The following is a 144,179-nucleotide window of genomic DNA, read 5'->3' as shown; positions in this document are numbered from 1 at the left end:
AAACTAAAAGAAATCCGTACAACTAAGGCAGCCTATCAAGTATCTGACACAGATGAATCTGGACCACTAGATCATCTAACACTTCTCTCAAGCGCTAACTTCGATCATAAAAATAGCTGCCTAAATATAGACAAGTCCCCACAATAAGTCTTCATTCTTGATAATAAACAAGCCCAAGTGCTCAAATTAAATTTTGGAATGACTAATTAACACATGTTCCTGAAAAGATCATCCGAATTATTACACAAGAAAAGGCCAAATTTACCCATTTGGTAGGTTATTCATTTTCGCTTTCACCCTACATGTATAAAGTATGGTAGGTTATGGTAGTTTTCAGTCATATATATGCTGTGACAACAGACATGGTAATTATGGTACGTCTATCCATACGCACAAAACATAGTTTATTGTGTGTATATATACATGGGGTAACAAATTGAGCACCGCTACTTCTTCCTCTATTAATACACCGATGTAGTTTTTTTTTTCCCGAAAGTGAAGGTTATATTAAAAGAAAGCTCTTGCTAAAACAAAGAGCGAGATACAGACACAAGACTGCACACAAAAAGACTGCAGACGAAAAGGAAAACTGACCAAGACTGCAAACTAAGAGATACACTGATGTAGTTGATGGAACATCGTCGTGAACTAAAAACTTAGCAGCAAATTGAGGTGCATTAGTATAACTGAAGAATTCAGCTTTGTTAACAGTGAGAGATGGCTAGCTAAGATGGTGGAGAAGACTAAATGACTATTTTGAAAATATTAGATGAGGGCCTTTTATTTACTTTTTCCCCCCAAAATGGCCAACAATCATCACCTAAGTTGGGTAATAAATTTGTTCTTTTGCATTAATAGTTAGTAGTTAATTGATGTAATGAAGTTGGAAAGCAATAATTAAGATAATTTAACGAGTAATGAAGAGGCGGTTACGCATTTACAAGCAGTTGCATCTAGAGGTGTAAAACGTGCAGGCCCAGCACAACCCATTCTACGAAGTCACGTGCTTAGCGTGTTGTGTGTCGGAGATTAAAACGTGTCGTGTTGTGTCGTGCTAGATAATGTGTTGTGTTGTGCTGTGTCGGAAAAATAAATGTGTTGTGACGTGCTGTGCTGGGTTGGATACATTTATTTTATGTTTTTCAAAGTAAATATTTTTCAAATATTTAGGTATTCTATGAGTTGTTATAAAAATAAGTAAATATAACGATGATCAAAATTCAAAAATTGACTAGAATAAACACTATCTTATGAAATATATACACAAAATATGATGTATTTTGTAGCATTTTATGCATATTATGACGTGCTTTCTTAACGTGTCGTACAGTGTTGTGCCACGTGCTTATTCGTGTTGGTTAAACTTCAACATAGAAGTCACTAACAAGCTGGTTATGACAAGATTAGGAAATTGATGTAATCCTAAGGGAATTAGAAGTCATCTAGTTCTAAGAAAAGGAAAGACATGTAATAAGGTAATAGGACTAGAAAAAGGAATTCATAGTTCTATATATATATATGATCACTAAAGTTGTGGTTGATCATATGAGCAAGATTAGAGCTTGTGTTTAGTTTTGAGTGATTTTCTAAACATCAATAAAGAGAGTTGTCTTTATATAAGCTAAGTTTCATCTTGCAGTTGCCATTAATTAGTATCAGAGCAGGTTTCTGAGCCATGGAAAACGAAACCACCATTGTGGGTGCAAAACAGTTCACGCCACCATCAATACAAGTTCCAATCCTCAACGCCACAAACTACACAGTATGGGCCATGAGAATGAAGGTACTGATGAAAATCTAAAAAGTTTGGGAAACAATTGATCCTGGTACATTGCACCCAGACAAAAACAATGTTGCCATTGGATTACTCTTTCAAGCGATACCAGAATGTCTTGTTCTACAAGTTGGTGAACAGGAAACTTCAAAGAAAATTTGGGATGCAATAAAGGCACGTAATCTCGGAGCTGATCGAGTTAAATAAGCCCGTCTGCAAACCTTAATGTCTGAATTTGAAAGAGTGAAGATGAAAGACACTGATACTATTGATAGCTTTGCAGGAAAGCTATCAGAGATAGCCTCAAAAGCTGCGTCACTTGGACAATCCATTGATGAAGATAAACTGGTAAAGAAGTTTCTCAATAGTTTACCAAGATCCAAGTATATTCATATCATAGCTTCTCTCGAACAAGTCTTAGATTTAAAGAAGACTAGCTATGAAGATATAATTGGAAGATTGAAAGCATATGAAGAGAGAATCCTTGATGAAGAAAACAATGGAGAAACTCAAGGAAAACTCTTGTACACAAACTCTTACCAACAAAACTCTGCGACAAGAGGAAGAGGTCGTGGAAGAGGTGGTAGAGGAAACAGAGGCCGAGGAAGGGGGGAAGGTTTAACTCACAAGATAGAACAACAAGTCAGAATGATCAAAACCAAGGGAAAGAAAAGAAGGATAGATCAAACATTATTTGTTACAGATGTGATAAACCAGGACACTTCTCCTCTGTATGCCCTGAAAGAATACAAAAGATGGAAGAAACAAACAAGAATGAAACAAGGGAAGCAGATACAACTCTTTTCATGCACGAAGTTGTATTCTTAAACGAAGGGAAACTAATACCAAAGAACTACGAATCAAAGGATGGAAGAAGGAATCTGGTATTTAGATAATGGAGCCAGCAATCACATGACTGGTAAGAGACACTACTTTTGAACTCAATGAGAAAATCAAAGGACAAGTGAAGTTTGGGGATGGATCTTCTGTAGAAATTGAAGGGAAAGGATCAATTCTATTTCAGAGCAAGACCGGAGAACAGAAGCTTGTCACAAACATCTACTTCATCCCAAACTTACAAAGCAACATTCTAAGTTTAGGACAAGCTACAGAAGTTGGATGTGATGTTAGAATGCGACAAGATTATCTAACAGTTCATGACCCAAGTGGAAGACTTTTAGTTAGAGTCTCACGCTCACAGAATAGACTCTACAAGATAAGTCTCATGATTGGAAGGCCATTGTGTCTGAATATGAGACTGGAAGATCAGACATGGAAGTGGCACGCAAGGTTAGGACACATAAGCTTTAGAACTTTAAAGGCAATGTCTCAGAAAAATATGGTTCGAGGAATACCACAGATAAATGATGAAGCAAAGATCTGTGAATCATGTTTAGTTGGGAAACAAACGCGTCAAGGTTTTCCAAAAGCAACAACATTCAGAGCCTCAATGCCATTAGAGCTTCTTCATGCTGATTTATGTGGTCCTATTACACCACAAACCCTTGCAAATAACAAATACATATTTGTTATTATAGATGACTTCTCAAGATATATGTGGTCTATTCTTATAAAAGAAAAGAGTGAAGCATTTGACAGATTCAAAGCTTTCAGAAATCTGATAGAAAAAGAGTTAAAAGAGGAGGTCAAAATGCTTAGAACTGATAAAGGAAGAGAGTTCACTTCCTTAGAGTTCAACAAGTTCTGTGAGTCAAATGGAATCAAAAGGAAACTCACAGCACCATATACACCACAACAAAATGGAGTGGTGGAGAGGAGAAACATGACTCTAATGGAGATGATAAGAAGTTCTTTAAAGGCTATGCAGGTACCTAATTATCTATCGGGAGAAGTTGTACGACACTCCACATACCTAATAAACAGGATACCTACGAAAGCTCTGAAAGACATGACTCCATATGAAAGTTTGCGAAATAGAAAACCAAACATAGATCATTTAAGAGTGTTTGGTTGCAAAGCATACACAAAATTTGATTCTGCAACTCTTAAGAAACTGGATGATCGATCTCAGACTCTTGTGAATCTAGGAATTGAGCATGGATCCAAAGCTTACAGATTATTCAATCCAACAACGAAAAGAGTGATAGTGAGTCGAGATGTGGTATTCGATGAAAAAGCAAACTTGGAACTGGAAAGAAACTAATGATGGACCAAGTAGGGATCCAGGAATGTTTCACATGAGATGGGGTCAAGTAATTGATGAAGGCGAAGGACCCATAATCATCAATACCAATGGAAACAATAATGTTAATCAAGAAGAAGAAGAGAATAATGAAAACACTGAGAATAAAGAAGAAGTAGAAGAAGAAGAAGAAGAGATCGATGAAATAACTCAACCCATTCCACTGCGAAAATCAACAAGACAGATACAAAAGCCACAGTATCTGGAGGATTATGTTCTTCAAGCTGCAGAAGAATGTGAGATAATGCTACTTTCTGTTAATGATGAACCAAGGAATTTTCAGGAAGCAAAGGTCTCGACTAAATGGACACAAACATGTAGAGAAGAAATTATTTCAATTAACAGAAACAAGACTTGGTTTCTAGTTGATAAGCCAGGTGGGGTAAAAGTGATTGGTCTTAAGTGGATCTTCAAAATAAAACGGAATGCTGATGGTACTGTCAACAAATATAAGGCAAGACTTGTAGCTAAGGGATACGTTCAAGAATCAGACATAGACTTTGATGAAGTTTTCGCACCAGTTGCTAGACTAGAGACAATTCGTCTCTTAATAGCATAAGAAGCATCAAACTCATGGGAAATTCACCACTTAGACGTTAAGACAACATTCTTACATGGTGAATTGCGAGAAAATGTGTATGTTTAACAACCAGAAGGTTTTGAAATAAAAGGACAAGAGCATAAGGTTTACAAGTTATCAAAAGCTCTATATGGTCTAAGGCAAGCTCTTCGAGGCTGGAATACAAAGTTAGATCAGATCTTAAGAGAAATCAGATTTGTTAAGTGCTCTAAAGAAACATCAGTATACAGAAGAGAAGAAAAGGGAACGCTTCTTGTGATTGCAGTCTATGTAAATGATCTATTTTTGACTGGAAACTCCCTTAAGGTGATCAATGAGTTCAAGAGAGAAATGTCATCAAAGTTTGAGATGTCAGACCTCGGAAAACTCACTTATTACCTTGGCATAGAAGTCCATCAAGGAGTAGATGGGATTCAGATTAAACAAGAAGCTTATGCAAGGAGAATTCTGAAAAGAAGCAGGACATGAAACTTGTAATCCAACTAAGATACCAATGGAGTTTGGACTTAAAGTTTCAAAGGAACAAGAAGAAGCTGAGATTGATCCAACGAGTTATAGAAGAAATGTTGGATGCCTTAGATACTTGTTACACACAAGACCAGACTTGGATTTCTCTGTGGGAGTAGCAAGCCGTTATATGCAGAGTCCACGCAAGTCTCATGGTGATGTAATAAAGCAGATATTGAGATATCTAAGAGGAACAATCAGCTGTGGATTGAAGTATGGTCGAGGAGGATCAAAAGGAATTGTTGGGTATAGTGACAGCAGTCATAATATTGACCAAGATGATGGAAAAGGTACAACTGGTCATATATTTTATCTAGGTTAAGCACCTATTACATGGTGTCACATAAGCAAGACATTGTAGCCCTCTCATCCTGTGAAGCTGAGTTCATGGCCGCAACAGAAGCAGCTAAACAATCAATATGGCTTCAAGAACTGTTGGGTGAAATCAAAGGAAGAGAACCTGAAAAATTTCTCATCAAGATTGATAATAAGTCTGCAATTGCACTCACTAAAAATCCAGTGTTTCATGGGAAGACGAAACACATTCACAAAAGGCATCATTTCATACGAGAATGCATCGAGAAGGAGGTCATTAACGTAGAACACATACCTGGAACTGAGCAGAAGGCAGATATATTGACAAAGGCATTAGCTCGGATCAAGTTTGAAGAAATGAGACAACTGGTTGGGGTACAAGATATGTCATGGGTAAGGTTGAAGCTTAACGGGGAGAATGTTGGTTAAACTTCAACATAGAAGTCACTAACAAGCTGGTTAGGACAAGATTAGGAAATTGATGTAATCCTAAGGGAATTAGAAGTCATCTAGTTCTAAGAAAAGGAAAGACATGTAATAAGGTAATAGGACTAGAAAAAGGAATTCATAGTTCTATATATATATGATCACCAAAGTTGTGGTTGATCATATGAGTAAGATTAGAGCTTGTGTTTAGTTTTGAGTGATTTTATAAACATCAACAAAGAGAGTTGTCTTTATATAAGCTAAGTTTCATCTTGCAGTTGCCATTAATTCGTGCCGCTTGTTTTGTTGTGCCACTGTGCCAATTAGCACAATCCACAAAATTAACGTATTGGGCCGAGTCACGTGTTGTGCTCAAATTTTAACGTGCTCGACTGGACTGTGCTCGTGCTAGCACAGCCCAATTTACACCTCTAGCTGCATCACAACAGTCTTTGCAATCAATTCTCATGAAGAGTTGCTTCCAGCTGGTTAATAAAACTTTGTATAATAGATCGTCAACAAAAATACCAAGTGGTTTAATTTCAAAAGCACTTGTTAACTCAAATCATCAAACAATTCGGATTGGCACGCGGTAGATAACACCATATCACGGAAAAAGTTTACACTACTGAGTGAGGTGTGCCCATAGTAAAACTTGAACTGGATAACTCAGAGTTTATCTTGGTCTTTGTAAAATTGTTGGAAACACTACCCAGTTTTTATGTAACCAACTTAACATATTTATACTTACCAAAAACAAAATAAGGGACTTGTCAAAAAAAAAGAAAAAAAGTAGTAACATGTTTGCGTTCATGAGAAAATTGGACACCGACCTGTTCGTGTGTTTGTATGTGGAAGAGTTGCTCTTATTAATGTGAATGAATTTTGCCTCCTTGAATCTCCAGTGGCGGACCTGAGGTCTCGCAGCAGGTGCGACCGCACATGGTCAAGCTCCACAGAGGGCCTTTTCAAGCCCATTGAAAATCATATTAGTACGAGTTGTTCTTTTATAATTTTCTTTAGGAAGAACTCCCATTTTGGGCATACCTAAATCTTTCTAGGCATACAATACAATAGTCCCATTTTGGGTGATTTATAAGTGGTACCCTATGGGTAGTTCAATTATCTACATACCCTTAATACAAAAATCTAAAATCAATTTTCTGAAAAATCAAAATCAGTTTCCCTTAACATCTCTTCTTCTTCCTCCTCCTCTAGCCGAACTCTTTCCCCTTCTGTGAAAAAAAAACTCATCATCGTGATTAATTGTCGATTCGTAAAAATTTGATCGTCGATTAAACTCAACCACATAATGACTCGTACAAAGAAAAGCAGGGACTAGGAAAATCAAATCGTCTTCTAATCCATCAATTGAAGAAGAAGAACCAATTGAATATGAAGGTGTAGAAACTGAAAATCAACCACCAATTGAACCAGAAATTGAACCAACTGCATCTCCAACTCCGGAAATGAGGATAAGAAAGTAAGTTTTACAAACCCAATCTCCTATTTGTTGTTTTTCATCGATTAAATGACGGTTACAGTGTTGGGTTCAGCTCAAAATTGAGTTGCGTTTTTAGCCGAACTGTTCTTCACAAAAGCTTCCTGTAAGTGTATATGAATAGTTCGGCTTGAAATTTCATGAGATGCATAGGGGTTCGTCATATTCGATAATCATAATATCTGTGAAACCTAGCACATTTACGAGGTTCGGCTATTACGATATTCTCAATATATGCCGAACCAATAACAATATTTTAACCCAAAAAATAACAAATTGATGTTCGGCTCATACGATTTTCGAAATATAAGCCGAACCAGTAATTATTTTTTTTCCGGGCTATTCAGGATGTTGTTCGGCTTACTATGAAACTTTCATATAAGCCGAACTAGTGTCTAACAAAAGGATTGGAATTGAAAATTATAGGTCCGGCTCATGCAGGAAACAGATTCAGTTAGCCGAACCGTTCATCAATTGGTAGATTCGGCTCATAGATGTGAGTCGAACCTCAACTTGTTTCGCCGAACCATGATCCAAAAAATCATCTAAACAACCTTTACAATTCTGAAAATTATCTTAATCACTAAACAAAATATTTAATCATTAATCAATATTACTAACACTAATACGCCAAGGGCAGATTTGCTATTAAAAAAAAATTGGATTAAGGGTAGTCTGATTTTGCTATTTCACAATCTTTTTTGTCTTTATGCAATATGCCTAGTAAGATTTCAGTATGGCCAAAATCAGGGATTCTTTACAAATCCATGCCAAGCCAAGCCCATAGAAATCTTATAAATAAAAATAAGATACATGGAATCCGAACACCTAACTTCATACAGCGCACTTAAGGCTTCATGTAGCTCTAGTTGCAACCAACTTAGGATGATTGTCTCTTGCTAGCTGGATATAACGGAAAAAATCGTACAAGCAACAAACTGCATGATATAGGTCGGTCATGTTATTTCAAAATCATATAAAATAATGCCCACTGTTAACGAGAATATGCATGACCTTGCTTGGCATGTAACTCTAATTCATTAACCTGATCATGTGTTTCGGGATTTGTATATAATAATGTGCGCCTAATATATAATTTTGGATTTGTATATAGTAATGTCCAGCTGGTATATAATTTTAAATTTTTTGTAGATGGAGAACATAGGAGATTCAAAACTTGCTTAAGATAAGATGAAACTGGTGAAATGTTGGGAGGAAACTGTACACGTATGGATATGATAAACATCAATATGTATTTAGTAGAGGTAGAGGTGAATGAAGCCGGATCCAAAAACAAAATGGTTATCATGATACACCCTTGGGTTGTGGCGGTTATACCAAAAAGTATCATTGTTATACCATGTATTAAAGGTAAATTAGTGACTAACAGTGACCCTTGACGGGTTGGTATACATAGTATTACACAAATACTAAAAATCAATATTTTGGTATATATAGTATTAGACAGATAATAAAAATCAATATTATTGTGCATGGTGTGCCCGTAGCAAAATCTTGTCAAAAATAAATTTTGTTTTGTAAAAAGAATTGCAGAAATTTAGCCTCACCCATTTTGCCAATATTCAACCGATTTTGGTTGAGTATCAGAAAAAAATTAGATGATGAATTTTCGGAGTTTTATGGTAAATTCATTGATGAATTTCTATTAAAAGGAACGGATTAAGGGATTTAACTCATTCACTTGAATTTTTTGTCGCCGAAAATATTGATTGAAAAACCACAAAAAAAAAAGTGGATTGTTGTTTTAGATTAGGTTTTAGTTTCTGATTTTGATTGAAATGGAAAAAAAAAAGATTTTATTAAAGTTTGTTAATAGAAATGATTAAGTTTTTTGTATTTCTTTTTAGATAATTAGAATTATTAAAGTTTGTGTGAAAGGTAATTTAGTATTTTAATACATTTTAAGCACCCTATGTCCCCTTCTCTAGATTGGTGTAAGAAAATTATACGCCTCAAACCAGGGAGGTCATTTGATATTGCTAACGAAGTGAAAATCTTTTTACTTTTAAGATATATGCTAGCTATGGAGAATCTTTATGGCATGCACAATGTTTTGACTAATTTACTAGTTTTACACCAAGATGGAAATCCAAAATTTCTGGTATGATTTTATTTCATTTTAGAGAATTTGGCTTGATTTAGGTTACGAGTATCATGGATCGGTTAACTCGCTAATTTAAAATCAAAAATAGAGATCCTCTCAAAAAGCTTCAGAGTGGTGAGTATTTTATAACATCATATGCATAATTGCATTTCACTCTTTTAATTTTAAAAAGTATTTGGACACTTATTAGTCATGTTGTAAGTATCCTCGTAGTCTTTTTTTTTTTGGGAAGCTAGCCACCAACTAGAAACTAAAACTTATAATTATAAACTTTTACTGTAGGAAGGAAAACTCTTTCTATCAAGTTTTCATGCAACAAAGAAACTAAAAAACTTGGTGGTATGTCAATCCAGACCTCTTTAAAACTTTATTTGCTGCAGCAATTGCAAGATGGTCAGCTGTAAAGTTTGCCTCTCTCTATACCGCTTTTTGTGATTGAAGGACTGATTTTTCTCATGAATTTCCTCAATCAGACTCTTTAGGTACCATATAGGCTTGACCTATCCGTTGCATAACTGGATTGCATAAGTCGGGTCGCTTTCAACCTCCAATAGAGATGCACAACTCAGTAGCCAGCTTAACCCCGTCACGAATTGTCCAAACTTCTTTCATGTTATTTCCATTCTTGAAGTTGCATAACTGGCGTAGTCAGGTTGTTTACATGCAACAAAAGCTTAGTTGAATGATAGTTATCATTGTATAATTATGTTTTTGAAACTTCTAAATTTTGTGAAGTGTATATATGAATATAAGATTAAGAAATAATACATTTAAATAAATATTTTTTTGTCTTCAAAATCACAGATCTTGAAGGTTGTTCTATAACTATAACTATGTACACATTCATGGTGGGAAAAAGAAATCCACAAAAAATTAGGATATTGGAGAAAACTAAAGAACTTTTCCATGGTAGTTGAGAAATGTTTATAGTTTAAAACTTTGGATGTTAGTTGCATTATTCTTATGAAAGGCGGTTTTTATATGGCTTCCTCTTAATGTAAGCTAATTTTTTATAGGATAATTATTTTTATTGGGTCCATGTGAGAATCTGGTTATATTTAGGATATTGCTAAATATCTAATCCATGTTTATATAAGGAGTTAACATCCTATTTATGCTCTGCCTTGATGGACGGTCGAGATCTAATGTCTAATACTAAAACCCTAAGAACTTGGTCCTCTCTTTACCTATGAAAGGGAAACAATAACCAATACTATTATATCTAAGGAATTACTCATTATGCTGAAAGGTCAAGAGAGAGAAACCATGACATCCACAAGGTATTACCGTTGTTCCATATTGATTAATCACAGACTAAGGATTGCGCTATAAGGTATTTCTCATATACTATTCTTGCATATTTATTGTGTGATTATCATGAAGTTCACGATCCTAATTAAGTATCTATAAAATTAAATCTTATAGTTGGCAACTAGAGCTTGTGTTTAGAACTCATGATCGTCCGCTATTGTATGCAATAATAATATCGACGAAAATAAAGTAAAATTTGGGTTTGATTGTTTATTTTATTTTTATGTGATCATAATCGTTCTTATGAAATTGCATTCCTTTTCGCATCTAACTATCATGACCCATATCATACTCACACTTCAACTTTTTTTGTGGTGATTTTCCATTACCTCATCAAAATCCTGTGTGATTTTTCATTATCTCATCAAAATCAAGTCAGTTGATAATTATGGTATACCATATAATTTAAGATCTTGTGGACATTATTACTTATGCTTTCTTATATATTTTATATTATCTCTCTCTTGTTTTTGGAAGAAAATATATTTCTACATTAATGACTTACTTAATTTTGGAGGTAAATATATTCTAATTTAATAATAATGTCCTATTATTTATTTCATGTAAATAAATTAACATTTTTTGCTTAATGAATTTATTTTTGGCCTGATGATTTTATTTTTGGCATGTAAATAATAAAAAAAAATTATTGTAAGAATATTATTTTTAAATAATGGTATATAATGAGCATATGAGGTAATAATGAACGTAATAATGATGATAAATGAAATGGAAGAATGTCGACATCATGTAGTCATAAACATGCATAATTGTTCCACTAAAGTCCATATATTCTATTTTTCTTGTATGTGAAACGGAGGTAAATTGGAGATATGATATAAATGAGAAAATATTTATTAGGCATTATATCTTTATGGCATGAATATAAACAGAATATTTTCATCACTTGAATGGTTATTAAGACATTAAAAATTGGAAACATTAATATTTTCTTGTGGGCATGTATACATGTTAGTTAATATTAAGATAATAAGACAGTATTAATTTTAAAACTAATGAAACCAATTTTTACTGTAAATTAATTTACGCTTCCGCTTTATCGAAACACTAAAACAATTTTTTATCGAGTTTCATTATAAATTTTATGATCAAAACACCATTTTTTGACACCATTAAATTTGTGTGTGCATTATGATATGGTTTGTGTGCTTGTGCGTTATGGTATAGTTTCTCTCACATTATTGTTTTTCTTTAAATATTATGGGATTATACTTAAAATTATTATTGGACTCTTTCGTTATCACCACAGTGATACTAGAGTGTTATATCTCCGTATAATCATAATGTTATTATAAGCATGAATTTGCAAACCGTAAAGTGTAGATTTTGCAGTTATCGACATCAAGTGATAATGACATTATTTTAGTTGATTGGCTATCACCACAGTGATGTCAAATCACTTTTGGTCATGATCACAATTTTGTCAAATGCTTGTAATCTTGTTTTTCTTACATATATCTGAACAAAAATTTACCCAAAGGAAATTGGAGTTCACATATTTAAGAAAATACTGACTGATATGATTGTTGATCATACATTATGGATATGAATTGATTTAAATCTTGAGGGTGTCTTGTGTCATCATGTTTCACTTTTCTGCCAATTTTGATGATAATTTCAAATGTACGTATAAAATTATTATGCTTAAGATTCTTAGGTCATAATTCTTTAGCTATCACCACAGTGATACTAAAGTGTTTTATATTAGCAATAATAATAGTTTTATTGTAAGCATGAATACGCTAAGCCGTAAAGGCAAGGTTTAGTAATTATTGCATTATTTTTGATTTGTTTGGCTATCACCACAGTGATATCAAATAATTTTTCCAGTCATAATCGTTATCATGTCAAGTGCTTATAATATTTTTTTTCTTAAATGTATTAGAACAATAATTACCCACAGGTAATTTGAGTTCACATGTTTAAGATAACATTGACATGTACAATATCTGATCATACATTATGGTAATTAAATAATCGGCACATGATTTTACGTTATTTCTTAAAAGTGCATAAAAGAAAATTTACATAAATTAACCCATTAATCGAGTTGTGTAACCTATTACGAATTTTTCTTATGTTGTCCAAAACTTATTGCATCCTCTATGAAATTTAGGCTTTATTTTTGATAAATTTCTCCATATTTCTGAAAATGATATTCGTTGATTATTTAACACCTTTCATATTAATTCATCATATATCCGTTATTTATCACGATCTTTAAGCTTGTATCATATTTAAATGAGCGATGCATCAAAGAATTTTTTCTTCAACGAAATTTCATTATTGAATTATATTTATATACTTGCTTCATGCTCGATTTTGGTTTAATAAAAACTTCATTATGTTTGGATATTTTTCGATTATAGGGTGTTGATATTTTTTTCATAATTTATGTATGGCATGCTTTTGAACAAATGCTCGTGATTGATGATTTAGGGTTACTCATTATTGTTTATAAGAGACTAAATTTATGATCATATCAAGTATGTCCATATCATTGAGTGGGACTGTGCAACATCACAAGAAAAGTTAGTGTGATATTTGCAATTGTACATGTTTGCTGGGTAGTTTAGTTATCACCACAGTGATGATATGCTCTTATCTCGTAAGTGTTGTATATTTTGAGTCCTCTTAGTTTGATTTAACGGTTAGAACAATGCTGCTCACTAGTAGTTTTTCTTCACACGTTAAACAAGCATTAAGGTTATCTAAATGTTTCATATACATGTGAAATAATAGCCACCCACAGGTGACTACAATTCATATTATATTAGGTTGAACATTAGAATTATTTGAGTTTGTTAATACATGATAGGACGAGATTCTCCCACAGGTGATTTTAATTGTGGTATTAAACAAACATAATGTTGTGTGTATGAGAAGGTAAAATATGTACTGATGTTTTTCATGTCTCACATTGTTCCTTGATAAGGTTTTACCCATAGGAGAATCTTATTGAAGGTATGAAACTATTGTAAGCTTAATTGTCATTTATCTCTATTATAAATTTCAGCTTTTGTTCTTATTAATTGTTGATTATGATTATTTTGTAGACCTTTAATGGTCCATTTTTCGAAAGATAAAATTGTTTATCACCTGATGATTTTTCACGTTACTGTGTACATCTATCAATTGCATTATGAATCTCAACCTATGGATGTTTTCTCGAACATTCATTATCGAAATTGAGAGGCAATTATAGAGAAAGTGAAAATCATAAATTATGATAAAGGTGGTGAAAATTGTAAAAGGTATTACAAAACAGGATAATATCCTATATCTTTTACGTAGTATCTCCAAAAGTTTGGATTTGTTGCTCAATACACAAGGCCAACTATCCTTGCCATAATGGTGTATAACAAAAGGCAAAATCATACTTTTATGAAAATGGTTAGAAGCATGATGAGTTATGCATAATGACCACATATCAGTGAATTATGTTCTTTCAACAACTGTGTAATTTAAATAGATTTCCGAGTAGAGCAGTTTCAAAGACACACTTTGGACTAGAATGGCTGGAAACGTAGTTTAAATCACCTTTAAGTTATGGTTGTTCAGTTGGAGGTGAGGTATTACATTCCAAAGAATGAAAATTGGATTTGGAAACTATTATTGGTTCATTGGTTTTCGTAAATAATCCAAATGGTATTCTTTAATGTTCTAACTGTAGTATGAGACTTATTGAAACCGAAAATATAAATTCGTTAATGATGGCATAATAAGTAGGAGTCGTGGATATATATGTTCAATAAATCATGATAATGATCCCTTTATTTAAGATTTCTACAGATATTGTGAATCTTCTCATTATCAGAATGTTAGATAATGAAAGACCACAAATTACTGATCCAATACTCCATAATATAACTACTGCCAATAAAGAAATTTTTTGATAACAACATGAACCAGCATTAAGAAGGTCTCAACATAAATTGAAAGAAAGTTATTCATGTTGTTTCAGTGATTTTCTTACAAGAATTTATTACATTATGATATGGAATGGAAAAGACTCGGTTTTCGGTTCACAAATATTATGTGCAATAATTTTGATTAATGGATTGATTCTATGTGAGCAAGAATCATTGTTTGAAAGTCAAGTCTCGGATATTGTTTAATTGCTCGAAAGACACAAATCCGTTGTATGAAAGTGGGTCTTTATGACCTAATACGACTGTAATAGCAATTTTAAACGGTATAAAGCCAGACTTATTGCCAAAGATTTTACTCTGAAACGATGCATTGATTATAAATAAGTTTTTCTCTCATGTCAAAGAAGAATTATTCAGAATTATCATAGTATTATTAGTAGCTCAGTATGACCTAAGAGTTGCATTAATTAAATATGAAAATAGCCTTTATTAATGATAAATTTTAGTCTACAAATTTTAGAAATCAAAGTATGAAATTTAAGCATCCTCCCATAATGGTATATGAAAGTCAACAAAACTATAAATGTTTCAAGTTTTTGATGAAATTATTACAGATTTATGCATATACCTCAAGATCAGTGGGAAAAATTCATACTCTTGGCCTTGTATGTTAAGATATACTACCTACGAGTAGTGATCTTGACTTTATGCATATTTCTATATTTTTTGGAATAAAGGATATCAATGAAGCTTACCATGTGATAGTAATATCATATGGATTACTAAAGCTCTCATATAAGGCATATATCGAATATTCAAGGAATTTTGAGATAATAACATATTTAACATATTTTATTTCATGTTGGATAGAAGATATAAATTTAATCTTCATTACGTCAAATTCTAATATGAAACTTATAACAAGTTGTAGATATGTTAACTAAATGCCTAAAGAATCGAAGAACAAGTTACAGGAAAGCTATCAATAATCTTGAGATACTATCTTAACTTATGTCTTATAATTAGTTAGCAAACCCAACAAGAGTTGATTGGGTTTTCAGACTTCAACTTTTGTGGATCTATGGATTCTATAAAGGAAGAATCCATTAATACTAGTCGCAAAATTGAGTTTGAATATTTATGACTGCAATACTTAGAGACTTAAGATTTGTCTCTACATTGCTGAAATTTATCATCTTAGCTTCGCAGCATTAAAGCACGATATATATACGAAGGGAACAAAACACATGAACCTTGAGTATATATGCGTGAATTAGGAAATTCAGAAATAATAGTTGTTCATTTATCGCTTAAGCACATTTGCATTCGGAGCTGCACTTAATGAATAATTACCTTTAAGACCTCTGAAGAAAAGATTAAAATCTCAGGTCCGTGGAAGTAATTGATTATTGAACTCAGTTAATTTATGTGCTTACTTTTGGACACTTATTGAGCTCTTATTAATGTTATTCTGAATTATTTATGTATCCATGTTTAGTATACATGTATGTGATTGGATGAATGTTAACAGAAAACGTTTTTCTCAAAGACATCACTGGACCATTATGATACTCCTAATTAAGGCCTAGTTGAGCAAGGTACTCATGTTGTGGTACATAGAAGGGAACATGTTGATAACAAGACAATGTTCAACCGCTATGACTCGCATGAATAGCTTATTTGATCAAGGTATTACGTTAACCACTAAAGTGATCATTTAGAAATTACGGGCGCCTTATGTTTCCTGCAATTAACCATTTATAGATTATCACATGGACCAGTGGAGAATGTAAGATAATTTTTAATAGGATAATTATCTTTATTCGGCCCATGTGAGAATCTGGTTATATTTAGAATATTGCTAAATATCTAATCCATGGTTTATATAAGGAGTTAGTATTCTATTTATGCTCTTCCTTGATGGACGGTCGAGATCTAATGTCTAATACTAAAACCCTAGGAACTTGGTCCTCTCTTTACCTATGAAATGGAAACAATAACCATTATTATTGTATCTAAGGAATTACTCATTATGCTGAAAGGTCAAGAGAGAAAAACCATGACATCCACAAGGTATTACCGCTATTCCAGATTGATTAATCACAGACTAAGGATTGCGCTATAAGGTATTTCTCATATACTATTCTTGCATATTTATTGTGTGATTATCATGAAGTTCACGATCCTAATTAAGTATCTATAAAATTAAATCTTATACTTAATTCAAATTGAGGAGAAATAATATCAACAAAATGGTAATGTCGTGAATATATAAACTATAATTAATATTTTTATACACCACTTGTAATTGCCTTCTGTTATAATAACAACAAATACTTCTTCACAAGTTTTTTAAGATTATTGTTTTAGTAAGGTAGCATTGAAGTAGTTATGAACAAACATGTACGAGCTTTTGAATCTCTCATTATTTAGTATTAATGTGGGTAGCCTGGTAAAGTTTTCTTTTGCAGATCAATAAAAATCATCGGACGTAGCTTGATAAGTAATACAGATTAACATGTCAATAAATTCAGTCGTCGGATTGGTTTGGGGACCAAGTTAACTAGTCAAGAAAGGTCAAAGTTTCTACGCCAATCAAAGTTAAGTAACGTTTCCCAGAGCGTTGGGATTGATGTGGCAACAGGGTCAATGTTGCCACGCCACATGTGGGTCCAACACCACGGCGCCAAAACTTAGCATTATCCATGCCGCCAAACCCTAGCCTTGGCCATCCCGCCAAGCCCTAACCTTCTCCACGACGCCAAACCTAGCTTTGGCCATGCCTCCAAGCCCTAACTTTGGCCACAAAGCCAAACTTTGAGCTTTAGCCATGCTACAACGCCACAGGCGTGGCCATGCCACAATGCCACTGACATTCCGCTATGCCACGGCTACGCCACTAGCATGCCGCTATGTCATGGCTACGCCACTGGCATGCCGCTATGTCATGGCTCCACCAGGCGCCACTTTTCCAATGGCGCCACTTCGGTATACAACAAGATGCGGCCATAATTCCTCATGAGATTAAATCTCAGCCACCCAAGTTCGCCACCAAAATGACATACTTGTGACGAGTTTCAAGAGACCAGCTGCCTAAATCTAGTGGCCATGGCTACGACAGGCGCCACTTGCACCAACGTGCCACTGGCATGCACGAGCCATGCCAGCCATGCCACATTGCCATTAGTGTATACCAAAACGCCACTGCGTCATTATCAGGCGCCAACACAAGGTATCCATAATCAACGGCTACTCTCCTTCATGAGAGGCGATATCAGCCATCGAAGTTCGCCACCGAACTGACAAACCTGTGGCAAGTTTTAGGCAACCAGCCAAAACGAGCCTAATAGAATTACATGCTATTTTCCTACGGTAAGTCCATTGACTTTGACTTTCCACACGTAGCGAAGTGCTACATGTTTTCCACGAAAACACTCGAGACATCAAACATGTCACAAACTTGGGGATGCTCATCAGGGTATTGGTCAGGCGGTTTACAGCGTGCGGCGTGCAATGCGCCCGTTACAAGAAAGTTTCATGAAGCGGGACAATTAGTGGCGGTGAAAAGTAACGGTATAAACGAATTCATTTCCTTCATCATGGAAGCATAATGTCTAATGGTTACACGAATTCACTTCCTTCATCATGGAAGCATAACGTCTGACGGATACACGTTACTCTTTTTTTCCACCACTCAATCATTTCCACTTCCTACGAGACCAGGATATGTTTCAATATGACTTGTATAAATAGGCTTCACCTATTTTCACCAAACAACAGGTTTTGGTCGGCGACAATGCAGTATCTAGAAATCACCTGGTAGCTTTCTATTCTGCTATCCAGTTCTACCTTCAGATACAAGTCATAAACAACCACACCTTCAGAATCAACGATTCTGGTCTCAACACTCTCTTCGCATCCCTCCCTAAGACCAACCCTTCTCCTTCACTTTGTGACCGAAGCAAGACTAGAACGGCCATTTCTTGGTTTGGGCCGGGATTGTACAGATTGATCTCTCGAATCAAAAGTAGTCCCGTGCAGTGCATTGTTTAGGATCTAGACTTGTTCTCTTCCACACAAGCGAATTTACCAAAATTAGCAGAAACGGTTTTCACCCACAAACAATTGGCGACCACAATGGGAGGTTAATCTCTCGGTTGCAAATTCGACTATCAATTTCATGATCCTACCAGTGAATGCAATGCTTTGAAGCGCATCGTCCAAGGAAAGAAAGATTCAGGAGAATTACGTATGGAGACTAGAGATTCTCCGCCTTATCGCGGATCGACATAAAGACGTTCCACGGACAATAAAGAATGACTAGGGACTTCTCCTGAAAACGAGGGCATCACATAAAGACTCAGATTTACTCCCTGAAGATTCAGTTTTGGTGAAAGACCCTAAAGCGAGTAAGTTTTGTCAGACCATGTTTACATGATCTATTATTTGGGTTTTCACATTTACAATGGAAGATGATAACCCAATCACCTCAAGATTTCATATCATCCCATATTTTTCCCTTTCTCATGTAACATTCGTGGTTTCACAATTTTCCCGAATGATTTTGGTACTTACATTCTCAATTCAGATTTTGACATATCAATGGATCAAAGGGCCATTATTTCAAAATAATCCAAAACTCTTATAAGAAACAATCATCTATCAATCCAAAAACCAGAAAATCAAATCATAAACTAGGCGTTTCTTTTGACTTTCAAAAAAAAAAAAAAACTTAAGAAAAAGAAGTTCAGAAGACAGAAGATATTCAAGGGAAATCATCCTACAACGGTTCGTTCATCTTGGAGAAAGCATCTTTCGCGCTTTGAAGAGCCGCCTGTTTCAGCTTCAACTCCTGAGACAACCTTTCGACTTCTGCTTCCTGTTGGTTGATCACATCTGCAGAGGGACCTTCGATCGCTTCATCCTGCATCTTTTGGATCTCGGAAAAACCTTCACATAACCAAGATACGTTGAACTCAAAGTCTACACATACATCCCAATGAAACTTCCAGCTCGAAATTACATCTCCCGAAATAGTGTGGCTGGTCACGTTGCACACATCATGAATTGAGGATAAGGCTTCTTCTACACGCTTAACCAATGCAAAACGGCTGGTGATCTTTTTAGTTGTTGCAATATGTCCATACCTTTTCCATATATTGGTATACAACGCCTCATACTTAGCTGGTACACTAAAGACTCTGATCATCACATGGTCTTCATAAGGAGTCAAAAATGGAGGGTCGAAAGTGGCGTCTGCAACTGATTCTGCGACCAGCAAGGGTTCCTTGGCAACAATCGCACTCGCAGTCGCGGCGGCGTTTTCCATCATCTGAAGTGTGGCAGCATCTTCACGACGATCAATCTCCATCTCAAGACCGCTAGCAGGAACGGCTTTTATGGTTGGAGACAATACCACATCTTCTTCGCGACGAATCTCCATCTCAGGGTTATCTTCGATGGCTTCTTCCTGTGACAACATCGATTGAGTATTTATTCCAAATAAATAAATAGCCTAAAAAAAAAGGGTGTGGCAAACTCGCCGACTCATTTGTTGGCCCACTGGAAGAAGACTCGCTATTGTATTCATAAGTGCTCGTCTCACCACCGGATCTCGAACTTTCTTCCTCCTCGGATTCTTCTTCAAGAGATTCAGTTTTGTCCCCTCCTTTCTCAAGAGGCGCCGTCCTTTGGCCGTAGGCAAGTATAGCAAAGATATCCGATTTTTCAAGACCCCGAGTCAAAAAAAAGAAAAAAAAAAGGAGGAGTCAATGACGAAATGGAAAATTTGTGTAATTCAGCCAATTCAGTGAGGGAATCATACACACATGCGTGTTGAAAGAACTGGAAGTCACAAGAGTTGTCGAAACTGATTGGAATCCACCTGCATGACTTTTTGACCTTCGCTCCTTTCCCTGGGGACTGTCTGCATCCGAGCTAGAGGATTTTCACTTGCCCGAAGGAAGCTGTTTCAACAATTTATGCTTGGTTAGAACCGTAGAGGGAGGTTTTTCACGTGGTTTCGTCACAACATCCTTCACGAACTAATGAATGGCGAGAAACTCATCTTTCCAGAATATATTATATTTGGGAATCATCACAGGTTTTCGTTCTAGGAGCAAGAAGGGAAGGCTTTTATCCGGTGCAAAGACACTGTAATCAAGAACGGCGGGTAGCAATTCATCTGGAGCTTTCGATGGGCAACGGAATGGGGCTCCTTGATCAAAGACCATATGTCGAGCAGCCCTATCAATGTTGTAAGGGACTACTCCACAAGACCCTCTTAAAAGAGATGGTACATACCCGGGTATGAAGCTTCACAAGAACACAGTTTCTCAAATACTCATATTCTCGCCAGCAGAATGCAATATCACGTTCGGTGCGGAAGCAAAAGTGTATGGTTCAACTATGGAGGCGTGTGTCGGAGCCCAAGGACGAAAGTTAACTGCATGCGAGTTGTCGAGAAAATCAATGAGATTTATGCCAGGTCTTGGACGCCTCTCCAACCAACGGAGTATCCTAGAGCCGTCATATATATGTATCGGGGAATAAGGTCCTCGGGTTAGGAGCGTAATTTTTAAAACCCTCCCACAACCATGCCTGGAGAAAGACGACATGGATGTACGAGTCTACTTTCATGTACCCATTAGAGACGTACATGTCCGCTACTAAGTGATCCAGATGGGTGTATAAAGAACCAAGAAACAGACTGCCGATAGGAAGAGCAACGTCTTTCGCTAGTTTGATAGCAAATTTGATGAGATTCTGCCTTATATGCTTGTTACCAGAGCCATCATCAAAAATGTCTCTGGATAGCCATAGAACTAAAAATGCAGCAACATGGAGTGTATCTTCCAGCACTAGATCCGATTCCGGCTCACCAGGGAACCACTCAGACACCCACCAGTTATAGAAACACTTTTCCTCATGATTCTTTCGAACATATCCTGCTGCTTTCGTGACCAAAGTGGCGTGTATTTATTCTTCCTCCTTAGACAAGATAACATCAAGTTTCCCAACTATTGGAAGACTCAACAGAACAGCTATGCTTTCCAAAGAAATAGTCATCTCACCCCATCTACATATGGCCGTGTGAGTTTCCGGACACCATCTGGAGATGAAAGCGATCAAGCCTGCAACGTCTTTTCTGATTTGAAGTGTTGCAAAATCCATGACCGCATTCACAATTTGCGCTCCAGTCAGATTAACTCTTACATGGTCTCGGCTCATCATGAACTTCATCATTTTGTCATAAGAGCGCAATGGACTATGACAGATTTTGAAGTCTATGGGAGAAGCTAGATTTTCTTTTTTCTGAAGGCAAAACCTCATATACACCATGGACAGACTGATTGGACTTCTCCACCATTTTCCGAATCAGTCAGAAGAGTTGGCACGAATTTGGTATGGGTCCTTGTAATCGTAGCAGACTTCGTAAAAAACTCATCATTTGTGTTCGGCTTGGAGTTGTTGTCACTTCTCGACGCGGCGGCGGAACTGCTTTCAGGTGACATCTTAACAAAATTCCTTATACTTTTGAGGTAATTACAATGAAGCAAAACAGAAAAGTTACTACTTTGGAGAAAAAACTGTGCATAAAGGTTTTGTCAGAATCAAGTACGATGATAAAAATCCACGGCAAGTGTTCTATGGGGAACTTTGTTTGTCTGCAAGTCATAAGCATGCATATACAAAAAGGAGCACGCATAGCCAAAAGAGTGGGGACTGATACTCGCTTCAACAAGCCATGTTTTGCCGCGGGAAACGTTCTCCTAGCCAAAACCGTGTCTCGCAGCAGGAAGTATGCTCTCGACCAAAGGGAGAGTGTGTCCCACCATGGAAATTGTGCACACGGCCACAAAAGGAAAAGGAAACCCTAAATCTAGGTTTTCATGGGAGAAGAACTAATGGAGGCCACCCATTCGTGCACGCCTACTTTGCATAATAATTGGCTTCCTTACTATCAATGTGACGGCTAATATTACTACAATACTTCTAGCAGAGAAGAATCATTCATACAAAAGTATTTCTACGGGTTTATGGAGGATATGACTATGGCTAGGGTTGACACAAACAACAACAAAAAAAAAGGGGAAGAAACGTTAGAACACATACCTGGAGTGCGCTCGCCTACTCCTCTGCTTTTCTTCTAATGCGGAGATGTGGAAACAAAGCCAATATTACAAAAATAAAAGATGAGCGATACCTTTTATATACATATTACTTTAGGAGTTTGAGTAGAAAAAATTTTCCTTTTATAAGCACAGCACTTTTGGAACTCGACTTGAGGAAGTTTTCTTGTTTGAGTTATGCACGGAAAAAGGCAATCGGGCCCGCGGAGACAACGCTCCATGGCGCCAACAGTCCGCATACAAGCACCCATCTCAACTGCTCCACGCTAGTGCCAACAGTCCGCGTTCAGGCCTCGTGCCAAAGGTTCGCGTCCAAGCCAGCAGTTATCTCGGTCATTCCGCATCCAAGCCAGCGGCACCATCTCCGTACGGCCAAGCTAGACGCACTACTCCACAGACATCCCAAACAAGTCGCGCCATCCACCATTCCAAGGTAGCCGCACCATCTACCTTTCCTAGCCAACCAGCGCCGGTTCCGTGGGCCAAGTCGTAATGTCATCTCTGCCAATCAGTAGCCAAAGTTTCAGCGCTGACGCCAACACCCTATGGCCAAGTCAGAATTACGCAAAGCCGCCAACACAGGGATCACGGAATCCTCATGCCTTCCGCTAAAGGTTAGTTGAATTTCCTCGGAAATCTCTTCACGTATTGCCCTTTCGATTTTACTCTTGTCTGTCACCATCTCATGCTTACCCCGCAACAATGCCACTGTTACGTGCTAAGCAGGTGACTTAATGTTGATGGTGGTTTTTAGCCTAGGGTTAAAATCATAAAACCTTGCATCTGATGTGACGTCACTCTGTAAGGAAACAAAGTCGTGAGTGCTAACCTCTCCGCTGGCATATCTATTGAGCCGTCAATATATCTACATGAAATTTATCGAGACTGGCAGATGTAACAACCATCTGAGATGTTCTATAAATTTCAGCACCTTGCCTATATTCACTTAATATAAGTTCCTTTGAATGCCTTATATGCTATGTTCCCCGGATGAACCCTTAATGTTGATATGGCATGACGATTTGTGCTCGCTCGCAGCAGAGTAGCACGAATTTCCAAATATCAAGGATAAGGTCTTTGCATAAGGTATTCAATCAGAAAAGCATGCTTCTCTCTGGCAATAAACTTAAAAGAACTCTGTATCAACACATAGAATTCAATCAATTTCCCTGACTAACTTGCAAAAGTTAGGGTTTCGCGCCTCGCGCAGTATACCAGACCTTGCTTGACGAAAGTAATCCTAGGAAAACTACGAAATTAATCCTTCGTGGATTGGTAGGTGCAAAACCCTACCCATAATCAGAAAAACAGGGAGCCTCAGCAGCAAAGGGAGGCGTGGCCATGCCTTAGGCCAGCTGGCGCCACTTTCCATTGTCCATGCCCCATCCTAAGCCGGTCCTATTTCCCTCGACCAATCAGGTCGATTTAAACTCGCCGCACGCACATAAGTTGTGGCTGGGACCATACTTGCCGGCCCCACTTCCCATCGACCAATCAGGTCGCTTTAAATCCGCCACACTCTCGCCAGAAGTGTATCCATGCCCATGCTTGTCCAGCCCTCTTTTAATAGACCAATCAGGTCGCTCTAAAGTCGCCACACTCTCACCAGAAGTATAGTCGGGCCTTATGTTTGGCCGGCCCCTTTTCTTGGCCAATCAAGACGCTCTAAACTTGCCACCATACATTAAAGGCTAAACGCACCCTGCCGCGCCACCATACTAACTGGCAAGCCAAATGCGCCCTTCCACAACAACATATTGATCGACATGCCAACATGCCACTCTGTCGTGATAGCATGCCAACACGCCACTCTACCGCGGTAACATGCCAACAAGCCACTTCGTGGCAACATGTCATAAATAGCGCCCTATGTGCTAACCTACCTCTTGTTCGAGGCGAACGCCATGAAAAGCTTAAATTAGGGTTTTCTAGTCTGAAACACGACTCTGCATTAACCAAAACCCTAATTTCCAGTCGTGACACAAATTATGCCACTTCGGCCCTGCAACATGCCACGAGCCGTGTGGGACCCAGGAAGCCCTAGGGTTGGCTCCATATCATGGCCACCCACAACAATCCCTACTCATGTGGCCGTTTCTACACTATGGCCTTGCCATAACTCCTATTACATATCTATGGAGTCATTTGCACAAAAGTGTCTCCATGCCGCGACCGCATGCCACACGCAATAATTAGGGTTTCAACATGCCAAACCCTAATTTTGGAAAAGTTGTTACGCCAACCAAAGCCAAATAACCTTTCCCAGAGCGTTGGGATTGATGTGGAAACAGGGCCAATGTTGCCATGCCACATGTGGGTCCAACACCACGGCGCCAAACCCTAGCATTAGCCATGACGCCTTGGCCATGCCGCCAACCCTAGCCTTGGCCATGCCGCCAAGCCCTAACCTTGGCCACGACGCCAAACCCTAGCCTTGGCCATGCCTCCAAGCCCTAACTTTGGACACAGAGCAAAATTTTATCTTTGGCCATGCTACAACACCACAGGTGTGGCCATGCCACAATGCCACTGACATGATATTATGCCACGCTACGCCACTTGCATGCCCCTATGCCATAGATCCACCAGGCGCCACTTTTCCAATGGCGCGACTTCGCTATACAACAAGATGCGGCCATAATCAATGGCCATCCTTCCTCTTGAGATGCAATCTCATCCATCCAAGTTCGCCACAGAACTGACAGACTTGTGGTGAGTTTCATGCGACCAGCTGCCTAAATCTAGTGGCCATGGCTACGCAGGCGCTACTTGCATCATCGTGCCACTGGCATGCACGAGCCGTGCCAGCCACGCCACATTGCCATTGGCGTATACCAAAATGCCACCGTGCCATTATTAGGCGCCAACACAAGGTAGCCATAATCAACGGCTACCCTCCTTCATGAGATGCGATCTCAGCCATCGAAGTTCGCCGCCGAAATAAATAACCTGTGGGAAGTTTTAGACGACTAGCCAAAAAAATCCTAATAGCACATGCTATTTTCCTACGGTAAGTCCCTTGGCTTTGACCTGCCACACGTACAGAAGTGCTACATGTTTTCCACGTAAACATCCGAGACATCAAACATGTCACAAACTGGGGGATGCTCATCAGGATATTGGTCTGGCGGTTTACACCATGCAGCGTGCAATGCGCCCGTTACAAGAAAGTTTCATGAAGCGGTACAATTAGTAGGGGTGCAAAGTAATGGTGTAAACGAATTCATTTCCTTCATCATGGAAGCATAATCTCTGACGGTTACACGAATTCACTTCCTTCATCATGGAAGCATAACGTCTGACCGTTACACGTTACTCTTTTCTTCCACCACTCAATCGTTTCCACTTCCTACGAGACCAGAGTACGTTTCAATATGACTTGTATAAATAGGCTTCACAAATTTTCACCAAACAACAGGTTTTGGTCGGCAACAATACAGTATCTAGAAATCACCTAGTAGCTTTCCATTCTGCTATCCAGTTCTACCTTCAGATACAAATCATAAACAACCACACCTTCAGAATCAACGACTCTGGTCTCAACACTCTCTTCGCTTCCCTCCCTAAGACCAACCCTTCTACTTCACTTTATGACCGAAGCAAGCCTGGAATGGCCATTTCTTGGTTTAGGCCAGGATTGTACAGATTGATCTCTCGAATTAAAAGTACTCCTGTGCAGTGCATTGTTTAGGGTCTAAACTTGTTTCTCGTCCACACACACGAATTTACCAAAATCAGCAGAAACGGTTTTCACCCATAAACACATACAATCAATAAAATATCTCTCACTTCCTCCGTGGATGTGGGGATCACTCGTCAAACCACGTTAAATTCGTTCCTCTTTTTTTTTCAATTTGTTTTCTATTCCTATTTACATCATCATCATCAATAAATCTTGTTTAGTTCCTAAAAGTAATGTTGGGTACAAAGAGAGGGTATCTATTACCCAGAAACGATCTCCAACTTTAAATCATTTATCAAGATTTATTTTATGCCATAAAATCAAAGATGTTGCCACTTTCATCCCACTGTGGACTTAAGAAAACGAAAAAATGGTTAAGTAATAATAAGTCATGAAAGTGTACGTGTCTTATGTGTTTTTATTTCCTTGTTCTCAACCTGATTATGTATGAATATTGTATAGTGTTCTTCCTACAAATATATGGTGTGTTTTTTGTGTGTTGTTGAGTACGCTAATACTAGTGTTAAGTTAAGATTCCGGCATAAGGTTGGTTAGTATCATGTATAGGTTCAAGTGATGATCATTAAGGAGCTGAAATTCCAACAGATCCTTGTTATTCTACTAAAATGATTTAAATTCTCATCATACTGAGTATAATTAAACAGTTTGTCAGACCCTAGTTTATAAAATATTGTGTGTACATATCTCACCATCGAACACGTGTATATAGGAAGATACGTGGAAAGCATGCAAGCCAACACATCAAAACATGATGTACCGCGGAACACCAAATAACTCCCGAAGAGTTACTTTATCCCATCCCCAAAAGGAGCTAAGATCAACGGTGAAGAGAAAGTTAGCTGACACGGATGTGACAGGGGTAGAAGACACTTGTCTGACACGAGCAGGCACCTCAACTACCCGCATTAAACACTCTGAGCAGTATACGTGTCAATCAACCCGTGGAACGAACGAGGATGGTTCTGCGTGATCAAGTGATGAACGAAGACCTCCGCGGGACGGACACGAAACACAAGAAGATAAGGTTTCAACGATCCTCAGAGATGGGTCCCAGACTCAACCCTATAAATACCCCCTCTCCACCAAGAGTGAGGGGGATCGTAAAAATCAAGGAGAGAATGAGAGAGAATAAGAGTGAGTGTAATTCTTTCACAATAGATAGACATGTAAACTCCAAAGTCATTCGACTACCCTTGTAACTCTCAAATACATAGTGAAACAACAAACCCCGTGGATTTAGGCCTTTGTGCTGAACCACGTAAACCCCAGTCTCATTTACATTTCAGCATTTTACATTCGTCTAAAACCCGATGAATCTCTACTTCTATGTTTTGTCTTCTTTATTTTTACTCAGGTCCCGTGCTCAAACGCCTCACACGGTGTTATTAGATGAGGCTGTGATAAACCCGAGGGTTTTGAGCCAAGGAATCGGCACAAATGTTTCATCAGTATGAGTCTATGTCTAGAATACGAACTTTGGTTGTGAACACGTAGATGCCTTCGAGATTTAAGTGTTTACAATTTGGCGCTAGAAACAGGGACTTCGTCCCGGCAAAAGATTTATCTTATCCTGTGATTTCATAATTAAAATTAGCGTAAGATCGCTCGGCTTCGTTATCTCTGACAGTATTTATCTTTTGTTAACTTTACCATGTTCAAAAACGCACCCGTTATCTTCGGTAGTTCCGACAGTATCGTCGTTTACTGGATAAAAGATTTATTACTTAGATCCACGGATCTACATCTTTCCAGATCTCGTACAGACCTACCTTTCCGTTGGGTTTTCGTAAGTTTTCAAAGGATTTACGTGCAGTTTTAAAGGGGGAGTTTCTCGCGTTTCCTCGTACTTTCAATAAACCCGCACTTTTAATAAGAATTTAATCCATATACTTTAACTCATGTTTTAATCAAATGAGCTTCCCTAAGAGTTCTCTGTGGCCCTCGGGCAGTTTTTCCTTTCTTGGAATTAAGTGTTTTCGCAAACTAACCCGATCCACACGGACATTTCTGTTTCTTGCTGTTTGAAATTCCCTTGTGCAGAAAGATGCAAGAAGTAGGAAAATCCAGAGCCACGTCAAAGGAAGCACCGAGAACAACCCCGGTCATCACCCGGAGCAAGCAGAAAGGAGACAAATCCAAAATGACCAGTCAGAGACAGGACACTGCGGAAATCACTTCGCCTATGAATGCTAACTCCGTTGCAGCCGCGGCCCTCAGAGCAGCGGCAACAAAATATAATACGACGGCGGTGGTACCAAAGACTACGGAAGCCATGAAAACTCTTGCCACGAATCAAGTTCACCAACCAAAAGAAAGGGTGGATGAATCCAGAACGTATCAACGCGCGCACCCGCCAACCTTCGGAATGCCATCAACCAACGAGCAGAATCAAACTATGTCGGAGGCTCTAACACCGCAGATGGGCACTCCGCCCGATCTGGAAAGGCCAACAATCGAAGCCGAACCTCCCCCACCTTTATTGCAAACCATAGAAGAAGGAGGCACGATCGCCGTAATGGCAAGAGCTGGGACTCCCAATCAAGGGTCGAACCAATCAGACCGATTGATGGCCGAACTTGAAGAATTGAAGAAAATCCAGAAGGTTTACGCGGATGCTGTGGCTTTGTTGGCCAGAGAAAACCAGGATTTAAAAGACCGGATTGCCTTAAGCACAAAGACAAGCCAACAACTCGATGAAGCAAATTCAAAGGAACCAGAACCAAACCGAGACCGAAGAGTCATCGTAGCAGCTAATGGAAACGCGTCCAGGGGAAGTAGCGCATCCGACCCGGATTATAACGATGGAGAGTCAAGCTATCACGAGCAGAGGAACGTAGGGCACCACCGCGCGATGGAAGAGCTTCGTGATGAAATGATGGCAGAGATCAGGCAATTAAAAAGTAGACAAGGCGGGGGAAGGTTAGAAGAGGTCATGAGAGAGGCTAACTCCACGCCCTTAACTCATCGCCTGGCCAACACCCCTATTCCACTCAAATGCCCTGTCCCGACATTCGAATGCTATGACGGATCCAGCGATCCCGCTGCACACATTCGGTATTATAACTGTGTCCTGGCTAGATGGAGCCAAAACGACGCAGTACTCTGTAGATACTTCCCATCGAGTCTGAACGGATCGGCATTGTCTTGGTTTGATAATCTGCCGCCAGATTCCATCCACTCCTACGACCAACTCGCAGAAAAGTTCTTAAGAACTTACATGTACAACAAGGCTGTTAATACTGGAATGGATAAGCTCTTTTCACTGGCAATCGGCTATAAGGAAACCACGAGGGAATACACCAACAGATGGCACAAGGTCTGCCAAGCCATAGGAAGTGTGGATCCGGTGGTAAGTATCAACTGCTATAAATGGGGATTAGACCGAATGAGTCCACTCTTTGTTGAGATTCATGGAAGCGTGCCTAAGACAAAGGGGGATCTTCGAATAATTATTGAAAATCACGCCCGTCTTGAAGAAATCCAGCGTGAAAACCCGAGGGCGTACCCGCAGAGGTCTCACCGTACAAATTCCGCAGAACAAACCACTGGAGCCAAAAGGAATTTCTCAGTGGAACGACCTCACGAATATAGGAAAGAACGAAGGGATGAAAGGCGAAAAGACGATCGGAAGTTCGAAGATCAAGTTTACACAAAGCTCAATGCTAGCTATTCTCGGATCCTGCGAGAGATCAAAGGAAGGGAAAATCTGGAATGGCCGTGGTCTAAGGGGAAACAACCCTCAAGAACCGAGAAATCCAAAGATTACTGTGAATACCACTGTTTCAACGGACACCAGACCGAAAAATGTAAAAACCTCAAAATAATGATCCAGATATTGATTGATGCTGGCGAGCTCAAACATTACATACGAAAGGATATCGCAGAGGATAGATCTAAACGAACCAAGCCAGTCAAACTTCCAGAAGGGAACCGCACAATCAACACCATCTCGTGTTCTGAAACCGCAGGGCCCTCACTTACAGCACAGATATGAAAGAGGTTACGGAAGTAGTTCGAGGACCGATGCGAATCGTATAAGATCGATGGGATAGAGGTGGACGAACATGAAGAGTGGATGGACTCACCTATTATCTTCGATGCTGAAGATATCGAAGAAGATATGGAAGATCATAACGACCCCCTGGTCCTCACACTACCCGTGGCTGGATGTAACCTTAAAAAGATCCTCATAGACGGGGGAAACTCAGTGAACGTTCTATTCTACGATGCATTCAAACGAATGAAGCTCCATGAAGAACAGATAATGACCTCTTATTACACCATCTACGGATTTAATGGAGCACCCACGAAGCCATTGGGAGACATCGTGTTGCAGGTTGACGCCGGACCCATGAAAATAGAAACACGGTTCAGTATAGTGGACGCCCCGTCCCCCTACAACGCCATTATTGGACAAAAATGGTTACATAAACTCAAGGGAGTGGCGGCAACGTACTACCAATATCTCAGATTCCCTACACCTGAGGGAGTAATGGAAATCAAGGGAGATCGGGTCTCTGCAAGAGAGTGGCAAGCCACTCAGGATCGCATCAACAACGAACAAGAAAAGCAACACAAAACCCGAAAACTTAAGAATAAAGAAGCTGCGAAAGAGAAGGCCATAGACCAGTTCCTCAAGGAAACTACAGGAAGGGGTTTGACCAAAGATGATAATGTCCGGAACACCGAGACAAGTACTTCAGCAGCCAACGAGGAACATAAACATACCAAGTAGCAATTAAAGAACGTCCCAGTCCTCGGGGATCCGAAGCCGGTTTTCACGCCAGTAGAGCCCGTAAAAGAAATCAACATAGGAATGGAGGAAAACCCGAAGATGATCAAAGTAGGGACCATAATGGACGAAAAAAGAGAAGATTCTCTGACCAAGTTACTTAAAGGATACGCAGATGTATTCGCCTGGAAATTAGGAGATATGCCTGGGATTGACCCAAAAATAATCCAACACGAGTTGCGCATCAAACCAGGCACGCCACCCTTCAGACAGAAAATAAGAAAAGTTGCGCCGGAATATCATAAGGCAGTGGAAAAAGAACTTCGAAAACTACTAGACGCAGGGTTCATCAAGGAGGTCAAGTACCCTACGTGGATCTCCAATATGGTCGTCGTTCCTAAGAAAAATGGGGGGGGGTTAGGATATGCATCGATTTCACTAACCTCAACAAAGCATGTCCAAAGGATAGCTATCCATTGCCAAGCATAGATCATCTGGTAGAAGCAGTAGAAGGATATGAAGAACTGTCATTCATGGATGGACATTCTGGCTACAACCAAGTGGCCCTGGCAGAAGAGGATCAGCCACACACAGCGTTCTACACACCACATGGTCTTTATTGCTACACTAGAATACCTTTCGGACTTCGAAACGCAGGGGCAACATACCAAAGAATGGTCGATGCTATCTTCAGGCCATGGATCGGAAGTACCTTAGAAGTCTACATTGACAATATGCTCGTCAAAAGCAAGCTGCGCAAAGATCACCACAAGGATCTGAGAAACATCTTCGAAGCAATGAAGAAACACCGCATGAAAGTAAATCCAGAGAAATGTAATTTCGGTGTCACTTCGGGGAAATTCCTCGGGTATTTGGTAACAAAAAGGGGCATCGAGGTAGACCCAGTGAAGATTCAGGCCATAGTAGAAATGCCATCCCCAAAGAATTTAAAAGAAGTTCAGAAGCTCAATGGGTCCATAGCAGCCTTGGGAAGATTTATTGCCCGATCCTCGGACAAATGCAGACATTTTTTCAATATTCTCAAAAAAGGGAGCAAGTTTGAATGCACCGCAGAATGCGAAGAAGCCTTCCAAAAAATCAAAGAACACTTAGCTTCAATTCCGATCCTGCAGAAGCCGGACCCTGATGAGCTTTTGGCATTATACATAGCAGCAACCGAAGACGCAGTCAGCGCAGTGTTGGTCAAAACCAATACGAAGATAGAACAACCTATCTATTACGTCAGTAAGACCCTTAATTCCGCGGAAAGGAACTACACAAATATCGAACAGCTTATCCTAGCATTGGTATGGTCTACTCAAAAGATGAGAACCTACTTCCTAACTCACTTCGTCCGGGTCCCATGCAAAGCACCACTGGAAGCAGTCCTCAAAAGCGCGGGAAAAGTGGGCAGAATAGCCAAGTGGAACACCCACTTGGACCAATTCAACATCATTCATGAAATTCAACATTCTCGAAAATCCCAAGTTTTGGCGGATTTTTTAGCAGACCTCCCCCTGGACAACGACGTTGAGATTAAGGGAATACCAGAAGCCGAGGAAGAAAGCAAGGATCCAATGGATATCCTCGAACCCTCGAGCCAAAGACAATGGGAAGTCTTCGTCGACGGTTCCAAAATAAGGAAGGGGCAGGAATATGCATTGTCATCACCACCCCAAGTGGAGAAAGGATTGTACAGGCACTCAGGTTAGAATTTAAAGAACATACCAACAACATCGTTGAATACGAGGCAGTCGTACATGCCCTCCATATAATAATAGAGATGGGAGTAACCGACGTAAGACTAACAAGTGATTCAAAGCTTGTCATACGGCAAATAGGGCTCGAGTACAACGTGTACGATGACACCCTCTCAGCTTACATGGACTTGGTCCAAACATTGGCGTCACAAATTCCGAACATCAAGTTCCGGCACTTATGCAGAAGGGATCTCAGGCACGCATATGCCCTGGCATATATATCATCCATGCTGAAAGACGAAAGCATCGAAGCTATTAAAATAACAAGGGTATACGAGCCTTCGATTGCACCTCAATTCTCCTTCGCTACCAATCAAGATACAGTGGAAGAAAATACCGAAGACCAGGTAGGAGAGGACATCCATAACGATTTTGACGAAGAAGATATCCTGTCAAGAGCAAATCAAGACGAAGACTTCAGCAACGAAGATGATTGGAGAACGGTGATCCACGCGTTTCTCGAAAAGGGAAGTTTACCCGCGGACCATAAACAGGCTAGGAAAATACTCTCCAAAGCAGGAAGATATGATCTTCGGTATGGGGTCCTGTACAAGAAATCCTTCCTCGGACCGTTACTACGTTGCTTATCTCGGAAATAGGGGCACCGAATTGTAAATGACATTCATTATGGGGACGCAGGGAATCATAGCGGTATGAGATCACTAGCCGACAAAGCAAAAACGCAAGGATATTACTGGCCTACGATGATACAGGATGCCGCAATAATGTCCCGACGATGTGAAGAATGCCAGTGTTTCGCCAAAAAAATACATGCGCCAGCAACAATGTTAAATTCTGTAGATAGCCTGTGGCCATTCGCAAAATGGGGCATAGATATCTTCGGGTCTTTCATCAAAGGATCAGGGAAAAGGCGATTTTTGATAGTATCCACGGACTACTTCAGTAAATGGGTGGAAGCTAAAGCCTTAGCCAGGATCAGAGACGTGGATGTGTTTACTTTCATATTCCAGAACATCATCTGCAGGTTCGGCATACCAGCAGAAATCGTATCCGATAATGGAAAGCAATTACAAGGGAAAAACATAGACATGCTCTTCGATGCTTTCAAAATAAGGAAGAACAAATCCACCCCTATATACCCTCAAAGCAACGGACAAGCGGAAGCCACCATCAAGACCCTCGCCCTTATCCTCAAAAAACAATTGGACGAACATAAGGGGCGGTGGTGTGAACAGTTACACAATGTGTTATGGGCATACAGGACAACGCGAAGATCTTCCACTGGGGAATCCCTGTTTGTCCTCACTTATGGAGCTGAAGCAGTCATCCCTACAGAGATACTCATGCCAACCACAAAGACCGAAGCGTGGGAGAAAAATCTCACAACAGACATGATGTTAGAGAGATTGGACGACCTAGAAGAAAGAAGGGAAGCAGCATTGCAGAAGATGGAAAATTATCAACGAAGACTTGCAAGGGAGTACAACAAAAAGGTAAAGCTTCGAAATTTTGTAGAGGGGCAGTATGTGTTGAGAACAATCCCACAATATCAACGAGAAAAGAAATGGGGAAAGTTAGCACCTACGTGGGGAGGACCTTTTATAATACACGATATTGCGGGAAGAGGTTCCTACTACCTTCGTAATCTGAAAGGCGAGGTCCTCCGGCATCCTTGGAATGCTAAGTGGCTCAAACCATACTTCCCATAGGGGCAACGCAGCCTTGCAACTGCGTGAAGGGTACCAGAAGAAGAAGGGAGCGTGACCGCTCTACATGTTTCTATCTCTGGACGAGGAATTGCAGGCCTCAACCTATCAATCAAACAAGCTTTCTATATATCAACCTATCGACAATATTTGGGAAAGTAGTTAATCTACAATCTCTCAGGCTCCCCCGTCAGTGTCCATAAGTGTAAGACCAGGGGGAAGGCACCCAGCAGAAAGAGATACCCAACCAATCTTAAGGCAACGGGTCGACAGAATGGGTGTATGTATATATTTTAACCCCATATCCTAGAACGTTGCCTCGGCCCCCACCGTTTGGCAATCCTATGGCCCAGGATTTGCCGGCGGGGTGACAGGTCTCAAGACGATCACGAAGGTACCTCCCTTCAGTATCGCACCCAAACACTTAAAACACTTTAATTTTTAATGTCTTTCCTCACAATGCTTAAAACAAAAACAAACCAACATTGCAGGTATATCAAGAAAAAGATCAATTCAAGGGTACCATTTCATAAAGGATAATTACAAAAAGCGGAAGACCAATTCAAGGGAGAATACACATCAAAAAATATTCCTTTTACATGATACTAGCAAAATCTAAGGGAAGGATAGCGATGCCACGATCTCTACAAAAAGCTGCGGTCTCTACCTAGATGATGCCGCACCATCAGCACGATTGTTCCGAAGACTTGAAGGGACGCTCCCACCAGATGAGGGTCTCTAGGAGCTACGCAAGGAAGCAGGTACTGGACGACGCGGATAGTTCTTCACGAGGCCATGCTCGGTCTTCAGGCCAAGATCTATGTTCTCCAACATCTTGTTCGTCTCCTCAGCCAATTGACACCGAGCCTTGTGCATAATAACTGTTGTCCGCTGCTGGGCTTGGGATAACAACGAAGATAGACGATTCACTTCGTTAGAAGCTGCGCCAACGGCCTCCTCGCGAGATGCCGCCAAACTCTTAAAGTGATTAGTCTGTTCTTCCTGCCGAGCTAAGGAAGATCGAGCCTTCTCAAACTTTTCATTTGCAACACGGAGTTGTCCCTCGAGCTCTGAAAAAACAACACCAGGGAGTTAGCACAGAAAAGACACAATCACACTCGATGAAATAGGGTTATACCTTCGACACAAGCCGAAGCCTCTTCATACTCATTAACAACCGCATCTCGCGCTTCATCAAGATGGTCATATTCCGCGGATAGTTTCTTATAATCTAGTTGAAAGTTGGTAAGAGTAAATTGACTGGCATATAATTCGACCTGCTTCATCGAATCCATGTGACGAAGATGGTTGACCTCGTTGTTTATCTCTGATACCCCTTTGCTAAGTCTATACATACACACTTCAAGATTTCTCTCAGACTCAGCATGGCGAGATACTTCAGCACGGGACGCGGCAAGGGCCTTGCTTAGATCCCCAACTTCGGCACGGGCATCGTCCCTTTCCTTGGCTAGACACATCATGCTATCCTCAACTCCTGGAAAAGGGAGGGATCGAGCCTTTCGTAATTCCTCCTCCAGAAGTTGTATCCTAGACTCCAACAACGAAGCACGCTCACGGGATTCCCGCAGATTCTCACGTGTCCACAGCAGCGTACCATTGAACAAAGCACGGTCGTGATTATATAGATTCTGCATATCAACTATCTGAACATGTCTTGCGCGCCATACCTCAGCCCGAGCGTCCCACTTTTTGGCTTCGCTCTTAATTTTCTCGACCAACTCTTTGATACGAGATTTTTGCCGTGCCCTTTCGTTTTGAAGCCATATCATCTCGGGGACGCCACCTACTGGAGATAGGGTGGGGAGACTCAGACAGAACAACTAAGTAATAGAGGAATTACGAAGCACTGCGAGAGAAAAAGAGGAAAAAGAACCAAACCTGTGAAAGCTGAAACTTGGCCGCGAGTCTGCTCTAATTCGGCACGAACGGCAGCAAGCTCTGAACGAAGACCAACCTCCGCTTCACCCAGCCTTTCTTTCTCTTTAAGGCTTTTCTTCAGCTCTTCTATTTCCACCTCAGCCGCAGATAATTCCTTTTCTCTGTGACGAAGCTTAGCCTCCAGCTTCAAATATTTTGCTTTAAAGAACTGATACAGCACGTGGTTACAATGTTCACTCCTCATCATCTACACATTAAGACAACAAACACTATTTCACCGAAGGATTCGATCATCACGAAGAGATATGTACGAAGACTTACCTCCAAGACACGCTGCTGAGGAAAACCATATTGGTACCCATCGGCTATGGCCATCATATCCGCAACAGAAGTAGGAGGCTCCGATACAAGCGTAGTTTCGGGAACACTCAAGCTTTTCCCCCAGGCCTCAGATACCCGCGCCTTGGAAGATAGCTCCATCATGCGACGGGTGTACGCATCGGAATCCTTTTCACCAGTAACCACAGGAGCAGGATGAGGGACGAACAGCAGACCCTTTTTCTTGAGCCAATCCATAATGGCGTCTTCACCCTCAGATGTCGGCAAATAAGGGAAATCCGCGGAAGGAGAGTCAATCACCGACTTCCCCTTCTCCAATATGGCCCCTTCAGCACCAGTTTCAGCATCAACATGCGCACCATGATCATCCGCTCCCCCGTCTCGAACAGCAACGTCTTTCTTATCAGCGCCCCCGAGCACATCCTAATCATCATTGGGGGAAAGTAGAGAGAAGTCTTCAGGAAAATCGAGACCTTCATCGAAGAATTCCCCTGCGGAATAAATCCGGTCAAAAGAAAACTCTTGAGAAAGGGTGGGGAGAGTCTCCGCAGCACCACCAGCAGGGACAGAAATATCACCAGTAACACCACCGTCAGCCACCACGGCATTGATTCCTCCCTCATCACCATCATAACCCGCACGAACCTCCTCCTCGGCATTGAGAGGGGAAGTATCAGTACGTTCTTCCCCATCCGTGATCTCCTCATCCTCGGCAAACTCTTCGTTTACCGGACTGGTAACTTCTTCATGAACCTCAGCCTCACCCATCACAATGGTAGACGACTGCTTCGGCCTGATCTTTTTCTTCTTCGACACCTGAAACCAACACATTCCACAAAAAGAGTTACTTTTTCCCGAACAGTTGGACTTTTAAAGGAGGAAGAGCGCAGCTAGAATCCGCGTACCTTGACAGTAGGGACACCTTTCGATGGAAGTATAGCACTAGAACCTTCCTCCTCGTCCCCTTCAACAACGTCGAGGGCATAAGGAAAGTTCATGCCTTCGAAGTTTAAACGCCAGGGACAGAAATTTCCATAATGAGCAGGAGGAGATTCACGTGGCCTGCTACTCGCAGAAGGACGCCAACCGCGCGGACCAGGAATCCAACCGTATGCCCAAGGACCAACAATTTCAATAACGGTAGCGTGCCACTCATAATCATGGTCACGCTTGATCCTCTCACGTGCTGGAAAAAGTATCCGCTGACTAGACCCCTCGGTGCCTGGAACATACTTCAGTTTGGCATCACTATCCTCACTTAACTGACGAATTTCGCCCCGAGGAGCAGCGAGATTCCGAAGGCTAACACTCCACGGTTTACGATTCCTAATATTGACGTAATCACCGAAGGAATTATTGAAGTTTTCAGGAGTATACGATTCCCTCTCCGCGGGATTCGGAACGTAGCACGTCATCGTTGTCTCCCCCTTACTTCGCAAATAACACTCCCTTAGTGCACAAAGATAATTCCCCGATAATTGCGACACAGAACGACTGTGAGTATTGGTGGAAGATCCTTCACGACCAGCAAGCACATCGTAATAAAAGGAGTCACCATACTTGTACAACGGCAGCATAAGACCATCCTCGAAGGCTCCAACCGTAGTCAACAAGTGAAACTCATCAAACTGGTACTTCGATATGAGCTCATAAGTAATATCATCCTCAGGGGCATAGAAAAGAACATCGAAGGCTTGAAGCTCATGCTTTTCCTTGAAAACTTCGAGATCAATATGTTTGAACGTTACTTTTTTCTTGCTAACCGAGACGCTGCGTATCGACGGGGCAGCCTCATCCTCCTCCGCGGGATCGGATGAACCAATGAAAGCCTCGGAAGCTTTTCTCTTTAAAGAAGGATTTTTAGAAGATTCAGCCCTCGGGACACCACCCTTTGTATTCTTCCCTTTGAAAGAAATTATAGGAGGGGGCGGCAGAGGATGCTGCTCGGATACCACAGAACGCATAGGAGGAACATCAAAAGAGACAGCACGAGGAGGTGCCTGCGCACTCCTAACTTCATCACGAGGACGAGACGCCGCACGATCGGCAGCACTTTGAGACCCGGAAGGATTTCTCGAAGGACCCTCTTCCCTAGGAGAAGAGGCCTTCGCCCCAGAAGAAGAAACTCTAATACCACGAAGATCATTGTGAGACTCTCTGCGCGGAGGGGATCTCGATAGACCAGAACCCGGAGTTTGATAAGGAAGCCGCGGACGGTCAGACATGGCTGCAAAAAGATAAACCATAAACAAGTTAGAAACAAACACAAGGACATCACCAAAAATCAAATAACCACATAAATAACAATCCACCTCAGAAAGCACAGAAACCCTAAAACTAGCATACATGCTCGAAAATCCCTAAAACCCTAACCTCAAAAACCTAATCAATACAAGTAAAACAATGGCCTCCTTGATTCGAGACGAAGAACAGGGGCAAACTAGCATGCAAGCATTAAAAGAGGTTGTTCATCACAAACAAGGGACGACAGCAGCAGAAATAGGAAGCTACGATATGATCAACAGCAGAAAATTCACAAATCAACACAGCGTAAAACAGTGGAAACAAGGAAAAGAAAAACTTACCAGCAGAAACAGCAGCAGAAAGGACAAATCAGAAATAAAGAAGAAACAAGCGTAATGAATGCTAAGGCGGAGAAAATTTAAGGGCTGAAGAATAAGGAATGAAGACTGACAGAGAATGAAATAAATTTGTAGGGAGAATGAAATTAATTCTCTTTCTCTCCTTAATATACCCGAAAGAAAGAGAAGGAAATTAATGGAGGAATGGGAAGCGTGCCCATTAAATGAGCAGTTAAATGCACGAATAAGAGACGTGACCAAGTATCTAGGAGAAGTTATTAGGAGAGATGGAAAAATATGCAACGACTGTTTTCTTCAATGCACCCACTAAATATTCAAGCCCGAAGAAAAGGGGCAAATTGTGTGTACATATCTCACCATCGAACACGTGTATATAGGAAGATACGTGGAAAGCATGCAAGCCAACACATCAAAACATGATATACCGCGGAACACCAAATATCTCCCGAAGATTTACTTTATCCCATCCCCAAAAGGAGCTAAGATCAACGGTGAAGAGAAAGTTAGCTGACACGGATGTGACAGGGGCAGAAGACACTTGTCTGACACGAGCAGGCGCCTCAACTACCCGCATTAAACACTCTGAGCAGTATACGTGTCAATCAACCCGTGGAACGAACGAGGATGGTTCTGCGTGATCAAGTGATGAACGAAGACCTCCGCGGGACGGACACAAAACACAAGAAGATAAGGTTTCAACGACCCTCAGAGATGGGTCCCAGACTCAACCCCATAAATACCCCCTCTCCACCAAGAGTGAGGGGGATCGGAAAAATCAAGGAGAGAGAATAAGAGTGAGTGTAAGTCTTTCACAATAGATAGACATGTAAACTCCAAAGTCATTCGACTACCCTTGTAACTCTCAAATACATAGTGAAACAACAAACCCCGTGAATGTAGGCCTTTGTGCTGAACCACGTAAACCCCAGTCTCATTTACATTTCAGCATTTTACATTTGTCTAAAACCCGATGAATCTCTACTTCTATGTTTTGTCTTCTTTATTTTTACTCCGGTCCCGTGCTCAAACGGCTCACACGGTGTTATTAGATGAGGCTGTGATAAATCCGAGGGTTTTGAGCCAAGGAATCGGCACAAATGTTTCATCAGTATGAGTCTATGTCTAGATTACGAACTTTGGTTGTGAACACGTAGATTCCTTCGAGATTTAAGTGTTTACAAATATGAAACTCCACTTCCCATCAGAATCATGAGCAGAACCATGTTTATTAAGAAATGGATTTGTGAGAAAGATGGATGTGGAATACCTTTTATCCATGGTTTTGAGTTGGTAAGAAGACTTGAGTTGGTAAGAGAAAAGGTTTTGAACATGATCTCAAATGGGAGCATATTGAAATTCCCCATTCAAACCCCAAGTTTTAGGAGAAGCGATTCGCAGAAAAATTTAGACCGAAGAGTGAGTGATTTAGGGTTTTCAGGAGGAATAGGTATTGGATGTGGTGACTCTAGAGTGAGTGAGAAATGAAATAGCTTTCTTTTCTTGGTTTCAGTGCAAAATAAATAATTGGTCAATTAAACCTCTATTCTGCCTTAGCTCTATTCTGCCTTCGTCACTAGTTCAAACCTTGCCAGCGTGTCAAGGACCATATAAAAACAACTTCCCTTCTTTCATAACTTGTGTTTACTTCCATAACATGATCTTGATTTGAAGCAATGTAGTTGATCTCGGTTCAGGTGACTGTCTCGGTCACCGGCTCATGCACTAAAATGCGGCTTGTGCAGAAATTATTTAACAAAAAAAATGTTCCACAAGCAATCAATTCATCGAATAAAATCGGTTTCGTAGATAAATGTCGTTCTATTTACTTTTCTCAAGTGCTAATTTCGATCATAAAAATAGCAGAAAAAAGATTGACAAGTCCCCACAATAAGTCTTCATTCTTGATCTTAAACAAGCCCAAGTGCTCAAGTTAAATTTCGGAATGACTAAGTACATGTTCCTGAAAAGATCATCTGAATTATGACTTTAGGTTTTCATAGAATATTTCGACATGCACTGAGAGAGATCTTGCTAGCTGAATGCAACGGCAAAAGAAAAAATCTTACAAGCGACAAACTGCATGATATAAATCGGTCATGTTATTTCAAAACCATATATAATAATCCCCATTGCTAACGAGAATATGCATGACCTTTTTTGGCATGTAACTCTAATTTAGCAACCTCATCATGTGTTTGGGGATATGCATATAGTAATGTGCACCTAATATATAATTTTGGATTAAATTTTTGCAGAACGAGAACACAGGACATTGAAAACTTGCTTAAAATAAGATGAAACTGGTGAAATGTTGGAGGAAACTGTACGCGTATGGATATGATAAGCATCAGTATGGGTTTAGTAGAGATAAAGTGAATGAAGCCATATCCAAAAACAAGCAGTTATACCAAAAAGTATCATTGTTATACTGTGTGTTAAAGGTAAATTAGTGACTAGCAGCGACCCTTGACGGGTTGGTATACAAAGTATTACACAAATAATAAAAATCAATATTATCGTACATGGTGTGCCCATAGAAAAATCTTGACAAAATTAAATTTTGTTTTATAAACAATTGCAGAAATTTAGCCTCTTCCATTTTGTCTATATCAACCGATTTTGGTTGGGTTTCAGAAAAATTTGATGATAAATTTTTTGGAGTTTTATAGTAAAATGTGCCACATAAAGTCAATTTCACATGTCCCGTATCTGAATCAAATTTACATACATGGTTTTACAAAATTTAAAAATTTCCCTTGCATTGCCAGACAACAAAAGTACAGCCTATTGCAACATGGCAAAGAGGTAAATTCCGTCACTTAAAGAGAGATAACAAACCCTAAGAGAGATAAAGAGAGAAATCAGCCAAGATTGAGAAGAATAAGAGACGAGACGACACAGAGGCTTGGGTTTCTTTAGGTTTTAGTTTTCTTACGTTTTAGGGTTTGACGGATGTGTGTATTGTATACCTAACGGACGTGAGTAACGTCCAGTTAAGTATTTGGTGTGAACAAAGTGCAAGTAATTAGCTAAGTGTAAATTCGCACATAAGTATTGTATATCCATGTATTGGCTAACGGTGTTACAAACGGCGAGTTAAATACAGGGTGTAAACAGAGTGTAATTCATGTTTTAATGTCTCGACCAATAGAGTTCCGTCACTTGTCATCTCCAGGATTGCTTTACTTCAAATCTTTTATCTAATTTAGTTTGAGGGTGGTGTCATACTCACCGTGCGACGAGGGAACTCGACTTAGCATTTTAAAGGAGAGAAGATTGCATTGATTTTTAACCGGTTTATGATTTTTATTAAATGATTGTGATCTCAATTTATGGGTGATGCTTTCTAAGTGTTTTGATGTCTCATGCTTTAGATTTACAGTCATTACTTTCAAAACCTACTTTTGGAAATGAATTAGAGGAAATAAATTGTTATTATTTGAGCTATAAATGTCTAGAATTATTAGTTGCACCACGTGTATATGGAAATTGGTGAATCCGGAGTCTCGGTATTTCTCGATATTGCAACAATCTTTTGTATATATTATGTTTGTTATTAGTATTTTAGTTTATTACGTCTAAACTATAATCTTCACAAGTCCGAGTGAACGACAACTTTATTACCACTTCCTACAACACATCATGATTTTGGCGCCACCGACGCGGACTTGTTTTTAGGTTAGGTTTTAGATTTTATTTTTTTTAGGTTTATTTTTTTTTATTTTGTTAGATTTTACTCTGGGTATTTTTGTTTTTGGTGTTCAGGTTTTGCTGGAAGCTAAAGGTGGAAAGTTGGACTTGCCTAAAAGAGAAGAAAATCCAAAAAAAAATAGATTTTATTTATTTTTGTTAGTTTTTATTTTCGGAACTTTTATATTTTGTTTGCTTGTTTGTATATATTTTATTTATAAAAAAAAACAATACAAACACGAAAGCACACGTGCACATCATATTGCATCATCTGGCATCGATTATTAGGAAAACACGTGGTTTAGTACGGTGAACCCTCTGGGCGTTATCATCTGAAAAACCACAAGCTTTATCCTCGTACCTTTGACCAGTCTATGATTGTAGGTATATTTTGCTAAAGGTAACCCAAGCTTACCCTAAATAGTCAACACCATCATTTGCATTTGCACGAGCACTAAAGAATGTCGAAATGGTATTATAATAGCCAATACAATGAATATCTAACTGAGTTCCAAAATGGACATTATTTATATTACGACCATAGTGTGAATAGTGGTCGGGAGCATCAACCTTTTATAGGTTATGGTTCATACCATGGTGAGCCCAATTATTATCCACACGCGCAGCGGTCATTCGAGCAAGAAAATGAGGAATATTATAGTACTAGTTCCCCGTTGAATGATTTAATCAAACAATTGTACCCTAATGAAATTTATGATCCTTCCATTTCTCTAGATGAGTCTCTTAAGCAGTTGACTGAGAATACAAATAGGTTTGTGTTAGAAATGAATGAACAAATTGCATTTATGAGTAAACTTTCTATAGAGGAATCCCTCAGATAGATAGCTGAGACAAACAAAAGAATTTCGCGAAATAATCTTCAATACAATGTTTCCGATATTACCCTTGAAAATGAGGATAGTTATTCACATAATCAAGATGACGAGGTTAGAATTGGTAACATTATTTGTTTAGATGAGGTTCAACCATTTTCATGTTATTATATATAATGATGAGGATAGTGCTGATGAAGAATTTGAAATACGTAGGCATATTGATCAGGAATTTGTTACTTCAATTGAGCTTTATAATGATAATTTTATTTTTAGTTCAAATCCAAATAATTTTAATGATTATTGACCTATTCAAAAGGATGAGGATTTGACTAGAGATACCCCATGTTAGACGATGTAGTATTTCCTTTTTACGAAGCCGGTGATGGTTTAGAGGAACGGGTTTATCCTGAATACCATTTTAGAGTCCAAGGATTTAGAATCATTAGTCAGTCTTATACAAAAAAGATAGACTCTTAGAGAGTTCAAATATGACTGGGGATGCACCTCTCGATTATAATTGTTAGAGCACTGTTTGGTCGAACTCGCAATCGTTGTTATCTCAAGCTTGTTTTATATTACACAAGTTCCAACAACAAAAGTATGCCACCTGGTAATTGTTGTATATTATTACAACTGTGATGAATGGTGGCTTTTGTGTGGAAGAAAATTGTATTGTTGTCTCTGGATTGAAGCCATTGACGTCTGGATCATTGTTGCCAATATGTTGCATGACATTGTAGCAAAGTTAAGTGATCTGTTCGAAGCTGCTTTTCCTGGTTTAGCCAATAGTCTAGTTCATCAACAGTTCGTATAGCCATTGGTGTTGTGACATTTGAATTTGAGTCGCTGATTCTTGATTAGTTTTGGAAGGTGTCCAAAAGTTTCCTTGTTCTAGTACATAAGGATTTCGCCAGTGGTAATTAGCGTTAACTGAAGGTCTAAAGCAGGTTCCGAGTCATTTTGTTGACTCCAGGATACTTCTACTATCTTCTTGAGATGTGGGTGAGTTAGCCAAAGATGTTCGAACTTGTAGTTTCTTTTTACGTGCCAGTCAATAGGTTTGGTATGTAAAACGATTGGAGCATGATCAGAAGCTATTCTCGGAAGATGAGTAACGCCTTCATGGGGGCTGGGCATGCGCCAATGCTGGATGGCGACATCTCGGTCTAATCTTTCCATGATGTTATATGGTCCTTGTAGATTGTTTGTCCATTGTATGGATCTTCGTGGAATCCAAAGTCCATGAATCCATTTGATTTATAATTATGATGAAAGGTTGTCTTTGTGCTTATCTTACTTTCCTTCCCTCTTTCTTTTCTGGTTCGTCCATCACTTCATTAAAGTCTATAATAATACTCACAACGTTGCATTGTTGATTGCAGGGAAAATTGTGGGCCAATTATGCGAAAAGTCTTTTCTTACGTCTGGGTGTGATGGTGGGCCATATGTTACGTCACAAAAAGTTCGGTTACGTCGCAAAAAGTTCGGTTACGCCGCAATTTTTTTCTCCTGACCGAACTTTACTCTGAAAAACCTATATATTGAGTTCGGTTACGTCACAATTTTCTTCTCCTAACCGAACTTTTCTCTGAAAGAAAAAACTCCATTAAAGTTGAGTTCGGCACCTGTGTTTTCAGAAACATTAGCGGAACTACACTTGCAGATGAGTTCGCTGCATGTTCTTCAGATGTCGTAGCCAAACTTTGTTAACCAACCGAAACTAATTTGTAAATTGTTCATTTTTTAGGAATGTTTTGGCCAATTCAAGCACCATTAACTAAATTTGAAGTATCCGTGAGTACCCAAAACATCATACTCTTGTTGTGGCTCTTAAATAAAAAAATTTAACTTTTTTTCTTCCAAAACCCTCATCTTCTTCTTCTCCCTTTCAATAATTCTTCTTTTGAAAAAAATCAACTTATTAATTTAATCTCACTAATCATTAATTAACTCACTAATCATTACACTAACTTATTTAATTATCAAGGACAAGTTTGGTATTAAAAAATTAGATAAGGGGTGGCTCAAAATTACTTTAAATATCCACCCAAAAAATGAAGAGTAGTCCCCCTCCATTTTTGAGTAGTGCCCAAAAAAATCGTTCAATTACAAAGAGAAAAAGAGATCTTGGCTTGGCTGAAAAATTGTTTAACAGAGAAAGGAAAATGAGAAAAAGGAATGTGATTGATCTTTAGAAGAAACCCTGGGGTGGCACATTTGTTCGGCGCGTTTGGTTCAGCTTCAAGTTTAGTGTGTGATTTAGGATCTTGTGTGTTGCTTGGTCGTAAGCTTTTCTTTATTTATTTTTTCTTTTTGTATGTGTGTATCTGCAGTTTATCAGCAACGCAGATTAAAAATGAGCAAGGTAAACTCTCTTCTTCTTCTTTTTTCTGATTTTGGTTTTTCTCCTTCTTTATCTTAGGGATTTTACTGCAATTACTTGGCTTATTTATAATTTTTTTTCCCTTCAAATTATGGTAGTACTTATGCGTGTTTTTAGTCAACTGATGTTAATCTGTCCTATAATTTGAAGATCTTGACTCTTGAGCTTTAAGATTAAGTTGTTTTTCTTTTTCTTTTGAAGCATAAGATTAAGTTGTTATGGCATGAGTAAGAAGGTATTTAGCAGAATATCTTTTATTTTTGACTTGGGTTTTGAGTGAAAAAGTATTGACGATAAAATGTATAGCGTTGACTTCTTCTGATATGCGTAATTTCCGAAAGGTTGGAAAGTTATTTAGGTTTTAATGAGATTGTAATCAAGATTGTTCCAAAAGATTAAGAAACCATGTCTGTCATTTCGTTCTTTTAGCATCTTCCTTATGTAATCGAGACCGCGTACTGTAGAAATGCAAGTTGCTGCTCGTTTCATTGGCAAAACAAGTTTAACATTATCAGGAATCATTTGAATTCCAGAGTTCTAAGCAATGACGTTACACCAAGTCACCAAGACACTTTCAGATGTTTGCAGCAGGGTGTGTGTGGCCCTGCACACCAATTTTTAGATTTCAGCAGGGTAATGGCCCTGACTCGTGAGACTATTACTTTCAATTACACTGATCAAGGGTCGGTTTCTGCAACTTCCTCCAGTAAGGGGGTTGTTAAAATGATTCCTATTCCAGAGGGGAACTTTATTTCACCGCCATGATTGTAAAAGCCTGGTTCAGAGGTTGATGAGATTAGGGGTGGTGTTCCCGGTGAGAGTATTCCCGGAGGCGTTTTTAAGTAGAATAAACTCACTGAGGTACGACCTGGTATTGTATTGAAAGATGAGAAGGATACCATCAACTGCACCTCATTACACTCGACAATAGTTTCACTTTTGCTGAGCAAAAAGAGTTACAGTGTACTGTACCCGGTGGGAGGTTGGGTCACTTCCTGATGTTTTTGTTGAACTTGGACTGGAATTTCCCTCACGCGATTACTAGGAGTGAGAACAAAGGGTACAGAAAAGCAAGGGAAAGTGTCAAAGCTGGCCAGGGGAGAGATTCTTGTGCCGAACATTGGGTCTATGTCTACAGGGGCACAAGTTCTTTCAGTGTTGCAACGAGAGATTCAGCTTCGGTATGTTTCTAGCTCAGTGCCTCCTTTGTTTCCAATGGGATAAATTTGTTTATGGAGCAAAAAATTCACCCGAGTGATCGACTCCAAACAGACGTAACGCATGTCGCGTTGCCTTCAGAAGGAAGGAAATTGATCCAAGCAAAGGAGTTGGTTTTCTACTGCAATTCAACTGCTAGAACTGCTATATGCTTTTCCTGATGCGCTTGAAATTGTATTGAATTTGTTCGATGGCTTGCTGAGCTTCTCAAACCATATGCACTTTTTTCTTGATTTGATAGTAGCTTCCCGTGTGAACAGTGATTTAGGAAACCCACTTTCAATTCTTCGCTCTTGATAAACGGTGATGTTAAATGACCATTTACTGAAAAAAGAAGGCTAAACACCTTAATCATCTAACTGTACAAGAACCATATATCGACAACCTTCCACACCTCTAGCTGTACTAAAATAGCTTTCCATTAGTAGCAAATACTAGTTGGACAGTCGGCTGATGCATATGCTATAACATGTTTTAAATTTTTAATTTGATAATCAAACATAACAAAGAAATGGAAAATCGACTCACATTCAGCTTGGTTTCATAACAATTAAAAGGCTGATCAAGCAGAATGCCAGACTAATCACTAATGTTACATATGAGAAATGTTTTAGGTATCTAGAAACTGGATAGATAATAGAAACTAGTTCACAATCTCTAGCTGCAATTTAGAAAAGAAACTGAACTTAAATCAGCAGCAGTAGAAGAAGACAGTTGCAGGAGTATCATTCAACTCCAATCACCCTCTCAAATGGTACATAAATTTAATGATGTCCTTGAAATTCAGCCTTGAAACTGTTAGCAGATCTCCCGGCTTTCTGATGAGCTTTAAGAGGGCACTGCCACAACAAAGGAAGAAACATGATAACAGTGGAACAATCAAATCATTTGTAGGATGTTCACCGCACAAAACATGCCAGTAAGTGGGTTTGCCGAAAATAAGAAACACCAAATTCAGATGCTGGTTTAGGAGTTGAGAAGTAAAAGCGCATAAAAGGGAACTTACTGTATGTTGAAGTATCAATTTGCTCTGGAAGCTCTTTAATGTCTACCTCAAACCTCTCTTGAACCTATACATGAAGTGACGAAAGTCTGAACAAACTTCCGTGAACGACTGGAAAATAAGAAATTAAAACATTGGAGACTGAGGCGAACTTAAATGCCACTAACCTGGTTAAGAACATCTGAGTCGGAAGCAGATGAGACAAAGGTAATTGCAAGCCCTTTTGTACCAAATCGACCTGCTCTGCCAACCTGCAAAAAGAAAGAGATATTACTAAGTTTAACTGAACTCATACAGTACTGAGATGTCATTGAAACAAAGACCCATGTCAAGTACAAAGGCATGAAGAAGAAACAAGAGCTCAGCAACGAACCCTATGCAAGTAAGTATCAGCAGAATCAGGCATATCATAGTTGATCACAATGTTGACGCGTTCAATGTCTATTCCTCTACCAACCAAATCCGTTGCTACAAGAATCCTCTTATGCCCCTCCTTGAAACCTTTGTAGCGAGTCAACCTATGAAATATTAAAAGAAAATCCAATTTCAGGCAACAGAGTAACAAGATGCAGATTCACTAGGGCACTTGCACCTTCACGTATACACAACAAAGTAACAAGATCAAAAGTAAATAAATGAAATCTAAGAAGAAGAGAACATATACCTTTCTTCCTGAGACATTCCAGAATGGATGCAAATTGATGGGAAGTTGCACTCCACGAGTAACTTGTTAAGTTCAGCTGCTCTGCTCACACTTTTGACAAAAATTACAACTTGATTGAAGTCCAACGCATCCAGTAGATCATTCAATTTGCGGTTTTTCTCCAGCTCGGTCAATTTTATGTAGTGCTGAGCGAAACAGAAAAGTAATTAAGGAAAATGTTGAGAGACGTACAAAATAACCAGTAAATAAATGATAGATAATTAATACCTGCACGAGCCCGTGTAGGGTCAACTTCGCCTCATCGTCAACATAGATTTCCATTGGCTGTAAGTAAAATGTCAGATCAAAGCAGATTAGGCCTTTCCTTCATGATAACTGAACCAAGATACGTGCGAACGACTCCCAAGAACATAGGATCCGCAAATACTTCGTCCCGAATAAAATTCACTCACTGCTTAAGAATGATGAAACTACACTACATTGAACTCTGTCACAAACCCCTCCAAGCTGAAGTATAACCAATGGATGACATGGTAACAGCAGCGACAAATGACCCAAGACAAAAGTTCTAAAGAACAAAATAATCATGACCCAATGAAAGCTGTATTCTAAAAGCTGCTAGATTACAGGGTACAAGGAAAAGGTCTACAGGTACTGAACACCATTATCCCAAAAGCTTCCAGAAGCTATCCAGAACACAATGCATGAAGTAGAGTGCACTGCTGAACACTTTCGAGATCTTGTTGTCTGATATAATCTACTACAAAGAACTGGTCTCAAAAAACAACTTCAGAAATTGAGGGGTACTGGCCACAGGACATTACATCTTGCATAAATTTCTTGCAGACAGGACGAATTTCCTTGCTGAGTGTGGCTGAAAACATCATGACTTGCTTATCATGAGGAGTCATCTTGAAAATCTCCTGTACATCTTTTCGCATGTCTACAAAATTTACAGAACAGTGAGATAACTTTTTTAAGGAAAAGAAATATAGACAAGAAGCTGATAGTTGGCATATCAGCAATCAAGAAAACAAATACATCAAGAAAACAAATACAGAGGTTTGGACCAAAAGCTGCAATAGTCGAGAGTATTTCAGGTTTGACTATTTGCAAAGAACCATACCAAGAGACTCCAGCATTTTATCACATTCATCAAGAATGAAGTGCCTAACATTCTTCAATGCAAGGTCCTTTTCCCTGGCCAATGCTAGTATCCTTCCAGGAGTACCAACAACAACATGAGGGCACTCGTTTTTCAATAATTCCTTGTGGGTCTTGATGTTAACACCACCATAGAACACAGCAACTTTAATATCAGGCAGGTATGTGCTGAACCGTTCAAACTCGTGGCAGATCTGTGGTTGAAATATAAGCATCAACAGAAAATGGTCAAAATCTTCATTAACTAGAACAGAGAACAAAAGGGGGTCTGTGATACGAAAGTTTAATATGAACACAAACCTGGTAAGCCAATTCTCGAGTGTGACACAAGATTAGAGCAGCAACTTGTCCAGCAACAGGCTCAATCTGCTGCAATGTCGAGAGGACAAAGACAGCAGTTTTTCCCATCCCAGACTTTGCTTGACAGATAACATCCATACCCAAAATAGCTTGAGGAATGCATTCGTGTTGAACTGATTGAGAACCAAAAGAAAAATTGGAGCCGAGGACCCTCAGTGAGTAAGAAATGATCTCCGAGAACTCTAATGGAAATGGTAACCAATAAATTTTTGCCTCCAAAACCAGGAGTACAGAACTAGTGTTTTTTACCTGCAAGTCAAACAACACCCCTCAGAATATGACTCCAGTAACGTGTACTAAAATACAACCACCCATACTACCAACAGGACTATATCAAAACTAGCCAACTGAATCATAATCTAAGATTACAAAGAAAGTACAATACAACCCCCCATAGCACGATACTCAACTTCGAGTACCAACAGGACTATATCAAAACTAGCCAACATAATCTAAGATTACAAAGAAAGTGCAATACAACCCTCCATAGCACGATACTTAACCTCGAGTACGAACAGGACTATATCAAAACTAGCCAACATAATCTAAGATTACAAAGAATGTACAATACAACCCCCCATAGCACGATAGTCGACTTCGAGTACCAACAGGACTGAATCAAAACTAGCCAATAATCTAAGATTACAAAGAAAGTACAATACAACCCCCCAAAGCTCGATATGCAACTTCAAGTACCAACAGGACTATATCAAAACATGGAAGCAGATACACAAAGAAATAGCTAATAAAAAAGAATCCAAGTAAAAGTAAATTGCCTTCAGATGGATGCTCAAATCCCGAATCAACAATTGCTCTAAGAAGCTCCGGCTTTAATAGAAAATCTCTGAATCCAGAACTGTGTATTCCAACATAACCCCTGCACCATTCCAAAACATTCAAATTAGCCTCAAGCTTAAGGATTTCAAATCATTCGAAAATAATTCCAATTTCTAGGGTTTTGAAGAAAACCCAAAAGAAATCAACCTCAAAAATCTAAAATCGCATCAATTTCAGTCGCAAAATTTCAGCTTCCAAAAAGCCAAAATTATAATCACTTATGAATTTCATATGAAAAATTCCACCCTTCTACCAATCTCAAAATTACATCAATTTCATTCAAAATTTTTTTCCTTTCTAGGGTTTTGAAGAAAAACCCAAAACAAACTTAACCCCAAAGGAAAAAAACATATCAATTTCATACAAAAATTTTCAACTTAGGGTTTCGAAAGGAAAAACGAAGAAATTTCTAAAATTTCTTCTTACTTTTTGGCAACTTCGCCAGTAGCTTTAGCACCATTAGAATCTGGTACTTTCTCTTCTTCCTCTTCATAATCAAGAAGCTCCTCCTCGTACGTATCGATCTCTTTTGTTTCTCCCATTCTTTAAGACACAAAACAATCAAAATTAGGGTTTGTTTTCAACAGATCTTTTAAACAAAATCAAAACCCAACCAAGAAATTCAAAAATCTTCTTACCTTTACTGATAAATTAGGGTTTTGAAAAAATTCGTAAAAACCCTAGAGATTTGTGGGGTTTGCTGTGCGAGTCGAAGAGAGTGTTTGTGAAGTGAATATCTCTTTGGGTTGGGTATTTATCGAAACGAGAAATTTAGATCTTGTTGCTAGGTGTGATCTTGTCCGTTGATATTTTTATTTTATGGTTGCCAGGTGAGATTATTGGACGGCTTAGAATGGTTGGAAATAACACAAAATTGGTTAAAAAGACCAAAATCAACAATTCCTGGGTGAAATGGACAGTTAAATTTTGATACTGTTAGACAAAAATGTAAAAATAGGAAGGATGTAACCAGTTTCATCGTGCCCATTTTTAAATATTTTTTCTTATTTTTAATTTACACAGGATTTATTCAGTTTCATCCTTGCTATTTTTGCCATTTCACCCAAACTATTTTTTACTCGTCCATTTGAACCGTGATTTTAAAATATTTGGACAAATGACCCATTTTCCGTTGAAAAAATTTATTTTTGGGAAAATGATCTTTATTGAGTCGAATGGGTGAGTTTTTGTGACTAGATTGAGTCGAGAATAATTTGCTGGGTTGAATCGGAGGATAATTTGCTGGGTTGAATCGGAGGAGTATGTTTTGCTTAGGGCAATTCCTACGGTAATGTTCAAACTCAAAATTTTGTTGAGCCACGTAGATGGTTAAACGGGTTTCTCCACTATGGTAAAGCAGAGTAAAATGAACAGATTTGGTTTTCTAGGGACCCACTAGTATTTCTTTTTAATATAAAATGCTTCGTAGGATAAAGTTCAAATATAAAATATAATATTTTGGTGAGATAAAATAGGATGAAGTGAGATAAAATAGGATAAAAGTGAGATAAAATAGGATAAAGTGAGATAAATATTAGTAAGATAACAGAATTTGCAGTGGGCGTTTGTGGTAGAAACGCCGGAGTTTGTGGTAGGAACGCCCGCGGTTGTGGTGGAAACGCCCGCGTTTTATCTTGGCACGCGTGGATTACCTAGGCTCACGCGTCCTTCCCTCAAGCGCGCGCTGGGTGTTCCTTCTCGATGTTCAAATCAACAATTATGTTGACTTGATCATCCATTTTTCGTGTTTGTTGATCTCATAGTGGGAGCAAAATGAACAAAGTCCAAATTTGTTCATTCCATAGGAACTGCTCTTAGAGCAAGTTATGGAACGAGGAGGAGGTCCATCAGGGGTTAGCCCAATTGATCAGGAGCCTGACTCTCAAGTAGGAGGTCAGCGAAACGAGTCTCCACTTACGAGTTTGGAGATCTCATTAAATACTCCTTTTATATGTATTTACATAGTTAGATTCTTAATGTAGTTTCTTTCTTAAAAAAAGCAACAACTATAGAACGAGGGTGATATTCATTTTTCTTTCTTTTTTTTTTTGAAATAAACACTTTTATATTGATACAAACTTATAGATAGATGACAAGGACAAGTACTACAAATACGAAGCTAAGAAAACTAACTAACTAACAAACCTGTAGACTTAGAGAACACTAATAAGGACTACAAGACTAACCAAAGCATGATCAGAACGAGGGTAATATGGATGATGAGTTTGATCAAAAAAAACCAAAATAGGTGCTATTATGGAGTGAGAACACTCACTCATACCTCAATAATCATTCATACACTCTGTTAAGTCGAAGAAGTGGGCGACAATGGAAATTAGCCGCTTGGAAGAAAACAAAACACTTTGAGCGGTTAAACATTTTCCTCTCAAACATATTTTTTAAGTTTTATTAATTTAAAACTCTACGGGACCTATTATTAGGTTTTATTTAAAAAAAAAAAAAGATACGAGGAGGCATGTATTCAGCCGCTTGGAGAGAATTTTTCTCCCCAGGTGGTAAACATCAGCCGCTTAGTCAATTAAATTAGTTTCCCATGGTCGCAAAAACATTTATTGAGCTAGTCCCTCATTGGTTTTGACAGTGAATGATTGTTCTTAACACTTATTTCATATCTCTTGCTCTTAGAACAAATTCTATGAGTAGTGTTACTGCTTCATTTTGAAGGAGTGGCTACAACTTAGAGTCCTCTATGAGAGTCTTTCACCCCATTTTCACCGCCAACTCTTTCATACACTTGTTCGGATGAATGAGTTGGTAATGGAGATTATATGGACTGTCCCGTGTGAAAAATTTGAGCTGCACGGGGGTCCTTCTCTCGTGTAGCAAAAACAACTGCATTATATGGTGGACTGTCTCCCATGTAACAATTTTTTTTCTTTGGAAGAGAGACAGTCCCCCGTGTAAGAGCATTTTGGGTATTATTTTTTTAGACTATTTATCTCGACGGGGATAGTCTCCCACCTAGTCTTCTTTTCCTCATATCCGACAGTGGGATCCCTCTTTCGGTTAATTGAGTGCTCCTTCAAAATGAAGGAGTTAGTCTCATTTAGAGACTACCCATAGCCCATACTCTTAGGAAAGTTTATTTAGATGCCTTTATTTTTTTTCCTTATGTATTTGCAAATTGCAAACTGGCCCAAAAATTCAGAAATGATATATCGGAAAAAAAAATTTGGTTTCCGATTATTGTAGGTTGATTATTTCTCCCTTCTATCTTCTAAAAGAAAAAAGTTCTCCTGAGGTTCTCATGGATCCGAAAAAATAGGAACAAAAAAACCGATGAAAGCCTGTTAATTGCCATCGATTCAGAAGTTCCTTCTTAACTGCGTAAAAATATAAATTAGTAAATGATCAGAATGAAACTCCAGTCTCACTCGAGACTCAAAGTCTCGTGCTACATAGCGTGGAGTTCGAGTCCTCATTATTAGGAGGTTTCACAAAAAGTGCACCTCCTATAAATCTACGGTTTCCTCATCATTAGGGGGGCTTCACAAAAAATGCACCTCCTATCAATCTACAATTTGGGAAAGTTTGGGAAAAAACACTACATGCTTTCCCACGTTACATAATATGTAGAAATAGTAATGAGGTTGATGATGATATCTCAAAATATGTTATACACTGTAATTTTGCTCCTTGGATTTTGTACTTACTAGCATTGTTTTTTTATTACTAGCAAAAGAGTGTCATGATGTAAATTTTTAAGCTCTTTAGTAAAATTACCATCTATCAGAGCCAAGAAATATTGGGGTTTGCATGTTCAAATATTGTAGGTTGCATGTAACAATAATTTAACCCATTAGCTCTCTAAAAGAATTTTAACAGATGAAGCCTCCTAATAACATACTCAACATGTTTGGGTATCAAAATTATTCAAAGTTTTGTTTCTTTAAAAGCAGATATCAATCACGTAAATCAACAACGAAAAAATTTGTTTCACAAATTTTTATTTTTTTTATCTAAAGACTTAAAGACCTAGATAAATAAAGTTTTCATGTTGAATAGTGATGAAACCCTCGCTTCTTATTGGTCAAAACCGTCGCTTTTTTGAGTTTTGTGAAACGAGCGTTTTGGTGAGGACACTTGGCAACGTATAACTGTGACCTACCATGTTGGAATTCTATCCAAATTTAATTTCAAAATTGAAACCGTTAACCTATCGTATTAGGACTCAAAACTACATTAGGAAACCAAAATATGTATCAGCAAAGCTGGCGATGTACGTTTAACCATCCTTATAAAGCTATGGTTTCATCCATCAGTCTGCTTTAATTTTTTTCTTATATGCGCCTCCACCGCTGAATCATCTTTCATTGTTTTCTTCATCTCTTGAATAGTATCTGCAACCGTTAGCTTCTCAACCAATAGAGGTGATACTATTTATTTTTACACTATTTGAAGCTCTATGTTTGTTAAGGATCGAGCAAGAGACAGGAGAGTATAAACACGGAAGCATTAAAAGACTACATTTATAATAATTCGGTGTATCTTTCTCATTAATTCTTCAAGTTATTTATATAATCACAAGACTTGGTTCTCAAGATATTCAATTCCTAATATAACTCAAACTAAGCTAAATTATATTTCCTAATTATAGTCTCCTATTATACTTCCTAATACTCTCCCTCAAGATGGAGCATGGAGATCACGAATGCCCATCTTGGACAAAAGAAATTTAAATTGATCTTTCCTAACGCTCTTCCGAAAATATCTTCCAATCATAGTTTAAGGACGTTTCGGTCTCCTTCGTAGTTTAAGAACGTTTCGGTCCCATCTTCGTAGTTTAAGGACATTACGGTCCCAATGGAAGTTTAAGGACATTACAGTCTCCTCTTCTTAGATTGAGGAACCTGTTGTCGTAATTTGGTGACTGGAGTGATGGTGTTAGATGGTTATCCATCCATGGTCCGGTGTTGGTGACTAAGAAGAGACGATGTTAATGGAGATTAAAAAGGTGCTCGACGAGTTTGAGATGAATTAGAAGATTTTGGTGTTTCTGTTGAATTGAATGAATGTTATGAGTGTGAATGAAATAAAATTTGCAGGGAAGAAGATGTGGCAAGAGTTAGAAACCATACCAAACTCTTTCATTCCTTGTAGTTTGTGATATGCACATAAGGTGTTTGCTTAAATGCCTGAATGGTTTGCAAACATAAGCTTGACTGAAAGTAGTCTACGCTGAAGAGTAGGAGAAACAACAACAACGTTTAAGAAGGAAGAAAGAAACGAGACAAAAAAAGATTGTAATAAAATATTAAAAACAAAGAAGTGTGACGGTTTTCGCAACAAAAGCGTGACTGGAACAAGAGAAGAAGAGAAGAAGAGAAAAAGAAACAGCAAGGTTGTGCGAAAAAAAAAAATCACCAAGAGGTGATAAGAAAAAAAACAACAATAGTAGGTTAAAATCCTATGAGTTGTCGAGAGAGTACGAAAAGTATTCTATTGAAGAAAAAAAACCAAGAGTACGAGAAGTATTCTACCGAAGAAACGACGAGGACCGCAATGTCCTTAAACTATAATTAGGACCGCAACGTCCCTAAACTAAGAAGAGGGGACCGTAATGTCCTTAAACTTCCATTTGGACCGTAATGTCTTTAAACTACAAAGATGGACCTAACATTCTTACGAAGAGGACCGAAATGTCCTTAAACTACGAAGATGGGACCGAAACGTCCTCAAACTACGAAGATGACCGAAATGTCCTTAAACTACGAATATGGGACCGAAACGTCCTTAAACTACGAAGGGGACCGAAACGTCCTTAAACTATGATTGGAAGATATTTTCGGAAGAGCGTTAGGCTCAGTTTAAATTTCTTTTGTCCAAGATGGGAATTCGTGATCTCCATGCTCCATCTTGAGGGAGGGTCGAGCAAGAGAGCAAGAGAGAGGAGAGTATAAACGCGGAAACATTAAAAGACTATATTGATAATAATTTGGTGTATCTTTCTCATTAATTCTTCAAGCTATTTATACAATCACAAGACTTGGTTCTCAAGACACAAGACTTGGTTCTCAAGATATTCAATTCCTAATATAACTCAAACTAAACTAAATTATATCTCCTAATTAGAGTCTCATATTATACTTCCTAATAATGTTACTTTTTTTCTGTCAAATTTAGTGCATGAATTTTGGTTCTTCACTTGAACTTTCCACTTATGTCAGTGTCAACCAGCTGAACTCTTTACTCTGATCTCTCAAATGGTAGATAATCTTAAAGGCACGTTTGCAGTTGAGTTATTAGTCCGTTTTGTTGGATGGAATTCTAACAGTAGGTGTGAGAGGAATTATAGAGTTGCACCTGATTTGAAGAGAAAATGAGGATGAACAACGTGAATAATTTCATCATGAGGGTTGTAGAAATACAGAAAAATGAGCAAAAAATTGATCAGGAGAGCTCTCCTCTCTGCTTGAATACAGCAACAAGGTTGAAGGCTAAACTGATGGACGCGTGCATCGACTACAACAATTTGAAAGCCGCAACTCAACCAAGTCTGATTTCGAAGGAGAGTATGGACGCGGGCAGGCAATATGTAATATGGGCCATTATATCTTCTCTTATTTTATGTAATCTCTCTCTATGATTCTGGCTTACTACCTTCTTTTTGCTCTGAGTATTAGGTATACATTTACTGCGGAAGCTGTTTACTCTGAACTTGCCAAGAAATTACTATTGAATATGCTGGTAATTCTGTTTATAAGATATACTGTCGACAGGGGCGGAAGCACAGGTTGACTAAACCTGGTTGTAGCCCCTCTTTTTTCTTACAAAACGTCACCAAGGTAGTAATTCACCCTTTGCAAAAAAAATTGTATCAGTTTAGCCCACCATACTCATCAGTTTAGTCCACCAATCACACCTGTTTAGTCCACCATATTCATATTTGTGTTTCTTGTTAGCAGAGTAGAAGAAGAAGAAGAATATAGAACAAAAAGGAAGATTTAGTCCATATTGTGCAGTCTTAGAATTGCTTTCTAAGTGTTTGTTTAATTGGTTCAAAGTAGTTGCTTACTAAGTGTTTGTTTCATTACAGAACATTAGCCATGCTTTAATTTTGTTTTTGTGAAACAATGGAACACTACTTGTTCTCTAATTTTTGGTGCATGAGATAAAGCTGAAGTTTTACAGTTGTATTCATCTTCTACTTGGTGTGTATGGCCTATTATTTTCATACTCCAAGATAAAAATTCAACCTCCCAGACCTAACATTTTCTTTCTGCGTATATAGCTTGGCACTATATCATTGGACAAAGAATGTTGAGAGAACACTAAGAAACTCATCAACGTACACTGTAGAAGACAGTTCCAAAGAGATTGTCAATGAAGAGTCAATATTTTCATGCTTGAATTCAATTGGGTACGTCAGCTGAATTGTATCCAAAGCTTCTCTTACTCATGATCTCTTGTGCTTTTAAACGCCTAATGGTGAATATGGAATGCACACTATTGGTTTAAATTTATTGGTGTTCTTTTTTTTATCCTACCTGCGTATATTACTTCAAAGGAAGTAATGCAAATGCTAGGGTGAAAATGCATTATAGATCTGCGAAGGTGCCTTCATACGGTTTCCTTAATTTTGTTCGCCGACATTTTCGTTGTTATGCAGTAAACTCATCTATGAGTACCCAGAAATGGATCCTGAATCATATACTTTGAAGGACCATATGATAAAAGATTGTACACATCTTGTAGTAATTAACACCATGTATGGATTATCAAAAATGAACATGGTAAAATCCCAAGTATCCATACAGGCATAGAGGATACGAAGAAGTAATTGCACTACTGAAAACTTAACTGCACTGCTTCAAACTATAGTTACTCTGTTGGGCAAGGGTCCAATATAAGCTTCATCCCAATATTCCGTGTGTTGATTATTGGTATTTTCAGTCTCCACGTCGCAGTATCGTATGTATCTAAGTCCCTGCAATTACAGTAATTCAAAAGCTACTCTTCTGCTTTAGTCTTATATATACTTTGGAAACATGCATTTGATCCAGTTCCAGTTAATCAAGCTTTTGTGGAGTGGAAATCTATCGGCGTAATTAAGAAAAATATGGCATTTTTGGGTGTGTCTTTCAAAAATATCGAAAATGTAAATTAATACACAAATATGGGTTTGTGTACCATTTTTACCCCTAACAAATAACTTTATTACAATGTTGTCTTAAAAATTAGTGGACCTTCCATGTTCGTTGTAATTATTTTCAAATACCATCATGGGTAAATAAATTGGTTAACGTGAATGTCTGCTTAAGTAAGGAGGGTAAAGCGAATGAGACGAAATCTACGGTTAGGAATACAAGGCGAATGTTTGAACTAATTTTTTTTTTCCGGAGGAAAGGTGTTTATTCATTTTTTTTATTCTTTTTTGCTTGTTGTATAACTTTTGGTTTTTGTATAGCTACATCTTTAAAAAAGATGATTGTATTGTATCAAATTTTATTTTGTATTTTTAATCAAATCATAACTTTGTTTATTCAAAAGAATAAAGTTAAAATAAATAAGATATTTGGTTTATTGTTAAGGTCCATAATTTAAAGTCCGGACCTCTAACCGGATCTTTTGAGATTATTCAAAAATACTATAATTGGAATTTGTTTTAAAAAAATAGGTCAAAAAAATACGGATTTTTTCTTGCTAAAGTCTGGACCTTTTAAAAATCTCAAATATGGGTTACCACCTAGGAGTCACATATGTTCAGGAAGATCTGGACCATTAGACTTGGTGTCCAGACCTTAGGTGCCAGATAAGCACCACGTGGGCTAAGGAAGGTCCTCATTTTTAAAACTAAGGTCCGGACCAAACCATCTACGTCATCATCCCAATAGTGTTATTTAATTTTTTTAACCTTACATCTCTATTACACCTCTTTCAAGGTCCACAAAAGTTTGCACTTTGACGTCTTAATTTTTCGTTCTTATTTCATTTTCCTTCCTTCCTTCCTCGTAGAAGTATACCACAGCATCATATGCTAAAGTCTACCCCTCCATCACCTTGTTCCTCTCCTTCTCCTCTCCTTCTTCTTCTTCTTCTTTTTGTGTTATTCTCCTTCTTCATATCATATGATGTCTGTCTAAGGCGACACCATCAAAGTTAGGGTTTGATTACAAGTTCAATTTTGCTTGTCCATGGGTTTCTTCCACAATTTGTCTTCCGAATTTCTTATCAGACCATTATTTGATCGTGCCAAATTCATTCGCGGTATGTACACCGGAAATCCAAACAACTTAATCTTTTCCTTTATCCTAATTTTTTTGATTAGGTTAGAAAAAGTAAAGATTGAAATTATAGTTAATCTTCTCAGATCCCAATTGTTTTGTTTTTTTGTTTTGTTTGTTTCTTTCTTTCTTTCTTTGGAATTTGTATCTCTTCTTTCACGTTTTTAGACCTCCTCTTTTGATCCATTATGATTTTTTCTGTTAAACGAAAAGAAAATATTATTGCTCATTTACTGTTTGATAAAATGCTTCAAGGAAGTATTTGTGTTTGCCGACTTCCACGAGTTTTTTTATTTAAGGTTTTAGTAATGGTTCTTCGTAAGAGTTAAGAAAAAATTTGAGTACAGGTATATGGAACTAACAATGAGATAATAATTTTTGACAGGCATTAGCAGAGTCAATTGGCGATTGGTATTGTGGGTAAACGATATGTTACTGATTAAGTAGTGTACTCCAGCATTCTGAGAACCAATTGGTGTTGTTTATAGTGCATATTAGTTAAACTGCTATGGGAAATTGTGGTGTTCGGCTGTACTATGAGGACTACAAGGTCCACAAAGACCATATTAGTTAAATTGTAATACTTTGGTACTGACGTACTCGCAGTTATGCTCTAATGTTCGAGCATTGATGGCAATTTTCTTGAGTTTATTTTTCGCAGTCTCATCGATGTCCCCTCTCCATAGCGTAGCTGCCGTTCTGTTATAGTCGTTGCAGTCAGGGAAAGCGCTCCCGGAGACTAGCACGGTATGCATTTGGTCCTAAACTAATAATCCTCATTCTTCGATTGTGCCAACTAATTACAGTCATCGTCTATATTTGGTGTTTATAAAGTCTATATTAGACAATTGTGCTAACTAATTACAGTTATTGTCTGATCATTTCTATTCTCATTACTTATTTAGTCAAACTTATTTCTATATATTCTCATTATTTAGTTTTATCTCAAACTTCAGTACTCTTGCGTTTCTGCCTTAATTATATTTTCTCATTTTGTCCTCTTATTATTATTTCTCATTTAGTCATAAATGGAGATACGCAGAATTTTAGGTATAATAGAGAAGTAAATGGAAATTGAATCTATAGTATTATTTATATATGCATATAGGAGTAATTAGGATTGGGTTAGAAAGTTAACTAATATAAGTTGTATTATTAATTGGGAAAGATTTTAATTTAATTTTTGGAGAAAGATAAGAACATGTGTATTTGTTAGGTTGAATCAGTATAAAAAGAAGTCATAAATTAGGCACGACATTTATTCTTTCTTCTGCCGGTAGCTAGGGTTTGGTGCATTAAAATCACAAACTCTTGTTGTATCGATTTGGATTTAACTCTGCATTCAATATGCACAAACGCAAAGTAATAACGCAAGTATGTTGATCTGATTTTTTTATTGCTGGTGGTAAATTTTTTTTGTTCCAAGTATTACAATTTAGATTTTGTTATTTATGTGGTGATCAAAGATTGTTTTACTGTTAGCAGGGTTGTCCCTACACACAGTGGTGATGATGAGGCTGCATACGAAAGTGCTGAAAGAAGCCCATTTAGCAGTCCAAAATTACCTTGGGGAGCTGAACAATACCCGGATTATAATCGGACATTCGATACTACTCCAACACAGTAAGGATATGTGGCTGCCACCCTATACTATCTTTTCTTTCTCCAAACTTCTGAAGCAGTCCCGGGAAAATTTCAAAGGCCCAAACCTACAACGCACACAGCTTCGATTATTATATTAGACATATAATGCATTACATCAAGAAAATTCATCTTACCACCAGCACATGCGGCAATCCTTGAGACTTAAAAGTCGGTAGTCCTTCCTTCTTGTAATTGTTGGTTTGATAGACCAACGCAGACCTAATTTTTGTAATGGTCCTGTCGTACACTAATTCCCCCCAAGGATACTTGTTAAACTCTGTAAGGTTGTCGACAAGGTGCCAGAACTCATCCTCGACATTAGCATCATTTGCATGCCCCAGAAGGAAGAAGTGGACAAAATACAATAAAGCCACTTTGACCCTTTCTTCACTAGAACAATCAACCCTTTTCTCGGCTACTATGACTTTGTTTTTACTTTCAAGTTTAACCTTTGTGTTTTTAGGTTCTTTCTTTTTTGAACTAGATTCAACCTCTTTGCCTAATATAAAATCCCTCAGATGAGAACCTTTTACGCTGTCAATGGTGGAAAAATACCTTGTCTTAAGGGTAGATGGTTCCGCTGGACAGATAAAGGCTTGATCTGGCTTCCTAAAACTAAGACCAGAAATCAAAGTAAACTCGAGCTTCCCAAAGCAGAGATCTTTGTCAAAAGGGTTGTCACAAATCTTTATAGAGCCTGATTTCTTGTCAGGAACCTTCCCGAAGCCAAATTCCTCGTCACAAACCCTGAACCATGTTTCTACGACTTTTTCTTCGGCCTTTTCTGTTGGAAAAAATTGGGTTTCACAAAGGATGAATGAATCAGAGAAGAAAGTGTTGCACTCCAAAACTCTCAAGGCTTGTATAAATTTCTTTTAGACAAATATTTCTACCCTCCCAATAACAATTGGCGATTACAACAGGTATGCGAAATATTGCCTTCAGGATACAATGAAAGCCCTGCAACGAAAACTGAATTCAAGGTTTGTACCCCTTGATTCAATCAAGAACACACAAAGAGATTTCTGATTTCTGATGATGCTTTTTGAAACAGAGAAAACAGATTGATTTTTCTTATATGTTAAACGAAACTGGGAGAAGCTATTTATAAAGGGTTTTGCACCTGTTGGGAATAGGTTTTTATTCGCCAACAGGTTTCTATTCACGAAACGTCAGGTTCCTTCATCAACAGACATCAATGGTGTCTTTTGGATTCGAAATTTTCGAACAGGCTTTTATCGGCCAAATAAAACCGTCAGTTCAAAAAATTCTATGCCCCCCAGGACCCCCCTTTGGTTAGCGGCGTTGAAAATATTCCAACATCTCTTGCTGGGTTCACTTGTTTGTAGTTTGTCTTCAGACACTACATCCGTCCGATGATCACTTTTCCTGGGACGGGGGAGTAGTAAAAGGGAATTATTTATGCAAGTAATGGCTTCTGCCATTCTTGTGCAAAAGAATGCCTAATTCACAGCAGGAGTATATATGCTCTGATTATCAAAGAGAACTAAACAACATAATATCTAAAAATTAATCTACTAAAATTCATTTACACCATTGAAACAAAAGAAAAAATACCATGAAAAATTGAATGATCAGAATGAGTCTAAGCGCCAGCAACAACCATTGTTCAAGCATGCTTCTCGAGTAGTTTAAAATACAAGCAATCCATCCTGGGGGGCGATGCCCCCAGGACCCCCCTTTGGTTAGCGGCGTTGAAAATATTCCAACATTTTCTCCGGGAACAACAGGGTAGGAAACCTCCCTAGACAATAAGTAATTAACTAACGCCCCAGACCACGACTGTTCTTCTGGCATGTCAAGAAGATGCCCAATTGCAGTTGTTCGGAAAATGGCTTGCTCATGGTCTTCCAATTTTTCACGTAGTTCTTTTAAAGACAACAAGCTGGAGTAAGTCGTAATCTTTCTGTAGCCATCCCTGTATTTCTGGGGGTGGATATACGTCCTACAAAACACAATTGCATTGATAAACATTTGTGCAGAAGTCATTACACTCATTACTATAAGAGAATAAAACTAGATATTGTAGGATTAATGAAATAAAACTGCCATAATAGTGTTTCCAATTGCACCTATTTACCTGTTCTTCACCACTGGCATTGAATCTTTATGTTTTGTTGGAACCTCTCCGGGAATACACATAACTTGGCACCTATGACAATAGTTTTGGGTTAGTAATGATCTCAAGAATAGTAGTTCTAGTTATAAAACAACGTAAGAATGCTACACATACAAAGGTGTGCTAATGCGGAAAAGGAGAGGGTGGGAAACCTTGTTCAAAACCTTGTTCCAGGGATATATGGCAACTGATTGTATGCTTCCTTATAACAACCTTGAAACTGCTCAATGGCGATCTTGCACTTCTTCCCTGCGACAGTTCGCCTCAACACCAAAATCTTGTTTTATAAAACTGTGCAAGCTGCAAGTGAAACACACAAATATGGATAAATTAAAAATCTAATCTCCACTCTGGATCAATATACAGTGCTGCATTAATAAATTCTTTTGTCCAGAAAAATGGAACCCCAGCCTCTAGGCCCCAAGCAAAGTTGATTTATTAGCTCTCAAACAATCATATTGATGGAAATCAGAACTTCGATGGTTGCAGATCTTACTAAATCTTCAGGGAAATAAAATGTAAATGTTGGAGAGTAATCACAGTTCAACAGTCCGGTGCAAGAATTATCAAATAAAAATCCCCATATTTTTATCATAATCAATGAGTTATCACAAGTTCAAAGCGATAAAAATTCAATAAATGAAAACCCTCTACCTTGACGTAAATAACAACACAAACCAAAGAGTATCCAAGCACCACGTTTTAGTTATACAGATGCAACATTTTGCAGTTTTAAAGAAGACAGAAACCAACTGGGTCGATATATAGGAGGCATCAATGGAATAAATACCATGGATGAGATGATTATAGCGAAGTGCATACCTTCCAAAATGAAAAGTATGGCCAAAGAACAGGAAACCAAGACTGACGACAATAAAAACGGTGAATGGTTTGAGCATAGATTTAAAAGGAGGGCCTTTTGTACGCATACACCATCTTAGCACAGTACCACAAAAATACTCCCGACAACTGCCTAACATTGATATATTCAAACCCAAAAGTCACCTATACTAGCAACAAATACAACCAGGAAACATGATATGATCAAATTGAAATCTTCTTAGGGATAGTAGAATCTTGCTTAGCTCCATTTTATCTGTAATGATCCACGCAGATGGATCTCTTTCCGCAATTACAGATATAATTACACATTGAATTGTTCCATAAGCGACTGTAAAGGGTTACAATATTCGTCGGCTCTGAGAATTCTTTTACTAGTTTAACCTATTTTTAAATGAGAAACAAAAACTTTTACTGTTTTAACCTATTTTTAAATGAGAAACAAAAATATTATAAATCTCCATAATATCTAAGAAATGCATGAATTCATAATTGGTAGATATACAAACAGCACCTGGATTATGTTCCAGACAGAAGTACAAACTGGAGCAATGGCAAGTAAAGTACATCCAAGAATCCAACTATCTGGTGTAGAGCCCAAGAGAAATAATGGAATTTCCTGGTCTAAAGAAAAGAATTCAAATTGTTTCAAGCGATTAGTAACTCAAAGCTATTCACCAGGATGAAAAGGGAGAGACAGATTTATACCTTCACATAGCTCTAATCTTCTTTCACATGTTCCCAAATCACAGAAAACACTTTTTTTTTTCCACGGCAAAACAACAAAAACCCTAAATCCACTAGAATAAGATTAATGGATCCATTATAATAAAATTAAGAATCCTAAATCCTGAAAAACAACTTTCTTATGTTATCTCCTAAAGATGAAAACAAAAAGGTATTTCATTTCGGCAACCAGGCAAGAACCCTAAAATAAAAAACAATAACTTATAAACCCTAAATCATACACGAAGTTGATGAAGATTTTTGTTTCATAACCTAGAATACATAGTAAGGGTTTTCGTAACTTTGGGGTTTTCGCATCCTTGGTTCAAAAAATCAACACCCTCGGAGAAGAGATCATCCAATCATCCAAAGAATTTCAAACAGACAAACCCTTTTGTTCTTTTTTCTTGGATTAATAGTCACCGATTAAATATAAAAATATAATTAATATTATAAAAATAAAAATCCAGCGAAGCTGCTGAGTTTGCAGCTGACTAAGACGAAGCCAATCCTATTTTAACTGAAAGGTGTGGACTTTACTGGTATTATAGTAAATACCTATAGACATTTGCCTATAATAGTCCGAAAGTCTTATATTTATGTATTAATTTATTTGTTTGATATTTTTAGAAGAAATTTTCAAAATGTACCTATTTTCTATAATTAAAACAAATCTATTGCAAGGCACTAATCATGTATACTTTGGAAGTTTTTCTTATCAACATATAGCACATTTTTGTACATTGCTGTTTCGCTCGAGTAATAGTCTTATTTCATTAGTACTTTGAAACTGAAATGGTACGTGTTCTCCCACATTTATATGGGTGTGGCAATTTTTTTTTTAACCCCCCTCATTTTGAAAATCTGGTTCCGCCATTGACTGTCAAAGACTTGAAGTTATAGATTACTTATGACAAGCAGTTTCCAGTTCTTTAATTCTCGCGTATATGGTATGAAATCTTAGTATCATATGTATAAAATTCCTAGAACATCCTGTTAATTAGTGTTCATTGTGCCTTGAGCCATTGAATTATGAACACTTCAATCTAATATATTCGCGTGTATTACATGCCCGATGCATAGTACGGGCACAAATCTAGTTTGTCTAGATTTCAAAAGTAACTTATAACAATGCATCCGACCACCCTTTTGGCGAGAATTAAAATCAGGAGGCACGCGGCTAGTTAGAATTATGGGTCAGTTAAACAGAGTCAAATGGACAGAGCTATGATCGATTAGTGGGTCGAGATGTGATCTCCAAGTTCAACCTAGACGAACTCTCAACATCTCTGTCTTTGCTAAACACCTTTCTTTCTTAGAATATGGATGGGGTGGGTGGTGGGTGGGGGATCTCAACGAAAGAACTTAATACACATGACATGACCGGGTTTATTTTTGAAGTCTAGGGGCTCCAAACATTGGTTTTTGAGTGCTCAGTGAAGAAAGCGGGGTCATTAAATAGTAATCAACAAAATCTCTTATCCTACTAATTTTGCTAATGGCTAGAATATCATTAATTAAAGTGTTAATGATTCATTAACTAAACTAAAATTAGTGATTAGTTTATACTAACAATTTGATTTATAATTAGTATTAGAAAACAAAGATGAAATTTTTTTGATTTTTTTCTGGAAAAGTGAACATACGGTTGGGAGTTCATCTTATCGCAACTGTAGACAAATCCAGGATAGCTTACGATTGGAAAATTTTGAAAAATATAAAATACGATTGGGTTTCCTAACCGCAAACCATAAATACAGTTGGTTTTTCTAATCGTAAACCATAAATATGGCTAAGAAATATTGGTTTCACAACCGTATTAAGTTCTGAAACAAAATTTTAAAACCCGAGTTTAATCAAATCTAACTTATCTATGCAATTAAAAGCAAAAAAAAAGTGCGGGTTTTTCAATTCTGACCAAATTATAATCATTATTGGCTAAGATAATCGTCTTTTAAGAAGAAAAATATGGAAGAAAAGGAAGAAGATATGATGAAGAAGAAGAGACATTTTTTTTTTAGTTTAGGTTTTAATTAGATTTGGATTAGATAATTAAATTAGTTCTCAAAGGGTATTTTTGTACTTTTTGTTATAGAATAGATCACCTCTCATCCACATTTAAGATATTTGAATCCATATGAACCCTTAAAACCATATCTTTGGAACCCCTATAATAGACTTCCTCGTTTTTTCGTAGTTGTCTTTGCGTGTATATTTCCGTTATGGAAACTACCCGGCTATATGCTCATTTCATTTTCGTCGTCTTCTATAGTTTCTAGGTACAATTGAAATCCGTCAAAAGTAAGTTTGGAGAAAAAGCTAGACTTTATTAAGTTGGACCTTCTCCAAAATTAAAAGGATTTAAAATCTCATAGGTGCAGATGTTATGGTAGTACAATAATAAAATCGTTAAGTGATATTGTTATTGATCTGAGTTCGAAATTTGTTAGCACTGGATTCTTTATCGATTTAAGTAGATCTCATTTGGGCGTGTGTACATCTCAATACAGTATCAAAATATATTCAACAAAACTTTGAGAAATACAAAACGATTAAATTCTGGGTCGCTTAACTTTTTGCCTTGTGAATAATTGGAATGATGTCTTGGTGTTCATGCTTTTCTTGCCTTGATTGGCTTGAGTTGATAGTTTTACTCGAAACGGTTGTTACTTGCTGAACAATATGTACTGGCGTATGATAAGTGGCATTTGGTTCTTGTGTGCCCGTTAGCTCTCCGCTCGCGCGGCGAATGGCAAATCCGATTACTTCTTTAATCACATCCCATGTTTTCAATTTTCCTCACGGAAAGGCCCGTTTGGTTCCAAACATAAACATACGTAGGCGAAATAAAATTCGGTTCAAGAGGAGAGAAAATGGAATAAAACATCTCATATGTGTCACCAGTGGCATACTTTGAGGGGTCAAGTGGATCCGCTGACTCCACTCAATTTTATGTCGTTCACCTTGTTTGTTTTTTCTTGATTCATCTGAGTCGTCTAAACCTGATTCATTTGGATTTGATTGATATCATCTGACTCGATTGGATGTGACTCAATATATTTCTTTTTGAGTCACATATGATTCATCTGATTCAAAAAAAATATGTGAGTCCCAATATAGTTTGGTCACATGAGTCAGTTTTATTTTATTCTCTGACTCAAATGAATCCGAATCAGGGATTAAATCTGACACGCGATCTGATTCAAAATAAAAAACAGAAAACCTGACACGTGACTCGAGCCGAGTCAGATTCAAACGCCGAATCAGCAAAAAAACAAACACACTATTTAGAGTGATATTTAGTGATAAATATAAGTTGACTCAAGCATTTCCCTTATTTGACCCAGTCAAAGCAAACTTCTAGGTCCATCATTGAATAAAAATTCGAGAGATACACGAAATTAATTATTCTAAGGTTATAATCATACTAAGAAGGCAAATTAAAACTCGGTTCGAGAGGAAGGAAAAAATGGCGGTGAAATAAAAATCAAAACAAAACAGAAACCGAAACGTTATTTAACTCGGATATGTTCCAAAAGTGATTCCGAACATCCTACAAACCGGTTTTCTTTTCCTATCATATTACAAGTGTAATGAAAAGCTATAAATAAATACCACGCTGGTCATACCATTGCCAGCAATTAGAAGAGTTTATTTACAAGTTCTTTCAATGGCCGATGCAATAGAATTAGCACCAGTGGCATCATCTAATCTTTCAATGGCAGCAGCATTAGAAATAGCACCAGTGGCATCATCTAAAAGTAGACCTCTGGTCTACAAACTCTACCTACGTAACAAATACGATGATCAAGAAGAGGAAAAACTACGAAATATTGAAGCGTGCAGTAAAGCGATGGTACCCGTACTTGATCACAGATATGATTGTGATAATAATAATCAAGTAGTACCAAGATTTGTTATACCACTCTTCAAGGATGATGGTCCGTGGGAAATCAAGAAGAAACTTAAGCCAAGTGATGTTAATAGATTGAGTAGACTTCTTCTGACTCATGACATGGTTGAGAAACACATATTCCCGTATTGGGATGACGAACGTGTGCAGCGTTGGTTAAATGATGAAAATGTGTGTCCCATGAAGGTTATAGAGTTCGATACTTGGAAGGTTCATCACCTAGTTTTCAAGAATTGGCCAACTAATAATTCCTATGTGTTGCAAGGTGAATGGGCTTCTGAATTTGTTAAGGACATGGGGTTAGAAGCTGGCGACCAGATTGGAATGTTCTATAATTCTGGGATGGATTGCTTGTATTTTAAACTACTCGAGAAGCATGCTTGAACAATGGTTGTTGCTGGCGCTTAGACTCATTCTGATCATTCAATTTTTCATGGTATTTTTTCTTTTGTTTCAATGGTGTAATGAATTTTAGTAGATTAATTTTTAGATATTATGTTGTTTAGTTCTCTTTGATAATCAGAGCATATATACTCCTGCTGTGAATTAGGCATTCTTTTGCACAAGAATGGCAGAAGCCATTACTTGCATAAATAATTCCCTTTTACTACTCCCCCGTCCCAGGAAAAGTGATCATCGGACGGATGTAGTGTCTGAAGACAAACTACAAACAAGTGAACCCAGCAAGAGAGACAGCCAACTCGCAACAGAACTTGAAAACAGTAACTACAAATATTTGGAACCCATGATTGACGAACAAAACTTTCATAATTATGATTTCTTTCTGATAATAGTTCATGATGAGAGAAGAAAAACAAAACTATTGAACGAGAATGGGTCGGAGAAAAACATCAGTTATGACTAGTTCACTGTTAAATCCTAATGGTTCCAATAGCAATACAATCAACCAATGTGGTTGGAATAAATATTTCTGTAAGTAAAAGATGCTTCGTCTCCACCCGTGTATCTTCTATACTCTGTTAGAGTTCAAATCTTTGACTGCCCAGTTGGCTGAGCATAATGGCCATATCCATACCTTGAATCATTGTAGGCATTGCAGTTTCGTAAGGGCATACTTGAGAGAATCCAGTCTTCCCGGATTTCTGAACTTTTCTTATGCAGTTCTTGAACTTCTCATGGCATTTGACACTCATCATCCCTGATAAAGAACCAATTCAAGTTACAGAATCAATTATCAGCATCAACCTTGCTGGAGAAAAATAACAAATCCACATGAGCATTGAGTTCAGTTTTAAAATTTAACATGTGCAGATACTTATGAATCTTCAATATGAAACTTTCAGCTTCATTATAACAATTAAACGAAATTGTGCCCCGGTAATTCAAGAATTAACTGCAGAAGTTTCAACCTGTCACATATATCTAAGCTTTGGAATTTTAACATCATCAAATGAACCTGCGACAAACATTCAATAATATCGTGCAGAAAATCCAAAGCGTAAAAGAAATTGTCATGAAACATAGTTATACGACAAGCAACCAAGTATCTAATTCAGAGGGTGTTGAGAGTCTTAAGAGTTGAGGGCGACTAGCATTTATTCGACAAACACACAAGAAAATCTAGTGTGTACTAGAGAAATCTCGATTTCTAATTTGCACACCTACTTAGTAAGTGCAGAATTGTACAAAGGCATAAACATCCAGAAACGAACATTAATGGGAGTTCAAGAGGTCAAGCATTCCTACTGATTCTAGAGGTGGTAAATCACACAAACAACAAAGGATACCACAAGAACAAACTATGTGATTACAAATTCTAATAGTACCCATAGGGCTGCCACATTTTCAGCACGAGTAATACACCTCTTATATCGTTAAAAGCTACAAATTATCAATATTTTTGTTAAAGTTACAGACTGAACAAAATGCATCATCTCAATTCATCTCCCATCAAAGAAACACGTTGTTCAGAAGTATAGAAAAATGCTAGACAACTATCGCCCATGCTTGCAGTAGCAATCCGACGTGGCAGTGAATCCCACACGCTATTTACCTTTGGAATTAGCTCAGGCCTAGGAAAAAAGGCATTTGCTAAAAAACTAGCTTTTGTGCAATCTGGTTGCTAACAACTATATGGTCACTGCTGAATTCCCCTGTCCACCTAAAGGGTTTGTCAAGCCTGAGAACATGGCTTCTAGCCACCACAGTGCTAGTGACTTGCTAGCACAAAAGCTAGTTGTTTACAACATGGTTGTACACAAAATTTCTTTTATTTCACTCAAACACCAAAAATCTGATATTATCATTAACATGACACACCCAAATTTGTATTAACTTACTTCCTAAGTTCCCAATGTACCAATTTACATGAACCGAAATATGGGTACCAAAATACAAATTAAAAAACACATGTACTATTAAATTTTGCAAAAAGAGCAAAGCCCAAGCTATAAATATTTAAGGCTCCGAAATGAACAATTAAGAATCCATCTGTCCTATTCAATTTCGCTAACTCCCACAAAAGACACAAGATTTTTGGAAGTAAAGGAAATGCCAGACAACTAGCACCCATGCTAGCTAGTTGCTAGCACTCCAATATGGCATGGAATCATGCCCTATTCACCCAAGCAGCTCACCAATCCACGACGAATAAGACATCTATGTAGACTCCACCTTAGAGTTCTAGAAACTTACTAGCATAGGATCCAGTTGTCTAGCAGGAGCCTAGAAAAAAGAAAAATGCTAAAGAAAAGTTATCTCTTGTACAACCCAATTGCAAACAACCTTAAGTGCCAATGGGATCCGAATCCAATCTTCTACTGAGCTTCCCAACCCAGAGGGTTCATTATACCAAGAATCAGGGATTAACAGCACAATAGCTAATTCTCCAACACAATGTTGTAGACAACAAAAATGACTCATTTTTCGACTAATTCCACACCCCAAACAGCTGATACGATCATTAACACGACATATCTGCAATTCAACCTTCTTCCTAAAACCCAATTGTATCAATCACTAAACAAAATTGAACCCTATTACCATCTTTAATTTTCCACCACGAAATTCACGCAAAATAGAAACATCAAGTGTTTATAAAAATCAAATAAACATTCTAAAAACACCTTCAATTTTTCACAAATTCAATGGTCAATTCAACAATCAACACCAATTCAATCAATAAAAGGTCATACCTTTTTTCTCCACACATTCATCATGAACTTTACAACAAGCATCAAGATCATCACATGGTTTTTGTCCAGGACATCCAGTCCATCCCACCCCACAAAACTTCCCATATCGAATCCCCACACCTACATTAACCAAAAATAATAAAAAAAAAACCACAAAAAAAATAAATCAAAATCATTGGGATCTAAAGGGGGGACTTACTGTTACAATCTTGTGCAACACATGTTTTGCTGCAATTGATCTGTTGATCACTGTTTGCTGCAACGATGAAGAAGAAGAAGGAGATGGTGGCGACGATGACGCGTGCCCTCAAGATATTGCTAAGAACACGCACCATATCTCTGTCCGATTATTTTTCTCTTTCCTGGTTTTCTGGATTTAATCAGGGAAAGAGGAAGGAAGTTTTCAGATATTTAGGCCCAAATTTAATTTATTTTTTTCCTTAAAGACGAAGTTTCAGATATATACACCCAACTTCTCATTGGCAGTCCCATGGGTCGGGACCTTGGGTAGATTTTCTTTTTTTTTTTTGAAGCGAAAAGGAGCTCAACACAGCTCCACTTTATTAAAGGACTTCAAAGACAAAGGTTTGAACGGATATAAAGAGGTGGAGAAATATGCATTCCACCACATATTTACATTCTCGTACATAGCATGTTAGCATAACATATGTGTCAAATTGTTTGCATCTTTTGTAACAGAAACAAAAGTTACATGCATTGACAAAAGAAAATGTCATATCCCTGACTTCTAATATCATTGACCTAATACTCCAAGGAACCTCACATACTTCCCCAAGTACAGCAGAAGTAACGTTAGCAGCATCCCCTTCAATTATAATTTCTCTGAAGCCAAATCTTCTATCTAGCTCCAATCCAAGTTTGCAAGATAAAGATTTCGCTAATAAAAAAGATGTAGAATCAAAGGTGCAGGTACCACATCCCAAGAAAACATCATTATGATCTTTCGCAATTGCGCCTGCTGCGCCATTGTTAGGAATAAACGATGCATCAACGCTGATTTTAACATAAGGAGGAGAGGGATGAGACCAGTGAGGAGATCGATAATCCTGTAAAGTAGTATCTAAAGCTTCTGAAATATCCTGAAAGCACATATTAAAGTCCTGAACAACATTTTTGATCATGAGATTTTCTGAGAAATTGACCTGAGAGAAAACAATGTCGTTTTTCATCTTCCATAAGTTCCAGATAATGCACATCTTCATTATAAAGGAATTATTGACATTGTCTTCCATCCATTCCCCTAGAAGTTTCTGAATGTTAAGCACCAGAGACGAGTAATTGGTATTTATGTTGGCTCTACTAAGAACTGATTTCGCTCTAGGACAATCAAAAAGGAGATGTGCAATGGATTCTTCCTCAAGACCACAGAAAGAGCAAGAGGTTTCAATAGAAGATACAAACCTGCCAATGTTTCCTTTAACTGCAATGCCATTGTTGATCGCTTTCCATACAAATATTTGAATCTTAGGTTGAAGTTTGGTGAAAGACCAAAAATTTTTCCATGGAAAAGAGCTCAATTCTGAGGATGAAGGAGAATTATTTGACAGAAGATGGTAGCATGACTTTGTGGAGAATTTTCCTTAAGGAGTACAAGACCAAATTAAAGTATCCTTTGAATATGCCTCAGCACTTAGATAGATGGATGTGATGCACTGAACAATATCTGGAGAGAATAAATCATTCAGAAGTTGAATATTCCAATACCTTGAATCCGGGATCATTAAGTCAGAAACCTTACTTAATTATGTTGATTGGAAGAGAAGTAGGACTGCCAATGAGGTGGTCCGTACTTGGTTGTAGCCACGGATCATCCAGATATGTATTGAATTCTCATTATTAACTTGCCAGAAAATCCTGTTTTCCAGAATATGACGAACTTCAAGCATGCTACCCCAAGTTGCAGTACATTTGTCAGGTTTCTCTGCTTTCCATAATGAGATATCCTGTAAGTACTTTGTACTCAGTAATTGAACCCACATTGCATCTTCACTTTCTAAAAATCTCCAAACAAGCTTGCAGATTAAAGCAATATTCATCAGTTCAATATTTTTGATTCCCAGGCCACCAAATTACTTTCTTAACTCCATCTTAAACCAATTCATAAAATGTAGTTTTCTTTCTTCAGTTGAGTGGCCCCACCAGAAACATCTTTGTACCTTTTCAATTTCTTGAGTAACATACTTTGGCAATAAACAGAAGCCCATGAAGTAAACTGGAATAACAACAATGGTTGATTTTGACAAAACAGTTCTCCCTGCGGAGTTCACAAAGTGAATTCTCCAACCAGGCAGTTAAGAAGTGATCTTGTTCAATAGAAAATCAAAGCTAGATATTCTATAATCAGATCTTAAAGGATATATGCCAAGGTATTTATCCTCCAAAATTATCTTCCTAACACCAAGATCTTGGATTGTAGTTTGTTTTATCCATTCAGCAATTCCTTTACTAATGTGAATTGAGGATTTTTCATAATTGATCAACTGGTCTGACAAGTCCGCATACTCCTTAAGTAACTTCTTCAAATTTTAAACACCAACTCTAGTATTTTCTCCAAAGAAAAATAAGTCATTTGTGAACATGAGATGTGTGATTGTAGGTGCATGCCTATTGATTTTATATCCCTGGTAAAGGCCCTGATTTGCAAACTGCTACATAAGCATGGATATCCCCTGTGAACAAATTATGAACAAAGTTGGAGATAAGGGACATCCGTGTCGAATATCTCGTTCACTACAGAAGTGGCGTTTCGGTGAACCATTTAGGTTCATTGAGAAAGTAGTCGTAGAGACACACGCCATTATTAATGAATGAGCATCTCCTGAGACACCCATAATACGTAACATATCACCTAAGAATCTCCAATTGACCCTGTCATATGCCTTCGCCATGTCAACTTTCAGTGCAAAATGACCATTTACTGCTTTAGAATTATTCATTGAATGCAATAACTCTTTGGCAATGATAATATTATCAAGAATCTGACGTCCAGGAACGAATGCATTTTGAGACCAACAGATGAAATCTTCTAAACATGGTTTGAGTCTATCCGATGATATCTTTGTAACAATCTTGTATAAAATGTTGCACAACGATATGGGACGAAAATCAGATGGCGTGGAAGGATTATTTATTTTCGGGATCAAAGTTATGTTAGTATGGTTCAATAACTCCGGAAAAGAATAAGACGAAAAAATATTTTGAACTAACCTGAAAACATCCGTACCTACAACATCCCAGCACTTCTTATAAAATATCGGTGGAAACCCATCCGGACAAGGAGAAGTATAAGAACCCATTTTTCCAACTGCTGCCCTGATGTCTTCCAAAGTTGGCACTCTGCATAAAACTTCATTATCTATCTCAAAAGTTGATTGAGATTTAAGAAAAAAATGAGGAAGATCTAGCATACTGGGTTGTTGAAATAGAGAATGAATATGATGTATAAGAACACGAGCAATCTCTCCTTGATCTGTAATCATATGGCAATGACACAATTTCTGCTCCACTGCATTGTTGTAGATTCATGACATACCAATTCAATTTTGTTTTGTAAAAACCTTTAGTATCACATGCCCTCCCTCGTGTAATAGTCTTTTAGTAGTTTATTTAAACTCATGCTTCAAAAATAAAATAAAATATAGCATAATTTCGATGCTTGCAACATTGATCGCAAATTTTTTGGTGAATACTAAATATCCAAGTGTGCTTCAAGCCTTCAGGTTTTGAACAATGGAAATTTTCCTCAGAGCTTAAAATAAAGATTAATTATTTTCGGAAAATTTTGTTCGTCCATACTTGTGCAATGAGCTAAAGTGACCGCGAAGTTGAGTAAAAGGTAAAGTGACCGTGTATGAAATGAAGATAAAATCAAAGAATACTTCTAGAAATATTATGTAATTAATTTCTAATATTTTGCATTCATAGATAATTAATCTCGTTAAGTTCTAGGATGTCATTTATATCTTATCAACTCTATAAATAGATCATTTGAATTTTGCAAGTTCATTCATAACTCTTGGGAATCTATTTTTATGAAATCTGTAAATTTTTCCTTTCTTCTTTGCTACATTTGGTAGCTTTTTTTGTACATTCCTCTTTTATAATATAATTCTTCTCTTTCGATCAAAAAAACTCTATAAATATTATGTAGTATAAATGTAAAAACATCTTAGAAAGTTTTAATGATCAATCTAAATCTTCTTTGTGGGTTTGTCTTTGGACGTAGGTCAAGATAACCGAACCACGTAATATCATCCATCTCCTGTTCCATTTTGGTATGTGGATTCATTTATTTTGTTGTTTTATCATTGCTTAATACTTTTATTGTTTGTCAAATTAATGATAATATGTTAGTTTTAATCTACATATCAAAATCTAATAGAGATTGTTGACGCTTTATGCAGATTATAATTCTATTTGTTATGATCATGCTTATTATGAAGTTATTAAAGTGAATTTATTTGCTTGTTACGGGTGTTATAAACAATTTGATGGAAGGATAAACTTTATTTAATCTGTTGAATGTTCAAGTATTATAGATTTAGATAGCTAGTAAGCTTTTGAGGGTCACCTTGGCCCTGTTTATTTTTTGTTTTTTTATATTTTGTAAATTTTGTTTGATGTTCATAATTTTTTGATCAAAGTAAAAAAACAAAAAAAATGAAAACTAAATATACCGTATAAAAAAGTGAACACAATGGCATGAACCAAGTAGAAGTGTAACTCACCAAAAAATTTCCGATTTCTTGGCAATGCTTTTTTTAAAAGAATTTTTTTTTTGAGAAATTAAAGAGCTGATATATATACAAACATTGAAGTTGAAAAAAAAAAGAGAGGATAATTTGGAGAACACAAACAGGCTGAATCTAAAATACGAGTTAATTAGGTTGGTTGTATTTGAAATAGGTTAAGTTGGTTGCCAAGAAATTTTGTTTCAACAGCCGCCTAGTAGGACCCGCCTTTTAGGACCCATTTCAATTCAAGTACTAAAGACCGATATTCTAGATTTTTCTTTGAAGACTTCGAGCTCTAGTTTCATAACCCGTTTCTTTTGTAGGGGAGGATGTTTTGCAGGTTGAGGTAGTACAGATTAAAAAATTATAAATTGGGAATAAAACTCTAGGGTTTTTATCTGTAAGGTTTCCCTCAATTCAATGCATTGAATAAAATCCATTAAAAATTGTAAATTGGAAATAGAACCCTAGGGTTGTTATATGTAAGGATTTCTCTCAATCAAATACATTGAATAATCCATTAAGTCTAGAACAAGGATAAAAAATTGAACAAAGAGATGCATTCAGTTTCCACATCTTATCAATAAAGATCCTCTAACTGGATTGGATGTTAATGAAAAGAATAAACTAATACCCTTCGCTTTATTATAAGAACATTCATAAAATATATGTGATGAACTACATGTAAAATACAAGACAACATGTGAAGTACTACATGTGAAAAGTTGTACCAAGGTTTTGTCCCAATGGGTTTTTCCTTGTCAAAGTTTTAATGAGGCAATTGATTCTGGCACAAGTCATCAAGGAGAGAACGACATTTGAAGAACTATATTCAAAGCACTAAATGTGAAGCACTGCATACGAAGTTCTACTGGACCGCACAAGAGGGAGTGTTGTAGGGCTTGTAGCCAATGAATGTGCGGCCCAATATAGTCTCTAGGGTCTTCTTCCCACTTGTATATAAAGGAATATATTTTATATAACACAGTTTACACTGTTCAATGGAAACTATTTTGCCTCTTTACTTTCCCCTATATTTCCACTGCAAAACTTAGAAAGTTTTAATGATCAATCTAAATATTCTTTGTGGGTTTCTCTTTGGACGTAGGTCGAGATAAGCGAACCACGTAATATCATCGATCTCCTGTTCTATTTTGGTATGTGGATTTATTTATTTTGTTGTTTTATCATTGCTTAATACTTTTATTGTTTGTCAAATTAATGATAATATGTTAGTTTTAATCCACATATCAAAATCTAATAAAGATTGCTGACAGTTTGTGCATATTATAATTCTAGTTGTTATGATCATGCTTATCATGAAGTTAATTTCAGCTAATATTTTGGTACAGCGAATTTATTTGCTTGTTACAGGTGTTATAAACAATTTGATGGAAGGCTAGACTTTATTTAATCTGTTGAATGTTCAAGTATTATAGATTTAGATAGCTAGTAAGCTTTTGAGGGTCACCTTGGCCCTGTTTATTTATTTTTATATATTTTGTAAATTTTGTTTGCTGTTAATATTTTTTTTTGACCAAAATAAAAACAAAAAAAACGAAAACTAAATATACCATATAAAAAAGTGAATACAATGGCATGAACCAAGTAGAATTGTAACTCACCAAAAAAAATTCTGTTTTCTTGGCAATGCTTTTTTAAATTTTTTTTTTTTGAGAAATTAAAGAGCTGATATACAAACATTGAAGTTGAACAAAAAAAAAAGATAACTTGGAGAACACGAATAGGATGAATCTTAAATACGAGTTAATTAGGTTGGTTGTATTTGAAATAGGTTAAGTTGGTTGCCAAGAAATTTTGTCTCGACAGCCGCCTAGTAGGACCCGCCTTTTAGGACCCATTTCAATTCAAGTACTAAAGACCGATATTCTAGATTTTTCATTCAAGACTTCGAGCTCTAATTTCATAACCCGTTTCTTTTGTAGGGGAGGATGGGTTGCAGGTTGAGGTAGTACAGATCAAAAAATTCTAAATTGGGAATAAAACCCTAGGGTTTTTATCTGCACGGGTTTCCCTCGATTCAATGCATTGAATAAAATCCATTAAAAATTGTAAATTGGAAATAGAATCCTAGGGTTGTTATGTGCAAGGATTTCTCTCAATTCAATGGATTGAATAATCCATTAAGTTTCTAGAACAAGGATAAAAAATTGAATAGGGCGACCCATTCGGTTTCCATATCTTATCAATATAGATCCTCTAACTGGATTGGATCTAAATGAAAAGAATAAACTAATACCGTTTGGTTTTATTATAATAACATTCATAAAACATGTAACATCCATCTCAGTTTTACTCTCTCGGTAGGAATACATGTTGGCCTTCTCTTCTTGTGATATTTGCACAACGAAGGTAGTTGCGGCTCAGGTTTTATTAGACTAACTGATATACTCATCACGGGTTCAAATCCCATTCCAATCTCTAACACATAGGTGGGACCCTTCCCAAATCGTGGAGATAATAAGAGTGAGTTTTAGGGGATGCATGGGTCCCGCCCATTTCAGGGCGGGACAGATCATGGGGTTGAGCCAACAGTCAGCTTAGAATTTCCGTTTGTAAGAAGGCCAAACTCAACTTCCAGCCGATGAGTGCCTGAGTGATGACCATAGTATTTCTAAGTTTATTATGCTGCCTAACCTGTGCTACTAGCCAATCACAATACCCTCACCTCGGTTTTCAACATCTAAAATTATCTGGCCAGTTCGGGGCCTATTGTAATTTTTCTATGTTTTGACGATGAATTAACATCAGTTGATTTTTAAATTAATAAGATTAAACATTTTTTAATCAGCCGAATTAACACTAATTAATCAGGAATAGCTAAAAGAGGTTTTCTATTTTACTTCAAAATATCTTATTTTTTTTATCTTCTAGTGGTATGTCCGAGATAATTTCTATAGGCCACAAACTAGCAAGGTTGCTACTGCGGGGTGCCAATTTATGTGGGCGTGTACCAACCCAAAAACACTAACTATTTTGTCCTATATGTATTTTGGTACACCCGAGACAATTCGGTACCCCTATTAGCAATATTGCAAACTGGTCAATAAACTTAATCTTCCCATAAATATGAAATTTCGCACTTGATGACACGCCATATTCAGGTCTGCACCCGTACACTTACCCTGGTGGGGAAACCTGACAGCCCCTTTACTTGAAACTTAATCGTACCCGTATCTTGGAAGCTCCGTCTCTCCTACATTTAGCTAAACGTTTATTATACATAATGGTGCAACAAAATTGATATCCTTAATTCAGATGGTTTACCTCCTGTTGTGTATTACCTCGTTTGTCTCTCACCCTCTCCTACACTACTAATTCAAGAAGAATCTATGGATTTTACTTATCTTCAATCTCCTTTCTTACTGGATTTTCTTAGGCACGATACCATCTTTATTATGGAACTCCGACCACGTATTTGAACGGATGACGGAAGTTTTCAGCTCACTACTGGGAGAGGTTCATTCTATATATATATATGGTTGGTCCAGTGGCGTAACCAGGAATTCAAAATGGGGTGGGGGGTAAAAATATCTTTTTCCTGTCGCACCCGAGTCGTCGTGGGAAACACCACTTCACCATTAAAGTACTAATGAAATAAGACCACACAAGATGATCGCGTTGTGAGGGGCCAACGAAAAATCATGGTGGTGCTGTACTTGCTTGCGAGCATAAGTTTAGCAAAACCAATCGACAGGGATACATACAATACTCATGCGTTGTGGAAGCTGAAAATACTAATCAAAGATTAGACACGGAAGATTGCAATGAAGCTTATATTGGACCCTTCCCAACAAACTAACTATTGATGAAGTATTGCAGTTACACTTGACTGAAAATACCAACCAAAGATTACGCAAAGGAGATTGAAATGAAGCTTATATGAAACCCTTGCCCAACATACTAACTACAGTTTGAAGTTGTGCAGTTACTTTTTCATCGATTTTTTTTTAAAACAATTAGTAGTGCAATTACTTCTTCGTATCCTGTATGCCTGTATGGATACTTGGGATTTTACCATGTTCATTTTTGATAATCCAGATATGGTGTTAATTACTACCAGATGTGAAGGTACCTTCGCAGATCCTTCACCTTAGCATTTGCACTGTTACTGCCCAAGCCTGCTTCATTTCTTGGCATCATATTGAAGACAGTGAGACATGATAACCAAGTATTTCGGGAATAAACTCAATTTATCCTCGTCGCTCTTCCCTTTTACGTAATATATGCAAGTAGGATAGGATTCCAGAATAATGAAACCTTTTTGATCCCGTATTGCCATTGGGTTTAAGGTATGTTCGGGCGGGGTTTTAATCCGCTCTGGTGGTGAGCATGTCACCTAGAACGACCGTGAGTGCTGCGGCCATCATAACCCGCTGGCGTGGCCTGACCGCCTCAGCGTCCTTGGTGGGCGAAGAAGAACACTCTTCGGCTCAATCTGTCTCGACGCCGATTGATTAGTTCGACTTTCCCGTTTCGTTACTCCGCATATCATGAGGTCCAATACCACTAACTAACATGTTATTTGCTGATTGTAAATCATGGCTATCTTTCTCTTATATTTATCCCAATTTCACTCCTTTAGGCAGGGCAGATCCAGGTTAAGGCAAGGTCTAACTTCTGCCAACTTGTCATATGCAAATGCAACACCCAAGATAATAAACCTTAGTTGCTGTATGGTAATATGCTTTTGGCTATTTGATGGCTGGTTAATTTCATGGTTATTACTTGTTATCAGTAGGCACCTGTGATGCATGTGATTTCATCCTACCGCCTGACAGACTAATGCATGCAATACTGACACTCTCAGACTGACAGCAAATTGATTTTTATCTATATTTAGATGGAACTTTATTGTGCGAATTACGAAACTGATTTATGGCGCCCAGAAATCTGCACCCAGTATGAGCTGGCACATCAGAAGTAAAAAAGCTCTAAACACCACGTCACCCGACAAGCAGTTGAGAGTAAAATTTTTTTTTGACTTTCACTGTGTATTATCAGTCGTACATCTGAATCTACGGCATATATTTGATATATAAAATTTCTCAAATCCAGTAATATACCGCCCAAATCTCAAAATCTAGTAAATATACTGCCTAAACACAGAGACCTAAAGGTCGCTCCATTTCCCATCTTCTCTCTCAAGAAAAACGATCAGTTTTACAAGATTCGTGAGGTTAACCACTCGATTTGGATAGTACAGAGAGGTAAGAATTTTGATCATATATATTTATGTCTTTGAGTTTTTTCTTTTTATCATCTTGGATACCGATTTTCTTGTCAATAATGTTTATATGATCTAGGGTTGAGTTGTTGAGACTGCCATGTGATTATCCATACAAACGGGATGCTCTAATAATATATTGACTGTATTATAAATCTATAAGCTAGAGTACATGCATACTCATGTATATTGACAATTGATTACAGTAGTTGAAAAATCAATGATTACTATGCTTTATATATATCTTATTTAGTATTTTGTGCTCTTACCATGGATGTTTTCTAGTTAATTTGTTGTAGATGGTAGTGGGAAGTGAAAATGGAGGGTATCATAATATGACATGTACAGTTAATGCTTTATGTATATCAAGATGCACAACAGTTACATTTCGGTGGTAAACGAAAATGGAGGGTATCATAATATGACATGTACAGAAAAAGATTGTAGAAATATTATAAAAGACTTGAGGGCATTAAGACTTGAAAAGGGAGATGCAGAAGCTATAATAAGATATTTTATGAACAAGGTTGGCCACAAATCAAATGAACATGAAGACTTTTATTATGCTATCGATGTAGACGAAGAAAAACATTTGAGGAATGTATTCTGGGAAGGTGGTGGGTGTAGAGAAGCTTATAAAGAATTTGGAGAGGTTGTTATTTTTGATACTATTTACTTGACTAATCAGTATCCCATGCCTTTTGCTCCTTTTGTAGGGGTGAATCATCACGGACAATCTATATTGCTTGGTTGTGGGTTGCTCTCAGATGAACGAAAAAAAAACATTTCAATGGCTATTTAGTGAATGGTTGAAATGCATGTCCGGATGTCCTCCAAAAGCAATTATAACAGACCAATGTGAAGCAATGAAACTTAATCTGTTTCTAACATCACAAGCATATCCAAAGAAATAAACCTAAAACATTTGTATTTAATCTAATCCGTAGATTTAGATGTACGGCTGAGAAAACTCAGTGAAAGTCAAAAAGAAATTTCACTCTTAACTTCTTGTCGGAGGGCGTGGTGTTTAACAGGTTTTTTGCTTTTGTTGTGCCAGCTCATACTGGGTGCATATTTCTGGGCGCATAAACGTGTATTTGCCACCTAAGATTGGGTGCATCGGGTGCACCAGAGTCGGGCGCCATAAATCATTGTCGTAAGAATTAGTGGCTTAAAATCTCTTCCATTTAGTCTGTCTTTATTTATTTTATTTTAATACTGCTCTTCCATTTAGTTGAACATTATTGCATAGCCATAAATGGTGCAGCTATAAGATAGTTCCGTTCTAATGCATACTTTCTCATTCGTCTCTCTCAGTCTCTCACTGTCTCCTACACTAAATTAGAAGATTAGATGGATTTTCCGTATCTTCAATCTTTTCCACCGTTTACGCCGAGCGCATATCCGGTAATTTGTGGTTTCCTCCTTTGTTTTCTCACTCTTGGTTTGTACTTCAAATACACCAGCCAAGCCATAGATTATTGGATTTTCCTAGGCACAATTCCCTCTTTATTATGGAACTCCGATCGCGTATTTGAATGGATGACAGAAGTTTTTCGTTCACTTGGCAGAGGTTCATTTTATATGGATGGACCCATGTTCTCAAACTATACATTTCTAGTAACCTGTCACCCTAAGAACTTAGAATATATACTCAAAACCAACTTCTCCAATTTCCCAAAAGGAGAAAGTTTCAAGGAAATTTTCGATGCACTTGGTGTTGGGATTTTTAATGTGGATTCTGATGCTTGGAGACTACAGAGGAAACTGGCTCATGCAGGGTTGAGATTAGGAGAATTTAAAGATCAAGTTGCTAACACTAGCCGCAAGGTGGTAGAAGAACAGTTAGTACCATTTCTAGCTCATGTAGCCGAAGAAGGGTTCAGCAATGATTTGCAAGATGTTTTCTCAAGGTATGCTTATGATATTAATATGGGTATGGTTTTCGGTAGGTATGAAAATTATCTATATATAGGTCTTCCTTCAAATGAGATGGCTGAGATTACAGATGCTGCACTGCGTGCCTTATTGTTCAGGAACGTAGTGCCTCTGTTTGTCTGGAAATTACAGCGTCTGTTTAGAATTGGTAAAGAGAGGGTGATAATGAAGGCTCAAAAAATGGTAGATGAAAACTATGGTGAATACATTTTTCAAAAGAGAAAACACTTGCTTGCCGGAGTTGAAACTGCCGATCTCTTATCCATTTACATAAAAGCTCTAGCAGATAATAGCAGTAATTTTGCTTCTTTGGCTGGGAAAGACAATTATCTTAAAGATGAAATGCTGAATTTATTCCTATCAACCGAAAATCAGTTGTCAAGAAAGACGTACTTCCTGATGGAAGTGTGGTGACTCCTGGAATGGAGATACTAGTTTCTTTTTATTCAGTAGGAAGAACGCCATGGGTTTGGGGTGAAGATTGTTTGGAGTTTAAGCCAGAGAGATGGATAACTGAAAATGGGAAGCTAATTGATCCAACATCCAGATTTGTGCCGTTTAACATTGGTGCGAGAAGTTGTTTAGGTAGAGATGCAGCTTTTACACAGATGAAGTCTGTTGTTGCAGCTGTGTTATTCAACTTCCATGTTGAGGTGGTAAAAGGTCATCATATTTGCCCTCAACAGGGGACAACCCTTTATATGAAAAATGGATTGCAAATGAACATTAAGAAAAGGACAGCTTAGACTAAATCCCAACTAGTACTAGTACTGCATCATGTTTTATGTACACTCTGTATTCTATTACTTGAATAAATGGCTCTATCATATGCAAGACACATTGACCAAGCTGAAGCTTTAGCAGTATAGGAGAGTTTGCAACGGGCGCAACAACTGCAGTGCATTAAACTAAAACTGACAGTAAGGGTATATGGCTAGAGCTGTTTCTCAGTCGTTTTCCAGTTATAGGAGACAAGATCTCAGTCTCGTGTGGTTTTGTCATGTTCTTTTTCTTCTTGTGTGGTTTGCTATATAAATAGAGTGCGTAATAAACCAGTTGTCAGGTTGGCCAAGTTTGCTGGAACAAATGTGTGTAGGAGGCAGCTTCTGCTAGACAGAAGCTAGCTTTGTGTGTTTTTTTACCCTATATTCTAAAAGTTGAGAACGGAGGCAAAGTGCAAGCATATGTTTTCTCCCGTTTTCCGTGGCAAAACCAACACAACAAAATGTTACTCCCTCGGTTTCTAGGAAACAGTTACTATTGCTTTCCTATTTTTAGGTTAAAATGAAAAAGTGATAGTACTCCTTTTCTAGAAATGGAAACAGCACCACTGCACCAATATAATCTGCCACAAAGACTAGCACCAATATACCATGATTTAGTTCTGGTCGATTATACTAACGCAATTTCCATCATCTTAGTTTTCCTGTTTAGTTGAAAAACATAACCAGCAAATGATCTTACAGCAGAGAAACATTCAAGTGATGTTTATAAAAACTGTGCAGTATTTTAGACAAATATGACAAGAAATTACAAACTCCCATCGCAGCAGTAACCATTTCAAAAGAGAACGAACAGTGGTGTCAAATGCACAAATTATTAAGGCTTCCCATATGTATCTTACTGACTAGTCAGCTAGAGAAAAAAGCTTGCATTTCCAGAAAAACAAAATTTTGCAAGTAAATTAAGGTTTTGCTAACCATTAAACTACAATAGAATTTATATATCAACCTAATCATCCAAAGAAAATCGAGAAACTCCTCGTTGAAGCATTGGGTGGTACATTGTGTTTATCAAACATGGTAACCAGTGAAGGTAAATCCTCTTCCTGCAATCTCACCAGCACAGAACCAAGCAAAGCACTCCAGACCAAAGAGAGCAGCAATACCAGCGTCCTCAACCTTCAGCTCTTGCCTATTCTTCCATAGCTGCTTGACAGCACCAACTTCCTTCCAGAATGACTCAGTACGACCAGGAATACTGCAGAAAAAAATATTGGTGTTGCATAAGCTTTAAGGTTTATTGCCATTGACAACAAATTTGAGAAACCAGCAGTAAAAATTCATTCTCAATCAAATTTGAGAAAGAAGAAAGAGCAGAAGTATCTTGCATTAATCAAGATTCAAAAAGCTTAAGAGTAAAGATGGAGATATGCATCAAGAGGTTGTACTAACGAACAACGTATTCAAGGAGAACTGTTGTAACACTTACAAACAAACATGTCATTTTATAGATACAAGAAAGACAAGCTATGATTCAAGATATATAATAAAAAGCACAGTGATAGAAAAAGCAAGGCTCACCCATCAATCAAAGAAATAAAAACAAGGTATAATAACATATCCCCAACCACATGAGCCATGTGGCCCTTCTTTCATCCAAATTTGAAACATAAGTGAACAAAGTATAAACCTATTCAGAAATCTAGAATTTTCAACGTATCTCATGTTATTTTTGAAAGCATATGCACGCAAAACTGCACAAGAGCATTTCTCCTTCTAGTAATCATGTCTTCAAGAGTCGTATACGGTTTGAACCATTCTAAGTGAATCATAACCCTGGATAGAACCTACAGAAGCTGCACACTAAACAACAAAGAAAAACACCAGATCTCCTTCAATGCTCTGAAGAACTTGGCCATGACAGTTCAAGAAACATGTAATGTATTCATGGACCAAAGAAAACTCTATCAAGCTAAAACATCCCAAACATAGAATAGCAGGTTAGGGCCATATAACTTATCCCAAACTAAAACATAAAAGAACAATGCTCAGAAACTACACAGAGTGAAATGGCGATTACCATAAATAGAAACATCTAATAAGAAATTCAAATAATCTAAACCTCACAGAATCATACTATTTTTTCTAACATCATCAAGAAAGAGAAAAAAGCAGGAAAGAGAAACGCATCTTGCATTGATCAAAAGGCATAAGTGAAGACATATCAAAGAGAATCGTTTAAACATGTTCAAATTTTTCGTTTTATGATAGCCATTGCCCACTCAAGAATTCGAAATATGCAACAAAAAGGCTAGCAATAGAAAATGAAAGGCTCGTCCATCAATCAAAGAAATAAATAACATGAACCATGTATGGTATTTCTTTCACCCCAATTTGAACACAAATGAACTAAGTATAACATATAAGCCTGTCCAGAAATCTTGGAAGTTTCGTCGCATGTTATCGAAAGCATGTGTAAGCAGTGTTTTAAAAAAACGTTTTGAAGCGCGCTTTTTAGCGCTTCAATACGTCCGCATTAATACTAGGTTATAGTTTCTAGAGAAAAAAAAAGGAATATTCTGGAGAAAAAACAGGGATTTAAATCCTAAAAACAAGTCCCAACGCTTCCTTCTTAAGTTTTCTGGAGAAAAAATAGGGATTTAAATCCCAAAAACAAGTCCCAACGTTTTCTTCTTAGGTTTTAGTATTAAAAAACCCTAAACTCAATTCTCTGCAAGCCAACTATTTAGAGACTCCAAAACTAAAGAACAAGTCAGTACGACATAGGCTTAGTTAGCTAGTTTTTTTATTTGTTCTGCTCTCTTTATCATGGTGGATTATTATGTTACTGCATTCTGCATATGCTTAATAAACTAGTTAGTTTATTTATTCCTTTTATCATGAATTATTAGATTGGTTTTTGGTTTTGTGTTAGTCAGTTTCACATAGATATCTATAAGTATTTATTTTTTTAAATTATTTTTTAAATTTTGTGAAGCTACGCTTCAATAACGTTTTAAAGCTACGCTTTACGCTTTACTAGGTTAGCGTATTGCTTTACGTTTACGTATTTTAAAACACTGTGTGTAAGAAAACTTTACAATGGCATCTGCTTTTCTAGTATCAACGTCTTGAAAAGTCTGAACTCAGTGTCTGAGTTATATACCGCCTATGTAATCTCGCTCAAGAGAAAATATTGAAACATTTGTGTGTAGCACATACTTATACAGAACCCTTTACTGCTTTACACAAGCTGAATAGAAAAAACAAAAATCAACCTCAGTTTCATTCTGCACCAGCTACACACACTATACAAGATCTACACATGTAACTATCGAGAGTAAATTACTAAAAGAGAGATGAACATCATAGTGTTACCTACAATGCAGTAACATCAACGAATCAAAAAAGACCAAAAGAGAAAAACACTTAACCTAGCTCAAACAACCCACACACAGAACAGAGCCCAATACCATAACTGACCTTCAGCAAATTACACTCTCACAATTTACATCAAACACCAGAGTTAAAACATTAAAACAACCAACATTCAGATATTACACACAGCCAAACAACAGTTATAAAACATAGAAACCTCCATTTCAACAAAAGACAAAAAATCTCACAGACCAACACTATTTTACCACACTTGACAAGATTAACTTAAAATTAATTACCAAAAGGAGAGAAATCTAACCTTGCAAGACGAGTATAGAACAATTGTTTGGACAATTCATTACACTTTTCAACAGTAGCTGGCTCTTGAACATACTTCTTGTTCTGCTCCAACTTCTGCTTGTAATAAGCTGAACCATGTGTTCTCACAAACTTTGTCGCTTGACATGCCTTACTTTGCAATTGAACAAACTTCGATGCCATCTCTAACAACAATCAATCAAACCTAAAAAAACCACAACATAAAATCAATTAGTCTTAAAATTCAAATCAAAACCCTAATCAAACACAAACCCAGATTTATATTAGCTCATCTAACAACCCCAGACAAGAAATCGACGAAAATATTTCACAAAATACAAACCCCCAAATTAAACTAAACAAACCAAAGAAACGAAAAAACATACTTATAAAACCCTAGATTTGATAGGAAGAAATTATAAACACTACGAAAAGATTAAGATCTGAAAAATGGTTGGAGAGTGAGAGATGATTCATTACCTGTAGTGTAGAAATTTAGGGTTTAGAGTTGGAGATGAAAGAGGAGAAGAAGAAAAGGAAGAAAGAGTCCTTCGTATAGAGCCTCTCTTTTTCTTCAACTTCTTACGGAATAAGTTGGAGTTTAGTACCTTGGGGACTGGGAGAAGTAAATTTATTGTGACTATTATAACCTTCACTTTTCAGTTTTCTCATCTTTTAAGTTTCAGGCAACCTGAGGGTATTTGGGAATTTTATTGGCACGAGTGAGGGTATTGTTGGCATTGAAAGTCACAAATGTGCCGTGCCACCGTTGTGAGTCAGATTTGTTAGATCAAGAAACAAATTTTGGGGTCACAGAGTCACAGTGCAAAGCATCTGACTCGTCTGAGTCGGTTCAACTTTTCGATAGAAAATCATTCAGTGTGATTCAGTTTGTTATGAAAATTTGCACCAGAAGAAGCAGGGGAAAGCTACCGCAAATCAGCCTATACAACAACAAGAAGATTCGAAACGAAAATATGCACATTCCCTCCTGCAGAATATCAAAAATTTGGCCTGCTATCAATCGTCCTCGCTCAGCTGACCTTCCAAATAATTTTAGTTTCAAACTCTGTAAATCAAAAGATGCATCACTATACGAGTGCTCACACAGCACAACTCTCATGCCAGTATATAACCCAAGTTGAATTTGAACAACTTGAAAATATTAATCAAGTTGACCTGATAGACAAACTGCTAAGCACTTCAGCCAGATATAACAGCAAGTTACAAAATCCCGGCTGCAGTAACCAAACCAAAGGAGAACAGACAGAGTGGTCAAATCCACAATTTATTGAGGCAGCTAAGGGAAAAACTTACTTCTTCATAAAAAACACAAAATCTTGCCAGTAAATTCAGGTTTTGTTAACCATGATCACTAGAATTTATACATCAAAGTAAAAAATCTGGCGTGGACCAAGAAATTTTCATTGAATCCTTGCAATCTCACCATTACAAAACCAGCAGAAACATCCCAGATTAAACAGAATGGCAATACGCAACCTTCAACTCCCGCCTCTTCTTCCACAGCTGCTTTACAGGATCAAATTCCTTCCCTGGATGACCAGAAACACTGTAGAAAACAGTGTAGCGTTATCTCGCAAGTTTTCAGAGACAATGAGTTATATTAAATACATGTAGTAAGCTATGTCATAGGGGGGAAAAAAGAATGTAATTAGGTGATCACGAGTGAAGCTAAAAGTCAAATTTGATTAAGAAGACAGAGCACAAGCATCAATCAAGAAAAATAAAGAGCTTTCGATTAATAACCAGTAGGCTCATAAACAAATGTGGAAATACTTATCCAGAGATCGTACTTCCACATTATCTGTTCAAACTTCAAAGATATCAATTTAAACAATTTTCAAACTCTTATATAGTTAACAAAAATTGATATGTTTCAGGACCTTAACCTACAGTGATACTACTTAAGTGAATAAATGGCCATGACATCCACGTGAAATAGAAAATGAAAGGCTTGCCAACTGAAGTCATAAAAAAATGGTAAAGTACATGAAATGGCAACAGCCATATCAGCTATTTCTTTCACCTATGTGGACAATATATGAACAAAGTGTGACATGCTAACAGTAAAGCTATCTAGAATTCTACAGAAATCAAAAGTTATTCTAGAGCTTAAAATAAGCAAAGGCACCGATATTATTTGTTTTCCTACTATCGTCTCGTCTGAAGAGCTTGCACTGAAAACCTCATTCTTTGTCATCTGGATAAAAATTTCTTAACCAAGTGTCTCACAGAGATGAAAGATGAACAGGCTACATGCGCAATTATTTTTGCTTGACCAGTTCAACAACTAATTTCACCAAAAGAGAATTGCAGAATCAAAAAGGCCCCTACAAACTCAGATCAAACAAAACTTGACTTCAAATTCTTACCTCAATTACATAACTCGATCCCTATTATCTCTACGCATATCTAAATCTGTCATACTCTTTATGAGAACACTCTACATTATTCAAGAATCAGGTCTACAAGCTCTACTAGTTACAGACTACATCTAAGAAAAAACCCTTATTTGCTAATGTATCTGCCAAGAACAACAAAAGAAGGAAATAACAAAAATTCAAATCAACTACGAGCAAAAGAACCACAACAGCTAGGGGAAACTAAGGGTCTCTTTCTTTGCAGTATAAGAACTAAGACCAAGAAGACGAGCAACATGCAATGACTCTTGGGAAACGAAATAACATAAAAACTATATCAAACTCAACCATCTCCTAATTAAACTAGACCTTTAAACTAGCATACAGTTTCCCGAGTTATAGTCCTACTACGCATAGCTAACCTAGGCAGTTGTTTTAACCAATGTCTAATGTCCACACACAGGGAAATACAGGGTACAACACATACTTGTTTCAGTTTTAACATTCAAACATTCTATTTTCAAAGAGATAAAAACTATTAACTTCTTAATTCTCTAAAACAATGCATCAATAAAACTGACCTTCCATATAGTTCGTCATGGCATGAACTAATCTTTTTTGTTAGCTTTCTTCTTTTTCACGGCCCCTGATTTATATCCACATTTCGTGGGCTTCCCCCACGGTGAGCAGGAAGGTCTACCTCCTTTTGTACGCCCCTCTCCTCCTCCATGAGGATGATCCACTGGATTCATTGCAACACCACGTACATGTGGGCGTATTCCCAACCACCGGCTTTGTCCAGCTTTGTAAAGCTTCTTCTTAACATGAGTATTATCTTTATCTGTACCAATAGTAGCTCGGCATCGAGAATCAATAAGTTTTTCCACCCCTGAAGGTAACTTCAATAAACACTTCTCTGCTGGTTCCTTCATTATTTTAGCATAACTCCCAGCGGCTCGAACCAGCTTTGCACCTTGTCCTGGTTTACATTCAATCCAATGCACATATGTTCCTGTACGTAATTCAGATAAAGGTACACAATTTCCTATCTGAGCAGATCGATCAAGTATCTCGTCTCTGCTACTTGCAGGTGGGCGTGGCCAATATGCAGCCAACTGTTTTCTGACATCTCTTGTGGCTTGACATTTCTTAGCTTGCAATTGATGCAGCTTTAATCCCATCGCTACAACAAACCTACCTAAAACATTACAGATAAATTTAAATGCTAGAAAATTAGAAACCCAAGTTCACATTTATTAACCAAACAAGAAAACCTGCAGTTAAATACAGGAAACCCTGATAAGAGCACGATTAATATTTATCTAGTTACTTTTCTATATCAACAGGACCTACTCTAACGTTTGAACACATGAACTAGCCGATTTGAGTAAGGATAAGAAAATAAAATGATATTGCCATACTAATCGCGTTCTTATGATCCTGGTTATTTGTTTTAACTACTCCTGGTATACTACCGTCATTTGAGTTTCAGCTTTCTGCATCAAGGTCTTCTTCCAAATGAAGACACAGAACCTAAAACTAAATAATCTTCTTAACCAACCATGAATGCCACATAAAGTCAAAAATAAGTAACATAATAGAGATAGAGAGCAGAGAATCAAATAAACTTCTTAAATCTTAACTATTATAAATGTTACATGAATGATTTATCTGATAAAGGAAGATGGCAAGTTAGAAAGATCTAGCAATCACCGAACCAAAAAAATAAATAAAAAATATCCAGTAATCAGGAGAGATTGCTAGTGGAGGGTCCAAGCGATACGACAACCATGACAGGCTTGGCTTCTTCTAATCAAAATTCTTATGATGGGATCTTACAGGCAAGTGGCTTAACAATACCATGTTACAGAAAATCATTCCTGAGAAGAAAAATCTACAATCTAATCAAATTATGGTATGCCAAGGCAATTAACTTTGATTTCTACCTGTTTTAATGGCAAAGGACCAATTGGCCTGTTGCTCATTCATTAGTCCCGCTCCAACCAAGGTCAGGTAGCATAGAACTCAGTAATGGCTTAAACTCAAATCGGCACTATTCTATTTCATCACTATGATTCCAAAACCCTAGTAAAATTAAAACCCAGTTTCATATTCACTAATCAAGAAACCCCAAACAAGAAATTTGTTAAATCTATACAAAAACCCTAAGTGCACCAAACATAGGAAGAAAAAATAACCCAAAATCAATAAAACACTTCAGATTTGATAAACCCTAACAATAAGATGAAGAAGATTGATTACCTTGTTCACGATTAGGGTGCAGATGTTTGGAAGAACTGAAGAAAAGTTGCCTTAACCCCTTCATCTTGAAACGAAACTAGGGTTTTTGGAGGAACTGAAAAGTGAAAATCACTCTGATGAGGAAGAAATTAAAATGAACTGGACTAGAGTCCCCTTGGCAAAATAATGAGTAGGTTCTGTTCACCTCCTTATTATATGGGTAGACATCCAGATAGGTTGGTGATACTGGGGTAGTTTGGGCTGGGTTAGGAAATTCCATTGAATCGGCCCATTTACCGAGCCTAATGTGATTTTTGCTCGTTTGATCCTGATGAATTACTGGTATCACCATCCAATGACTTTACAGTGACATCCGCCTATCTTATAACCAAATCTACAGTTTTCCTAATCATGTGATGTTAACTTAGTCGGCTTTAAGAACAAGAACTAGCCGAAAGTTATGGGCGTGTTTGTTTGCTGTTGGAATTTGTCGGAGTAAGGTAGTCGTGTGGGATTTGGAGTGTGGAGTCTCTGGACTGCTCTGGAAAAGCTATAGATTATTTTGGAGAGTGATGCTAATGTCTCTGTTTAGTAGATCTCTTTACAAGATCTTTTGATATATTCCTGAACTTTGGATCGCACACTATATATCTAGCTGTGTAGTCTAGAGAACGAACACTTGTTCCATGTTTCGGTTCTCCACTCTTTTGGTCTTTTTGGTGGGTGAACTCTATCCACAAACTTCTGGTTTGAACGATGGCACGTAACGAGAGAAGGACCACATTCCAAAAACTGAAAAGGCCGGCCCCTATTTAGAAAACGAAATTACTTTTAAAAGAAATGAACCACATTGAAACTATTGGATAGAGTTAGAGGTGTAAAATGTGGTGGCACAACATAGGACATCCCATTAAGAGGTGAATCCATCATGCTATGTGCTGCGCTGTGCGTGACACATTTGTTTTACATTTTTCAAAATAAATATTTTCAACATATATTCAGATATTATATGTGTTTTTATTGAAATAATTCGACACAACGAAGATAGAATGTCAAAAAATAATTAGAATAAACACTTTTTTGTGAATTATACAAAAAAATGTGTTGTATTTTACCGTATTGTGCAGTATTTTATACATGTTATGGCGTGCTTTGTTAGCATGTTGTGTTGTGCCACGTACTTATTCATGCCACGTGTTGTGTCACTGTGCCGATTATCCTGGCCCAGCAAAACACACTAAGCTAACATGCTGGACTAACTCACAGGCTGGGATGGGTTGTGCCCGTGTTGGTAATCTTAGTCTCCCTTAATTTATTCAAAGTCATTCGACTTAACTTTGAAGTTATCATAACCTCGTAGAGAAATGTCTTAATACTCATGCAGATGTAAGCGATTATGCTGAACCACGTAAATCTTTACGTTGTTTAGATTACTGCATTTACATTTATATTCGTTGCATTATCATCCTACTTTATTTATACCATATTGTAGCTAAAGATTACATCTTTTTGCCACACTCTTTTTATATTATTTGTTATATTTTTATGGCAACAATTTCATTTTGAAGCAGCAAATTATAGCTTTAAGCTGCACTAGGGAACTATTGTGACTAAACTTTTTCTTTTGCAACATTTATATTGAAGATGTGACAATATATAGTGTAGCAATAAGTAGGTTTTCTTGTAGTGTATCGAGTGGTGAATGTGATGCCACCTAGGATAGGTAGAAGAACAGGGAGCTAAGTAGGTGAATAACATTTTTCGCTTGTTTTTTCTTTTCCTTTTTTCAAATCAAGAATGAAAAAGAAAAAGAAAACACAAATAAAAACAAGAATCCTATTATTGGGATGAAAACCTTTGGGTTTTGAGGCTGAAAATGATTCTAATGTCCAACAAAATAGATAAAGAGGCACCTAATGTATATGAAACGTCAAAAATATCCTTACCCAAATCTAACTATTCATTAAAAAAAAAACAAATCTATTATTTTGTCCTTCTCATTCTCTTCTCTATAACAAATCATGATGAAGATGATGGTCATGATGAAGATAAAGATGATAAAAAAACCTGGCATTTTTATGGCCGACCTAAAAGGAATTTGGAGCGATTAATAAGACAAAAACTGGCCATCCAAACCTAAAATGAAACCGCCCCTTATCTCCTGTTTTTCATAATGGCCAAACTACCCTTAAGAATAGGTAGTTATGTTTACAGTCGGAGTTATATTACAGTTGGGAGAAATTACTTATTTTTCTAAAAAAAAAAAGTTTTAAATTTTCTTTAAAATTTTTTTTATTAAGTTTTTTATTAATCCTAATATAATCGGTAGTTTCGACAATTTTAATTAGTACTGATTATACAATAAGCCCAAATAAATTTAATCTTTCTAGTTTGGAAAAATAGTTATCTATTAATTATGAAAGTCGCCCCAAAAATACATTTTTCTAAACTTTGAAAATTTTGAATTTTTCGACTTTGAAAATTAGTTATCTACCGATTATTAAAGAAATACATTTTCTCACACTTTGAATTATTTCCTTTCAAAATCGGTAGTTTTGGAAAACTAATTATCAACTGATTATGAAAATCGCCCCAGATTCAATTTTCCCAAATTTTGAAATTTTCGAATTCTTTTATTTTCATAATCGGTAGTATTAGCAAATTAGTTATCTACCTATTATGAAAAAATGAATTTTCCCAAACATATACAGTTTTGAATTTTTCTTTTTATAATCGGTGGTCTTGTCAATTTAGTTATCTATCGATTATGAAAATCGCCCCAGAAATCTATTTTCCCAAACTTCGATTTTTTGTTGTTGAAATTTTCTACTTTCATAATCGGTAGTATTGGCAAATTAATTATCTACCGATTATGAAAAAAATAAATTTTCCTAAACATATAATAATTCGATTTGTTTTTTTTATAGTCGATAGTCCTGTCAATTTAGTTATGTACCGATTATGATGTCACCCCAGAAATACATTTTCCCAAACCTCGATGCATTTTTTTTAAATTTAATTTTTTATTGTTTTCATTAGATTTATTGTTGGATAACAAAAAAAAAAAATTTCTTTCTTTTCCATAGAATAGGGGTGGCCCTTCAGAGAGGGATTGTCACATAACTTGTGTCTCGTGTGCCAACTAATTTCTGCAAAGAGTCTGACTTGGAATGATGTATAAAACAAATGAAAAAAAATATTATACAAAAAAATTTAAAATAAAATAAAAAATATTTTCAAGTTTAAAGGGTAAAAACTTAAATTGAACTAGTAAGGGTAGGTTAATACTTTTACCATATGTAGACACCACTTATCTTTTGTCTCTAGGTGAGAACAAATAAGTCGCCCCTAATTTTTCTGGGGTCGTCACTAAAAATGCTAGGTAAAAAAACCTAAATGTTGTAGGGCTTGTAGCTCATGGATGCGCGGTCTAATATAGTGTCCAAGGTCTTCTTCCTACTTGTATATAAAGGAATATATGGATGTAACACATTTGATTCCAATCAATAGAAACTTTCCCCTGCCTCTTTATCCTATATTTCCACTACAACACGTTATCACGCACGATGCTATGCCGCCGAGCCAGATTGGATTTGCTTGATATTTTTTTTTCGTATATATGGATTATCGTGGAGCTAATACGGAAATTGAGGAAATCAAATCAAATTGAATTTACGTTCATGTATTTTTTTTCTTTCTTTTTCCTTGCAGTAATCAAATATAGTTGTGACCGTATATATATCCATATGATTCTGGGATATTTAATTTGTTGTAGAAAATTGATTTGATTTATGTAGTAAGTCATCTGGTAGAAGCCATATGTATGCTAATCCTATAGTCAACTTATGTATGCAAATCCCATTTTCATTTTCAATTTCAATTTCAGTTTCAGTTTCAATTTCAATTTGAATTGAGTGATTATATTTTAATAGGATAATATGCATAACGGATTAGTGTGCTTTTGTGCATTGGGCGATGGAATCACGTGGGGATAGAAGGAGAAAGGGCGGCGGTTTGAAAACGAATGAGAAAAGGAAGACGGAGGATCTGTCCGAAAATCCCCAAATTTTTCTAATGACCCGGTACTGTTCCAATCCCAGCTATCCTGTCTCATCCCGGTTCCTGGAACTGTCTTATGCCGTTCCGTTCTGGGCTGTCCTATACTGTCCCGTTCTGGTTCCTGGAGGTGTGTCCCGTTCCAGTTCGTTCTGGGCCGTGCACGGCCAAGCCCGGTCCGGTTTTGGCTGGGAACCAAAGCTTGAGGAAGGTCTGCAATTAATGGAACATGAATATTTAATGGACTTATTTATATATTTATTTTCATTTTTTTTTCTAGAACATGTCTATTTCTATCTTAAGATAAGTCCATATCATATAAAGCTATAAACAATCAATCTAATTTACGATTGTTAATTATTAAGAGTTTTGGTTTTGGTTTTGGTTTTATTTTGTTCTCTTGAATATGATTTTGGATATAGTTGAATGGTGCCTTTTGTTTAATTGGTTGTACCAACTCAATTCCAATGTATTTTTTTGGGGTTTAGAAGTACTGGAGCACCATTATTGTGTACTTGACATTCTCTTCCCAAATTTGAAATGTTATGTGGGATGCAATCCACTGGCTCGATTATTAAGAGTCGGTATTTTTAAAAAATTACATTGCACATAAAATCACATGTATTCCAATTTGTGGAAGAACTCAGAAAAGGTGATATGACTACACCGTTTTTGGGGATTAGCAACGGCTATCTGCCGTTGCAAAAGGAACTTGCAGTAGTAAGTCGTCGGCATATCGCACGTAACAAATCCTTATTAAGTCATGGTCTTTTAAGGGCTTACGGGCCAGGCGTCTCTCTGACCTGATAACTGGTAGCAGCCAGCCGTTGCGAAACGTGGCGTTGCATTTATTTTGCAACAGCGCTTCAGCCGTTGCCAAAATAATTCGGTTCAGCCAACTAAATTTTCCGTTCTTTTGCAACTCTTTCGGCTGTTGCACATTGATTTAGCAACAATATGAGATGTTGCTATATTTTTGTCGCAACTGTTAGAAGCAGTTACGTAATTGAAAATTCGCAACAGGGAAGCAGTTTCGCAACAGCTAAACCGCCGTTAAAATTTAGAACCAAAAAAAACTTAGAACGACTATTCTTAGCCGGACCCGATTTTATTATTCTGGTTCTAGATTTAGCAACGGCTGATATATTTGCAACAAGAAAATTTTTTTCAAGTCAATTTATTGTTGACCTAGTCAGGAATTCCCTGCAACATTTTCAGGCCAAATTCTACTGAGAGACGCATTTTATCGCACTGAACAACAAAGTCTTCCATTTGAATATAAATCGCACTGAACAACAAAGTCTTCCATTTGAACAATATATTCAGGCCAGTAAAAATACAACCTATATCCTTCAAGGTCACAAAGCTTTAAGTTCCTTGTACACTTCCAAGCGTGCTCCTCCTCCAAAATCCTGGAAAAACACAACTGCAAGTTAGTCATCCTGTAGATATTATGAACACAAGCAGAAGGTGACCTTTCAAGCATATATTTTGTAGTTTCTGAAAGTATGTTCATTCCTAACACAAGTACATAATCTATCCTCAATGTTCGGATTCCCACAACTTAAACACATAACACAGAATTCTGAAGACCAATTCAACTTCTAATTCATAGACAACACCTTGAAAGAAAATATTGACTCCAGAAGTCATCATATTGAAGTGCTCAGTTATTACATGAAAGCTGACTGCATACTTGTTCCATCTTCATTTCCTACAAGAACAACATAACCGCAGTTTATAGCAAAATAAATTAACAGTAAAAGTGAATGAATCTAGAATACAGATACAAAAAAGAAATACATGTTGTGTATGTGTTTTGTGGTGATGGCGGGGGGAGGGGGGAGGGATGCAAAAAGAAAAAAAAAACCTGTTCCTAGAGAGCTTCTTTTAAATGAGACACAAGTGTTGCTCTAGATGATTCAGCAGCTGTTGTCCATTCAATGCACTCTCCCAGTATAGTAAGATGTCCTCGCAGCATTGCAACAAACTCGGATCCATTGGCATGCTTTGTTCATCAAAGAGAAACAAGTTCGTGCATTTTGAAAATGTCCAGTAAATTTAAATGATGCTTAGCTCGTAATCATCTTATGTAGAAAATGCATTGTTAAATATACATACCAGTCGTAGTGCAACATTTCTTCCAAACCCATCCCCATTCTTTCAATTCCAAGTACTATCAATATTTCTAGTATAAGATCACACCAACTTAGAGAAACACAAAATCTACAAAGGTCATGAGTTGGAAACAAGAAGGTTAAATTGGATTAACTGCACAAGTGAAATCGCACAAACTAACGTAAGATAAATACAATTTAATCATCAGGTCTCGTAGCTAAACAACACAAAAGAGCAAGCCAACAAAATCTATACGATTTCGAAGCAAACTGTATCAATATATTCTGATCAAATGGCAGATATATACGCAAACATCTTCCATATCCTACGCGTTATATACATGGTAATTATTCTGTTCCAAGATAACAATATTAAGAGTTAAAAGTTGATTTTAAAAAAACAAAATCAATTGTTATTCTACTTCTCCGTGATATCCTCGACACCTTGACATCCACCACCAAGACCCCTCCCCGATCCCCCTCACCTTATCCACCACATCACCTTCCAAACAATCCACAATACTCCTGTATAATTATTACTAAGATTTTATTTTTTATTTTTTTACAAAAAAAGCACAGAGAAGCTTACAGATTCATTTTGGGTCGCCAAGCAACGTTCGAACTCGTCTGTAACCTCGCCAAGCAACGATTCCACCAGCTGTATGAGCAAAGAATAGTATTTTCTGTCAAAGTTAGAACCAATAACTCTAAAATATGAAGCAAGAGTTGGAAGAGAATGTAAAAAATTTCAGAAATTACTAAACCTACCATAGGAACTTTAACAGGGTTCCTGTCTGATTGAACAACACGAATAAGGGTATCCAATTGCCAATTAGTATGCTCAACAAAGTTTGAAAAATTGATGTATTCGTATGACTCAACTCAACTTATTTAGAAGTTTTAAATTTCTAAACTATTCAACAGAGAAACCATACTGAAAGAACTGACCTGTTGAGCATCAATCCCACAAGTCCAGACATCTGTTGTTATCAGAACACGGATGTTCTATGATTTTATAGTTCAGCATCAATTCCACGATCCCGTACAAACTTATTAGTACCTGGGGTAACACTTCTCTTACTGACTCAAGTAAGTAAATCAATTGCTGAGCCAAACCAAAACCACATCAAATTACCTGTCTTAATTGCTGCAAACAAGAAAGATTTCTCATTTGATTAATTTTGTTGTGAATTCAAAATTAAAACAAGTTAACAAACTCACATCTCAAATTAAACCATAAAATACATAAATTCATCAAAAATTCTCCAAAATACAAAGAAAAAAGATCATGAACAACCAACCCAGTTGCAATGTCTTCCCGCATTTCTGAATTCATCACAAACCAGAACCACCAACAATAATTGCTTCATCCCTGTCCTAACATTCATCTAACCCTTCTACTTATCTCAAAATACAAATCCAGCTCAAGAAAACCATTGAAACAGTTGTTTTGATTCCTCTTGAGTCTCTTGAGCACAACCACCACAAACAACTCTTGATTTAGCAACTGGAGTTCAAACTAAAATCAACCTAAAACCCATCTTCCATCCAGCTGTTCATTACCACCAAACCCTAGGTCTTCACGAATCTGCTGCAATTATCCATTCAACCATCTTTTTTCTTCATAAACCAATTTCTTCTTCATCTGCGGGTCTACAATCAACAATAATTTGTTTCATTACTTCTTCTTCTCAGCATTAACCATCTCTTCTTCATCTATTTCATCTCGAAATCACCCAAATCAGTTTCCTGTCAAACACAACACCCATTCAATCTCAGTGAAACAAAAAAAAAAATACCTAAAAACCCACAAACCCTAGAATCAGTGAAACAAAATCTATCAAATACCTAGACCCGTAGTCATAAAGAAATTTAAAATCAGAATCAAATTAACCAACCTCATACGAACTATGAGGGAACAAATTTCACCCGTTTATAATTATTAACCATCAATCACGAAACCAAAAACAAATTAGATAAATTTGATGAAAAAAATCAAATCTAAAATAAATCTGCCGGTTACCTTTGCTGGTAGATTTAGAAAGAGAGATGATTATAATGATGATGAATAAGAAGAAGAAGATAGTAAGAAATTGCAAGAGTATGAGTACGGGGAGGGGGTGGAACAGGAGGAGAAGGAGGATGAGGGAGTTGTTTCTATAATAGAAAGAGAAAATGGGATAAAAGGATATAAAATAGGGTTATAACGTGTTACCTTGCACACGGTTGGTTCGCACGCCTGTAATTCAGGTGTTACCTTCCACACGATTGGTTCACATGCCTGTTTTTGTAAGCCGTTGTGAATTGTAATAGAGCTCAAATTTCGCAACTGCTTATTGTAGTTACAAATTTCGCAATCGCTTCAAACATTTGCAAATTTTAGAGCAATTGCAAAATCAGTTTCGAATTCAAATTTTAGTTGCTATTCCGGAAAAATGGTGTAGTGTATAAGTCAGAAAATTTACATTTCTCTACTTCATCGATGATATTAACGAAACTGTATATATTGAAGTATGACAACAAGAGGACTACCTTTTCTACTCGATCTAAAGTAAGTGGGGTTGACATGTGTGGTGAGATTGTCTTGGCCTATTGAGATAAAAAAAAATTCTCAAATTAAGCTAAATGTAGAAAAATTGAAAATGGAAAGAACCCCGAAGTAATAAGGGTTAGACGTAATGACTCATATAAAGCATGTGAAAAGGGACACATATATAATGGGATGAAGCTAAAATGTAATTCTAGCTTCCATCATATATGAAAGAGTTGGAATGCACCTGGTCATAGGTATTGGTATATACGATGTAATGTGTGTATCATAGTAGAAACCAATTTTCACATCAACTTTAATGGAAACAAGAACTTTGCCGAGCCAATCGACTATCTTATTGAGTTGAACGATATCCAATGTCTGCACTTATGGAATGAAAACACGAGACATAAATTTCTAAAGTACTTGAGATATATTTGGTGACACGTAATATATATTCACTTTAAAGTACTTGAGTTGAATATCACTTTGATTACGTAATAAGGCCACACCACTTATTAAAACTCTCAAGACCCAAGTGTCTAACTCATAGTTGTTTTTCTTCCACTAGCTTAAGGAATTTAAACTAGTTGTTGAACCATTTCCTTAGGTGACTACGAGGATTGGATCATCGAGCGCAGCGTTGCTCAAAATTTGTTTTCAAGATAGAACAAAGACGTCACAAAATCTCTACATGTACCGAGAGATAATCACACCTTGTTAAATTCCAAAGTAACCCATGCAAATGGATGTCATGTGGAACCTCACAATGGCGAGAATGTAATTGATTGCATCTTTTATAGTCTAGAAGGAAATATTTCTTAGAGAAACTAATGGGTCAATCTAGTGAAATGTAAATCACTATGGTATTTGGATTATTGAATCCATATTGACTCCAATGATGAAATGTTGGGAATTGACTCATTTAGGCTTTGACATAACCATAAAGGCACTTTGGTTGTGACATGATGTTTCATTTTGAAAGGAATCATGCGTACATCACTGTATTTGAGTGGACAAGACAATGGGAAAAAGATTGACAGAATGCGAAGTAACAATATATCTCTCGATAAGTGTTCTCTAAAGTATTAGATGCAAAACCCCCCTTCCCATTATGCTTTTAGGTAAGAAATCATATCACTCATTTTTACCAAGTCTTCAGTAAAACAAGATCGAGACCATCCTAAGATGCAAATGGTAAAAATTCCATATTACTAAAAACAGGTGAAATTTAGAAAAATATTCATGCAGAATGCGGACCATTAAAGTGACTGATGGATCTGGTGAATGTTTTGACATTTTGGACTAGTTATAGTTCCCAAGAAATTTGCGTTTTAAAACTCCTAGCACATATTACACAATGAAAAGTGCAAAGGCTAACCACCCTTGTTAATGTTATAGAATTTAAATCAAAAGGACTTGATGAATATTGCATGGTTAATAGGATCAATATAGAAAATCTTATACCCTATCGTCTCGCAGAGGATGCCATCAAAGGTTACATATGGTGTCTAAAGAACAGGTTATGCATACCAACCTACATTTTATTGCTTTGGGGATATGAAATATTACGTGCATCTTTACTTAATTCTTTTTAGAACCCAATATTAGTCAACCTTTTCTGCGTACCAGTTGGTAACTGAATTTAATCCTGGCATTTGTGTTCTTACGCATTTTTGGTTGCACTATATATGTGCCATTACGAGTCCACATCGTACTATGATGGGTCACGAAAATGATTAAGTAATTTTGTTGGGTATTTACTCTCAACAATTATCCGCATTTTAAAACCTTTGGCAGGAGATCTCTTACCGCTAGATTTGCGGGTTATCACTTTAATGATGCAGTCTTCCCGTCGTTAGGGGGAGATAAGAAAAAGTATTTTCTAAGGGAACGACATGAATTGTCGTGGTGTGTTCCCACTATGTCTCATATTGATTCTTGTACTTAGGAAATGTAAATGTGAAGTGATAAAGAATAATTGATTTTCATAATATACACTGATGTCGTTAAAGTGACATGATCACACATACCAGCTGCAAAAATTCCTGCAAGGTTAGAAATCCTCAATATGGGGTACACCATAGACTAAGGTGGAAGTGTAGTTGAGGCTGTGTCTCCATAAAGGAAGATGGAGAGACCACCAGGTTCGATCAATGCTCACCTAGAAAGGAAATAGATGAGTAAGGCACAAACCCGTTTGTATCATTAATGAAATCATCTCATTTGATTGTCTCTGACTATGTCCATGAATCAATATTGGAGGACGCTCCGAAGTTTTAAATGATTCTAGAGAACAATGAAATCCTGACGGATTATGAGAATGCACATGAGTCAATGGAAGGATCATGCTTGCACAATGATGATATAATCGATAGATAGTTTCTCCAGAAGTAGAGCAAAATGAGATCGAACTGTTGTAGTATTATAATTGTGCAGTAAATAGGGGATTCGTTACTCGGACTTGAAAAGATTTAAAAAAATATATGTACAAAAATTGTCACAGGATCAAGAGACAGTAGGACTCAGGATTCCACCATAATCATTCATATAATTAATATATTTATTCCCAAAACAATTATAGCTCACATAAAAATAGGGACTCTAATTCTTGCCAAGGTAGATTTTTAGAAGATTAACTGTAAATAGAAAGCATGGCATATCAAAAGTACTAAGACCAAGCATAAACCATCAAAATAAATGACAATCAATTAAGAAAAATCATAAAACTATTTATAAAAAGTGCAAGAAGTCATGAAAGAATTAAATAAATTATTATATGCGTGAAATATGGCTTCCTCCATCATCCCAGTGTTGGGGGTTTAGCCTCTCATATTATTCATGTTCTCAAAATACAATTTTATAGCTCAAAAAGTTGATTAAATGATGAGAAAATATTAAACAGAGATTTCGCAACAGTTATAAGCGTTACAATTGCTCTGTTAACTGTTGCGCTGCATAAACAAAACTTAAGTGCAGTAAAGAGCGACACAACCTGAGCGCTGTAAACAGCGACACTTTCTGTCTGCTGCTGGAACTGTTGAAGAACGACGGTCTTTGGACAGTCTGTTCTTCGTCTTCTTCTTCCTCAGCAGCAGCAGGAAGCTCTCCTGCAATGGCTGCTGGTGCTCCTTCCTTGCTCCTCTGACTCTCTTTCGACCCCCAAACTCTTGATAAAGCTTCTCTGAACTTCCACATGACTTTTTATACTCGACAGGCCCAAAAATCTCTTGGTTTAATCCCGAATATCTTCTATTATTCTTCACGGCCTCGTCCGTTATTTATTTCCCTGTGGACTCTGATTTCTCGTTAATAGCAGATATTTGGTTTTTAATAACTTTCCAAACTTTGTTAAGATAGGATAGAAGCAAATCTTATGATATCTTCTGCTGATTAATCACCATATCTTCGAAATATGTTCACGCTCCTGCTGTTGACGCTGTCTTCCTCCAACAGATTATCCAGCCCATTTTGATTAGTTAAACTGCCCAAACTAACTTTGTTTGATCAATACAAGTCCATCCCAATCATTTACATCGATTGAATCTCGTTAAAACAACCCGAGAATTCAACTCCAAAATCTGCAGCGTCTGCATGCAATATTCCCGGCAAAATCGTTTCAAATGGGGAAGAAACTGGTAGCCCCCTATCCAGAGTAGGGGTGAGAATAGCAGCTGCCTTGGGGGTGACCCGGGGGTGCCCCTTAGTAATTAGGTTACCCCTTATCCAAAAGCGAGAGTCCGAATAACACTTGTCCTCCGGGTGCCAAAATCAATTTTTCGAGCCGAATTTTCCAAAAATGTTTATTTCCTAAAAATACATAAAAACACAATATTAGTACAAAAATAGAGTTCCAACAATACGGACATTGAGGACAAATTAGACACAAAAATGTGTCTATCACGAACCATGCTTTATTTTGATTAATTTCAAATAAATAGCATATTTGGCCTACACAATCCAGGTAAAACCTAGTTCTTTGGCAAATATATGGGTATTTGGTGTGGTAGTGTTAACCAACCAAGTGTAAAGCCTATTAGACATACATAATTAATTTGTCATAAAGCATAATGAGAAGAAAGTAGTCTTAAAGTACAAAGACTCGCCTTGTGGCGCGAGGTTTCTCACAAAGCCCTGGAATTGTTCTCTTGTAACGAACGTTATAGAGTTCCGCTACTTAGTTAGCTTGGTAATTTCAAAAGGACTTGAAATGCAGCATATGTATGTGGTTATTACGTATCTCTGAAAGAATCAAGAGATAGAAGATATTTACAAAAGTACTTAATAGACTTTTGTTGCCCAAACCAAATGACTCTAAACACGTTTACAATTAGATAGAACGATCACTTATGGATTAAAGCAATCAAGCGGATGTGGTATACCCGTCTAAGTGACTATTTGATTTGGAGGGATAGACAAGTAAGTTATTTTCATTGCGTATTCACAAGAAAGTTCCTGATTTGGAATTATAGCTATCTATATCGATGATACAGACATGAAGGGTACTCTTGATGTAATAAGAGACCTTAAATGTTATTTGAAATCCGAAATTGAGATAAAAAATTTGGGAAAAGCTCGAACGAATACTGAGCTTGTGGTATATTATTCCACCAGTTTGCATATATCTAAAGTTGTCAGGCAATTTAACAAAGACATGCATCCTGATAGCACTCCCATGATTAGTCGAGGTTCAAATGTGAGTAAGTGACCATTTCGTCTAAAGGAGGATGACGAAGATGTGTTGGGCGATGAAATTCCCATATCTAAGTACAATAGACGCATTGTTGTACTTAGTATAATAATGTACTCGATTAAATTTTACATCCTCAGGGAACTTGTTAGCTAGATATAGCTCCGCGCCACCGCAACGTCATTGGAATGGTATAGTGAATGTAATCATGTACTTAAAAGTAACCATTGACATAAATTTGTTTTATCCCTACAAAGACATTAAAAGGGAATGCTAACGAAAGTGCAGTCCAAAAGTTGTTGATTATGAATGAACAATAATCTCTTCTCCAACGAATGTAATCAGAGGGAGATATGATAAATTATTTTCTAAGCCATTACCAATATTCAATTTCGAAAAATATATGACCAAAGGAACTGTCTGGAACAACTCTGAAAGTAATCAAGGGCAGATGCCGACATCAGGGGGAGGATCCAAGGATATGATGTCGACATATTTTACTTCGAAATTGAAGCTGTGTTGTACTCTTTTTCCCTTCAGTCGAGAATAGTTTTTCCCAAAGGGTTTTGTTACTCGACAAGGTTTTTAGCGAGACAACACTAAAAACATCAAGTATGTTGAACGTTGAAGACATAAAGATCATGTATATGAATCAAAGAAATGAAATGCGATAGTCTGTTAAGCAACGTAACTTCCAGAATAAACAACAGGATTTTATAAACGTTCAAGTCACCGAAGTAAAGTGTGATAAACCCCTTTTGACTGAATTAAACTAACGAAAATTGTCTGTCATCAGGGGGAGCATCTAACGGTGTGTTGAACTCTTTTCCTTCACCGAGGTTACTTTTTCCCGCAGGGTTTTATTGCTCGGCAAGGTTTTTAATGAGACAACAAAAAACACCGGGAATGTAATTTCTCATCTAAGGCTATTGTCTCTCTCACGAGGATTTTCTGCCTTAGGAGTTGTGAAGAAACTAGTCAACTTCAATAGAGCAAAGTGATCATCTGCAACAGATCACCTTTACTTGCATTTGTCACGTTGTACTCTTTTCCCTTCGTCAAGGTTTTATCCCACTGGGTTTTCCTTGTCAAGGTTTTAATGAGGCAACATATACGCATCCAACTACGTTCTAAGTTTAATTAATGTTGTACTCTTTTTATTTTGTTCAGGTTTTGTCCCTCAGGGGTTTTCCTGACGAAGTTTTAACGAAGCAATTAACTTAGAATTGTCGATCTTTGAAGAGATCGTATTGCATGTGATGAACTACATGTAAAGTACGAGAAAACATGTGAAGTACTACATTGAATATTTGCACCAATGTTTTGTCCCATTGAGTTTTTCCTTGTCAAAGTTTTAACGAGGCAAATTGATTTCGAGACAAGTCTTCAAGGAGAGGACAACATTTGAAGAATTGTATTCGAAGCACTAAATGTGAAGCACCGCATATGAAGTTCTACTGGAACGCACAAGGGGGAGTGTTGTAGGACGTGTATCCCATGGATGTGTGGCCCAATATAGTGTCTAGGGTCTTCTTCCTACTTGTATATAAAGGAATATATGGATGTAACACAGTTGATTCCAATCAATAGAAACTTTCCCCTGCCTCTTTATCTTCCCTTGTATTTCCACTACAACACTAAATATATTATCTTCTCCTTATCCCAATCTTCTCATTCATAAATCATGATGAAGATGATGATCATAAAAAAAACCTAATTCTATTAATCTTCCTCCTTTCCTCTTCTTCACCATCGCATCGCGATGAAGATGACGATTATTAAAACAAAAAACTAAAATAACTCACCATTTATTTTTTCTTTTGATTGCCAAAAAAATTCGATTCGAATAAGTTAGAGTTTAAAAAAAATTAAAAAAAAATCCGGTTCTGTTTACGGTTGAGAGTTCTTAATTTTCCAACCACTCCCAACCGTAAGTCATCGATCATGTTAACGTCTAGTAAGAGTTCCTAGCCGTAAATTAGGTTTACGGTTAGGAAAATTGAAAACCACAGCCATAAATGTTGTTTATGTTTAGGATTTCCTAGCTGTAAGAGATTCTGATAATCATGGAAAAATAAAATAAAAAACAGAGGTTGGGTTTCAGTTAGGATTTCCTAACCGTAACGCAGGTGTACAGTTGGAAAAATTAATATTCCCAGCCATATGATGTTGTTTACGGTTAGGATTACCTAGTCGTAAGTGATTTTGATACCCAAGAAAAAAAGAAAAAAAAAACAGAGATTGGGTTTCGGCTAGGATTTCCCAGTCGTTTTTGGCTAGGGGATTTTAATTTCCCATCCGAAAAAGTCTTGGTTACGGCTAAGATGCAATAATTTCCTAGCTGTAAATGCAAAAGAAAAAAAGAACCCTTAGACTCAACAAAAATGTAATATCAATCAAGTATTATGTTTTTCTGACTATTTTGAAGACATGTTTCATCATATTCTTCCAAGATTTAAAAAAAAAAATCCTATTTCTTCTAGTAAATAATTTTTTTATTTTTTTAATTTTCAAAATATTAATCGAATCATTAAGTTAATGTAATCACTAGTTTTTAGTTAATGCACTTAATCATTTATATTAGAACTAATAAAAAGTTAGCTATTACTAAAATTAGTTGGATAAGGAGTTTTCAAGATTCTTATTTGGTTATCCTTTTTCATCACCTAATGAGCTCGAAAACTCCCTTTTTTCAGCCATAATAATAAAGTTCAAAAACAAACTAAAGCAACGGAGACGAGTTCAAATTTTTGCACATTCCTTAACGAGTGTGCACGTAACATTTCAATCTTTTCCAGTAATTTCTTTTAGAAAGTTATGTAACGAGTGTCGAGGTTCTGAACATAAAAAATAACGAGACCATCAGCTAAACAATCAACCAATCAGAAAAATATATTAAATATATACTCCTTAGAAGAGTGTGAACAAATTTAGACTCGCAAGGAGACTTGTCGATGATCAACTAAAGAAATAAGAGCCGGAAAAGTCCACCATGTACGAATGCTACATCGTAATGAGTATTTTGGATATTATAACTGTAACTACTGGAAATCCAGTAGTACACCCAAATAGAAAGTAAACCAAGATCTCAAGACATCACCACGAGTTGCACAAGAATTTCTTTTATTCACCAATCAACCAAGAACAAATTACAAGTTTAGATCTCTCCAAAACCCTAATCTCACTTTCACTACTTAACCTACCACTTACTCCAAAATCCGATCTCCCTCCTGCGCCCAAGGATTCCTATTTATAGGCCGAAATGACCTTAATGGGATACAGCTCGGTTTACTTCGCTCCGGGTTACATTCACATCGTAGATATACCTTTTATTTCTCCCAATCTACTTTGACTAAGTCTTCCATTCCTTTCGCTGACACCTTCGGGGACTTGTCGGGACAGCTGTCTCTTTTCTTGTCTGATAGCCCATCATCTTCGCGAACCGACTTCTCTGCCAAGTAATAATCTTGCTTCGTCCATATTTTGTTCCCCGCTATTTGACTTCCCAATTAAGAAACCTTACTTCGTTTCTCCTTCTTATGTGTCTTATCTTGTTAACTACTCCTTCTTTTCCTTTGCTGATTTTGGACTTCGCAGCATTCCTCTCCTGTACACTTTATGCTTAGGGCATTTATTAGGAAGTAATGAACTCTCTGACTTCTTGATTAGACTCGTCACTGACGAGATATTTGGAGAAGGGTACAAGATCTTCTGGAATGACCTACTATGCATGCTTCGTGTCTGCTCGTACATCCACGTGGCGAGACGTATTTCGGTATCCACATTTTTCCTTTTCTTCTTCCACTCGAACGTCGAGAAAGTGGGATAAGAACCATTTAGGGTTTCCCCACCGCCATGCAGCTCCTCCACGTGGCTCATTTACTCTTGTAACCGCCTGTTACCGGTCCGTATTCCCCACACGATCTTCTTCAGATGGTTGTTTCATTTCGTATAAAAGGCCTCCTCTTTTGCCTTTTTTTTTTAGTCTATCTTCCTGCCTTTCTCTTGATTCCTATCCTTCTTCTTCCTCTCACACCTCGATTCCCCTGATCTTCTCGGTCTTTTGTTTTCTGCCGATGCCTCCTAGAAAGGTTTCTAACCCCACCACGTCCAGAAATCTTGAGGATTTCCAGGCTGACTTTGCACAGATGAGACTCTCCCTTTATCCTTCCATTGATTCATCCACGACTCCTCCGGTTACTGCTACCAAGTAAATGGAGTCAAACTATCGGTGGATTCAAGCTGGGGCTTGGTCTCCTACAAAGTTGTTGATTTCCCTTGGTCAACTGAAAGCAGGCCTCCCTATCCCTCTATATGATCCCCAAAACCCCTTATTCTATGAGATATTGGCTAAACTCAACTGTGGAGTTTACCAACTTAGCGGTAATGCCATTCGCTTGGGCATGGAATTCGTCAGACGGTCCCATGGGGGTCCTTCACAAATTCCATCCTTGGTGTCCGAATTTGATCCGGCGGACTACAACATTGAATCTTTTACGACAAACTATGGTAGCCAATTCTTAACACGAAGAGTCTATCAAAAATGAGGTATTAAGCTTTCTCGCAAGGTTGTGAGCGCTCCCGTGAAGGTTCTTCTTCTCGAGGTGGACCCTCTTGGAGAGACACGAAATGCGAACCTTCGTTTGTCCAATGACGAGGACCGGATGATGTTTCCTTTAGTCGCCGAAGGCCCGGTAGTGTGGAGGTTCGACGAGAATGGTGTAGCCCGAACTGGTCCTCTCCCCGAGCATGCTCACCTCACGTCGTATGAACCTGGCAAGCTTTACTGGCCGTGAATCCCGAAGACGTTAGTTCAACCTTTCATTCCCCAACCTTTTCTGTCCTCTTCGTCGTTGTCTTTAATTATTTTATATTGATTGCAGTATTCACTTTCCCCTGGTATAATAAAAGAGTGTTCCAAAAGATCTAACCAAGCTCAGGTTAGTACCTCGCCACTTCTCGTCTTGCTGTGATCATATTTCTCTCCTAAATGTTTATTTTGTAGGCGGACAATCCCTTGGCAGTAGAAGGTCCTGCTAAGAATCTAAGCAAGCGTAACCGCATAGTGGTTTCCTCATCTTCCTAGCAGGTATCTTTTCGTCCTTATTTTTGGTTTCCCTTCCTCGCATCACTTCTTGACTTCGTGAGTTTCAGGGGCCCCTTCCGAACCTCTTCCTGCTCAAGATGATCGACCACGTCTCCGTCGAGCTCTCAACATAGGTGACCTGACTCAAGTCAAGTCATCCAAAGTGATCTTGGTCCAGCCTGACCCTCCTCAACATCAACAATCTGGCCATCCTCACGAGGTTGACCCCTCGCAGGATGTTCCTGGTGCTTCCTTTGTCGAATCTTCTTTGGACAAGGGTAAACAAAGGGCTCCTGACGAAGATGACCCTGCGTATGTCCCTGATATGGAATTTCTGGGGAAGATCTTCGTTCCAACTCGTGAGAATCCCTCCCTTGGGTCTGCTGCCATCGAGTCTTTAGTCTCTTTCTGCTCCACCTCATTTCTATACGAGGATCCATCTTTCATCTTGAATTCATCCTCAAATATTTCTCTGCAACAACATTCTGCCATCACGGGGCTGGTGAGTTTGATTCATCGATCTAGAGTCTCCTCCCTTTCCCTTTGTTTCTTCTTGTGGGATTTCTGATGTGATTTCCCTTTTCAAGAGCGAAATCGCGGGGTGGCTCACCTCGTGGAACTTTGGCCGGCTCGCTAACAGTTGGAAGGATCTAATGCTCACATCTCCCAACTTAGAAAGCAACTCGCAGATGAGAACGTGGTTTCGTCTAATCAGGGGAAACTAATCGACGAGCTTCGCAGTGAGTACCCTTCCTTTGAGAGTTTATTCCTGCCTTACTTCTCCTTTCAAAGTGACATGTTTCATTCCTCAACTGACTTGTTTCACCGTTTTCTAGGATCCGAGCAGGGGTTGAAGGATCGAGTCCTTCTTCTGTCTCGTGAAAATGAGGACTTATTCCACGAGAAGGAGGATCTTTCAAAGAAGGTTTCCGACCTCCAGGAAGATGTTCGTCTTTTGGATGAAGATTTAACCAAGATGGAAAAGGACGCAGCTTTAATTGCGAAAGTATGTCGTCGAAAGGCTCAAGACGACAAAGTTAAATGCGTCAATGATCTATGTGACTCCCATGGTATACCTCGTGTAATCCCGACCCTTGAGGAGTTCTCCGATGACGAACCTGCTGGAGGTGAACCGATTTCTAATGACGAAGATACAGAGACAGATGGGGATCTCTAGGCTAATCCCCATCAGGATTCCAAGGAAGCGAGTGTGGATGGCGAAGAAGCCATCTTCGTAACTCCTTTGCGGCAGCATCTCCTTTAACTTTAGATCCTTCCATGCTAACATTGTTCTTCTTTTAACTATACTTTGACTGGGCGCTCCCAAGCTTGGGGGCGGGATATTTTTCTTCTTGCTTGTAAATAAAGTGTATTGCCTTTGCATCGTTTAAGACGACACTAATGTTTTTCCCGTGTCCATTTTATGCCAAGTATATACTAGTATGTCTTGCTAGGACATCACTTATTAAGAACATAAAATATAAAGTATATACTTGCCTCTTGTTATTATTAAGTGATGCTTCTCGCCATGCCTTTATTTTTTTGCCCTTCTCCCATCACGGATTAAAATGGAATTTCAAACCATGCCTCTTGCTCCACCGATGCTTCTACTTTATTTTGCTTTCCCCGAATTGCTCCTCTTCCTTGCGTATTATTAGAGGTAAATTTTCGTCGTTCTTATTTATTTTTTTATCTTACGAGGTCTTATTTCGCCTCCTAATTAAGGTCTTTATGTGCCTCACCTTATCATAAAGGGTCTTGTTTCGGCGAAGTTTCAGACACTCATTATTCTTGCGAATAACAACCCCTCAACCTCGCCTTATCAATTTTATTATTACTTCGCGACAATACGACGAGCCTAGTTATTCCCTTGAATAAAAGCCTCATGATATTGTCGTCTTTATTGGTCACGCATCTCCCTAATCTGGAGGGTGTCATCCCTTTATATTCCCCCTGATTGCCCCTTCAAGGAGCTTAACCCTAACATGCATGTTGGTCTCCTCCCATCCGGTTATTACGACATTCAGTTGTTTTCATGACATTTTATCCCCTTCGCCAATATGGCTCGTGGTTACGAAGTCACACCCTAGGTGGGGTTTCTTTAGGATCGAGTGCATCGTAGCTAAGACTTTCCATACGGTCATGTCCGAAACGCTTCAGACTTTACGGGCACCCGCAACTCAACCGAATACGTCGGCGCCTTGGTCATATTTCTGCACCCCCTACCGAAGGCCATCATTAAAAGGGACCCTCAGCGTATAGGTCTTATCATTTCCCCTAGATTATTTTCTCTGAGACTTGTTCACGACACGCGTTAGGACTTGCCTCTTGCACTTTCATGCAAACTAGGGTCATGCTATGGATTCTCAGCCTTCCTAGGCGAAGGTTTGGTTTCCCTGGAAACTTTTATTTTGCTAACTTTGTGCCTTCTAATGCGAGGTCTTATTTGTTTTTTCAAGATTTGTGAAGAATGTGTTCCGAAGAAAATGATCCATTTATAAACCTTGTTTCATTACAAGCTTCATTCTTGTTTGCCGCATTTCGGTTTACATTTATGGATAATATTTCTTGATGTACACAAGGTTCCAAGGATGATCTAACTTTATGTATTGCCGCTCTATCTCGGCATATATTATATTTCCTTCTTCGTACGTATCCTTTCCTTCACAATCTGCTAATTCGTAGGCTCCGTTTCCAACCACTCTTTTTATGATGTAGGGTCTTTCCCACGTCGGTTCCAGCTTTCCTCCTGGTCCTTTCTGATACGGTGGGATTTCTCGTAATACAAGTTCGCCTGGCACAAAACTTCGTTCTTTCACTCCTTTGTTATACTCCCTTGCCAATATTTGGTGGTAATTATTCATGTATTGCAGCGATATTTCTAGGTTTTTTCAAGGGCATCTAATTTCACGAGGATCAGGTCTGTGTTCAGCCCCTTCTCCCATGCTTCTCTTCCGGTGGTTGGGAGGACCACCTCCGCAGGCAGTACTTCCTCTTCCCCATAGGTTAGCAAAAGGGTGACATTCTTGTTGCTTCTCGCCTTGTGGTGTTATATGGCCATAGAACATTGGTAATTTTCTCAACCCATTCTTTATGGTGAGCCTCCAACTTTTTCTTTAATGTATATGCCAGCGTTTTATTCGTGGCCTCCGCATGCCCATTGCTCTGTGGGTACAACGGAGTTGACTTCCCGGATTGAATTTTAAACGCATTGAGTAACGCCCTTACCTTTTCCCCTTCGAACTGCTTCCCATTATCCGAAACGATTAGGATTGGTATTCCGAATCTGCATATGATATTTTCGAAGATAAAATCATAAACATCATTATCTCGTGTGTGATGGAGGGCTTTCGCTTCGGCCCACTTCATAAAATAGTCGGTTGCCACTATCAGATATCTCCTTTGTTTTGTTCCTACTACGAATGGTCCGACGATATCTATCCCCTACATGGCAAATGGCCATACACTCAATACTGAATTCAAGCTCGTGGATGGTGCATGTATCTTTCTCCCGAACCTTGGACATTCTTCACATATCGTGGAGATGTCTTTCGCGTCTTTATGCATTTGTGGACAAAAATACCCCTGTGTTCTAGTCTTTAAAGTAAGAGATCTGGTTCCGCTGTGATTTCAAGCATCCCCGTAATGAATCGATTTCATAATCTCTATTCCCTCCGCTTTTGACGGGCATGTCATTAATGGTCCCAAATACGATCTTCTATACATGATTCCTTCTCGCACCTCGTAATGTGTTGCTTTGCTTTTGATCTTATTCGCCTCTTCCTATCTCGCGAAAGGTATCCATTCGTCATATAATTGTACGTAGGGTCTCTTCAATCATCATATTTCATTTTCAATCCTTCTTCCTCGATGATCATAACCCTGATCTTCCGCTCTTCTCTGCTCACTGATGGTTGCATCAGTCACTAAATCTTGATGTACCCGATTTCTGGGTCTTCAGTCATGGAGGATACATAGGCAAGCGCGTCTGCATGTCCGTTGTTATCTTGGCCTATGTTTCTCCAGATTATGCTTCGTATATTGGTTGAATATTCTCTCACAAGTTGTAAGTACTTCTGCATTATTGGATCAACTGCGTTGTATCTTCCCTCTATTTTGCGTACTACCAGTTGGGAGTCACTAGTGATTCTTATCTCGTCCAGACTCATTTCTGTTGCAATCCTCAAAGCTTGTATCACTTCTTCGTATTCAGTCTCATTGTTAGTAGCTTTGTACTCTAGCGGAAAGCAAAATACTATCCTGACTCCTCCTGGAGAAGTAAACACTATTCCCATACCTCCTCCGCAATAGTTTGATGATCCATCGAAAAATATTTCCCACCTTCGGGGATGACTTGGTTGCAGTAGATCTTCGAGCTTTGGTCGTTTCTCATCCACATCCATCATATCCTCCACCTCTTCGTCTTCTTCTGAAGGGAATTATGAGAGAAATTATGCTATGATATGTGACTTCGTAAAAGTTTGTACTTCATATTTCAACCCAAACTGGTCAATTTGGGTGTTCGATATTTCAACCCTCCCTACTCTTTTGGAGTTCTTTAACACCGAATCTATGGGGATCCTTGTCAAGACTTAGATTTTATGAGTTTGGAAGTAAGTTCGCAATTTATGTGACGCATAAAACAACTCCAATATTAGATTTTCAATCTTAGGATAATTCCTTTCGGCCGAGTTGAAGGTTTTACTGATGTAAAAAATGGGTTTTTCGACTCCCTCATCGGAGCGAAGTAAGACGACACTCAGAGCATTTGGCGTGGCAGCGAGACAAATTAATAACTCTTACCCAGGTTCAGGTTTCTGCAATATGGATAAGTTAATGAGGTGCTCTTTAATATGGTTTAGCGCTTCTTCGCACTCCTGCGTCCATGCAAATTTTTACCCCTTATTTAAGATGTCAAAGAAGCGTTTACACTTGTCTGACGATCTTGAGATGAACCTCCTTAAATCCTCCAACTTCCCATTCAAATTTTGCACATCTTTTACGGTGGCCGATGAGGGCATCTCCAATATGGCTTGTACCTTGGCCGGATCTGCCTCTATGCCTTTCCACGAAACTATGTGGCCTAAAAACTTCGCCGATTCGACCCCGAAAATGCATTTGGCTTGGGTTCGCCTTCATCTTATAATTCCTCATCTATTCGAAAATCTCTTCCAAGTCTTCAACATGATCTCCTGAGTCTTTTGTTTTTATTAGCATATCATCTACGTACACCTCCAACTTTGTGTGTACCCATTTCGCGAAGATTTTTTCTAATATTCACTGGTAAGTAGCCCCTGCATTTTTCAATCCAAACGACATCCTGGTATAACAATATAAGCCTCTTGGAGCAAAGAAATATGTGTGCTCTTGATCTTCCTTAGCCAAAGGTATTTGATTATATCCGCGATACCCATCCACGAATAATAGCCTTTTGTACCCTGCTGGTGATTCAACCGTTTGATGAATATTTGGGAGCGGGAAACTGTCTTTAGGACATGCAGTATTCAAATCACCAAAATCAATGAAAATTCTTATTCCGTTGTTCTTTTTTGGCACCACCACCATATTCGCAATCCAATCTGGGTACTTTGTCGGTCTGATGATTCCGGAATCCATCACCTTCTGAAGTTCCTTATCAATCTGTTCGTGGTATGCCGTGGAAATCTTTCTTATTCGTTTCCTTACTGGCTTCACCGTCGGGTCTAGATCCAGCCTATGACACGCCACTTGTGGATCGATCCCGGGAATTTCGTTCATGCCCCACGCGAATATATCATAATATTTTTTTAATAGCTCGACAAGTCTCCTTTCTTCTTCTGGTTCCATGCTTGTCCCGATCTTTATAATCTTAGGTTCATTGTCACTTCCCAAATTTACATCCTTCGTTGGTTCCACAGCTGCGAAGTTCATAATAGGCTCGCCCAGAGCGGTTGGTTCTTTTATAGGCTTCATGTTAGGATTTCGGGAAACCCTATATGATAACCGCAATCGTACGGTGTCTAACTAGTAGACAGAGGCAAGTAAGGGTCGTTCCCACGAGGAGCGGTGAAAATACTATAATCAATATCTCTAATAATCAGAAATAATGTTTTTTTTTGAGATTTTTATAATTGAGAAATGTAAAATGAAATAATAAAATTAAACTAAAGTAATAAAAGAAATTCAATGGGAGAGTCGGTAACCAGGGTTTATAGTATCCACCACAACTTTTATTCAATTACTGAAATGAAACATAATCCATGAATATTTGTCTATTGTTCGTTCTATCGACATCACCTATTATAAGTATTAGAGTCGCAAATATCGTCGGGACACCCTAAGCATGGTACATCAAAAGACTAAACCAAAGCATGCACCATCAAATTGTGTTAGCGAGAAAATTACACGAAACTAAATATAAGCTCACAAATTTTATTTGGATTTTCTAAGCATAACCCATCAAAGAATTAACCAAGCATGGATCATCAAATAATAAGACAAACATATTTGTAAAACTATCGATTACGCACATAGGTTTTAAAACCGGTGAAGCAACAACTTTTATTTCGATTAATCAATAAATATTGTTCAATAATTAATCTAATCAAATCATAATAGTCTTTTGCTAAATATTATTCAAATGAAAATAGCCTAATACTCTAAGTGGTTTCAACATAAACCCTAGTTACAAGGATTTAGCTAGACATGACTTTCTCAAAATCCATAAACAAATCAAAGAGAATTACTAGCAAATCAAAATGGAAATGAAATTACAAGAATTGCAAACCCTTCTTTTCACTTCCGTAGCCGCGCCTCTCTTTTCTCTTCTCTGGTTTCGGCCTATCGCAAGAGAGAGCTCCCAAACTGGCCTCCCAAAACAGTCACCAGAACCCCTCTTTTTCTTCTTCACAATACAAAAAATATATACCAAATAAAGTCGTGTCGTCATTTTCTTAATTAGCCTTAATTGAAACTTGCATGGTGGTCATCAATGTGATCTCCCCGTATATATTCTTCTTCATTTTGCTTGCATGTATATTTGGTAGATTTAAAAAGAATCCCACAGGTGAGAAAGCAAAAACTTTTTAATTCATTTTTCTCCCTCCAATAAGATATTCACGTGGACCCATTTGTTTGTTCCAATATTCCACTACCTAACAAGATTTCCTTAACAGCTAATTCCTTTTCAACTTCCCAAAACTGGATGTGTAAATATGCGACGACACATGGCATAGTAACCCACTATAATGTGTTATGCTTGCAATTTGCTAAAAATCACACGACTGTTCTTCTGAGCTCCACAAAACCATGATTCAGGGGAAATCATGTGTACGTGCTTGACCTCCTTGTTTTCAATTAGACCGTCCCACTTGTGTATCAGCCCTTCTCTGTCTCGTTTTGGTGTCTCGGGTAACCTTGCTGTTTTTTTTTTGTGGCAAGCATTGTTTTAGTTTCACATTTCGCCATTTATTTTTGGATGATTGGATTTACTTCTACTTTCTACAAAAGCATTAAAATAGTATTATTAGCAACAATATCGAGTCCTAGCTAATATAAATATGGGTACAAAATGTAGCACATACGTGCTTATCACTTCACTGGCTCGCCCTCTTCCTCCGGGATCTCACTTGGTATCTCCCATCCTTCATTTTCATTAGTCATATACACCATTAGATCCCTTTCCTTTTTTGCTTCTAACATGTTCTTCCTTCGCTCCTTCCTTCTTTTCTGTCTTCCTTCGTAGCATTCAATATCCTTCTCGCTGCATTCCTTTGCATCTTCCCGATTTTCCCTTATCTCGCTGATTCCACTAGGAATTGGGAACCGTATTGCTTGGTGGTAAGTGGATGCAACACCTTTGATCCCGTGGATCCAGGGCCTTCCCATAGAGCATTATATGGGGATTCCACATCCACCACACAAACTGTGACTTCTGTTTCTAATTCTTCTGCAAATTTTTTTATGCGTATTTCACCCTTTGGTTTTGTTCCCACTCCATTGAATCCATACATATTGTACGCCGAAGGACCCATGTCAGCGTCGTCGTATCCCATAGCCTTGAACGCCCGATAGAATAGAATGTCTACCGAACTTCCCATATCCACTAGGACCTTGTCCATAGCCCAGACTTCCTTCTTGTTACTTTTGCCGCTTCCTCTTTGCGTTCGTCCCTCAATGATTAAAGTTATAACCAATGAGTCCATATGAGGACCTCCCCCTCTAGGTGCATCTTGTGCTGAGAATGATATCTCTTTTTTCTGCCATTCCTCCAAAGTATCCTTCTTCGCTACAGGGATTATTTCGTTTCCTTCGAAGTCTCTTCTATACACTCTCGAGAGTACATTATCATGAAAATTTTGGATGTATTCCATTGAATGAACTATGGAGTTGCATTGGAACCTTTGAGTTCCTTGATTCGTCTCGCCCCACCATTCTTCTATTCGGCCTTGTTTGTGTGGTGGTAACAACTCCCTATTTGCTATGTAATTCGCGAGCTTCCCCTTCTCTAAGAGACGAAGTATGATCCTCTGGACGTTACGGAAATTCTTCGTGTGATGCCCATGCAATCGATATTATCGACAAAATTCATGGCTCGCCTTCCTTGTTGTTGGTTCTACACCCATATTGGATGGTGCCTGGATTTCCTCAGTCAGTACTACCTCCTCCCATACCTTCTCCACAGTAGTGTTGAGTCTTGGGAGTTTTGGGTTTTTAAACATGGAAAAGCATGGATTATGCTCCCCTGGTTCTAGCACTTTGGTTAGGTGGTATTTAGCCCCATTATCTAGCGGATCCTGATCTCTTTCTCGCAGTATAAGTCCTCCTCTCCCAACATTATGACGTCCCTTCCCTTTCTTGTTTACCCATTGCTCCTCATTTTCTTTTGGCAAGCTCTCTATCTGCATCCTTATATCTTTTAGCTCGCGGATAATCTCCATGTTTGCACTCCTTCCTCGAGTGTGCTTCTTCTTCGCTCATTCTCGCGTTTTCTTTCTTCTTCGAATTTCAGCCTTCAATTTTCACATCTTGCTTCGCTTAATAACCCCTTCAGGTTTATCTCCTCTTCGTATCTTTGTCGTACCTCGTTTCTCATTCTGCCGATCTCTGTTGCCTCCTTATCGCCTGTGTGAGACCCTCTCGTCCTTGGTGTGACTCTCCTTTGGGACGAAATTTTTATTGCCTCCGAGTTCGTGTCTCCCTTCTTTGTTTCGCCAATTGTTCCTTCCTCGCCTGTTTCATAACTTTGTTCTTTTGTCAATCCGCCTCGTACCGCCGTTCCACCATGTTTTCCCGTGCTATTTTATAATCTTTTTCGCTTCAAGGTCCCGTTCACCTTCTCGACGGTGGCTCTCCTTTCCTTTCCTTTTACCGGTCCTCCTTCCGTAGTAACCTTTCTATGTTGGATTTTCCCTTTTACCGAACCGTCCTTTCTTCCCCTCCTGTTCTTCTTCTGAGTCACAACATCTTTCTTGTTTGCAATCGTCATCTCTTCCTTTTCTTCCATTTCTTCCCTTTGTTCCTTTAATCGTTTGCTCCTCCGCACTGCCATCGAGGGTTTTGCCTGGCATGCCACTCTTCCTTTCATTTGTTACCTGCAAATCAATTTCTCACCTCCCACCTTATTCACGCTCTTTCTCAAATTTCCAATCTTAGATCTGGTCAGGATTTGCAAAATCCACGAGATCCCACTGTATAAAACAACTTTGCCAAGATGTCTATCCACCGGATCTTGAGATAATCCAAAATTCTCTGACTCTTAGATGAGGATAAATCCTCAATCCAATACCTGTTTCTGGATGCCAAAATGTAACTACTGGAAATCCAGTATTACACCCAAATAGAAAGTAAACCAAAATCTCAAGACATCACCATGAGTTGCACAAGAATTTATTTTATTCACCAATCAACCAAGAACAAATTACAAGTTTATATCTCTCCCAAACCCTAATCTCCCTTTCACTACTTAACCTACCACTTACTCCAAAATACGATCCCCCTCCTATGCCCAAGGATTCCTATTTATAGGCCAAAATAACCTTAGTGGGATACAACTCGGTTTATTTCGCTCAAGGTTACATTTACATAGCAGATCTACCTTTTATTTCGCCTAATCTACTTTTGACTAAGTGTTCCTTTCCTTTCGCTGACACCTTCGAGGACTTGTCGGGACAACTGTCTCTTTTCTTGTCTGATAGCCCATCATCTTCGCGAACCAACTTCTCTGCCAAGTAATCTTGCTTCGTCCATATTTTGTTCCTCCTAGTTGACTTCCCAACTAAGAAACCTTACTTCGTTTCTCCTTCTTATATGTCTTATCTTGTTAGCTACTCCTTCTTTTCCTTCGCTGATTTTGGACTTCGCAACATTCCTCGCCTGTACACTTTATGCTTCGGGCATTTATTAAGAAGTAATGATCTCTCTGACTTCTTGATTAGACTCGTCGCTGACGAGATATTTGGGAAAGGGTACAAGATCTTCTAGAATGACCTACTATGTATATTTCGTGTCTGCTCGTACATCCACGTGGCGAGACGTATTTCGGTATCCACAATAACTACTTGGCTACGAGAGTGTCATGTTGGAGTTTTGAGTTGACTTTAACTACAGGAACAAGACGAAATTAACAGGTGTGTGGATTTGTCAAAGTATATAGAGAATTAGAGACCATAATAAGAAAATGGCACGTAACGAGAAGGACCACATTTGACCATATTAGAAAAACAAAATTACTTTTATAAGAAAAGGCTTGACAGAAATTTCACTATCGGGAGTCAGGATTACATTTTCGGTTAAAGAAAGGGTTAACAAAAGAGTTTGGCAAATACTTGTTTGCCAAACTTAAGAAAAAGTTAACGAAAAAAAGCTTTAGAAAAAGTCAGTTGCTTGGCTTGTTTGCCGATCAAGACATAAGAAGAAGCCACTTGCCGATGAGCCATTGAACCTTGAGACTCTGATGTGACTCCTAAGTGTAGTTGGTCCATAAACCACGTAATATGTTCGTAAACTTTCGCTCGATCCTGACCACGGTGGTTTTTTCTCTTTGGCACTGCTCCCTTAATGTTTGGTCCCTCCTTTGAATTTTCCTTAAAAAACTTCTGTAGGAAAGTGTTATAAAGTACAACAATTCATACCGTGTTTTATCCCGTATGAGAACTCAAAGGCAGTCCTTAATGATTTTGTCATTGCGATAACGAGTCAATGCTGTTCTTCCGGCTTGTGCACACAGGAAGAACAGATATACAAAGTGTTTCAATATTAAGTTACGATTGAAAGTCAAATATGTTTATAAGGTCAACTCCTGACTGAGTCACCTCCAAAGAAATTCTTCTAATTGACCTACCTTGATTAAAAAATGAAAATGAAACTATGGATTACAACTAAATCATAATTATGCATGGTTTGATATCCTTAATTAAGTAGAATATGTCACTGTTGGGTTATGGTTTGAAAATTAATGCAAACACCACCGCCACTTGAAATATCCTTTTCTGACCTACCTAATATATGTTTCTTTGTCATGGTCATACGTACTGTACCTGTAAAATCTGACTTATCTTGCAAGAGTCATCAAGAGTGGAAACTCATAAAGATCTTCATTCTACGTACGTAATTTCTTCAACAAAATACTTTACTTTCCATATCAAGGATAAAGTAGCTGTTTCATTTTAGTCCACATCTCTAAAGTTGTTGGATTCTCATAGAACAAGCTATATTGCATATGGATTGAACAAACCCATCGGAACACAAGCTCAAAAGGGAGTTTTTATTCATTTCAAGAAATGGGTAAATAAATTTGCCAAGGAATGTATCTAATGTAAAATTAAGAATAAAAATAATATATTTATTTGACGATCAAATGCAAGTCACATTTCTTAACAATATTTAGAGATGAATTATCCCATTTTAAGATATGGGTTATCTTAATTCATTTAAAGAATCAATGTAATACCAAAAAAATATTATGAATAGAAATGTGTTGGGTTCTAATTCTTCATGCTTCTTTGATAAGTTTCTATGAAGTCGTAAATTCTCTTCAATGCTATTTCTAATGTTGCTTCACTCATATTAGCAAAGCATACCCTAAACCAACCAGGTTCATCACAATGACAAGATGATCCAGGAGATATATTCAACTTAACTTCATTCACCATTAAATTCCAGAGTATCAATTCACTTTCTTTTGTGTAGCTCTTCAAAAACGGACTTAGATTCATCCAACAAAATAATCCGGCGTTTCCTTCTAAACAATCAATTCCAGCTTTTCGTAGCCCATCAACAATTAAACCATATCTTTTGTTCAATCGTTCTCTGTTAATCTTAATATAGTTTTCAGTGAACTTCGTATTGGATAACATGGCAGCTAAAAGATTTTGTGTTTGTGATGATACTAAACTAAAACTTGACATCCTTCTTGCAGTTGTCACAACTTTATCATTGTATGAATAAATTGTTCCAACTCTAAACCCTGGTAACCCTAAATCTTTTGATAAACTATAAACAATGTGAACCCTTTCCGCATCTTTGTAGTGTCGTGCTTCTAGTATTTCTGCAACGCTTACGAATTCAGTTGAAGAAAAAACTGACCCTGAGTATATTTCATCTGATACGAGGTGAATGTTTTTACGAGTAACAAAGTCGAGTATCTCTTCGAGTACTTTACGTTCCATAGCTATACCTAGTGGGTTTGATGGGTTTGTAATCAGAAGTCCTCTAACTTTGATGTTCATTGATTCAGCTTCTTTGTATGCATCTTCCAATGCTTGTGGAGTAACTTGAAAGTTATTCGAGCTGTTGCAATGAACAGGAACGATGTTTACACCAGTTCTCCATCTTAAATCTCTATCAAATCTGTCAATCAAGAAAACAAAAAGAAACATTTAATACTAATTTTAAACACAAAGATATATATGGATCATTAAATCAAAATAAAAAATTACGAGATTGCGTTAAAGTTCGTATAGTGATCATTACTCACCCTGGGTAGTATGGAGTTGGAACCAATAAAGCATCACCAGAGTTTGCTAAAATGAAAGTTAAGAGTTCATTTGCAGCTGTTGCACCAGCGGTAAGAACCATTCTTTCGGGGTCGAATTTCACTTTGTCGCCTCGGATTTTCCCCATGAAACTTGCCATTGCTTTTCTAAAACTTTGCAGACCATGATAATCTTGAAATAAAGCGTTCTCTCTGAAGCTTGAAATCCCACTACTTTTCCTTGTTGTTGGTTGTTTGTCTGCATTGTTTTCCAAGTATTCTTCTAGTAAATCAAACGAAACCTGTTCAAAACAACGCAACTAATATCAGAAACTAGTTCCCATTAATGAAAATTGAAAAAGACCCGAATGTAAGAGAATTTTGAGGTGATGGATGAATACTTACTTGATTTTCAGCTAAACCCATCTGAATAACACCAGAAGGATTAGTAATCTCATCATAAGGGTTCTCATCATAAGCTTTCCATCCAGCAAAGTATGGAGAATCTTCTCCATGAGTATCAGAGTTTGCAATGTTCGATAACTCAATACTACTAGTAGTAATAGAACCAATCTCAATAGCCATTAATCTAGCTAGATATATGGAATATGAATTCAGTTAATCAAATAGTATACTCAATATTAATTTTTGTAACAAATCCAAGAGCTAGAGTTTGAGAGAGAGAGAGAGAGAGAGTGAAGAATGAATGAAGAATGAATTGAGTGATGAGAAAACCATGAGAGAATTAGAGTCCTTATATAATAAGAAAAAAGCAAAGTGAGGTCTGGTCTAACCTCTTTTACTTAGAAATGATAATAATTTAATTAGTTTAAATTAAGTTTCTCTCAGTAAATCTCTACAAAGAAGAACCAATGATTGATGAGGTCATGAACAAAACCAGACCTCAACTTTACAGAATATTGGTGAAGTGATAGTAGTAGTTTTTTCAACTATCTTAAATACATGACAGCTAGCTGGGTATAATGTGATCTTGTCAAATCTACATCAAGGAAATATGGTGGTTGTTGTCGATATATAATATTAGATGATGAGGTACATATATGGACTTCTATCACTTTTCGTTTTTCGTTTTCTCTTTGAAAGTTTTACTCAATCACTTTTTTTGTTGACTTCTGTACTTACTTTTTTCTTTACTATAATTAGTTTGCGGGTACTCGATCACCTTATCTTTTCCTGCTTTAAGTTTGGTACATCTTGTTGATTGACCTCCCAAATTCAATGGTCTTTGACAATCAACGGTGACTAAAGATGACCAAATCAAAGCCGAATAGCCTGAATGTAAATTCTAAAAACAGTTTGATCTAAGTGTTCTAATTTTACAGCCACGCATTAAAATGCCAAAAAGAAAAAAACTAAACTATATTTGGCAATAGCTATGGTATTTTGTCTGATTCCTCCCCAGATGTAAATTGTTGAAATGAGGATTGCTGCATAAACTTTTATGCTCATGCATTTACTCTTTCAAGAACAAATAGCACATGAAATTATGTATAGTGGCATGCACATATGCATATAATATGCCTAGTTATCATTCATGACTATATATGTATTGGCCTGGATAATGTTCAAATAGGGCATGATTCATGACACCAAGTGCCAAATCTCAACAACATGAGATTTTCTTTATCAAATAGGGAGAATACTGAATTCATCGACCAGCTATAATTTGAGAATAAATAATATCATCCAGTCAAATATCATCCACTCAAGTAATCAGGGAAGTATCAGTTGGTGCATGGGATTCACCACTACCTGCTGCTTATTGTCTAAATCAAGTAATAACTCGAGGATAGAATAACACACTAGTTTTCTAAGCAAGCATGAAACAAGGCTCTACTTAGTTTAAACGATAGATATAAGCAACAGCACATTATATTAAAGAGGATAATAATGTTAGTAACTTAGTAATATATGGAGCGTGCCTCACACTTAACGTTAGGCATATTCATTTACTATTTCTTCGAGAATTTCTTTTAATCTCAACTGAAACATGCCTCACACTTATACGGCAGCTATTTCTTCGTGGCCTAAGTCTAAAGCGAACACTAGAAAAGCAAATGTGATAAACATCCTTCCAGCTGCTATCATCTGGGAACCTTGTCGCGCAGAGGGATCAAATAGAATTCAACAACAAGTCTTAGCTCACATCAAGCATATTTGTTCTTTAATTTGGTCGTTTAACAATCCCAACTTCCTTTGTTCTTTAACCACCACTAGCATTTTCTTTGTCTTGGTGGTCTTGGGGATCAGTATGTTGTTCTATTCAAGTGGGTTGGTATGCTTTCAGTTTCAGGGTATCTCTTCCCTTTAACTTTCTTTGCAGTGGCCTTGGTGTTGGTTTCACCTTGTTAGAGAAAATGAGTTCTAAATTATTTTTTAGTTTTTGGTGTTAGTACATTTTGATCTTACGACCTTAAGCGTTACTGAGGACACTAGTTCATTTCACTTATTTAAATGAAAGATTTGGTTGGGGAAAATAAATGCGGAATATGAAAACTCTCCATTTCGGCATTTCCTAGCAGTCCAAGACTCCAAGGAATGATCCTAGGTGTATGGGCTTGGGCTCGAGGGTATGGACGTGGGTTCAATTCAACCAAGATCTTTATTTTGGACTAAGTAAATTTGTTTAGCAAATCATAGAAAACAGAGGAGAGTTAACTAGCATTATTGATTAACAACATCAGTTCAGTATGTCTGAGTTAGGTACCCTAATAATTCTTAGTGCCCCGCAATGTGTACATAACTACATATATTAGGTATACATCGTGGATTTTTGTGTATAAACACAAGCTGTTAACCCTCAACTTCTATGGATACGTCGCTGACTTGTAAGTGAGATTTTAAATTTTAATTGCACACGAATACACGCCAACTCTCCTCATCCTGTACCATAATACTAATTGTATATGGTGGTGCCAACTACGTACGATTACGTACATATGGCCACACTCCAAATTAAGTCTGTGGGAAACCATGGGTTTGGGGAGGTTGAGCCTGTTCTTCCTCTCTCTTTGGGTTGGCCCCCTATGGGGATATGAACCCTCTATTGAAAGTTTTATTTCTCCTGTAAACTAGACTTAACTATTTGCCTTTTCTCCTGCTTATGCATGCCCGTCAATTATTATCATTCAGTCGGTTAAGATCAAAATTGCTCCGAGCTAAAGCCATAGACCGTATATTTGATAGGTTACCTACAAAAATTATTTCATAAACTTCGTTATCGTCGATCACCAAAGAACAAAAATCCATTTCTATGAGATAATTTTTTCTAATAAGTTGATTGAAGTTTTTGTTTCGTATCATCTTTAAAATTTACATAAGCTGATTAAAGGTGAATTTTGTTGTTATTTAAGCCCTTTTTGTGCATGCCTTGGACATTTTAATAAGGTGATTAAAGGTGAATTTTGTTTTTAATTAACCTGTTTTTGTATTATTCTTATCATTTTAATAAATTAATTATAGGTGAATTTTGTTTTTAACTAATCCTTTTTTAGGTATTATTTTGGACAGTTTGATGATGTAATTAAAGGTAAATTTTTTTTATTTAACCTTTTTTTATTTTTTTTTGTATTCTGGTGGTAGCTGTTCGGTACTAGATGTGATCCACGATCAGCAACATCTGTGGAAGATCAAATAAATCTGAAATCTCCTCCTTTTGAATTTTTAAGTTTTAAATACTTCTTATTTGTTAATTATAAAGATTAATCTCTTTTTTAAGTAAATAAAATAAATTCCAGCACCATGACAACCTACAAGCACACGCTCATATGCTTCGGTTGGAACTTATATGAAAATTATATTTAAGTAAGAAAATAAATTTATTATAATTTTAAATAATTTTCGATGAGATTGCCTCCAAAATTTAGACATAAGGTGAAGCCATGCACCTGAACTTATTTTCAGTTTTAAACTAATCACAAGTATAATGTCAATATGGGATCCAGGATAATCAAGAATAACATCATAAGTGATGTCAGTTTGGGATCTTAATTAATTATTTTATGTTTTGATGTTGGGAGATTAGAGATCATAGTTTACAACTAATACTGATTTTGACAAACATCTGCTGGCTCTAAAGCTACTTAGGAACTTTCTTATTAAGGTTTCAAATCACATTATTATTCCTTTAAATTGACTTTCACATCTAATCATGATTTTGACACAATTTGGTCAAAAACACTAAACTATACCATTGACAATCGAGCAGTATGGTGGTTGTCTTCCTCAACAACACATTTAGCACCGTCATCCTTGCAATGTATGTAGTTAATAACCTGTAGCTTCTAGGAAACTAAAGCTGAAGTTTCCTGGAATCTCAGCTGGGGAGACCCTGAGGCCTAAAACCTTGAGGAAAGACCATATTATTATACCCTTCAAATTTTGATCCCACCACCATAAAATTACAAAATCAATACCACACGGTTACATACATTATCTAATTAATTAGCTAGTTCCATGGCCAGTCCTAGTCAAAACAGTGATACTAAGACATTAGCTGTTTGACATGAAAGCTTATACCTAATCATTAATTTAAGTAGGACATACGATAATTAATTAAGTATCTCATGATTTTGATAGATAGTGTGTACGTGCAACGACGTTATGGACGTGTGGAGGATCAGGGTTTGGTTGTTGTCTGATTAGATAGCTAATACCGTGTGGGGACTTGCTCCATGTCTCGTTAGCAGCAAATTTTAGCAAAAGTAGCATGGCCTTGGCTCCATGTCTCCATCCACTCAATACAAAATTACGTACGCACGAACACATGTATTTATTTGATAGATGTGTACACAACTTTTGGTATTCTAGTGTTTTGGTGTAAAGTTGTTTCTTGATTTTATGCGAGTTTAGCAGCTTAATTTAAAATCTTTTAGTTGGTACAATGAAATGAGTTTTCGGTTTGGATGGAAATTTCCAAGAAATACTAACAGGCAGCAATATATGCTTTTTCATATGGGAAACCAGCTAGATTGCCGGAACTGCACGCTTGCGAAGATGGAAACTAACGATAGTTATTTTGATCGTAGCCAATCCAAAATATAAATGAATCCTACGCGGATTTGATCATATATAGAGCCTTTAGTTTATAAGGTTTAATCTGTTTTTGCCCGGTAACTTTCCAGAAGTGAAAATCAAGAATTCTTGTACTATTGCAAACTAACATAAATAATCGGACGACGAAAAGGGAGTCTTTTTACGTGATCACTATAGGGTTAAAAATCCAATTCGGTTCAACGTTGTTCTCTTTATTTTATTTGATCTTTTATTCATTTAACTGGACATGAATTGAACGTCCTTTCTTTAAAATTGATTTGATAATTGAAGAGTTATAATCCTCAGCTATTAGTAAGCACCATCAAATCGATCAAAATTCAAATTGACCTTAGATTATTTTGACCTAAAAACGTTAAAAAAACCATGGTCTAATCTAATTTGTCACAGTTTCATTCGGTTTAAATCAACTCAACCAAATTGGATAGAAATTTATCATTCTTTTCAGAAATGGTTTGATAACCGACGATTTGGGATTCCCAAATATATCTCAACTCCATCAAACCGAATGAATTCGATCGATTTTACCTTCAATCGCTTCAAATGAAAACAAAAAGTTGAAAAAGCATGGTGTACAAAAAATGTGATGTAAAACAAAACAATTAGCAGCGGGTGTTCCTAATTTTTTTTTGTTGCAAATTAAAACACTTTAAATATACATAAAATTGGTTAAAAAGATCAAAATCAATAATTTCTGGGTGAAAAAGATATCTAGGTTTTGATACTGTTTAAATGGACAAAAATGTAAAAATAGTCAGGATGTAAACCGTTTCATCCTACCCATTTTCAAATATTTTTTTTTATTTTTAATTTACATCAGGATGCATCCAGTTTCATCCTCGCTATTTTTTAAATTTAAGCCAGGATGAATCCAGTTTCATCCTTGCTATTCTTTTTTGTCCATTTCACCCGTAATATTTTTTACTCGTCCATTAAAATCATGTTTTAAAAATATTTGGACAAATGACCCATTTTCCGTTAAATAAAATTAAATTGGAAAGAATTTTAAACAAATTTTCGGTAGGCCCTTCGCCATACGCGGTAATCCAGTAATATGACTGAAGAAAACTAGAATATAATAGCGAACTACTAGTCTGCAACCCTTCAATTTTAGTAACATCATTATTTTTAAGTAGGATCATATGTTTGATCGGATCTTATAAGAGAACTTAGCAAAAAAAAGAAAAAAAGATCTTATAAGAGACTAAGCTTGGTTACGAAAATTGGCCAACTCTCGATGGTACATATACTGTGCTTGGATTTGGGGGAGTGCGACCTAGTAAGGAAAGGTCTTAGACAGTGTTAGGCTCTATTCGGTCGCACACCTTACACTGTGTTAGGCCCGCCACTACCAGTACAGTAAGGATTTAAATAGAGTTTTTTTTTACGGTGGTGCTATTCACAGCTCTAAAACACCACTCTACACACAGTTCAACAACATCTAAGCCCTACATCTTTCAAATGGTGAACCCTTTTATTTAATAGTGGGTCCTGGCTAAATATCCCTGAACCACTACTCTTGTGACACCTCGCATTGAGTGGTGAATAGAGCTCTAAGTGTAGAGCCGAATATCATTTTCCTTTTTTTTGTGTTATTTCCCCGTATATTTCTACATTCTTTTTGTGAATTTCTTTTTTCATTTATAATCATTACTTGTCAGTTTGGATTTGTGTTAGGACAACACTCGAGCCTAAGCTTAAGACAAGATTCAAGCCTAAGTGTGGGACGTGATTCACTTCTAAGCTCAATCTAGGATTTAATCCAGCTTTATGGAAAAGACATGAGCCTCAGCCACATAACTTGAACTCGACTCAGCTTAGTCCAACAACACTGTTAACTCGTGATGTGTAATATCCTTGAAATCGTGTTAGCCTACAACTTATGACCTGGCGAGTAAACTCATAAGACTCGTTAATGTCCCTGAGTCTATGATACCTATAACATTGAACTCATCACATATGATATTTATGAACTTGTTAAAACCAACAACGTCTCTGAACTACAAGCACGTTCATGGCACTAGTAATTTAGTCCTTTAAATCTTGCAGGATCGTCTATGGGACCCTCACAAAGAGAATTAGGTCTTTGCGTTCCTGATAGACAAACACCAGGCCCCAACTCTTTTCTAGGAAGGATTTACCCATACTCCTCTCACGAAAAGATGACCATGCTATCTTAACTGTAACACCCACACTTTTTGCATGACATATGTTCAAAGATATGTCTTTGCATGAGATAAAGCTTCATCTCATGATTTCATTACACATCCATAATATGTTTTTCAAAGAACTGGAATTACAGCAGTATGGTGCATCACACAAGCCAAGAGATAAATTCATCGTTGTGATGCAATTTGTAAGTTGTGCAATATTGGCCATGAACTGGTAATGCACCTTCTCGTAATTTGTTGTCGCGGAAGCAGGTGGACTTGGTATGTGAGACATTACTCTGAAAATATGTATGTAGAAACGTGAACGGAACATATATAGGTAATGGGTGTAGTTTGAAGGTGTATAAGGCAGAGATGCATCACTAAGCTACAAATCTTAAAAAAAAATGAAGCATATATGATGCAAAAGCATCATTGTTGCTGTGTATCCTTGTCCGTGGAGCATATGATGCGCAAGCATTAATGTTGTTCTGATCCGTGAACCAAAAATGGATGCATTGTGAATAAAATACTGTTTGAGGGTGAAAACAGTTTCTGCTGATTTTGGAAATTTCGAGTGCGTGGGTGAGAAATGAGTCTAAACCCTAAACAATGTACTGCAAGGAAGTACTTTGATTCGAGAGATCAATCTGTACAAATACTGCCTAAACCAAGAAATGGCCGTTCCTGACTTTCTTCGGTCACAAAGTGAAGGAGAAGGGTTGGTCTAGGGAGGGAAGCGAAGAGAGTGTTGAGATCAGAATAGTTGATTCGGGAAGAGTAGTTGTTTGACGACTTGTATAGGAAAGTGGAAAGCTAACCGATGGGAAAGCTAACAAGTGATTTCCGAATGTTGTATTCTCCTGACTAAAACTTGTCTTTGGTGGAAATAGGTGAGAATTATTTATACAAGTCGCAACGAAACGTACCCGGGTCTCGTAAGAAGTGGAAACGGTTGAGTAAATGGAAGAAAATGGTAACGGGTAATGCCTGGCATTGATGTTTCCATAATGAAGGAAATGTTTCACCATTACTTCTTGTATTTACTAACCGCCTCACCCTTATGACACTTTCCTGTAACGGGCGGAGTGTACGCCGCACGCTGTAAACCGCCAGACCAGTACCCTGATGATCATACCCCAATTTGTGAGATGTTTTGATGTCTCGAGTGTTTTCGTGGAAAACGTGTAGCATGTTTCTAGGTATGGCGTGGCCAAGGGATTTGGCGTTTGTAGCCAAGTTGGTGCCGTGACCAAAGAATAGGCATCGTAGCCAGGTTGGTGCTGTGACCAAGAGTTAGCATCACAGCCAAGACATTGCCACGAGTCGTTTGGTTGAAGGTTTGTACGGATGAGATTTGCATCTCAGGAGGAAGGGTAGCCGTAGATTGTTGCAACCCTTCGTTTGTCAACCAGCAGCATAGTTGCAGCGCTTGCATGCTCTTGGCATGACCAAATTAGGGTTTTGGCGTCGTGGCCAAGAGATTGCCACCAAACGATTTTCCATAGTGGTGCACCTGGCATGGTTGGCATGCCTTGGCGCGGAGATGTGGCTGGAATGGTATGCCATTAGCACCGTGGTGCGGCTGACATGGTTGGAAAGCCTTGGCGCGAAGATGTAGCTGGCATGGCATGCCATTGGCACTGTGGTGCGGCTGGTATGGTTGGCATGCCTTGGCGTGGAGATGTGGCATGCATGGTATGTCATTGGCACCGTGGTGCGGCTAGCATGGTTGGCATGCCTTGGCGCGGAGATGTGGCAGGCATGGTATGCCATTGGCACCGTGGTGCGGCTAGCATGGTTGGCATGCCTTGGCGCGGAGATGTGGCTGGCATGGTATGCCATTGGCACTGTGGTGCGGATGGCATGGTTGGCATGTCTTGGCGCGGAGATTTGGCTTTCATGGTATGCCATTGACACTGTGTTTTGGCTGGCATGGTTGGCACGCCTTGGCGCGGAGATGTTGCTGGCATGGCATGCCATTGGCATTGTGGTGCGACAGGCATGATTGGCATGCCTTGGCGCGGATATGTGGATGGCACGGCATGTCATTGGCACTATGGTGCGGCTAGCATAGTTGGCATGCCTTGGCGCGGATATGTGGCTGGCATGGCATGCCATTGGCACTGTGGTGCGGCTGGCATGGTATGCCATTGGCATTGTGGTGCGGCTGGCATGGTTGGCATGCCTTGGCGCGGAGATGTGGCTGGCATGATATGCCATTGGAAACGTAGTGAGGCTGCCATGGTTGGCATTCCTTAGCGCGGAGATATGGCTGACATGGCATGCCATTGGCACTGTGGTACGACTGGCATGGAGATGTGGCTAGCAAGGCATGCCATTGGCACTGTGGTGCAGCTGGCATCGTTGGCATGCCTTGGCGCGGAGATTTGGCCGGCATGGTGGTGCGGCTGGCATGGTTGGCATGCCTTGGCGCGTATATGTGGCTGGCATGGCATGCCATTGGCACTTTGATGCGGATGGCATGGTTGGCATGCCTTGGCACGGATATGTGGCTGGCACGGCATGCCATTGGCACTATGGTGCGGCTAGCATGGTCTGTTGTAGTGAGTGTGCAAGGCAGGGTCATTTCCACAGGGACTAGGGTGTGTAAGTTGAAGTTTTATAGGCTATTCTAGCTAAGCTAAGTGATGACAGTGAGTAAGAAGCAAAGGTGGTGACAGTGACAGTGAGTGACAAAGATTGATAGTGGCAAAGGAACCAAGGCAGTAACACAGGCAGTGATAAAGAAACAAAGGAAGTGAAGTATAGAAGGGACTAGGGTCTTGAATCCACCCTTTTCCTAAGCTAAGTCCTCCAACTATGTTCTTGTCCCTTGTTAGTTATCAGTCAGCTTCTAGGCTCTCTGAATAACTAGATGACAGTTGCGGTTCAAAGCCGGCTGTTCATCTAAGGGTTGGTCTAGAAAGATTAATAAGAACACTAAGATGAATCTAATCCTAGTAGTAGTTGGGGCTCTCACACTGCAACTACCCGCAGAGAAGCTTGCTTAGTGTTTTAATAACTTAAAAGGATATTCAATCCTAGACAGTTCAAGCACAACAAGATCAGAGCATGGATGGGACAAATACAATTGAAATTTACAAAATAATTTAAACTAAGAACTAACCCTTGAGGCACTTGCTATTCCAGTCCTCTTGGGTGAAGCACTGGCTAGCCCAGGCATGCCTTCAACACAACACCCACAACCCATACTTATACTCAATTACACTTTACAAGCAAAACCCCCAAAACAGTAAATTAGGGTTTCTGAAAATTGAAATTCAGTTTACCTAATCTTTGATAATGGCTTCTGTACGTCGACCCATCCCTCTATTTCTTCTCCTGATGCTACCCATGCCTCCAATTCTGACGGCTTAGATTGGAGTTAGGTACTATGATGTTTGACAGGAGCTTCAAGATTTGATGATCGGTGATGAGGCGACCGTTGGATGATGTGATGGATCCAATCTGACGACTCTCATGGAAATGGGTATGGATATTGAAAATGGATTTGGGTAAGGGTTTTGGGACTTGGGTATGCCAAGCCCATATCTTCTTTAAGGACAATTCTTCCTCTTCAAGCCCACTTCTAGTTGATCCGGCTCTTGCAAACATCATTCTTCGCTGCCTTTCTGCGGGAGTCTTTGCCGTTTCTTTGCTCTTTTCGCTCCGTGAGTTAACCAGGCTTTATTTAGTACCTAAAAATGTAAAATTAATTAATAAAAATATTTATTCTTGAAAACAATGAAAATACAGAATACGGGATAAAATGTAGAATTAATGCACAAAAGATGAGTTAAATGCCAAGAAAAATATATAGAAATATGCACTTTTTAGCACTCATCAAATACCCCCAAATCTGAATTTTACTTGTCCTCAAGTAAACAAAACTAAGGAAATCCTAACTATACCACTGTCGCTGGTCTCTCGATTGCATTTAGCGAATGCAATAAGCCTTTTAAACCACTAAGTGTCCCTAGTGGACGAGTGAAGTCTCGTGAAGGTTTGCTTAGAACGTACCTACAAAGTTCTAGGACAAAATATAAGCTCAGATTCCATGAAATGTGACATGTGCAAGACAGTAGAAGCTCACAGCAAAATGAAGATGTCAATCTAGCTATCAAAGGCACAATCCTAACACTGATAACAGATAAATACATGTGATAAGAGTGTAAAGTGTATCTACACATGTGTAACGAAAGATCGGATGTTATGACTACTAATCACCAAGAGATAGTTTCTCAGGCTAAGAACCGAGGTCGAAATCTAGCTAGCTGTCCGGACTTTACGAGAATTGCGAATGAGTTGGAGGTATTTAACACTTTCTCGCGTTGTACATCAATGGCGTACACCCTTCCTTGCTTACTAAAACAAAAAATGACTCTTATTTACATTGACTACTCTCTTTTATTTTTGGACAAGAGAGAACTATTTTCTTTACATGACACAAATGGAATTTGATAAATACTTAATTTTTTTGTATTTTTTTTTTTTAACATGGTAACACTTTTGATACATATACAAAAGGAAACAAAAAATTACATTACTCTTAGCAAGAGGTAGCCCTTTTTGATGCACCCAGTTAAATTCGATGGTTGTCTTTCTTAATGTAACCTCCACCTTCTATCCCAACCAACCAAAGAACAAGCTAGTCAAGTTTCGTTCAGTATTCTAAAGTGATTGGCAATCGTGACTTCCGATAGAACACCTCAAGGATGAGGCTATACATGTATTGGTAGATCGTGCGCGTGCAAGTTTCTTATCACTATGTGAATTGTGCTAGAATCAGGGGTGCCTAAATATCTAGACTAAGAATCCTTATGTTTACCTACGTGCACAAGAGTCAACATTTCAAGGTAAATGAGCTCCATTTTTATGTTTTTTTTTTAATTTTTTAATTTTTTATTTTGATTTTTTCATTTTTTTTAATTTTTTTTTTAACAAAAAGAAAGAGTTCAGTTTTCAATTATAGCATGTGATCGTGGTATCTATACCTTACCCCCAAACCTAAACTAAACATTTTCCTCAATGTTCCAAAATATGAAAAGAATTATAACATACGAAGATGATTATGCTTGAGAAAAAGGAAAGAGAATACCCGATTTGACGGCGAAAGCAAAATTCGAACTCCGTTATTCAAGGCAAAAATCCAACATATTTCAGTTAAGAGTCACATTGGATTAGCAAAATATGTACAAAAGAAACAAAAGATTTAACTAAGAAACTATCTACTAGATTCTATACAAGAAAATTTGGTTTTTAATGGGATTGGACTTTTTGGGAAAAATTTGGTTTTGTCGAAAGACATTTGGTTTTATTGGGAATGAAAAGCATTTGGTTTTTGATGGGAAAGAGAAAATTTTGGTTTTTAGGGAAAAAGAAAATTTTGGTTTTTAGGGAAAATTTTGGTTTTTAGGGAAAATTTTGGTTTTGTCGAAAGACATTTGGTTTTGTTGGGAATGAAAAACATTTGGTTTTTAGGGAAAAAGGCCCAGCTGAAAACTTATAGTTTGAGTACGAGGCCCAACTGTTCAGTAAACCAATCCCAGAAGTTAAGTTTCAGTTGGGTTTTGGGCTAGCTGTTTAGCCAAAAGACTAAGCCCAACTGGGATTTGAAAACGTTTTACAAATTTTTGTTTTGGGTCAAGCCCACAGTTCAAAAATTCAAATTTCAGGGTTGAAACCCACAGTTCAGAAACATTCAGTTGCTTGAAATCATACAATTTCAGTTTCAAATTTTTGCTAAGAGCCCAGAGTTTTAATGGGAGAATACAATACCCCAAACCCAGTAAACTGGGTTGTATGCTTAGCTGGTTTTTGCCTCAGCCCAGTTGTTCTGTTTTTATTTTTAGTTGCACAGCCCAGTTGGGCTTGGTTCTTTGCACCAGGCTCAGCAACAGCAGCTACAGCAGGTTCAGGCTTCAGCAGCAGCACAGCAGCAGGCTCAGCAGCAGCAGCAGCAGGACCATAAGGCACAGAGCAATAGCAGAACTAACAGCAGCTGCAGCAGCTCAGCAGGCAGCCAGCAACAACAGCAGCAACATCAGCACCAAGCAGCCATCAACAACAGCAAGTCAGGCAGCAACAGGCCAGCAGCAAGGTGGCAAGCCCAATGGTACCTGCACTCAACAGAGATGATCAGTCTCTTTGAAGAAAAGTGAGGCAGAAGCAAGGGAAGAATGCAATAATGAATATGCAGTGCAAGATGCAAAAATGCAAGATGATGCAAATATGAAGATGAAGATGCAATGATTACAGCTAAATGCAGATGATGATGCAGGAGATGCAGAACTACAGTTACATGCTAAGTTACAACTAAAGCAGCTAAAACAGTTATACTAAGTTACACTAAACAAGCTAAGTTACAGCTAAGTTTGAAAACAGAAAAGCAAGAGCACAATTTTTTTTTTTCAACTACACAGCACCAGTCCCCGGCAACGGCGCCAAAAACTTGGTAGGCCAGGGAATGTATAAGAAACAAGAGCAAAGGATAAGGAGAGACAGAAAGACCTACATGTTATACCTGCAAGTGCACAGGGTCTGTTGTAGTGAGTGTGCAAGGCAGGGTCATTTCCACAGGGACTAGGGTGTGTAAGTTGAAGTTTTATAGGCTATTCTAGCTAAGCTAAGTGATGACAGTGAGTAAGAAGCAAAGGTGGTGACCGTAGTGAGTGACAAAGAGTGATAGTGGCAAAGAAACCAAGGAAGTAACACAGGTGATGAGTGCCAAATATTGTATATATTTATCCCTTTTTGTTGGCATTTAACTCATCTTTTATGCATTAATTCTACATTTTATCCCATATTCTGTATTTTCATTGTTTTCAAGAATAAATATTTTTATTAATTAATTTTGCATTTTTAGGTAATAAATAAAGTCTGGATGACTTGGAGCAAAAAGAGCAGAGAAGTAGTGAAAAGCCGGGAGAAATCACGCAAGGAAGCCGCGAAGAATGGTGCGCACAACCTCATTTTCTACACAAAAAAACGCCTCCGTTCTCAGCCATCAGATCAGCTCTCAGAAGCATCCGATGGTCGCTCCTTCATAGAGCATCAAAATCTGAAGTCTCTGCCAAGCACCACAGCGCTGAAATTCCAAGCCTTCAGATTAGATGGTAGTTGAATCCAACGGTTGCTCCCTTGCTGTTCATCGAAGTTTGATATCTCCGCCTTACACTACAGTACCTAACTCCATCAAGTACCGTTCGTTTCGTTGTATCCATTCATCCGACGGTCGCTCCTCGCTTGCCTCCGCATCACCGTCCGATCTACCTACCAGCTCCACATCTCACGGCTTAGTCTTGCTGAACATCAAAAATCGATGAAGCCGCCACACACTGGAGCACCCGAACCCTACCACCTAACCAAACACCCCCCTTCTTCCCAAAACAGTCGAGCCCCTCTTCCTTCCCCTCTGCAGCTCTGCAAACACCATGTCCTGCCACCACCAGAACACCACCTCTGCCACTGCCACTCCATATCCGCTACCACCAACTCTCCACCTGCTCAACCACCGAAACCCCTATCACTCTAACATGCCTCTCACTTCTTTTCACTGTTTTCCCCTAGTCTAGGGTTTTGAAAATAGAGAAAAAGCATTGATAGACATGGTAGAGAATTAGGTGAAGCTAGAGAGAAATTGAAGGCATGGAGAGGTAGAGGAGGACAAATAGAAGAATGGGTCGAGTTTAATTTGATGTTGCTACATCAAATTAGGTAAAGAAATCAAACCCTAGTCTACTGTTTTTAATTTGGGAATTTTTTTTTGGGTAGAACCCTAATTGTGCTTGTGGGTATAAATAGCCTTGTGGGTGTGATGTAAAAACTTTATGCTTGGATTAGCCGGCATCCAGGACTTTCATGTCCTGTTAATGTTAATGTTTTTCTCTTTAATGTGTTCTGTTCAATTTCACTGCATATGTTAAAATTGTTATTTTCCTGTTAACATGCTTGTTTTAATTTCATGTTTTAATTTCCAATTAATTCCTGTTACATTTGTCCTGTTAATATGTGTTAATCCTCATTGTTTTGTCACTGTTAGTGCCATGTTTAGTTTAGTGTTAAGTTTGTGCACTGTGAAGTGAAGGAATGCTAGGCTAGAAGCCTTTGAAGCATTGAACTGATTGAGTAATGGAAGAAATCAGTGCTCATAGCAAGCTGATTATCTTGCCATTCCATTTGTATGCTTAGGATGCAATGTGTTGATTGAGCATTGGGAGAAATTAGTGCTCATAGCAAGCTAATTCTCTTCCCATTCTTTTTGTTTGCCTGTATTCTTGCCTTAGCCTTGCTCTGTTAGTTTCACTATCATCCTTGCCCTTGGCCTTAGGCCTTGGTTCATCTTGCATTGTTTTTTGCTTTTGCCCTGTGTTGCTTTTGTTTGCTATTTTCTCCTGCTGTGCATTTTCTTCACTGCCTTGTGCTGCTGCTACTTGTTATTCTTGCTGCCACTCCACTTCCCTTGCAGCTGTCTGCTACACTGCTGCTGCAGCTGCTGTTGCTGTTGCTTTTGCCCTGCAGCCGTCTCTCTTGCACTTGCCTTGCTGCATTGCACTGCTGCATTGCATTGTTTTCTTCCCCTGCTGCTACTACTTGCACTGCTTGTGCAGCTGCTGTGCAACACTTGTGCTGCTACTGCTTCCTCTCAAAAGCCCATCAGTCCAGTTCAAGGCCTAGTTCTCAGTTCTAAGCCCACTGTCCATTGTTTGTACAAACTGAAGCCCATTTCATTAAGGCTCAAAGCCCAATTCATTAAGGCCCACCCACAGTTTAGGTTAAGGCTAAAAGCCCAATTCAGTCAACTGTGGGCTTAATCAAAAGCTTAAGTTTAAGGCCAAAGCCCATTTACACTTCAAAGACTAACTGAGCCCAAGCTCAGTTCATTTTATTGTTATCAAACCCATTAGTACTCAAAGCCCAATTTAAGCCAAAAGGCTTCATAGCCCAACAGCAATTTAGGAACCCAATTAGCTAGAAACTTCAAAAACACACCCGATCTCTGTGGATCGACCCGTACTTGCACGAGCTACAACTGACGACCGTGCACTTGCGGTATTACTGTAGGCCCGTTTTCATTACGCTCAATTTTATACGCTTTCCCGGGCCCACCAACAGGCAGTGATAAAGAAACAAAGGCAGTGAAGTATAGAAGGGACTAGGATCTTGAATCCACCCTTTTCCTAAGCTAAGTCCTCCAACTATGTTCTTGTCCCTTGTTAGTTATCAGTCAGCTTCTAGGCTCTCTGAATAACTAGATGACAGTTGCGGTTCAAAGCCGGCTGTTCATCTAAGGGTTGGTCTAGAAAGATTACTAAGAACACTAAGATGAATCTAATCCCAGTAGTAGTTGGGGCTCTCACACTGCAACTACCCGCATAGAAGCTTGCTTAGTGTTTTAATAACTTAAAAGGATATTCAATCCTAGACAGTTCAAGCACAACAAGATCATAGCATGGATGGGACAAATACAATTGAAATTTACAAAATAATTTAAACTAAGAACTAACCCTTGAGGCACTGGCTATTCTAGTCCTCTTGGGTGAAGCACTGGCTAGCCCAGGCATGCCTTCAACACAACACCCACAACCCATACTTATACTCAATTACACTTTACAAGAAAAACCCCCAAAACAGTAAAAAATTAGGGTTTCTGAAAATTGAAATTCAGTTTACCTGATCTTTGATAATGGCTTCTGTACGTCGACCCATCCCTCTATTTCTTCTCCTGATGCTACCCATGCCTCCAATTTGTGTTATTTCTCAACCTAATTTACCAAACTCACACGCCTAGGGTTTCTGAGAAGAGGCGAGTGAATTAGGTGAATTAGGTCTCTGAAATTAGAAGGGAATAGGTGATGGATGATGGGGTGATGGGGTTGTTGGTGATTTGAGAGCTCGGTGGTGGTTGTGGTGGTGGCAGAGAGTTGGTGATGGCAGCGTTTTCTCTGCAGACGGTGAGGGAGAAGATGGAGTCGATAGAATTGGAGAAGGGTGCGTTTGTTTTGCGGGTATATGTGTTAGGTGTTGTGGTGTTGAGCGGTTGTAGAAAATTCGATGTCCAGTGAAGATGATACGTTGGATGATCACATTTGGATTAAATCGAACGTCTAAGATGGAACAGGCTTGCAGTGACCGTTGGATGCGTGATGCATCAATTCTGACGGCTTAGATTCTAGTTAGGTACTATGATGTTTGACAGGAGATTCAAGATTTGATGATCGGTGATGAGGCGACCGTTGGATGATGTGATGGATCCAATCTGACGACTCTCATGGAAATGGGTATGGATATTGGAAATGAATTTGGGTAAGGGTTTTGGGACTTGGGTATGCCAAGCCCATATCTTCTTTAAGGACAATTCTTCCTCTTCAAGCCCACTTCTAGTTGATCCGGCTCTTGCAAACATCATTCTTCGCTGCCTTTCTGCGGGAGTCTTTGCCGTTTCTTTGCTCTTTTCGCTCCGTGAGTTAACCAGGCTTTATTTAGTACCTAAAAATGCAAAATTAATTAATAAAAATATTTATTCTTGAAAACAATGAAAATACAGAATATGGGATAAAATGTATAATTAATGCAAAAAAGATGAGTTAAATGCCAAGAAAAATATATAGAAATATGCACTTTTTAGCACTCATCAAATACCCCCAAATCTGAATTTTACTTGTCCTCAAGTAAACAAAACTAAGGAAATCCTAACTATACCACTGTCGCTGGTCTCTCGATTGCATTTAGCGAATGCAATAAGCCTTTTAAACCACTAAGTGTCCCTAGTGGACGAGTGAAGTCTCGTGAAGGTTTGCTTAGAACGTACCTACAAAGTTCTAGGACAAAATATAAGTTCAGATTCCATGAAATGTGACATGTGCAAGACAGTAGAAGCTCACAGCAAAATGAAGATGTCAATCTAGCTATCAAAGGCACAATCCTAGCACTGATAACAAATAAAGACATGTGATAAGAGTGTAAAGTGTATCTACACATGTGTAACGAAAGATCGGATGTTATGACTACTAATCACCAAGAGATAGTTTCTCAGGCTAAGAACCGAGGTCGAAATCTAGCTAGCTGTCCGGACTTTACGAGAATTGTGAATGAGTTGGAGGTATTTAACACTTTCTCGCGTTGTACATCAATGGCGTACACCCTTCCTTGCTTACTAAAACAAAAAATGACTCTTATTTACATTGACTACTCTCTTTTATTTTTGGACAAGAGAGAACTATTTTCTTTACATGGCACAAATGGAATTTTATAA

The 144,179-nt window shown here is 37.8% G+C and overlaps 7 protein-coding genes and 3 long non-coding RNA genes across 10 annotated transcripts; 4 read left to right on the top strand and 6 right to left on the bottom strand.

Moving 5' to 3' along the window:
• Window positions 1-48,057: 48,057 nt before the first annotated feature.
• On the bottom strand, window positions 48,058-52,407 carry LOC113295025 (DEAD-box ATP-dependent RNA helicase 56-like). Its single transcript, XM_026543386.1, has 12 exons — window positions 52,264-52,407; window positions 52,052-52,168; window positions 51,565-51,665; window positions 50,729-50,901; window positions 50,391-50,622; window positions 50,089-50,207; window positions 49,532-49,588; window positions 49,265-49,449; window positions 48,974-49,118; window positions 48,768-48,851; window positions 48,604-48,667; window positions 48,058-48,436 (listed from the first exon to the last, which is right to left on the bottom strand). The coding sequence occupies exons 2-12, from the start codon at window positions 52,165-52,167 to the stop codon at window positions 48,426-48,428; spliced, it is 1,287 nt and encodes a 428-aa protein (XP_026399171.1). The 5' UTR covers window position 52,168; window positions 52,264-52,407; the 3' UTR covers window positions 48,058-48,425.
• An 8,212-nt stretch (window positions 52,408-60,619) lies between these two features.
• Window positions 60,620-62,988, top strand: LOC113292776. Its single transcript, XR_003331862.1, has 3 exons — window positions 60,620-60,853; window positions 61,256-61,617; window positions 62,356-62,988. It is a non-coding gene; the product is annotated as an uncharacterized LOC113292776 (long non-coding RNA).
• Window positions 62,989-64,173: 1,185 nt separating this feature from the next.
• LOC113293462 lies at window positions 64,174-66,531 on the bottom strand. Its single transcript, XR_003332322.1, has 5 exons — window positions 66,203-66,531; window positions 66,009-66,118; window positions 64,807-64,954; window positions 64,616-64,687; window positions 64,174-64,480 (listed from the first exon to the last, which is right to left on the bottom strand). It is a non-coding gene; the product is annotated as an uncharacterized LOC113293462 (long non-coding RNA).
• Window positions 66,532-69,890: 3,359 nt separating this feature from the next.
• LOC113293995 (putative B3 domain-containing protein At1g78640) lies at window positions 69,891-70,517 on the top strand. Its single transcript, XM_026542430.1, has one exon. The coding sequence runs from the start codon at window positions 69,891-69,893 to the stop codon at window positions 70,515-70,517; it is 627 nt and encodes a 208-aa protein (XP_026398215.1).
• A 365-nt stretch (window positions 70,518-70,882) lies between these two features.
• Window positions 70,883-73,713, bottom strand: LOC113295018 (probable phospholipase A2 homolog 1). Its single transcript, XM_026543381.1, has 3 exons — window positions 73,488-73,713; window positions 73,289-73,408; window positions 70,883-71,292 (listed from the first exon to the last, which is right to left on the bottom strand). Exons 1-3 carry the CDS (start codon window positions 73,621-73,623, stop codon window positions 71,114-71,116), a joined length of 435 nt encoding a protein of 144 aa, XP_026399166.1. The 5' UTR covers window positions 73,624-73,713; the 3' UTR covers window positions 70,883-71,113.
• Window positions 73,714-84,832: 11,119 nt separating this feature from the next.
• LOC113293994 (alkane hydroxylase MAH1-like) lies at window positions 84,833-85,642 on the top strand. The gene has a single exon (XM_026542429.1). The coding sequence runs from the start codon at window positions 84,833-84,835 to the stop codon at window positions 85,640-85,642; it is 810 nt and encodes a 269-aa protein (XP_026398214.1).
• An 8-nt stretch (window positions 85,643-85,650) lies between these two features.
• On the top strand, window positions 85,651-85,974 carry LOC113293993 (noroxomaritidine synthase-like). Its single transcript, XM_026542428.1, has one exon. It carries the CDS (start codon window positions 85,651-85,653, stop codon window positions 85,972-85,974), a length of 324 nt encoding a protein of 107 aa, XP_026398213.1.
• A 717-nt stretch (window positions 85,975-86,691) lies between these two features.
• On the bottom strand, window positions 86,692-90,271 carry LOC113295016. The gene is made up of 3 exons (XM_026543379.1): window positions 90,127-90,271; window positions 89,648-89,851; window positions 86,692-87,208 (listed from the first exon to the last, which is right to left on the bottom strand). Exons 2-3 carry the CDS (start codon window positions 89,827-89,829, stop codon window positions 87,022-87,024), a joined length of 369 nt encoding a protein of 122 aa, XP_026399164.1. The 5' UTR covers window positions 89,830-89,851; window positions 90,127-90,271; the 3' UTR covers window positions 86,692-87,021.
• Window positions 90,272-99,608: 9,337 nt separating this feature from the next.
• LOC113293079 lies at window positions 99,609-102,598 on the bottom strand. The gene is made up of 7 exons (XR_003332037.1): window positions 102,465-102,598; window positions 101,390-102,190; window positions 101,031-101,099; window positions 100,446-100,550; window positions 100,195-100,332; window positions 99,947-100,038; window positions 99,609-99,736 (listed from the first exon to the last, which is right to left on the bottom strand). It is a non-coding gene; the product is annotated as an uncharacterized LOC113293079 (long non-coding RNA).
• Window positions 102,599-124,524: 21,926 nt separating this feature from the next.
• On the bottom strand, window positions 124,525-126,401 carry LOC113300486 (1-aminocyclopropane-1-carboxylate synthase 7-like). The gene is made up of 3 exons (XM_026549688.1): window positions 126,105-126,401; window positions 125,703-126,001; window positions 124,525-125,575 (listed from the first exon to the last, which is right to left on the bottom strand). The coding sequence occupies exons 1-3, from the start codon at window positions 126,282-126,284 to the stop codon at window positions 124,711-124,713; spliced, it is 1,344 nt and encodes a 447-aa protein (XP_026405473.1). The 5' UTR covers window positions 126,285-126,401; the 3' UTR covers window positions 124,525-124,710.
• Between the last annotated feature and the right edge of the window lie 17,778 nt (window positions 126,402-144,179).

This window comes from Papaver somniferum, chromosome 7 (genome assembly GCF_003573695.1).
Source record: "Papaver somniferum cultivar HN1 chromosome 7, ASM357369v1, whole genome shotgun sequence".
Lineage (NCBI taxonomy): Eukaryota > Viridiplantae > Streptophyta > Magnoliopsida > Ranunculales > Papaveraceae > Papaver > Papaver somniferum.
This window is presented reverse-complemented; position numbering and strand designations above follow the sequence as displayed.

Bases quoted from the DNA above. Each gene is read 5' to 3' on its own strand.
- LOC113295025 (XM_026543386.1), bottom strand. From the start codon at position 52,167: ATGGGAGAAACAAAAGAGATCGATACGTACGAGGAGGAGCTTCTTGAT. The intron at 50,902-51,564 runs GCAATTTACTTT...GTTCTCAATCAG, and splicing joins ATTTGAGCATCCATCTGAAG to TTCAACACGAATGCATTCCT. The intron at 49,450-49,531 runs GTATTAATTATC...TGTTTCGCTCAG, and splicing joins CCCTACACGGGCTCGTGCAG to CACTACATAAAATTGACCGA.
- LOC113293995 (XM_026542430.1), top strand. From the start codon at position 69,891: ATGGCCGATGCAATAGAATTAGCACCAGTGGCATCATCTAATCTTTCA.
- LOC113295018 (XM_026543381.1), bottom strand. From the start codon at position 73,623: ATGGTGCGTGTTCTTAGCAATATCTTGAGGGCACGCGTCATCGTCGCC. The intron at 73,409-73,487 runs GTAAGTCCCCCC...TGGTTAATGTAG, and splicing joins TGTTGCACAAGATTGTAACA to GTGTGGGGATTCGATATGGG. The intron at 71,293-73,288 runs GTATGACCTTTT...GTTCTTTATCAG, and splicing joins TGAATGTGTGGAGAAAAAAG to GGATGATGAGTGTCAAATGC.
- LOC113293994 (XM_026542429.1), top strand. From the start codon at position 84,833: ATGACAGAAGTTTTTCGTTCACTTGGCAGAGGTTCATTTTATATGGAT.
- LOC113293993 (XM_026542428.1), top strand. From the start codon at position 85,651: ATGGAGATACTAGTTTCTTTTTATTCAGTAGGAAGAACGCCATGGGTT.
- LOC113295016 (XM_026543379.1), bottom strand. From the start codon at position 89,829: ATGGCATCGAAGTTTGTTCAATTGCAAAGTAAGGCATGTCAAGCGACA. The intron at 87,209-89,647 runs GTTAGATTTCTC...TTTTTTCTGCAG, and splicing joins TTCTATACTCGTCTTGCAAG to TATTCCTGGTCGTACTGAGT.
- LOC113300486 (XM_026549688.1), bottom strand. From the start codon at position 126,284: ATGGCTATTGAGATTGGTTCTATTACTACTAGTAGTATTGAGTTATCG. The intron at 126,002-126,104 runs GTAAGTATTCAT...TGTTTTGAACAG, and splicing joins TGGGTTTAGCTGAAAATCAA to GTTTCGTTTGATTTACTAGA. The intron at 125,576-125,702 runs GTGAGTAATGAT...CTTGATTGACAG, and splicing joins CCAACTCCATACTACCCAGG to ATTTGATAGAGATTTAAGAT.